Consider the following 144179-nt stretch of genomic DNA (forward strand, 5'->3'; position numbering starts at 1 on the left):
AATATTTGTTAAATGAATGTACATTACACCAAGACATTCTAGCTACTGAGATCCATGGGTCTTTTGGTAAAGAAAAATGTGTTAAATCAGCCGCCAGAGGGAGTGTATACTTCCCCCATGTAACAGAAACATTGACCTTGGCAAAGACAACTGGCAGGAAAAAAAATCTTTAACTGAACAAAGTGCTTTCTCCAGTTTATACCAAAAAAGATTTCATGAAATAGAACTGGCAACATCACAACAGAACCTTTGTTATGTGTTTGAGCCGGCCATCTGTCCATGAGACTCAGTTGTGGACAGCCTCCTGACTTAGAGTTCTCCTGACTTTGTTAAAAAAAAAAAAAAGTGGTTCCTCCAAAGTAAAGTGTAATGAAATGGAAGTAGCAATATTTCCTGACACGATTCAAACTGTACATGCTGAACAAAAGACTTCTTATTTTTTTCACCCAACCCTGCTGTTTTGAATTTCCTTGAACTTGCTTCAAAATAGAGCTTGGGAAGAAGAAAACTTTGCCTGTGGCACAGAAGTGGTCCAAGATGGCTAGAGGAGTCTACCTGCTGAAGAGTGAGATCAAACTATTGTTTCCACTGTGCGGTCAGGGGAAAAGAACTACACACAAATGCATCTAGAAACAACACACACACACACACAAATACGTGGTTTAAGGCATGGTTTTAAAAGATTTGGATCCTACCAGCCAACCACATTTTTCTCCATTTAATAAAGATATAATTTTGTCAACAGCCATTTGACAAAATTTTTTGTCATTCTCAGCCAATGCGTGAACTGGATACAGATATACAGGTCATCAACTTTTACCTGAGTTGAGGGATCAAGGAAAGTTTCCAAGAGTCCCCTAGAGTAAATCTGCTACTGCTGCTAAGTCGCTTCAGTCATGTCCGACTCTGTGTGACCCCAAAGACCGCAGCCCACCGGGCTCCCCCATCCCTGGGATTCTCCAGGCAAGAATACTGGAGTGGTTGCCATTTCCTTCTCCAATGCAAGAAAATGAAAAGTGAAAGTGAAGTCGCTCAATTGTGTCCAACTCTTTGCGACCCCATGGACTGTAGCCTACCAGGCTCCTCCATCCATGGGATTTTCTAGGCAAGAGTACTGGAGTGGAGTGCCATCGCCTCAGCCATCTATAATCAATCAACAAGAATTGATTGGTCAGGCACTATGTGCTAAGAACAGGATTTAATCTTGTGGGAGAAACAAACAAGGGACTGACACACAGTTCCTACACTCAACAGCCAACTCTTTTTTGTTAGTTATTAAGGATATTTTCCAAATATTCTATTTTTTTAAATTTAGAGAACTAATATCCAGGTAGTTGACTAAATTTTATTTGTTTGCTTCTGGTTGTATAAGGTCATGAAAAAACAAAGACCAGTAAGGGATCTCCTGATGGTTCCATAGTGAGGTACAGAAACTTCATTTATTTGTCTTTCCTTAAATCCTCTTACAGGCAGAATGTAGGGGAAGAGAACTGGGTGTTGGGAGAGAGTCTAGAGGACTTTGTGCTTGTCACCTTGGAAGTCTCATTATTACAAAGCTTTGTTGTTTTTAGTTGCTAAGTCATGTCCAACTCTTTGTGACCCCATGGACTGTAGCTGGCCAGGCTCCTTTGGTCATGGGATTTCCCAGGCAAGAATATTGGAGTGGGTTACCATTTCCTTCTCCATACAAAGCTTTGGGCATTTTTTTTTTAAATAAGAAGTATCAGTTCCATAACATCCTGGCCCTAAAAGCTTCTGGGTATATTACAATTGTACTTTTATATTTTCTTTTTCCATTAACTTATTTAAATAGGAATTCATGATCACTCTAAAAATGTTGGTGAGAGTGGTATTTTTGAGTATAAATGAGTTTGTGGTGAGAATGTTTATGTGTGGTGACTAGTTTCTAGCATTTCTGGTCATTAATTAAAATAAAAAATAAATAGAAGAAAAAACTTTCCAAAACAGAAGAAATTGATTTTAAAGTTTTATAAAATTACAGTGATTTTTAAAAAAAAAAAAAACTTCAACATTCCAAAATGTGTATCAGAGACAACTATGTAGAAGATATTGGCTCAGGTGATATGCAAGATTCTAAAAAGGTCTATGATATATTCTTTCCCCCTAAAGTTCTTGGGAACTGGAGAAGTGAGAAGCAGGGATGTCAAGCTCTCAAAATAGGCAATATTAAGCTGACAGTGGACAGGAACACAACAAAGCCCAGACTAAGCTTTGTAGGAATATAGGGAAGAGACATGGAGAAAGAAACAACAACCCACTCCAGTGTTCTTGCCTGGAGAATCCCAGGGATGGGGGAGCCTGGTGGGCTGCTGTCTCTGAGGTCGCACAGAGTTGGACACGACTGAAGTGACTTAGCAGCAGCAGGGAAGAAACAGCCCTTACTGCATTTGAGTGAACATGCTCTTGAGGGTGTTGGGCAAAAGAAAGAATATAAACAAAGGGACAGAGATTAGAAATCACTCTGGGCATAACTAGGAAATACTTCCATCTCGTTTGACTAGGAAATAGGTTAATTATAGGACTGTAGGGGCTTTGCAAATGGTACTAGTGGTAAAGAATCTGCCTGCCAATACAGAAGATGCGGGATGCAGGTTCAATCCCTGGGTAAGGAAGATCCCCTGGAGAAGGAAATGGTAACCCACTCTGGTATTCTTGGCTGGAAAATCCCATGGGCAGAGGAGCCTTAGCGGGCTAGAGTCTGAGGGGTCACACAGAGTCAAACAGTCGGTGACTAGTCAATGAGTGACTAAGCATGCACGCGCGCATAGGACACTACTGTTAAGCCTGGAAATATCTTTAGGATCAACTTGTGGAAAGACCTGTATGGCATTTTGAAGACTGCAAATTTAATTGAGAAGAGAGGTGAAAGAGTCCTCAGAAGTGGGCTTCAAGAAGATTGATTTGGCTGAGGAGCACAAGACAGAAACAAAACAAGAACACAAAATCACAAAAACAAAACAAGAACACAAAATCTAGGAGACAACCGCCTAACAGGGTATTGCAGGAATCCAAGCAAGAAGAGATCATGTAATGTAAACTGAGGTGAAAACATGTGGAAGGAAAAGCAGGGGGCAGAGGCAAGAGAAAACTCAGAGAACAAATATAAAAAGTGAGTTAAATAAATGGAGTGAGACAGTCACATAGTTTCAGTTTGCTAATGTAATATTTGTAGCACTTATAAGAATAAAGAAGTCAGAAGGCTGACTAGGTTTCAAAAAGGAAATGTGATTTTGGTTTTGAAAACTCATTTATGCTACAATGCCAGCAGTACAGACAAAGAGAGAAGTCCAGCAGATTGTTGGAATTAAAGGTCTGGAATCCAGGAGGCAAGAGAGTCCTGGAGGGAAGCTCTATAGAGGTAAGGAGTGGTCACTGAGGCCACAGCAGTGGATAACACTACTGAGAGAGAGAAGAAGAGGTGGGGGAAGGGGAGGAGAGAAAGACAGCCGAGGGAAAGACTCTTTGAGAATGTTTTTCTTTTTCTTTTCCTCAGCTGAGGAGGAGTCACTTAGAAAACCTGAGAAAGACTATTCTTTGTTGCAGGAGGAGAACTACTGCTATTACAATGTACAGGAGTCATTTCAAGAAGAAGAGGATGTCAACAGGGTCATTTTAAACCCTGGAGTGGGTAAAGGTGAAGGTAAGATTTGACAGAAGAAAAAGCTGGTTTGAGACTTACCTGGTGGTCCAGTAGCTAAGACTCTACACTCCCAAAGCAGGGAGCCTGGGTTCAATCCCTGGTCAGGGACCTAGATCCCACATGCCACAAACTAAAACATTCCGCGTACTACAATAAACATCATAGATTCTGCATGTCGCAGCTAAGATCTAGCACAGCCAGACAAATAATTTTTTTTTTGAAAGAAAAAGTTTGTTTGAGGAATTGATTCGAAAGTGAAGTCAGTATGGCAGCATTATTAAGACAGATTCAAATGATGTCATTTGGGCAGAAGTCAGTTTGAAAGGATGTAGGGTTTGGGGGATTGAGAAAGAGGAGCCAACCAGTGGAGACTATCAGTTCAACAACTCTAATGAGGAAGGAAACAAGAGGACTGTGGTGCCAGTTTCCAGGTTAAGAGGTATATGTGTTGATTTTACATGCTGAGAGGGAGTGAGGGTCCTTTTTAAAAATGAGGAAAGGAGCTTTTGGAAAGCATGAGGCTGCCCAAGACAGGATAAATTAATTACCCAAGAGAGGAGACCATTGGGTGATCATGAGCCCAGGGGTTGCCTTCCACTTAGCAAGGAGGGCAAAGGTTTTGTCAGCTGAAGGAAAGGAGGAGAGTAGATAAAAACAGAGACAAGAGAACAAATCTTAAAGGAGGAGAGGAATAGTGAGTGAGGAAGATGAATCTTCTCAATGAAGCGGTTGACAGTCAGCTGGGAGGGTGGGAGTGAGGGCTTGAGAATCAGAGAAGCATTACGCAACCCCTTGGGTGCGGGTCGGGGGCTGCAATGGGAGGAAAACATAAAGGAACGAAATGACTGCTAAGTGGCAAAGATTTTTTTTCTCTCTGGGTTCCTGTGGGCCCTCACTTTTAGGCCTGAAACTGCTCCCTACCAGACTTCAAAGCCACTTGCAGGGTTGGCACTTGTAGCTTGGTAATTCCAAGCATTCGGACCATGCCACCCGACACTGCAGTGAAAGGCTTTTCCAGGTCCCTCATGAAAGAAAAGAGACGCCAAGGAGCAAGGCAAAGAAGTATCACTAAAAAAAAAAATAGGACTGGACCCCGGCCATCTTTCTACCTCTCTCTCCGCTAACATGTCAGAACCAGAGAAATGCCTGACCTCGCTTCTTGGGAAGAGTGAGGTATGTGTATCAAAATACATAAATCCTAAAAAGCCTATTGTGAAGGGCAGAGCCCTCATTATTTGTATTTTGATCACTTTTAAATATTTTTAAAGTGAGCGCTTCCAGGGGCAAGGTAAATAGTCCCATTTTGTGGGGCGCTTGATTAAATTCCAAACATATCATTTTGTGGGGTGTGCCTGCAGATTCTGATACCTTTGAGCAGGTTTGCCAAGAAAGAGCAAATGTGAGAGGAGCCCATGGAAACAAGGAAACTATTCTCCCAGTGGCAGGTTGCAGGGCTGTGCAAGGGAGAGCCATCCGACTTTTGTCTCCCTACTGAAGGGGAGATTAGAATGGAATAAATTAGCAATGTGGGCCTGAGTTGTTACTACATAACAATAACACTCTGTGCTCCATTCAAGGGATGCCAAGCCCTTTGACAAGACTCTTGCTTTCTCTTTGGACTTCACCCCGGGGGTGGGGAAGGGCACTGGCTAAGCGCATCCCAGGTCCAGAGAGAAGTGTGCCTCCCCACCCACTTACCACAGTCTCACTCTCTGCTCCTTCCCTACCAACTTCTTGCCTTCCTTTCCTTTCTGACCACCTCCACCCATCCTTCATCATGAAGAAACCTGCCCAGAAGGAAATCAAACTACTGAGCATCCACTTATAGTAGCAACCAAGGCATTCATTTACTGGACCATTATGTGATCATCACAAAACCTGAATAGACAAGGGATAGTCAAGTGATGGTCACATATATTTAATGATTGATTTGGCATTGATCCTTGGCTTGGGAATATCCCTTGGAGAAGGGAATGGCTATCCAGTCCAGTATTCCTGCCTGATGAATTCCATGGAATGAGGAGCCTGGTGGGCTACAATCCACGGGTTTGCAAAAGAGACAGACATGATGGAGCAACTAACACTTTCACTACTTTTACTTTTTTGGCACAGCTACCAACCAAACAGAATGATATGGAAGCTGCACTGGAGCCCAGGATGAGAGGCACTCACCATGCTAGGCATTACCTCCTAGTTGCTGGAGTGTGGAACTTTCATCAACTGGAACAGAATTATTTCAATGTTTAGACAACAAGGACTGTTGAATCTTGGTCCTGAGCTATCACCATATCACAGATAAAAATGGGTCCACAGAGGTTTTAAATACTTTACCCCCAAACCACAAATTGATTATAGGCTTGGCACCCAGTGACTCAACTGGAGGGTCTTTTCCACCCACCTTGCTGGCCCTCTGCCCTCTTTCCTTTGTCATTTTTGTGTGTGTGTGTGTGTGTGTGTATATATATATATATATATATATATATATGTATATATATATATATATTTCACATATATGATACGTGAAAGTTGTTCAGTCATGTCTGACTCTGTGGCTCCATGGATCATACAGTCCATAAAATGCTCCAGGCCAGAATACTGGAGTGGGTAGTCGTTCCCTTCTATAGGGGATCTTCTCAACCCAGGGCTAGAACCCAGGGATCAAACCCAGGGATTGAACCCAGGTCTCCCACATTTACCAGCTTCAGTTCAGTCAGTTCAGTTCAGTCGCTCAGTCGTGTCCGACTCTTTGCGACCCCATGAATCACAGCACACCAGGCCTCCCTGTCCATCACCAACTCCCGGAGTTCACTCAGACTCACGTCCATCGAGTCAGTGATGGCATCCAGCCATCTCATCCTCTGTCGTCCCCTTCTCCTCCTGCCCCAATCCCTCCCAGCATCAGAGTCTTTTACAATGAGTCAACTCTTCGCATGAGGCAGCCAAAGTACTGGAGTTTCAGCTTTAGCATCATTCCTTCCAAAGAAATCCCAGGGCTGATCTCCACCAGCTTAGAGATGAAAATATGCAGTGTTCTGGAGAGGACATGCAAGGGCACCAGAAGACTCTCTCCCAGAGAACTTCTCAAGTTGCATTTATTAATCTCTGCTGTTCCCATGAAAAGTCTTCTCAGTAGTGGCAAAATGGGAGGGGAGGGAGTGAAGGAGTGAAGAAACAACTGACTGAAAAGAAAGCTTCTATTTCCTCTTTTCCCCACAAAGAGGCAAGGACCTTGTTTTATTTTGTTCCTCATGGTACCCCCTGGGGGTTAACACATGGTTGACACCCAATGCAATTTGGTTGAATGAATGAATAATAATTTCTCCCGTTTCTACAACACTTTATATTCTTGAAAAGAGCCTTTACAACTGCTCTCATTGGACCCTCAAGAAGTTCAGCAGGATTACAGGGCAAACATCGTTATTTCCATTTACAGATGAAGAAGCTAAGATGCAGAGGGCTAAGATGGTTTGCCTGCATCACAAACCAACCATATTGGGCCCTGCCAACTTCCTGGTCTGGGGCTCCTTCTCCCACAGGGCAGTGTCTCCTAAATATGAATAAAAGTTAGCATAACTGGAAACAAAACAACTTACAATTTGCAACCTACCGCATACTTAGGGTGACACTGAAGGAGTAGCAGCACACAGGAGACCTGGTCTCCCTCTCCCTCTTTCTTTCCCCACGCTCACCTCCATTCACCAGATCACCAGCTCCAAGGAAGTCCCTCATTATTCCTGTACCTCAGCCATACCACCTGCATGTAGTGCTAGCTTTATATCTTTTCATTTTTAAGTGAATTCTCCCCTTCAGTAAATAATTTAAGTAAAATTACTTAAGGCAATGATTTTTGTAGCCTATATCAATTGGCTCAGGACTCCCTTTCTTACAAAGTTCAAGTATGACATTTAATAGACGGAAAAGAATAACACGACTCTAAAGAATAACATTAGTCTATCTAACTATGGACAATTCCTACTCATGAACTCCCTCTCTAGGGCCTCCAAAAGGCAAGGGGCAGTGGCCATGGCTTTTCCCTCTTTTTACCTATTACCAGTTCCTGCAGTGTGGTTTCTGGACCAGCAGTATCAGTAGAATCGGAACCTCTTATGAATGATAAAATCTTTAGTCCTAAACCTACTAGAGTCAGAGTCTCTAGAGTGAGGGGTCCAGTGATCTATTTTAAAAGGCCTCCAGGTGATCCTGGTGCATGTAAAAGGGTGATGGCTACTAATCCATTATATCCTATTATTTTCCTGCCTGAGCCAGGAACACCTTGTGTTCCCAATGGGTGCTCTGGGACTCTCTGCCCACTCAGTTCTTTAATTCTTCTTCCCTCCACATGAAAACCTACGATATAGTCTTATTAATGACATTATTAACTTACCTCCTTGGAGTAAGGGGTGGACTAGATAATCTTCTGAGATTTTTTTTCAAGTCAAGAAGCTCTGATTCTTCGGGGGAGTCACAGCTAAGCAGATGGCCTTAAAGAAGAGGAGTATGAAGTTAGCTATGTGTTTATCATGCATTGTGTGCTAAGTTGCTTGGGTCTGTCTGACCCTTTACGACCCTGTGGAGTTTAGCCTGCCAGGCTCCTCTGTCCATGGGATTTTCCTGGCAAGAGTACTGGAGTGGGTTGCCATGCCCTCCTCCAGGGGAATCTTTCTGACCCAGGGATTGAACTCATGTCTCTGTGTCTCCTCATTGGCAGGCAGGTTCTTTACCACTACTGCCACCTGGGAAGCCCTGGGTTTATCATATGTGGCCTTTACTATGGCGAGGTACTTTCCTTTGTACATACTTTGTTAAGGGTTTTTATCATAAATGGGTATGGAATCTTGTCAAATACTTTTCTGCATCTACTGAGATGATCGTATGGATTTTATTATTTTTTTGGTTAATGTGGTATATCACATTGATTGATCTGCAGATGTTGAACCATCCTTACAGCATTATTTACAATAACCAAGATATGGGCCCATCAACAGAGGAATGGATAAAGAATATATGGTGTATACATATATAACAAAGGAATCCTACTCAGACATCGTAAAAGATGAAATCTGACCATTGCAACAATATGGATGAACTTTGAGGGTATTATGATAAATAATAGATATTATTATTTGTCTTTCTATTATTATATTTGTCTTTCTCAGCTAGGGAAAGACAAATATCATGATTTCACTTATATGTAGAATATAAAAAACAAGCAAACAAAAAATAAATGAACAAACCAAATGAAAGCAAACATGTAGACAGAGAACAGAAAACAGTAGTAGTTACCAGAGGGGGAGTGACCAGAGAGAGGGCAAAATGAGTAAAGAGACTAATTGCATGGTGATGGATGGAAACTAAATTTTTAGTGGTAAGCATGCTATAGTGTCGGAGAAGGCAATGGCACCCCACTCCAGTACTCTTGCCTGGAAAATCCCTTGGATGGAGGAGCCTGGTAGGCTGAAGTCCATGGGGTCACTAAGAGTCGGACATGACTGAGCGACTTCACTTTGACTTTTCACTTTCATGCATTGGAGAAGGAAATGGCAACCCACTCCAGTGTTCTTGCCTAGAGAATCCCAGGGACGGGGGAGCCTGGTGGGCTGCCGTCTATGGGGTCGCACAGAGTCAGACTGAAGCTCCTTAGCAGCAGCAGCATGCTGTAGTGTACACAGAAATAAAAATATTGGGTTGTTCATTCAGGGTTTTCCATAATATCTTATAGAAAAATCTGAATGAACTTTTAGGTCAACCCAATAGAACAGTGCACAACAAGAAACTTATATAATGTTTTGAACCAGTGTTATCTCAATAAAAATTAAATTATAAAAAAAGAAGACAGAAGAGAACTTCTGCCTGGTAAGCTTCCTTTGCTACAGGCTCCAAGGCTGGAGTAAAGTGAGGACATAGGCCAGTTGCCAGCTCTTAGTTACAGCCCCAGGAGATCTTTGATGTTCTCCCCTTGCAGTCTGGGGTCCCTGTTTTCAAGAATTTATCAGAATGACCTAGACTTAGCAAACTTGCTCTATGTACCTTGGACAAAATATCCGCTGAGTCAATTCTGTGAGGAGCCTTGGATTGTCAGCCTAAAAGCCTGTTTATAGTTGACTGCCTCTGGCAAACTGCTATCAGATGCAAAAAAAAAAAAAAGTGTCATAGGTTTGGCATATACTAAATTATCCTCAGCATTTGCATTAGGTAGGTGGTCAAGCAACAGCAGGTAGCAAATACAAGAGGAAGAATCTAGTCCCTGCCCCACTTCTCCCTTACTACCCCCTCCCTTCTTTCCCAGATTCCCACCATGAAAAGACAACCTAAAGGACTCAAAAGAAGGATGACTTCTCCACACTTGGATATTCTCACACAGTTAAGAAAGAAAGAACCCAATCTCTGTTCAGTTCCTGGGTTCTGATATGCTTTTCCTTTCTAAGCTTCTACAACCTACTGCTCATGACTTCATTTTGCCAACCACAAAATGTAGCTAACTGCTAACCTTCGGCTTTACTTTCCTCCCTCTTCTAGATTCTTTGAGTTATGAAAGCACAATGAGTGAATGGAGAGACGGTCGAGTAGGATAAGATAAGAATGTTAACAATCTCCATTGAAGACAACAGGCAAAGGTCCTGGAATTGGAGTCATGAGACTTGGGTCTCCAGCCAGGGCTTTGTCACTGGTGAGCTGCGAGGCTGAGGCAGGTTACTGCCCCACTGGGTGTCACTGCAAAACAAGGGGCTTGAGCAAAACAAATCTCTGGGCTGTTTTCCAACTGTTTGATACTGTGAATAGAAAGACAGAACATAATTATGTCTTATTTGGGAGCTGCATTGCCCTTGTCTGAAAACTCAAGTTTGGGGACAGCAAGTAGACTTCACTTTGTTTACCAATCTGTTCTAGCTGTGTTGATTGCCTGAAATGTGGGAAAGGGTAGCATAAATGACTACAAGATCTTCCATGGGAGGGCAGGCAGTTACATCCCTAGTGCCTCATTTGTCTCTTTTCCTGCTCTTTCACAGCTAATAATCCTTCTGTGAAACTTTTAATTGCATCTAGGCTGCCTAAAATACAAGTACCATCAGATCATAAAGTCCCATGCCCAGTACAAAGCCTGTTACCTGACAGGTACTCAGTAGCATTTTTTGAATGAATGAATATGGGTCTGTATACTAAGGGCCTGTCTAGAGCGATAGCACAACCAAAGGAGAGGACCGCAATAGCACTGGACTCATATAGAGAGAACAGTCCTATTTCACGTGTTGTCTAAGGGTACTTGCTAACACTGGTTTTTATTTTCTCTGAGACTGAATGTCAGCTCTTAACTTGATAGAGGAGAGTACAGCAATGATGGGAAGAGGAATTTCCCTGGGATTCAGTGAACACTTCATTTGGATATTGCTTCTTTCTTGAATGCTTTCACTGAGAGTTTGAATAGGAGGCCATCAGCTTGAGAAAAGATTTAAAATGGATCCTAGCTGCTCCTTATTGCTCAGATTTTCCAACCACAGGTGAAGTTTCCCTGGGTCTTGAAGACCTCATTCTGCTCCCCTGTACTCTTCGTTTGTGTTGGAGGGGGCACATTATTATAGTTGGGTATTAAGCTTTTCGGAAGGCTGAGAGAGAAGGAGGCTTTCTTGGTAAGCCTGGCTCTGTGGCTTGGCAGTCACACAAGAAAATGACTTTATCCCCAAACCAGATGTTCAAGTTGTTTTAATAATATCTTATGAGCCCTCCTCTAAATAAAACAAAAACTCACTCTATCAGAATGTTCCCTGGGATTAGGAGGTTGATCCTTGCTATCTGGTTTTACCCACCAGAGGGTAGCACCAAGACAAATTTGTAATAAATCCCTGACAAAATTCAAATTTGGTTCAGGATGATTTACTCAGAATTCTGTGTGAAAGTATCAGTACCTGAGAACATCAAAATAAGTCCCTAAATGCCTCATAAAATTTCTAGGTAGACACAGGTCTCTATTTATTACCAGAAATAGTGTTAGGACATTGAATAAATCCCCATGAACTGGGACCGGTTCACATTTTTCTTGCACAATCAGTTTACCTGGAATCTTAAAATGAGGTTTTCCAGTGTACAGGAAGTTGGCTTCCATGATTGTTATAGTTTTTCTTTAACTCAACCATTCTAAGACTTTTTGTAGGAATCACTGACTTGTCCAGACTTTTCAAATTTGCATTTAATTGTCCTGCTATCTCTTCAAGAAAATTAGAGATACCAAGGGAACATTTCATGCAAAGACGGGCTCGATAAAAGACAGAAATGGTATGGACCTAACGGAAGCAGAAGATATTAAGAAGAGATGGCAAGAATACACAGAAGAACTGTACAAAAAAGAGCTTCATGACCAAGATAATCACAATGGTGTGATCACTCACCTAGAGCCAGACATCCTGGAATGTGAAGTCAAGTGGGCCTTAGAAAGTATCACTACCAACAAAGCTAGTGGAGATGATGGAATTCCAGTTGAGCTATTTCAAATCCTGAAAGATGATGCTGTGAAAGTGCTGCACTCAATATGCCAGCAAATTTGGAAAACTCAGCAGTGGTCACAGGACTGGAAAAGGTCAGTTTTCATTCCAATCCTAAAGAAAGACAATGCCAAAGAATGCTCAAACTACCACACAATTGCACTCATCTCACACGCTAGTAAAGTAATGCTCAAAATTCTCCAAGCCAGGCTTCAGCAATAAGTGAATTGTGAATTTCCAGATGTTCAAGCTGGTTTTAGAAAAGGCAAAGGAACCAGAGATCAAATTGCCAACATCTGCTGGATCATGGAAAAAGCAAGAGAGTTCCAGAAAAAACATCTATTTCTGCTTTATTGACTATGCCAAAGCCTTTGACTGTGTGGATCACAATAAACTGTGGAAAATTCTAAAAGAGATGGGAATACCAGACCACCTGACCTGCCTCTTGAGAAACCTATATGCAGGTCAGGAAGCAACAGTTAGAACTGGACATGGAACAACAGATTGGTTCCAAATAGGAAAAGGAGTATGCCAAGGCTGTATATTGTCACCCTGCTTATTTAACTTATATGCAGAGTACATCATGAGAAAAGCTGGGCTGGAAGAAACACAAGCTGGAATCAAGATTGCCGGGAGAAATATCAATAACTTCAGAGATGCAGATAACACCACCCTTATGGCAGAAAGTAAAGAGGAACTAAAAAGCCTCTTGATGAAAGTGAAAGAGGAGAGTCAAAAAGTTGGCTTAAAGCTCAACATTCAGAAAACAAAGATCATGGCATCTGGTCCCATCACTTCATGGCAAACAGATGGGGAAACAGTGGAAACAGTGGCTGACTTTGTTTTTTTGGTCAAAATCACTGCAAAATCACTGCAGATGATGATTTCAGCCATGAAATTAAAAGACACTTACTCCTTGGACGGAAAGTTATGACAAACCTAAACAGCATATTCAAAAGCAGAGGCATTATTTTGCCAACAAAGGTCCATCTAGTCAAGGCTATAGTTTTTCCATTGGTCATGTATGGATGTGAGAATTGGACTGTGTAGAAAGCTGAGTGCCAAAGAATTGATGCTTTTTAACTGTGGTGTTGGAGAAGACTCTTGAGAGTCACTTGGCCTGCAAGGAGATCCAACTAGTCCATTCTAAAGGAGATCAGTCCTGAGTGTTCATTGGAAGGCATGATGCTAAAGCTGAAACTCTAATACTTTGGCTACCTCATGCGAAGAGTTGACTCATTGGAAAAGACCCTGATGCTGGGAGGGATCGGGGGCAGGAGAAGGGGACGACAGAGGATAAAATGGCTGGATGGCATCACCGACTTGATGGACATGAGTTTGGGTAAATTCTGGGAGTTGGTGATGGGACAGGGAGGCCTGGCATGCTGCGATTCATGGGGTTGCAAAGAGTCGGACACGACTGAGTGACTGAACTGAACTTAACTGTCCTGCAATCATCAGTAGTGGCTTCTAACTCAGGGGCACAACCCAGAGAGTCAAAGGATGACCCACTTGATCCTTTGGTAGGATTATGGGTTTTCTTTGATTCTCAGGGACCTCTATGTTTACTTGTATATTTTCACATAGCATTCTGTGCCTTTCTCCCACAGAAATATCCTAATTTTGTAATTAGACAATTCTGATTAATGTCTCCTGTAGTAGCCCTTTATGGACAGGAATCATGTATATCTTATCACTTCAACCCCTAGAAAGACTCTGTCTCAATAAATACCTATTGAAAAATGAATAAATGATTGGATAAAATAATGAATGAAAAAATACAGCTAGAAATCAGCATTCTTTTTAGTAAGGTTCTTGAGAAGTTGTAAGTAAACTGCAGTTTTTTCTTAATTAATTACACAAATATTTGTTGAGCAATAGGCTCTAGGCACTGACAGATACGTTTCTGTTTTTAAGGAACTCACAGACTCTAGGGGGAAACAGACGAGAAATTAGACCATCACAGTTGATGCCACATGAAAAATAAGAGCAAAGGGTTTTGTGAAAATACAAAAGCAACATCTGGCTAAGTCTGGAAGAGATCAAAGATGACTTTTGAGATGGAGTGATGCCAAGTATTTAGAGTAGGTGAGGGAAAGTCAATTCAAGAAATGTCTTTAACAACAGATCTTCAACACAAGAGGTGATGTGTTTGGATTCCTCCTTATGCAAAAACTCCCCGTAGGGTCAACAGCCAAATAGGGGACACAGTTTGCAGGGAAGTTGAGAGCAGAATCTCTGGAGGCAGACTGTCCTGGCAGGAATCCTGCTTCTACCCAACCCCTAGGCTGTGTGACCTTGAATAAGTGGCTTAAACTCTTTGTGTCTCAGTCTCTTCATTTTAGAATAATAGTATTATCAGCCTCATGGGATTGCATGAGGAATAAATGAAATGAAATATGCAAAGCTCTTAGAATAAATCTTGACACATGGAAAGACCAAATAAATACCAGTTGTTATTATCATTGTCATCACAGTTGAGTACTTCCCAGATGTGGCACATGCTGAGGGCATGGTTTGGCTCTCTCTTTGAAAGAGAGAAAAATGAATCAGGGAAGGATCACACTAAATAAAAAAAAAAAGTGCATCGACCATGTCTAAATAATGACCACTGATTTTCACCCACCCGCCAATACTCCATAGGATAGTTCTGACATCACGGATTGACTGGAGAACAAAATAGAAAATCTATGCATCTAAACATATCATTTTCAAACCTGCCTCCTCAGTGCCTGGAACAGAGTGGAGAATTAAATCATCATCATCATCATATTTATAAATATGTGAAGACCCATCTACCTTTCCAAATTAAACACTGTCAAATCCACTAATCAAGTTATTTATTGAGCAACTTCTACAGCAGGAGACATGCATGATTCTTGCATTCTTGCTTCTTGTCTGAAGAACTCAGAATCTCATGAGGCAGACAGATGTGTGAACAGAACATGAGAGTATAATAAATGTGGTGGGGACCAGAGGGATGGGACTTCCCAGGTGGTGCTAGTGGTGAAGAGCACCCCTGCTGATGCAGGAGACACAAGAGACATGAGTTAGAGCCCTGGGTCAGGAAAATCCCCTGGAGAAGGGCATGGCAACCCACTCCAGTATTCTTGCCTGGAGTATCCAATAGATAGAGGACACTGGTGGGCTACAGTCCATGGAGTTGCAAAGAGTCAGACATGACTGAGCAACTAACACTTTCACTTTCAAATATGGTGGGTACCAGAGGGATGGGGCTTCCCGGGTGGTGCTAATGGTAAAGAAGATGATGCAGGAGACACAAGAGATGTGGGTTCAAGCCCTGGGTCAGGAAGATCCCCTGGAGAAGGACATGGCAACCCACTCCAGTATTCTTGCCTGGAGAATCCCATGGACAGAGGAGCCTGGTGGGCTACAGTCCATGGGGTAGCAAAGAGCTGGACATGACTGAAGCAACTTAGCACACACCAGAGGGATGTCTGCATGAAGGGCCACTGGAGCACAAAGGAGGGGGCAATATGCCCACCTAGGAGTCAGGAAATCTCCAAGGAAGATAAGTAGGAATATGATGAGCAAAATGGGGAAGGCAAGGTCTCCCGAATTCACTGTGCTGTACTCACTAGGCAAGGAAAGCACCTTGCCACAAGGGTGCTCAATAAATAGACATAGTATCACTGAATGGGTGAATAAAGAGGCTAGCTCTTCCTACTGCCCATCCTTCTCTATCCCCTCCTCCCAGAGACATCTTCCCACATGCTCTTTTCAACCCCACGGGGAACCTCCATTACATTACTCATCCCTTTCACTGCCTGGTCTTCTGCAAACCTCTCAAAAGCCTCCTCTATTATTGCTCAACAAACACAGGTGTCCTGGGTGAAGCATAGAGCATTTAAATCATGAGGAAAGCCAGACACAGTGAGCATCTCCCACTAACTTTTCACTGGAGAAATGTGAAGTGCGGAATCAGGGGAGGACAGAGTGTGCTGTGTGGTCATTGTAATAGCCATGCCATGTCCCACCTGGCCTTTTCCCTTCACCCTCCCTTCACAGAAGAGTGTCAGGTCTGCTGAGTTTCACATCTACACCCAGAAACACAAAACGCACGCCCCCGTGCCAAGAAGGTCCTTACCTTACCCCCATGCCAAGAAGGCCCCCATGGCTCCTTACAACCTCATCAGAAAGAAAGGAGACCCTGAAGGAATCTAGGAAAATGGGACCTCCAAACCATCCCACAGCTGCAAGCAATGTAATGCTTTACTTAGGGCCAGACACTGCATCCTGGCCAATCCATCCTTTCACTCTGCATCAGCGCCATCCCCTCCCCATCCTTTCTGCACCCAGATTTCATTCTCCGTGCTAGACAGCCAACAGTTTAAAAGGTCTTCCAAAAAAAATCACATTTCCTTCTCTTTTCATCCCCAGAGCAGGGTGTATCCAAACCACGTGGCAACTTCACTCCTCATAAATCAATTGTTTAATTGACAGAAGAGGGGATTTGTCTAGAGGCTCTCAAAACTCAAAATTTCATATGACCTATCTTCCCCAAATGCCCAGAATACCTTGATAGTCTATTGTTTTCACAGGGACTTTGCAGCTTCCAAGGTCTGGAGAAGGGTCAAATGCCTGAACTCCAATTTTCTCCCCATTTCTCTGGTCTGAGAAGACAAGAGTATCATCTGGGATTTGTGGCCAAGCGTAATCTGTGTGGCCTCTTTGCATGAGGAGGAGATGGAATGTTTGGATGAACAGGTTTTTTTTTTTTTTCTTATCCATAGATTGCCCACAATGCTATGCAGAGAAGTGTCCAAGTTTTGGAGTAAAACAAAACAAAACACACAAAAAACTTTCAAATATTTGAGGAAGCATTTTAGAAAGCACTGGGGGAAGAGAAAGTGGTAAGATTATAGAGGAAAAGAAATGGAGAAAGGAAGAGAACTGAAGCAGAAGGAACAGAGGAAGACAGGAAAACAATGAGAAGAGGCCTATGTCCAGAAACATCTATCTTTGAGCAGATCTTTCATTTAAATAAAATGCTAAGTTCAGAGAGGAGCTAGTGAAAACTCATGCACTGATTTCTATAGAGTCTTTTATAATATCATGGACTGATGAGGCATCTAAGAAGTGAGCTATAAGTGAAAGTAAAGTGAAGTCGCTCGGTCATGTCCAACTCTTTGCGACCCCATGGACCGTAGCCTATGAGGCTCCTCTGGCCATGGGATTTTCCAGGCAAAAGTACTGGAGTGGGTTGCCATTTCCTTCTCCAGGGGATCTTCCCAACCCAGGGATCAAACCCAGGTCTCCTGCATTGCAGGTAGACGCTTTACCATCTGAGCCATCAGGAAAGCCCAGAGAGAGAGCTATGCTATTTTGTAATTAGAAAATGTGTGTTGTTTAAGTAAGTTGATAAAGCCTATGATCTCAGGCACATTCTCACTAGGCTGGCCTCAGCTGTATATCCTGTCTAGCTCAAGTTCAACCACATCTCACCACCTCCTCTGTAATCACTATGGTGCTCATCACCATAATCTTCCTCCTGGAGAACTGCAATTGCATCAGAAAGGACTGGAAAGTCCAGGGTCCCCAGTCCTGAACACACTAGAGTCACCTGGGTATCTTTTAAATCTACAAAAGCCTGGACCCCACCCCAGATCTGATACATGGTTAAATGAGCATCTCTGGAGGGTGGCCTTGGGCATTTTTCAAAATGCCTTGTTTTTCAAAAAGCCTTCCAGATGATTTTTCTTTGTTTTTTTTTAAATCATTTTGTGTATTTCTTTTGGCTGTGCCAGGTCTTTGTTGCTGCATAGGCTTTTCTCTAGTAGTGTGGCATAATGGCTACTCTCTAGTCATGGTGCTTGGGCTTCTCATTGCGATGGCTTCCCTTGCTGCTCCATGGGCTCTAGGACATAAGGGCTTCAGTGGTGGTGGCCCAAAGGGCTCAGTAGTTGTGGTTCCCCAGCTCTAGAGCACAGGCTGAATAATAGCTGTCGAGCATGGGTCCAATTGCCCCTAGGTATGTGGGATCTTCCTGGACCAGGGATCAAACCTGTGTTTCCTGCACTGACAGGCAGTTTCTTTACTGCTAAGCCACCAGGAAAGCCCCAGATGATTCCAATGAGCCTGCCAGGGCTGAGAATCACTACTATAGGCCACACTCTGGGACACCACTTATTCATGTATTCAAAAGATAATCCTGAGTGCCTACAGGGTATCAGGAACTGCATCCATGCAAAGTCTATCCAGTACTCACCAGGAAAGTTCAGGCCTAGATTCTCCAAGGGTACCATGGTGTAGTGATTGGGGTCCACAGCCAAGTCAGTAGGATGTCATGGGGCTTCATCTGGTCTCTGTCACTGAATTACATTAGGATGGTGCAACAAAAATGAAACAGCACACCCATGGTATTTTTATTGGGCTTTTCTTTCCCAAATGCACCTTGCCCATCTTTGCAACATAACAGTATAATAATTTGGGGGCAGGTGTCATCTTCCTGGTTTCATTGAGGACTTTGCTCCAGCAGTGCTGGCCTTTCAGTCCCTTGGCTGTGCACCCCAGGGCCTTTGAACTTGCTCTCCCCCTGCTTGGGAATCCTCTCTCACTTAGTCCACAGTCCAATCTAGAGAAACCTTATCTGACCACTCAGATACCCTTCCAGTTACTCTCTATTGTATCACCGTGTCTTATATTCTGTGGGCTTCCCTGGTGGCTAATACAGTAAAGAGTCTGCCTGCAGTGCAGGAGACCTGGGTTTGATCCCTGGGGTGAGAAGATCCCCCGGAGAAGGAAATGGCAACCCACTCTAGAATCCTTGTCTGGAAAATTCCACAGATGAAGGAGCCTGGCAGGCTACAGTCCATGGGGTTGCAAAGAGTCAGACACGACTGAGTGACTTCGCTTTTCTATATTCTGTACAGCACATATCACCATCTGAAACTGTGTGATTTGTTTGTTGATATATTGTCTCCTCCCCTCTCCAGTTGGATGTGAAAGAGCTTAGGACACTGCCATCCTCACTGCTAAATACCCAATACATGATTCAGTTTCTATTTTAAGGCTATTCCTCCTATTAATACAGAGAATGGACTGCAGACAGGCAATATGGAAGCAGGGATATGAGCTGTTGGAATAGTCTGGCCCACAGTAATGGCAGAAAGTGACAAGGAACTGAAGAGCCTCTTTACAAAGGTGAAAAAGGAGAGTGAAAAAGCTGGCTTAAAACTCAACATTCAGAAAACAAAGATCATGACATCTGGTCCCATCACTTCATGGCATATAGATGGGGAAAAAGTGGAAACAGTGACAGATTTTATTTTCTTGGGCTCCAAAATCACTGCAGATGGTGACTGCAGCCACAAAATTAAAAGACACCTGCTCCTTGGAAGAAAAGCTATGACAAACCTAGACAGTGTATTAAAAAGCAGAGACATCACTTTGCCGACAAAAGTCTATGTAGTCAAAACTATGGTTTTTCCAGTAGTCATGTACAGATTTGGGAGTTGGACCATAAAGAAGGCTGAGTGCCAAATAATTGATGCTTTCAAACTGTGGTGTTGGAGAAGACTCTTAAGAGTTCCTTGGACAGCAAGGAGATCAAACCAGTCAATCCTAAAGGAAGTCAGTCCTGAATATTCATTGGAAGGACTGATGCTAAAGCTGAAGTTCCAATACTTTGGCCAACTGATGTGAAAAGACCATGATGCTGGGAAGAACTGAGGGCAAGAGGAGAAGGGGGCAACAGAGGATAAGATGGCTGGATGGCATCAGTGACTCGATAGACATGAGTCAGTGTGAGTAGGAAATGAGCAAATTCAGGGAGACAGTGAAGAACAGGGAAGACTGACGCGCTGCAGTTCATAGGGTCTCAAAGAATCAGACATGACTCAGTGACTGAACAACAGCAGTGATGGTGGTGGAGACAAAAAGAAGACAGCATATTTCAGAGATACTCAGAGATGGAACCAAAGCCTTGATCACAGGTTGGAGTAAAGGACGAAAAAGAGATTACAGGTTGATTCTGAGAAGACTGCTGACAGGGAGCTGGGTGGATGGTTGCTCTGTATCTGAGATGTACATGACTGGCGGGCCTCAACTGACTTATACACACCTCTTCTGTTTCTCTGAATTACACCTACACCCCTTTAAATAGTGTCTTGTGCAACAGGTACCCACTGGCATCCTACAGTCCCTTCAGATGGTTTTAAAATTAACTTTTTTCTCACGTACATTTACATGGTTCAAAAACCTAAATGATGTCTTATAGAATAAGGCATACATTGAGAGGTCTAGCTCCTACCCTGTCTCTAACTACAGTTATCCACTCATCTCATCATTTTTAGATATCCGATTATATCAGCTTTTCTGTGCAACAAACTTATTGGCTTAAAGCAACAATTTAGCTTGTGATTCTGTTGTGAACTAAACAGTTTTTTGGGGGCTTGGTGACCTTGGTGGACCTGAGTACCCTCCGTGCTTCTGGGGTCATGGTGGAAAGTGGTGATCTAGGCTAGTGTGGTCATACTGTATTCGCTTAGGTGAATTGCAACTACATGTCTTAGAATTCCCTTCCCTGTATAATTCTTTTTTTTTTTTTTAATTTTATTTTTTTCTAATTTTATTTTTTTTTAAACTTTACATAATTGTATTAGTTTTGCCAAATATCAAAATGAATCCGCCACAGGTATACATGTGTTCCCCATCCTGAACCCTCCTCCCTCCTCCCTCCCCATACCATCCCTCTGGGTCGTCCCAGTGACAACACAGGATATTTGCAAGATATTTGGGGGTGGAAGTGAAGTGGGAGTCATTATGCTTGGAACACTGGTACAGAGCCTGAGGGACCAATTAGCCCACGTGCTTTGTCACAGATCCACAGGCTCAGCCTTCTGCTATGAGGCAGCAGCAAGACCCACAGCTCCTACAGCTTCCATGGATCCCCTCCTTCTGCCTCCCTGAGGCCTGGGCCAGGCACACGCATGGCTCCACAGCAAAGGGAGTAGATGGAATGGAAGACAGACACGGCTTCCAGGTTGGCCTCCATCTCTCTTGCTTTGGGTTCACTTTTTCTTTTGAATAATCTACGCTGCTGACCTTGGATGACTTTCAGGAATAGCATCAGATAGAAAAGCAGCAGGATTCGATAGTGTTTATTAGCTCTTCTTTGTGGTCTTTGACTAATGACTTCCAGTTTTACAACATTTAAACCCTACAGTAAGTCTCTCATTCTATGCCACTCTGCAGTTGACATGTTGCTGGCTAGTTTAGGGGTTGGGATATGAGGTAGGCAGCTGGGTCATATGTCTTTCACCATCCATCATGCTAGCCCAGGCTTTTTCACATAGCACTCGGTACTGCACGAGCAGCTAGAGAAGGCAGCTCCCAAATTCTGCTTGCTTCATATTGGCCAAAGGAAATTATATGGCCACGTCCAGAGACAGTGTGGAAGGCACAACTCATGGAGAGTAGATAAAGAGAAGTGTGAGCAGATAAGGCTGTTACTGCAAACAATGTGCCTTGGCACTTTTGTTGATTTCTTCTCTATCCTCTTTATGGGAACACAAGCAAATATGAACATATATTTTACTTTCCCTCTTTTCTCATGTGAAAGACTGAATATCATATATATGCCATATATATACTTGGGATTTTGCCTTTTTATCTTAATAACAAATCTAAACAGTATCTACTTTTCTATTCTTTTATAAAACTGCACAGTATTTCTTTTCATGACTGCTATAGTTTGCTTCATCCGAACCTTGTATGTGGACACTTGTTATTTCAAAAACACTGTAAAGAATCAACTTGTACCTGTGCCATTTTATTCATGCTGCTGCCTTTTTAATTTAGAATATTTTATAGTTTCCTCCATGGATTATTTTATGGGGCTGAGATTTCTCCCTTGTCTATAGTTGTCATGTTGGTGTCATATGGTCTGGGTATCCAGTGCCTTCTTGATGCTGGACGTTGGGAAGGTCATCTATGCACTATCCTAGGGTAGCTATTCTAAAACTTTAATCTACAAAACATTCACCTGAAAGACTAAGTAAAAATTCATATTCCCAGGTCCCCGTCCTCAGATTCACTGAGAAGTTGTTTCAGAGTAAGCTTGGTATCTGTATTTTAAACAAGCATCATATTCCCAGGTCCCAGTCCCCAGATTCACTGAGAAGTTGTTCCTGAGTGAAGCTCGTATCTATTTTAAACAAGCACCTCAGATACTTATGAAGCAGCTGATGTGCTGCACACAGAGAAGTAGGTTTGTAAATACTGGTTACCTGGAATTACAGAATGTCAAGTGTACCAAGGGCTCACAAGAGCAAGATACATTCTCTGGGGGGGGAACACACCACAATTTAAGGCAAATGTTCCTTTGTTGATTCATTCATCCTGCCTCTCTTGATGATGCCCATCCCCCATGATGTATTATGGGGTGGAAGTTGTTTTAGCGATGGGATAAGGGCACAGAATTAGAAGGTGATTGTGAAAGCTTGTTCAATTTGTAAAGAAGCCCAGCAAGAGGGCTCTGAGATGCCAAGAAGTAGCTTGAGTTCAACGGAGTCTTCTAAGACCCAAGCCAGATGGGGCTCTGTCTTTCTTGTGTTCCCCCTGCTTACAACATTATTGGCTGAACAGAGTAAATCCCAGTAGTGCCTGACAATGAGACACTAAGGAGAAAAGACCAATACAAAGTTCAGAGAGAGAAATGAGATTCAGGAAGAGGGGAGGGCCTCCATTATTCAATCGAGGGCTTTAAGATAGAGTTGGACAGGTTTTCTGTGACTGCCCGTGTGACCTGGGTCTCTTGTTTCACACTTAATCCACCATGCATTACATAATGATTATCAAAGAATAATTCCTTCCTTGTGCATTCTTAGAGAGCAATTCTCCCTGCCTCTGAAACACATCTCCCATCTTTTTCATGTGGTCAATTGATTCTTCTGTCTCTGCCTAGCAGGCTGAAAGCTCCATGAAGGCAGGACAGTGTCTGAATTTTGCTTCTACTGCTTGCCAGGCTGACTAACTGATGTTCCAACAATGACTCAAACCAGACATTATCTAGATAGGAATATGTCATACAGTGCCTGGGTAGGACAGAGCTAACTAGGTATGACCATACAGAACCAGAAACTAGTCTGTTGAAAACCTTTCTAATCATCACACACACATAAGGCTGTAAGCAAAAGATTCAGTTCTCAGAGATCCTTACTCACAACAAACTTGGAAATGAAGTTTATATAATTATAAATGTCACATGCATTTATTATTTTTCTTTTTTTATAAATGGGAAAACAAAGGAAATAATATTTATCATTACACCTCTTTCTTGTTAAGTACAAACCTGTATTGCTACTATAAATAAAGCTGATCAGTACATTTTTTTCCATACTCTTTTCAGAAAATAAATAATATTTACCATTGTCATATGAAGAAACTATCAAAGAATATTCAGTCAAAACTCAGTTAGAAAAAATATTATATCAATGTGCCAGGCAGCTAACAAAAATTTTCCTTTGTGATATATGTGTTATTTGTCAACTTTTAAAAATCTGTGATTTGTTGCGATTTCTTTTCCTATAAGCACAATTTTATATTTTTCTTAATGAGCATCTCCCCCAAACCAAAATCTGCCTGTGGTTATGCCCCATGAACTTTCTGTACACACTTAGGTAATGAGCAGTTGTACCACTACTTTAAATTGAGAACATAGTCTCAGATTAGAAAGTTTAATTAGTCTAAGGTATCATTAACACATCCTAAAGTGACATAGGGCTGCTTCCTCTTTCTTTAGTGTGCATATAGTTCAGAAATATATATTGAGTATATTTGGAAAACTGCAATCAGATAGGGGAAGGTTGGTTGATTTCTTCTATATTTTTCTACCGTATGCATTTCTTCTCCACCCACTTCCTAGCTGGCCATCCGTTTTTGCCCCCTCGAAGGTTAGAAAGGAGTGGTGAAGAAAAGCCTTAATGGAACTGCATTGGGTGGCTTCCTGTTCTCTGGGCCTGGCAGATTCTGTCTCTATGGAGGTATTTCAATAGGTTCACAAGATGTTTTGCACTGGGTTCCTCTCCCTGCAATTCCTTTGATTCTGGCAGATGTGGACACAATATACATCTCTTTTGAGTGGTTGCTCTTCCATAGTATATGGGGTCACAAAGAGTCAGACCCAACTGAGTGACTTTCACTGAGTGGTTGCTCTTAACTCCTCCCTCACCTAAGTGCCCACCTCCAGATTCTTGCTGCTGGGATCCCCCTGTACCTCTAGGATCAGAAACGACCCATCTCTTTCTCTTGGTTAGTGAATGTTTGGTCCTTAGAAAATCCTCTTGCCTCCTTTCTGCCAACATGCCCTGGGAGTACAGGCTAATCCCATTAGGGAGTTCTTTCCTTACCCAGCATGAAAATGATGGACAACCTTCATCATCTTACAGGTTCCCTGGGAAAGGGTCAGACTCTGCTCCCAGCTACACAATGCTTTCCTCCCAGTCTCTCTCTAGAGGCAAAGAAATAATAGATCACCTGCCACTCCTCCCTTTTCATAGTCTTGATCTGGCTGAGAGGTAAAAAATTCATTGACCATTCTTCAGGATCATTTCCTTTGTAAACATTCAATTGGTGGTATCTCCTTTTGGAATTTTTCCATTGACTGAATGTTGGGACCTGGTCATAACTTCAATTTTAACATCCTGTTACAGCCTGAATCGCCTTTGCTTCATTTCACGGTATACAGCTCCTTTGTCCCTTGGATCACTAAATTGACTAGTAATTAAGAAAGGCATGGATACTTTTAAAATGATATCATGTGTCCAAATTATATCAATCTTCCTCTCACATTTGCTCATTTTTAATTTCTTTGAAAGGAATCAAATTGCACTAAAATACTTTTGGCCAATGCATGAGCCTATATAAATACAAAATTCAGTTCAGTTCAGTCACTCAGTCGTGTCCGACTTTTTGCCATCCCATGGACTGCAGCATGCCAGGCTTCCCTGTCCATCACCAACTCCTGGAGCTTACTCAAACTCATATCCATCGAGTCAGTGATGCCATCTACCATCTCATCCTCTGTTGTCCCCTTCTCCTTCCATCATCAATCTTTCCCAGCATCAGAGTCTTTTCCAGTGAGTCAGTTTTTCGCACCAGGTGGCCAAAGTACTAGAGTTTCAGCTTCAGCACCAGTCTTTCCAATGAATATTCAGGACTGATTTCCTTTAGGATAGACTGGTTGGATCTCCTTGCAGTCCAAGGGACTCTCAAGAGTCTTCTCATTGAGTATGTATAGAGTGTTTCTTTTGTGCAAAGCAGTCTACTGGACACACAAAAACCAACACACAACAGAGGTTATGTGAAGGGAGGTTGTTTAAATCATTCTACAACTATTTCCCACCCCAACAACCATTTTTTTTTTCTCAAACACTTCCCCAAATCCAGAGAAGCTAAGGCCAGACTGGTAGGAATATGTTGCTAATGACACATCAATGATGCCCTTCAATGTAGGATTAAACCCTGAGTTTAATCCTGGAACTGAAAATCTATCTCCCTCATGTTCCCAAAAGAGAATTACCCTCTTAGCATCTCTTGTTCATCATCTCACAGGTGCTAGATTCCAGTGTGGTACATCCAATGTGAATTTCACCATCTCTCCCTGGCACCTGAACCTTCTTGATTTCCCGTGTAGACTCTCATTTTGAAAGTAGGCCTCTTAGGCTGCATGATTTGATGGAATTCTTCACAGGTCCGAATGCTAATACAAGTTGGTGACTAATTCCTAAGTCTTAGGAAAAGGAGTTTTTCTAATTTGGGGTTGCGTTTGGCAAGGATCCTTTTCAAGAGCCCTGCAAGAAGACAGAATTCCTTTTCTTGAAGTGTTAACTTCCTCAATCAAGACAGGCTCTGTTGGGAGTTCGATCTCTCCCCACGGCTCTTAGCTTTAGTTGAGGGGGGAGGGGGAGGGTGGGTAAGCTGCTTTCTTGGTACCCTGGGGGAGAATAAGGAGTGACCTTAGATGTCTTTTCCCAGAGACTTCTAGGAAGAAGTTCCAGCTGCCATTTTAGTTTTCTTACAGACAGTATCTTGTGTCTTATTTTTTTTTTTTTAATGCCTTCAAGGGGTAAAATCAAATATATCTTCTTTATGGCCATGCCAGGTTTTGCATTTTGCTAAGCACTAAAGGTTTTCTTAAGGTCTTAAAACACGTGTCAGGGGTTTTAATTCTATAAAAAAGAAAGAACTGGATGTTCTGAAGGCAGACCACATGGTCGCCACTTAAAAGTACAAGTTTATAGCAAATGGCTGAAACTTTCTAGTAACACTGAAATGATTTTGTATAAATGTACTGTTTCCAAATATTTTTCAGGATTCATTTGGGAATGATTAAGCTAATATTACATCTTTTCAGTGTTATGAAAAAGATGACTTTCAATCAGAGAGAGATTTCATCGAATCGCTAAGGATATAGAACCAACCTGGTCCTCTTCTCCCCCTGGTATGTGAAGAGAATGAGATTTTGTTATTAGGGCGCCTCAGGACACTCTGGGTGTCTGCTATGTATCCAAAAGAATGAAGAACATGCATCCTCTGGAACTCCCTGGGGAGTTTAGAACCGACTTTTAGTTACAGCAGGGTATTGCTATCCGGAGAAGGCAATGGCATCCCACTCCAGTACTCTTGCCTGGAAAATCCCATGGATGGAGGAGCCTGGAGGGCTGCAGTCCATGGGGTCACTAAGAGTCAGACACGACTGAGCGACTTCACTTTCACTTTTCACTTACATGCATTGGAGAAGGAAATGGCAACCCACTCCAGTGTTCTTGCCTGGAGAATCCCAGGGACAGGGGAGCCTGTTGGGCTGCCGTCTATGGGGTCGCACAGAGTCAGACATGACTGATGTGACTTAGCATATAGCATAGCATAGCACAGTATCATGCCCATGACAACCTTGGAACTCTCAGAAGTCATGCCACCAATTTGCTCTGCAGTCCCAGCAAGGATATGCTTCATTGCATTATACAAATATACAAATGAAATGAAAAGGACTGGTTAGAACCATTTGGAAATAGGTCAAGAGAGGAATCTGAACGTTGTCGCCAGCCAACAGCTGAATGGGTGTTGTGAGGACAGTGTGCCTATTGGGGGGACCCCTGCATGCATTTGGACAATCTTATGCTGACAGGGAAGTCTCCTGAATGTTTTATGTATTGGTTACATTCCCATGAATGCTAGCCTGAAGTCACTGATACATGACAGAGAGAGACACAGCTTACCCAAGGTAAGATCCAAGAGAGGAAAAAGCAAAGCAAATTCAGATAAAAGATAATTTGCAAATTTCACCCACATTGGAGAGGGCAATCTGCTTTACTCGGTCTACCAATTTAAATGTTAGTCCTATTCAAAAACACCCTCAGAGAAATACCTAGAAGGATGTTTGACTGAATATCTGGGCATCCTGTGGCCCGATCAAGTGAAATCATCACAGCTGCACCCTTTGTCAATTCGGCATCCACATGCATCTCCTTAAACCATACAATCTCCAAATGAAATCAGTAACAAAATCATAATTCCACCCAATGTAACTATCCTGCATTCAACCTAAAATGCACTAATCCCCTCCCTCGAAGAGGAGATCAAAATCCTTGGGTCATGTTTATTCTTCCCCTTGATAGCTCATAACTAAAATACTATGACTTAGGTTAACAACACTTAAAACACTATGATATAAAGTCTATGAATCTTATACTAATGATAAGGAGATAAGAGAGGGAAGAAAACAAATTCACTCACACATAACTATAACAAAATAAAGAGTAAATATGCATGACAATTTCAGCCCTTAGTTTTTTAACTGGTCATGTGGTTGTAACTGGTATTTATAACTACCTTTATCCCGTACCTATATCATATTCCCTTTACTTTCAGCACCAATTTCAGCTGGTGGGATGATCTAAACTTATTGCTAGAGGGTCTGAGCCATTACTAGTCCTACTTGGATTGAGTTGTCCTGGTTTTCCACTGACCTATTCATAGGGCACGGTAATACTAAGAGATGGCCTGAGGGATCTCTGAAATTCCAAGCATACTCTTCCTTACCTGCATTGTGGAATACTAGTCCAATGTCCTCTTGGTGGTCAGGATTATTTCCCAAATCAGCTGAGCAACTCTCTTCTTTGCCTGTTGATTCGGAGGCATTGGGCAGCAGTCTTAACTTCCAGTTCAGTGAATCTTTGTTGCATCTCTTAGTGAAAGCCTTCCTCTTTTTGGAGTTAAGACCTCTAGACCAGCAGAGCATAAGGATGTAGGAATAGGAAGCAAAAATGTAGCTAGTGGATCACTAGGGGTGCTGCCACTGCCATTCCCACCACTTATTCCACCTGTGGATCCTGGATCTCAGACAAACAGCGCATATATTGGCTGCTGATTCACAGCATGTATAGCCTTTCCCTGGCCCTGCCACATATTGCCACACAGCCGACACCATAACTGAGTCTTCAAAAGACCATTTCAACATTCAAGCCAGTTGTTCCAGACTAGCGGGGAACATGGTAACACCAGTAAGCAGGGGCCCACTGCTGCACTTCTTTGGCTGTGAAGTGAGATCCTTGATCAGAAGCCCTGCTGTGTGGGACAGCATGATGGTGGGGAGGCATTCTGTAAGTCCACAGATGGTAGTTTTATGAGAAGCACTGCACACAGGGAAGGCAAATTTGTATCCAGAGTAAATGTCTATTCCAGTAAGTACAAAATGCTGCCCCTTCCATAACAGAAAAGGTCCAATGTAATCAACCTGCAGCTGACCAGACAGCTGGCTGATCACCCTGGTGAATGGCGCCATAGCCAGGACTCAGTGTTGGCAGATGGGCACTCAGTAGCAGCTGTGGCCAGGCTGGCCTTGGTGAATCCATGTTGCTGAGCCCTCACATACCCTCCATCTGTGCCACCAGAGCCCCTTTGTTCATGAGCTTATTGGGCGATGACAGGCTATTTGGGAAAACAGACTAGTAGCCATTGAATGAGTATTTCTATCCACCTGATGATTAAAATCCTCCTCTGCTGAGGTCATCCTTTGGTGAGCATTCACCCTAGGCTAGGAAACAAATTTCTTCAGGTTTTGTGTTTTGCCCATTCAGAGAGGTCTCTCCACAGACCTCATCCCCAAATTTCCTCATCAGTAATTTCCCCATTGAATTCTTTCCAGTCCTTTACCATCCAGTCAAACCACTGGCCACAGCCTATATGTCAGTATTTAATTGTCTGCCTGGCCATTTCTCCTTCCAAGCAGAGGGACCAACCAGGTGCGCTGCTCAGAGTTCCTCCACCAGTAAGATTCCTCTTTACCATTGTCCTTCAGAGAGATTTCAGGAAGGGACTGGAGTGCTGCAGCTGTCCACTTCGGGGTGGTAACTGCATACCGTGCAGAACCTTCTGTGGACCAGGCCTGAGTCTTGTCAGCTGATGGTAGGGAACTCCTACGAGGCAGGACAGTAGGAGTGGGGACTGCGGGAACATATGCCACTTCCTCATGTAACTTAGTTGTGCCATCAGGGACCGCTTGGACTTGATCATGTAGGTACCACTTCCATCTGATGATAAAGTGCTTTCAAGCATACTCAGCTTTATACCTCAGTGGGTCAGATAACACTTAGTTCATGGTGGGCAGCTCATGTCATATGGTAACTTGGTGAGCCATGGTTGACTGTTCAGTCTCTACTAAGGTAGGAGGTCAAGAGCTGTTCCCCAGAAGGAAAGCAGTTATCTGACCACAGAGAATAGCCACGTTGTGTTGTGATGCACTTGTAGAGGCCTGCGTGCATGTGTTTGTCTAAGACACTTAAGTTGTGTTCAACTCTTTGCGACCCCATGGACTGTAGCCTGCCAGGCTCCTCTTGTCCATGGGATTCTCCAGGCAAGGATACTGGAGTGGGTTGCCATGCCCTCCTCCAGGGGATCTTTCGAACTCAGGGATCGAACCTGTGTCTCTTACGTCTCCCACATTGGCAGATGAGTTCTTTACCACTAGTGCTACCTAGGAAGAGGGCTCTAAACAGCATCCCTGTCTGGCACTGACACTTCAAGCACCACTGGATCTGTTGGTTCAAATGGTCTGAATGATAGAGTAGCTTTCTAACCACCTGGACCCATTGCTGAACCTTCTCTTGTTTGGGCCCCACTCAAAACAAGCAACTTTTCAATTCACTCAACCATGGGGCTGGAGGAATACGTTGCCTCCAAAATCTAAAAAGGCCTTCTAGGCATTGTGCCTCTTTCTTGGTTGTGGGAGGGGCCACATGGCAACTTATCTTTCACCTTGACATGCTTCATTCAACCGGATGCCTAGGAGTTTCACAGAGATAGAAAGCCCCTGAATTTTAGTTTGATTTATTTACCATCCTCTGACATATACATTTCTTACTAATAAGTCTGGAGTAGTTGCTACTTCTTGTCTGCCAAGTCCAATCAGCATAATGTCATCCAGGTAATGATACCTTGTGGAAGGAAAAGGCAAACTACATAAAACACAGAGCTGGGGAGCCGCTGAAGCCCTGACATAGGACAGTGAAGGTGTGCTGCGGGGCTTATCAGCTGAAAGCACACTGATTCTGTGATTCTGGCATGTCTGTGGAGAGGGCAGACACAAAGGCACCTGCAGGTCGACAGCCACACACCAGGGGCCAGGAGGTGTGTTACTTGCTCAAGTGATGACAACACATTTGATTCAGTAGCTGTAACTGGAGTCAGCACCTGGTTAAGCTTGCACTATTATCCACATTCACCAAGACCCATCTGTCTTCTGCAGAGACAAAATGGGCAAGTCAAATGGGGATGTGCTGAGGCTCACAGCCTCTGCATCTTTCTGGTCCTTGTTGGTGGCACTCATCTCTGGAAACCCTCCAAGAATACCGTACTGCTTTTGGTTTACAGTTATCCTTGGTAGTGGAGAAGGAAAAGACAACCTACTCCAGTATTCTGGTCTGGGAAAGCCCACGGACAGAAGAGCCTGGCAGGGCTACAGTCCATGGTGTAGCAAGAGTTGACAAGACTTGGCAACTAAACCATGACTATTCTTGATAGAATCAGTATGAGCAGCTTTCACCTAGCCTTTCTCATGATAACAGCCTCACTCCATAGGCCAGGGAACCAGGGTAGGGGTTGGGATTCTGCCAGCTGCTGAGCATGTCTATTACTATTATGTATCCAGAACTGAGGAAATAACCACAGGCTGCGTTCAGGGACCCAAGCGCTGTAGACATGAGCTAAGATTCCATTAACCACCTAGCCTCCATAAGCCCCTACTCTGAGTGGTGGACCACAGTAACCTTTTGGGTCTCTTGGAATTAGTGTCAGCTTGGAATCAATCAGTATCCAGTAGTCCCTAAGTCCTCTGAATATTTCATTTTCCCTGGTGTAGTTACCGTGGTAAAAAGCTGTAGGTCCCTTTAAGAAAAACTGGGATAAGATTAACAGCAAAATTTTGGGTGGTGTCCTGTGGTTCTTCCTCATTGGGACCCAGTGTCCCTCCCACCCCCACCATTCAAGGATCTCTGTAAACTGACTCAAGAATTGGAATTGATTGAGAGGCTGCAACTTTCTGTTTTTACGATTCAAGTTAGACTTCTGTTCACTTAACAATGACTTTGCTTTATAGAAGTTTCCTTTCTATATTATAAATCTTGGTGTCTTCCTCCCTGAGTTGTGCTTGCTTTCCATGCCTGGCGAGCCTACTAGCGTTCCCCAGATCATAAGGGCTGGCATTTATTTTGTGCCCACAATTACCAAGCACTGATCTGAGTGTTTTACCTGTATATTATTTATCCCTCACCCAACTCTATATGTTAGCCACCAGGGCTCAGACAGTAAAGAATCTGCCTACAATGCAGGAGACCTGGGTTTGGTCCCTGGGTCGGGAAGATCCCTGGAGGAGGGCATGGCAACTCACTCCCATATTCTTGCCTGGAGAATCCCATGGACAGAGGAGCCTAGTGGGCTACAGTCCATGGGGTCGAAAAGAGTTGGACATGACTGAGTGACTAACACTTCACTTCAACTCTATACAGTAATTAGTGTTGCTTATTGTATCCCCTTTTCAGATGAAACAACCTGTGGTACACAGAAGTGAAGAAAGTTCCCCAAGGTTGCATGGGCAGTAAATAGTATAACCATCTTGTAAACCCAAGGGGTCGAGTTCCAAAGCCCATGGTTTCTGCTGGCATCTCTAGGCTGAAGAAGGAAGAGGATGAAGAGACATTCATGAATCTGTGGTTCCTAAGACATTTTCTCTTTTTTTTTCTGAATCGTGTCAGAAAAGCCATCTACTCTAAGGCAACAAATCTAGTTGCTTCAAATCCCATTAGGCTACTTATCTACATCAACCTTCATCATGCCCTCAGATCCTCCTTCTTTCCAAGACTAATCCCTCTCTCTTTAAACTAAATCCTATAACTTGTTTCCATTAAAAAGAACTTTTAAAAATTCTCTTGCCTATATCTTTACTCTCTATCTCTCCTAATTATTTTCCCTTCCCACAGGTATGTTCCACCTTTAATGAAAAACAAAACAACAAAAAGCAAACAAAAAATTCTCAAGGTTATGTATTTCTCTAAGTCCCATTCTATCTTCTGCTTTCACAGTTGCCAACTGAATATCTACAACAAAGAGTCTATACCTGCTGCCTTCATTTTAAAACCATTCATTTCCTTTGTGACCCACTGGACCCTGTCTGGTGTCCCTTGTTTTACCACCTATTACCTTCAACTGGTTCCTAATCCAATGATCTCTATATTCACTTGGCACTGATGAGGGCTTACACATTCTCAAAACCTCCTCTCTTTGGTTTGTGGTATTCCTCTTTCCTGGTCCTTCTTTTCTCTGTGCCTGTCACTTAAATCTTGGTGTTTCCTGGGGTTCTGTTCACAGGCCCTTTTGCTTCCCATTCTCCATGGTGAGCCATGTAATGTCACTACCATGTTGATCTCTTCCCAGTCACACCTCCATCCCGAGCTCTCTCCAATTCTGGACTTGAGTACTCAAGTGCTTCTTGAACATCTACAGTTAGATGTTCTGCAGACATGGGAAATTAATCTCCTCATCTTCTCATCAGCAAACCCCTTCCTTCCCATTGATCTAGATGCTCAAATCAATAACCTAGGAGAAACTCTTAGCCCTTCACTCTCTTTTGTACCCAAGTTATATAAATTTCACTTCTTAAAAATATATCAAGACCACCTGTTCACCATTCCACTGCACTGCCCTGCCTTACACACCTCTCCTTTCCCATTCACTAAGCCACTACAATGACCTATGTCTTCCTGCCTCCATCTTACCCTCTCAAATCTGCCCTCCAGAGAGACCTCTCTAAACCTTTCCTGCCACTTTCCTACTCACATCTCTGTAGTGGCTCACCTATTGCCCAAAGGATGAAGTCTAGACTCTTTAGCAGGTCACAGAGAGTTGTTATCCATGATCTGATTTCTGACATTTTGCCCAATTATTTCCTACACTCCCTAGCCACCACTATTTATAATTCCTGGAACATACCATGCTATCTTACTTCTGTGTCTCCTTTGTTCTTACTAGCTTCTCTCTCTGAGATTCCATCATTTATCCATTTGAAAATTCTTGGGCTTTCTTCAAGCCTCAGCTCAAGAGTCACTTTCTTTATGGAGGTTTTTGTGACCCCCTCACACTGTCTAAGATCTTCCTTCTTCCATGCTTCCATTTTTTTCATAGTTATTTGTACATCTGTAGCCCCATGGCTATATAAATAAATAAGAGCCCCAGGGCTCTCATTTATTGGTTCACCAAAAATTCCTTGAGCTGGTCACTGTTCAAAGCAGTGGAGACACAGCAATGAATGAACCACACAAATCTTGTCCTTGGAGTGCCTGCATTCTAGCGGGCTGTGTGGGTTTACATTTCAGTAACTTTTTGCTGAATAAATGGTTAAACACTTCTACAATTTCACCTTTAAACCCAACCTTGGGAGATGCTCCTGGAACCCAGTAACTCACCTAAGTATTTCAATCTCCTTCAAGCACAAGGAAGAAAACTCACAGAATCCTTAAAAATGTTTTTAACTTGGAAGTATCCTGGCCTAATCAAGAGTCCAGATATCTTATGATGTCACTGAATGTGATAAGAAGCAGTTACCTTGGTGGAGAATTAACCAAACTGTGAATACATTAACATGCACTCAAAGCCACTCTGCCTGAAACAGACCTGCATGTCTCCAGAACTGGTGAGGAGAGGTGAGAGGCAAGGAAGATAACCTACATGATAAAAATGGCCAGTAGCAGAATATGAATAAATAATATGTGGTAAGTAAGGACAAATGATACAAGGAGGGTCTGTTTGGTTACAAGGCTCCTTTCTTGGTCCAAGAGGAGAAGGGGACGACAGAGGATGAGATGGTTGGCATCACCAACCCAATGGACATGAGTTTGAGCAAGCTCCGGGAGTTGGTGATGGACAGGTAAGCCTGGTGTGTTGCAATCCAGGGGGTTACAAAGAGTTGGACACGACTGAGCGACTGAACTGAACTGAAAGCAATCTTGATCAAGTAGCTATTGTGTGTTTACTATGAGATGGCCCCACTGCAGGTCTGATGCTCTGAGGACAAGGATGAGAGGTTCCTGCATTGTACCTGCCCAACAGAAAGCCATGGGCCTCCATTAGCAAAAACTGAAGATCCCAACATAAAACATTTAAGAACCTACAGTACACCTGGCATGTGTCACCTCTGCTCTCCTGTGTCTTTGGTAAATGAGGCAAGTATTATAACACTCATTTTACCCATGAGGACACAAGTTCACAGAGATTAGGTCACCGTTTTAAGGATCACATCTCTGGCAAATGGCGGAGCTTGAATTTAAACCCAGTTCAGCCTGATTCTTAACACAATCCACAAGCATGGCCTGGATAACTTGATGGGTTGGGCATTTATAGACTTGAGAGCATGGGGGTCTGTCTTCTCTGAGCAGCAATTTAAGCCTTCTTGGTCAAAGGGGATCGGGTAACTGAATTTCTGGAGATTCATCCCTGGCCAGTCCCTTGTTGATTTAATTCACCCAATGTGCATTCGATTGTGTTATAAAGGATTTGAACATGCAAAGGCTTTTGAAAACAATAACAAGAAAAAGGTTCTCCAGCCCACACTTAGGTTTGGCAGGCTGAGCTCTGGCCTGAGGCAGGGTGTGAGAAAAAATATAATTAGCATCCACTCAGGCATAGAGTCTCAGGCCACAACTTCTTACCCTGGTATTCATCAATGCACATTTAGCTCTGGCCAATGTACACAACCCTGAGGCTCCACAGCTTCTCCCTCTTCTCCACCCACCCGCTGGCTCAGACACACAATGGAGCTAAAAAGAGCCTTCAGGTAGAGCCCTGGTCCCATTAGCTCACTCTGTGGCAAACGAAGGGGAAAGTGTTTGGGATGGCAGGTTTTCCCATCCCTGGAGGATCTGGATCCAGACAGACACCCAGACAGCCGCCAAGCATTCTTTGGTGGGGAGGATTCCAGCAGGCAGCTTCTTAGTTTGGTAATTGCTCCGGCACCACAGGGGGCTCCTCTGGCTGAGTTGGGACTCCCCAACTACAGCTGCACCACCATCCCTTCCAGTCTAGACAGTCCCTCCCTCTGTGCGCTCCAGGAACGCGGTACCCAGAGACAGGCAGAGGCCTTTCACTTCTCTGTCCCCTTTTAAAAATGCTTAAAATAAATTGCATAAGGTTACAAAGAAGGCCAGTAATATTTAAATAGTTATCAAAGATTTGAAAAATCAAATTTGTCATGGGGTCATATACGTGCTTAACAGTGAATTAAACAACAAGGTCTCACCACCCCCATTTTTACTTAAACCAGGATTAAATTTCAAGATCAGAAAAATTAATCTCAATAATTACCATAACAGCACCCAGCATTGTTCTTGTAGAGTTTTAAGCATTCCACCACTGTAATAATTTGTTCTTTCACATTCATTCATTCGCTAGTTCAGTCATTCTACTAAAAAATGTGTACTGGGCAAGGTATTATGATCATTCCTGACCAGAGGTCAGAAAATGATGTGCTTTGGATAAAGCTGACCATGGCCACTCATTTACATTTGGTCAGTAACTGCTTCCACATGATAACTTCAGAGTAAAATAATCACACTCGATGCAACATGACTTTCAAAGTCAAACATATTTGGTATCTAGCCCTTTACAGAAAAAGTTAACTGACTCCTGAACCAGACATGGGCCTTACTCTTAAGGATTTTTTCATAGTCCACAGGAGAAAAAAGATAAAAACAAATTTCAGTGCAATATTATGCACCAACAAAAATATGTCTAAGGTGTTGAAATTACTGAGAGAGGACTGAAGGGTAAGGTGTAAGAAAGGTTTCCTAGAAGAGGTAACATGTGAGTTCCATTTTGAAAGAATAGAGGTTTATCATAGGTGATGGCTTTCTGGGCAGAGGATATTGTTACAGGGAAGAACAAAATCTAACTCCATATTGGGTCTGTTTCTTTTACTTTAACTTTGCTTCCCATTGCTTTTGTTCACTAAAACAATACTGTCCAGACATAATGGCCTGCCTCAGGGAACTCTACTCCACTGTCTGAATGTTAAACCAAAATGCCTTTGTTCTAGACTGTGTCCACCTGTGGATTGCTCCAGGAAGAAGAAATTAACACATCCCTTCCCAAGGCTGGTCATTCCAGGAGATATCTGCAAGATTAATGGCTTTTTACTTTACTTACTCACTTTCCCGCCTCTCTGTTCTATAAAAGAACCTGGCATCCAGACCCCAACAAGATGGTCATTTTGAGACATTAGTCTGCCATCTTCTCTGTCTGCTGGTTTTCTAAATAAACTCCTATTCTTTGACTCAACACCTCATCTCTGATTTATTGGCCTGACATGTGGTGAGGAGCGACATCTTGGACTGGATAACAATATTACATGATCAAAGGTAGGGTAACATAAACAGCATTATGTTCTGGAAATTATAAACACTTCACTATCACTGAAATGTAGAGCTCTAGAGGGGAGTGCCAGGAGATGACTGAAGAACAAGGCAGGATCAGACCCTAAAAGAAGTTATGTGTCATGTTAAGGAGCACAACTCTTCTTCCATAGTTACCAGCAGTGCCATCCAAAAGAACTTGCTGGGATGATGGAAATTTCTACAGCTGTAAAGCCAATATGATACTCACCCTCCAACATGGTGACTGAACACTTGAAATGTGGCTATTATAACCAAGGCACTGAACTCTTAGTTTTCTTTCATTTTAATTAATTTAAATAGCCACATGTGGCTAATCACTACGGTACTGAATTCCTTTAAGTGATGGAAAGTGAACTGATTTTCACACACTGAGATGGAGTGAAAGCAGTCATGGACCATATGTAAACGAGTGGGCATGGACAGTCTTATCATGCACATCATTTTCTGGCCCCTGGTCAGAAAAGATCATAATACCTTGCTCAGTACATGTTTTTGAATAGAATGAATGAATAAATGAGTATGGAAGGACATACTTCCAGAAACTGATAGGAGTGAAATACTTCAAACTTTACCACCAAGAGGAACAATGCTGGGTGCCATTATATATATTGAAATGATCCTTCATGATCTTGAAGCTTAATTCTGGCTTAAATCAAAAAATAAGAGGGAGATCTTGATATTAATCCACTATTAAAATCCATTGCTTGAACAAACAAATAGGTTACCAAATCTCCTCTTTAAGAAGATTATCCTGGTTGTGGATAAACTGAAAGAAAATAAGACAGGAAAACCAATGTAAAGACTAATCAATTGTTCTGAAAAGAGAAGATAAAGTTCTAATCAAAGGCAGTAGTGGTTGGAATAGAGAAGAGGGTGGTTTTGAGGTATATTAACACATAGGACTGACAATTCAGTGATTAATTAAATTTAGCAATCAATTAAATTTGGGCTATGGAACATGAAAGAGTTGTTTAAAACACCCCATTGGTTCCTAGATGGTGACTGGATAGGGAGGTGGATGTGAAGATAGGAATAAAGGATGAAGAGAAGGCTGGTGGTAGGGGAAGTATAGATAAGGAAGATGCTAAGTTGAGTTTAAGTTGCTTGTGAAGTTGGGTACCTAGGTCTAGTGAGAGGTCTGGGTTGAAGATAAAGATTAAGCACATTAGTAAGTACCATGTAATCCAATAATAATAATAAAATAATAATAACTTCTAGTCTTGATTTTCCTACCAACTTGCTGGATGATTTTGGACATGTCATTTTTTTGTGTGACCTCAGTTTCATCATCTGTACAACAGAAAGGTGTTGAACCAGAGGTGGTGCAGTCACTTTTTTCTCTAAAGGGACAGACAGTAAATATTTTAGACTCTGAAAGCCATACTTGGTCTCTGTTGCACATTTCATTCCTCCTCCTCCTCCTCCTCCTCTTCTTTCTTCTTTTACAATCTGTAAAATATAAAAAAAAAAACATTCTTAGCAAATGTTTTGTATAGAAACAGAGCTATAGTTTTCTGATCCCTGGAGTAGATAATCTCCAAGATTCTTTTCAACCATAAATTGCTTTGGTAAGTTATTATGTGAGCTTCCCTGAAAAAAGCAGTCTTTTTCCAGTAGTTTAAATATACTTTTAGTGGAAACATAACATAGATCAAGAAAAGTAGGCAAATCACATGTGGACATTTTGATTAACTTCTACAGAGCAAATGCATCCAGATAACTACCACCAAGATCAGGAAGTATTATGCTATCAACACCCTAGAAGCTCCTTTCTTTTCTCCTCAAGGTCATCACCTATCTTTTCTTCCTAAAGGCAGGCACTAGTCTAACTACATGGATTAGTTCAGTCTCTCTTAAACTTCATGTACTCCTAAGTGTTGGGATTTAACTTATGTTTATAAGATTCATCCATACTGTTGCACAGAGCAGTAGTTTATTTTCATTATTGAATAATATACTATAATATTATCACACAAGTAACTTATCCATTCTTATATTACTGTATGTATTTGGATTGTACATCAGCCTTGACATACTCCTTTCCCAATTTTGAACCAGTCCGCTGTTTGATGTAATGTTCTAACTGCAGCTTCTTGATCTGCATACAGATTTCTCAGGAGACAGGTAAGGTTATCTGGTATTCCCATCTATTTTAAACATTTCCACAGTTTGTTGTGATCCACACAGTCAAAGGCTTTAGCACAATGAGGCAAAAGTAGATGTTTTTCTGGAATTCCCTTGCTTTCTCTATGATTCAACAGATGTTGACAATTGGATCTCTGACACAATTTTCCAGACCCAGCTTGTACCTCTGGAAGGTCTCAGTTCACATACTGCTGAAGCCTAGCTTGAAGGATTTTGAGCATTACCTTGCTAGAATGTGACATGAGAGCAATTGTATGGTAGTTTGAACATTATTTGGCATTGCCTTACTTTAGGACTGGAATGAAAATTGACCTTTTCCAGTCCTGTGGCCACTGTTAAGTTTTCCAAATTTGCTGACATATTGAGTGCACCATTTTAACAGTTATCTTCTAGCTCAGTTGGAATTTCATTACCTCTATTAGCTTTGTTTGTAGTAATGCTTTCTAAGGCTCACTTAACTTTACACTCCAGGATGTCTGGCTCTAGATGAGTGATCACACCATCGTGGTTATCCGGGTCATTAAGATCTTTTTGTAAAGTTCTTCTGTGTATTCTTGCCATCTCTTCTTCATCTCTTCTGCTTCTGTTAGGTCCTTGCTGCTTCTGTCCTTTATTGTGCCCAACTTTGCATGAAATGTTCCCTTGGTATCTCCAACTTTCTTGAAGAGATCTCTAGTCTTTCTCATTTTTTTTCATACTTTATCCTTAACAATTAGATACATATTTTAACTGGAACTGATATCTATGTATTGGGTGAGGTGGAGAAGTCAAAATTTAGTTGTTCCATATGTATAGCCATTTGGTTCAGTGACAGTTATTGAAAATTTCTGCACTATATACAGTATTTACATTTGTCATATGTTATGGTAATGTATGTGTGGGTCTTTGTCTGGAGCTTCTCTTTGTGTTCCTTTTACCTACTTATCTGCCTGTGAATGTATCCCTCTACTTTGTTAGGTCTTCTCTAAAATCCCTTAAAAATATTTGCACATCTTTTGCTAGATTTATTTCTAGACATCTGATGTCATTTAATGCAAGGGTCCCCAACCCCTGGGCCACAGACTGGTACCAATCCACTGAAACATTTTCCACCCTGTCTGTGAAAACCTGTCTTCCACAAAACCAGTTCCTGATGACAAAAAGGTTGGGGACTGCTGATTTCATGTTATCCAAATAATATCTTTTGAATTTTTTCATTTTCCAGTTGGTTTGTATCTGAAATACAGAAATATAATTAATTCTTATGTATTGACCTTATTTTCAATAACTTCCTGCATTCAACTTACTGATTCTAATTCTAGTAATTTTTTAAAGCAGGATTTTATGAATCAACTACTCCTCAATAAAAAAGAAGAAAAATTAAAAATAAAAGCAGGATTTTATTTTCTCCACAAGTTTTACAGCCACAATATATTAAGAAAGAAAAAAAAAATTCCCTGGGTAACTAAAGTATGAATAAATTCCTGATTTTAATTTTCTCCCTGCCATTATCAGCACACTGACATGGCATCTGAATGAATCACAACTGGATTTCAAGGACTCACCCTGCCCTTAGATGTCATCAATCCTGCTTACTTAGTGTCAGCAACTGTGAAACCAAGCATAATAATAAGCCAGTCCTAATCCAATCTTAGTGTGACTTCAAATTGTTAATAAATATGTCTGTGCCTGTAGGTATACTTAGGCAAAGGGAAACCTACTTAGCTGAACCACAAAATTTAATTATCAATAAGGCAAAAAAATAATTTTCTGTTGTTTCTGTTTTGCTTTGTTTAGTTTCTTAAGGAATTTTCTCAGTGAAGATCAGCAAAGGAATGGCCAACAACTTCCAGTGAAATTTTGCTGCCTAGTTCTGTTAGACACTGTAGTCATAAATGCAGACACTTATTAAGATCAAGGAGGAGGCCTTAGAATTAATTCAGCCCCATAAACTTATTTTAAAAATAATTTTTAAATTGAGGTAACACTGAGCTATAACATCATATAAGTTTCATATATACAATACTGCATTTCTACTTCCATAGACCCTACAAGGAGCTCAGCATCAAAAATTTACTTTCCGTCCATCACCAATACACTTTTTTTTTTTTTAACAAATGAGGAAATAAATTTATAGTGAATTGGGCTTCCCTGGTAGCTCAGCTGGTAAAGAATCCACCTGCAATGCAGGAGACCCCGGTTCGATTCCTGGGTTGGGAAGATCCACTGGAGAAGGGATAGGCTACCCACTCCAGTATTCTTGGGCTTCCCTGGTGGGTCAGCTAGTAAAGAATCCACCTGCAATGCAGGAAACCCCAATTTGATCTTTGGTTCAGGAAGATCCCCTGAAGAAGGGAATGGCTACCCACTCCAGTATTCTGGCCTGGAGAATTCCATGGACTGTATAGTCCATGGGGTCACAAAGAGTTGGACACATCTGAGCGACTTTCACTTTTACAAAGTGAATTATTCAATGTTTCAGAACTGGTTAGCAGCAGAGTTAGAACTACAAGTCAAACGTTACCACTTCTAGTCCATTGCCTTTTCATTAACCCACACTGTCTCTCAGGCTCAAGAGTAAGATGCAACTGAGGACACAGGGAATGCTTACGCTTGGAGGTGTGTGGAGAGATTTCCATGATGTGCAGTGTTGAGAGCAGGGCAGGAAGATGGACATTCACTAGCTCTCTCTCAAGAGCCAGGCAATAGCCAAAGTATTTTCTACATATTTTTTTTAACCCTCTCTGAAATTTATAAGGTAGCCATTACTATTCTCACCTTGCAGGTGAAGCAATGAATCTCAGCACTGTGAAGTGGTTTGCATAAGAACACATGTCCGGGGAACCCCACTCTCATCTAGAATTGCTTAAATCCAACCCATGAGATTTTTTTTCCCTTTTATTGTTGAGAAGTGGAGATAGGGAGTTTTACACTATAAAAAGTTTTATTTTTTAAATACTGTCAAGAATGATCAGAATTACAACAAGGCATGAATTTGGCCAGCATCCCCATTTCTAAAAATGACTGAAGACAGTTGGAGATTTTGAGAATTCTGGGTTTGAGTCTCACTTCCAACACTGGGCTACCCATTCACCTGAGAGTCCACCTTGGGTTTCACAAGGATGTGACACAGGGATGCATTTTAGGATTCCAGAATGATTGCTGGCAATGGGATAGCAGCTAGTTAGATGAGTATGTTCTGCTTTGGTGATCCATAACTTTATATACAGCATTTTTGTTACCCCATAAATCAGAGATTTAAAATTCAGCTTACAAAATTATCCCTCAGACAAAATGATATCTTTAGGAAACATACATATCCAACTGCTTTATATTGCCACCTTCTCATTCTGCATTAATTAAATCAATAAATTAATAAAAGACTTGCCACAATAATCTGGGACAGTCTACACAGTATGTGGATTAAAATCAGCTATGGGATCATGTTTGTAGAATACTGAACACAGTGCCACTACATTTATTCATTCATTTATCCACATGTTTATTACTGTAAGATATTTATTGAGCACCTGTTATAAATCAGGTCCACAACTAAGTGTTGAGGAGACCCAGACAGATAAGACACATCTTTGTCTTATAATAACTTGTAAATTACATGGAGACATGCAAGTAAACTTATCGTTAATCATGACTCAACTGATAAGTTCCCAAGAGAGGCACCTGCAAAGTGCTTCACGAACACTGGGAAGGGATTGGTTTTATCTGCTGGTAGGGAAGGAGGAGGGAAAGGCAGTGTCAGGGACAGCTGCCCTGAGGAAGTAATCATTATTTATTTATTAAAGGGTTATTATTAACCTTATTTTTAGCATTTGAACTTTTATTTTTATTAATAGTTTGAGATAGTCACATGCCATACAACTCACCCTTTTAAAGTGTATATATAGTTCAATATATTTGAATTATTATTAAAGCCAAATGATTTGTTCTACAACTCATGACTAACTTCCAGATATCATTTCTTAATTGAAGTATAGTTGATTTATAGGGCTTCCCAGGTGGCTCTGTGATAAAGAATCTGCCTACCAATGCAGGAGACACAGGAGATGAAGTTTCAATCCCTGGGTTGGGAAGATCCCCTGGAGAAGGAAATGGCAACCCACTCCAGTATTCTTGCCTTGGAAATCCCATGGACAAAGGAGCCTGGTGGGCTACAGTCCACAGGGTAGCAAAGAGATAGGACTTAGTGACTGAGCATGCATGCAATTGACTTATACACTGTGTTAACTTCTGATGTACAGCCAAGTGACTCAGTTACACACATATATACGTTCATTTTTATATTCTTTTTCATTATGGTTTAATTCCAGGATATTGAATATAGTCGCCTGAGCTACACAGTAGGACCTTGTTGTTTGTCCATTCTATATGTAATAGTTTGCATCTACTAACCCCAACCTCCCATTATCTCTTACTTGAAGACCTTCACCTGCCTTTTCAATGGCCTCCCTGACCTGCCCTTGTCACCCCACAGCATCCACATAGCAACCATACGATTTTTATAAAACAAGTCAATGTCTTCTTTGCTCAAGTCCTCCAATGTCTTTTGAGTGAAACGAGAGTGAAATCTTGATTCCTTAGATAGCCTTATGATGCAGCTTTGGCTGCTTCTTTCTTAATTGCCCTCTAGCCCCACCTCCCCTACAACCCATTAATACATCTTAGCTACTCTGGTTTTGTTTCTATTTATATATGACTTCTTTCCAGATGTCAGATTTATACAAAAATACATCTTTAGAACTTCAAAGTATTTATTGTTGAAAAAGAACCTACAATCTTAAAATTAAAAGTCAAAGAATGCTTTCCTGCTTCTAGTCTCAGGGCCTTTGCACTTGCTATTCCTTCTAACTGAAGTGTTCTGCCCCAGATCTCATAGAACTGTGCCCTCCTCTGAATTAGAATCTCCATCACTGAGAGGTGTTCCTTAATCACTTCAGCTAAGCCACCACCACCACTTGCCCCACATACATTCACACACACACTTCTCTTTACTCCATTACCCTCCTTTCTCTCTTCTTCATTACCTTACTTACTACCAGAATCACTGTTTGTTTTCCATACCCACTCATTTTCATAAGTAGAATCTTAAGTACCGTCTAGTTAGGAACTGGAGAAGGCAATGGCACCCCACTTCAGTACTCTTGCCTGGAAAATCCCACTGATGGAGGACCCTGATAGGCTGCAGTCCATGGGGTCACTAAGAGTCAGACACGACTGAGCGATTTCACTTTAACTTTTCACTTTCATGCACTGGAGAAGGAAATGGCAACCCACTCCAGTGTTCTTGCCTGGAGAATCCCAGGGACAGGGGAGCCTGGTGGGCTGCCATCTATGGGGTCGAACAGAGTTGGACACGACTGAAGTGACTTAGCAGCAGTTAGGAACTATGACTATTTCTTCTTTGCTTCTTCTCTTCAGGACCTAGAATAGTGCTTGTGTGCGAGTGTGTTAAGTTGCTTCAGTCATGTCTGACTCTGTGCAGCCCTATGAACTGTAGCCTGTCAGGCTCCTCAATCCACGGGATTCTCCAGGCAAGACTAACTGGAGTGGGTTGCCATGCTCTCCTCCATATCCCTCAGTTGGATATTCCCAACTGAGGGATTAAACTCATGTCTCTTATGTCTCCTGCATTGCAGGCAGGTTCTTTACCACTAGGGCCACCTGAGGAGCCCCAAAATAGTGCTTAGTAAACAATAAATGGTGATGATGGACAGGGAAGCCTGGCATGCTGCAGTTCATGGGGTCACAAAGAGTCAGACATGACTGGGAGACTGAACTGAAACAATAAATGATCAAGTGAAAAAGGGGAGAACTTACAATAAAAGTTCTTAAAGATGCTACTCATTTTAGCTAATTATATAATAAATTTGTGTTGGTAGCAAAAGTTTTAGGGAGATAAGCACTAAAATTATGCAAACCATTACGCAGCAACCTCTTGAGACCTTCTTGTTTGAGATGACATCAGTTCAGTGGAATGGCTGAGGATACAAGGAAGACATTTTCCCCATGTGGATCAGTAAAAATCACAGAGTAAATCTTGGCTTTTTGATTCTGTTTTCATTGACATTCCTTGATTTTAACAGCCAATTTGCCCAGCCTTCCTGTAAAGCATTTTAGGACATGGGAATGATGATGTATTTAGGGAACTGTCAAAATGTAAACTGCTGTTGTCATAGGTTTTCAGCAGTCAATCCCCATGAAGCAGTAAAAGCAGTGTTCATGGCTTGGGTGTCAGAAACCCCAACCAATGTGTGCCTTGTAAACCTTAAAAGGCCTTTTAATAGCTTTAAATGTGAACTTTTGGTCTTACAATGCTTCTATATGATCCCCAAAGAAATCATAAACATGGTGAGCTGTCCCTCCACCTGCTAGGATGATCGCAGATCTTTCCCCTAATACTGGCCTGCTGAAGGTTCCCAGAGCTGTTTATTATTCCCATATGGCCTTATTTATGGGAGAAAGGTCTGGTGATCTCCCACAATCTGGGCAGTACATATCTTCAGATTTGGGGTCAAAGGGAACAGCCTGGACTCTGAACATGAATTTTTGGTTTGAAGAAATCTTCTCAGTGTATATTTCCAGTCCAGAGCCTGGAGGTGGAAAGGAATTAATAGATAAAGCAGTTCATGGGGAGATTAAATGAACAAAGCTGTAGAAAATAATTGGCCAACTCCTGATTTTAGTAGGTGCTCAACAAATGACAACAATTAGATATGATTGCATCTATATTCTACCATTTAATCTGTTGTGTTAAAATCTGATTGTGTGTCTTTCTCCCATCAGATAAGAGACTAGTGGTCAGGGGATTGATTTCTGTAGCAACAGAAAGTAGCAAAGTGTCTGAAATGCATTAGTCATTCAATTTATGCTTCCTGACCTAGATAGAGCACTGGCTTCTGAGTCCCACACTATCACTGTGTAGCTATGAAACCTTGGATAACTTTTCTTAGCCTTACCAGGTCTCAGTGTCCTCATTGTAAGAGGAAGAGATTGGATTTTATGGTCTCTAAGGCCCTTTCCAATTCTAGCATTCCATGGCTCTACTTAAGCAATGTTATTAAACTAAGGAAGATTATTAGGAACTGTTGGAGCCAAATTCCATTTCTCTTCGCCTGTTCTGACCAAGTCTTCTACAATGATGAATTATCCAAGCTAATTTCCAAGCAATCTAAGTGACTGTTTTGCTGTTATTAAGATTCCACTTTGGACATTCAGAGTTTATTCCAACCCAGAAAACATGGTGGAAAGTGGAGATGGATATGAACCAAATGGTACCCTGATCACATTGCCTATTCAGCTTCCTAACAGCCTATGTATGGTTCATAGAGGCAAATGGTCCATGGTATCAGTTAGTAAATATTTAATAGTTCAATTAAAACACTGGTTTTTTAAAATGGTTTAACTCAGTGCAGCAAATAATTATTGTGTGTCTATTGTGTGCCAGGTACTGATTAGATTCTACAGATACAGAATAAATGAAAAAATCAAAATGTATGTTGACTAAAGAATGCTATCTGCAAGACTGATACTTATTCACAGCCAAATTAAACATCTCTTTTCCAGATAGACAGCTAGATGCAGAAATCCAAAGCCAAGCCAGTTAATTCCTAAAATGAGTGAAATACAAGAAATACAAGTCTCTAGCTATCACCTGTGATCACATGTGCAAATAATTAGCACAGAGCCTAGAATTCAGTAAGTGTTATTTTCCTTCTCCACCTTGTTCAAGTTGACACCTAGAAGTTAGTCATTCTGCATTCCTCTACCACTCACTCCCAGGTTGTCAAGTCTGCCTTATTAATATTGCTGTATTTTAGCTACTTCCCTATACTCCAACTTGTAACAACCTTCAAGCTTCTACTATCTCTCTCATTGCATTAATTTTCTAAATTTTTTCTACTGCCTGTCTTGCCCCCCCCTCCCCCCCCCCGCATTAATCTGCTTTTTAAAATGAGGATGTAGTGTTTTTTTTAAGTTCAGATCTGTACATTCCAACTGCTTCAGCCAGAGGCAGAGAAGAAGGGACAGAGTGTATAAACATCTAGAGAAATAGCAATCAATAACTGGTGGTTGCTTTTCTCTTTCTGACTTACTTTACTCTGCATGATAGACTCTTATCAATGCATGTATGTGGAATCTAGAAAAATGATGAAGATGAATCCATCTGCAGGACAGGAATAGAGATGCAGAAGGAAGGAATGGAAGTGTGGACACAGGCCGGGGCAGGAGGGTGGGATGAACTGGGAGACTGAGACTGAAATATGTGCACTGCCATGTGTGAAACAGACAGCTAGTGGGAACTCCTGTAGAGTGCAGGAAACTCAGCTCGGATGATCTGTGGTGACCTAGATGGCGGGGGGGGGCATGTGAGGGAGGGCCAAGGGGGAGGGGTATATGTACACACAGAGCTGAGTCACTTCGTTGTACAGCAGAAACTAACACAACATTGTAAAGCAACTATACTCCAATAAAAATAATAATAATTTTAAAAAAGCAATTGGTGGTTGAATGCGTTTAGGATGGAGTGGCAAAATTTATGGAAGAGTCAAGAATGACTTCCACTTTACTTAGATGGATGATGGTGTCACCAAAAGAAGAGGCATGAAGGAGGAACAGATTTGGTGAGAATGATGGCAGAGGGAATGCTATGTATGGCTTATCATTCTAGACTCCCCAGTTGCGGGAAGTGTGGCTGCTGATGGCTCATCTTGATAGTCTCCCAGGAATGGCCAGCATCAACTGTTCCAGTGCCTCTCTTTCAGCTCACAATGATGCTTTCATTTTGACCAAGTAATGGAGGGGAAAAAATGCCAAACTAGGTTCATGGTTTGGTCAACTTTATATGTGGGTGCAAGCCAAAATGATTGTGATTGCATAACAGCTCCACTCAGGAGTAGTCCTAAAAGACGGTGATAAAAGACACCCCCCTCAAGGGCCAGAACTCCAGGTGGTGCATGTGATTATCATAGTGTCTAACCTAAATCAAAAATATCAATTATTGTATGGCACTATGTTTCCAATAGATAGAATACAAGATTTCAGAACCAGGATATGGAAGAAGGAACAGCCCCACTTACTGTCATTCCCACTGATCCCTCCCCAGAATTCTGTGCTTTCTAACACTCCAATTTTAGGTTCTTTGTGTCTAGAGGAGTCTGTTACCAGAATCAGAAGGCTCCCACCAGGGGATGTGACTTGAATCCCACTAAACTTTAAGTTATGGCTGCTGTCTAGTCACTTCAGCACACTTGTACCAAGAGAACTGCAGTCAAATACAGGAATCAACATACTGTCAGGAATAATTATCCTGATTAGAAAGAGGAAGAACTACAGTTATATAGTGAGACCAGGAAGAACAGATTTGGCAATCTAGTTGATCCACTAGGGCATCTCTCATGGTTCCTTCATTCAATTTTGTCATTAAACAGATGGGGAAAGCAAAGCCTGAGAGGGACATTATGGCCAGAGGATCAGACCACTCAAAGAAGATGGTCTGAGTCACCATTCCAGGTAAGTTACTTAGACTTGCAAAAGTGCAAAGTGAGAGGAATTCAGTTCGAAAGGCTGATAGAGGAGGGAGATGGTACTTGGATGCAGTGTCAAGACTAGCTAAAGCAGGATGCAGGGTGGTTATAATTTCATCCCACTGATGTTCCTCTTGTAAATTTTCCCAGAATAAAAGGCAAAACAGAATCCTGACAGGAGCTATTCCCATATGAGGAGAACTTACTAGCAGAAGTGAAAGGATCTGATATTTTAAGAGGTGAATTGCTTTGTTGAGGTACCCGGATCTCCCCTTCAGTAGTCTTACAATGGCCACGAGCATCTCTGCTGACAGTCCACTAAGTCATCTCTCCCTGGGAATTATCCTTGGCTTATCCTTTGCTAATCTCTTGATGGACACCATGACAGTGTTTCTCAAAGGGTTGCATGAAGACTCTAGGCTCAAATTCACTCAGGGGTGCTTCCAGGTGTACTAAACTAGAACTTCCAAGGCTGGGATAAGAATAGCCATTTTTAACACATGACTTTTATGATAAACTGGTAATGCAATAAGTAAAATATTTATCTGAGTTCTATGAGGTATTCTAGCAAATTAATCAACCCCCAGGAGGGCCTTGTGGGAAATTCAGATTTACAGCCTGTACGTCAGAAGGCTGGACTTGCAATTGGCACCTGAAGTGGAGGACAGTCTGGTGGGACTGAGCCCTGAACTCGTGGAGCCTGATGCCATCTCCAGGTAGATTGTGTCAGAATTCTGTTGAACTGTAGGACATCCAGTTGGTGTGTTTGGTGAATTGCTTGGTGTGCTGGAAATACCCCCAGTCCCTCTACTGGGATTGGGTTCAAAAAGTTAAATATATATATGAAAAACCCACTGAACAGACGAATGCAGCAGATGACAGCACCATTTTAAAAAAGCCTAGTCTGTACATGGACAGTCATCACAGAGTTGGGTGGGAGTGGGAATGAGTAAAGGCAGAATGGCAAAGACAAGTTTTCTGATGTAACTGGTTAAAATAATCAAAAGGATTAATTCAACTCAGATGTAGGGAAACCTGTCAAAAAAAAAAAATAGTGAAATTATTTTATCCCTTTATTAGGTACCTAGCTAGATTTTTCTATTCTCAAAATCAATTCAAAACCATTTCATATATTTTAACTGAAAAATAAATAAAAAATTCCCCCAAAAGATTCATTTTGCATTGCCTACTCAGTTTTCACACTTGACAGAAATAACTTGCCAATTATTTCATAACTACTGTGATTTTTTGATGATAGCTACTATGATGGGGAAAAAAGAAACAAATGGTTATTTCTGCTTCTTAGTAAAGTGTTATTGTGATAGCTAAGAGGCAAATTACATAATAATGCTTCTTTAAGTTGCTTAGAATTATGGGATGACATCATGGTCAAAGTCCTGCAGCCCACTGCATGTCTCTGATCAGAATGCATGACTTGTGCATGAAGTGACTAACTAAGGTTTTGAACACTTTGGAGGGGGAGTACAGTGGAGAAGAAAGACATTAATCTTCAGCTTCAGTACAATTAATTTTTTTTTTACTCAGTGAAGACTTGTTTTTCTTGACCAGGCATCCAACATTTTCAGATGACACAGAATGGAAAGTGCCAGAAACCAGAGAACTGGCAAAGCTGAGATGGGAGAAGAGAGTCTACAATGATTGACAAGTTAAAAGAAATTAAAACTGGCCTTTCTAATTTGATGATCATGGGACTTATTAATTGCACAACACTGATAAGAATTTGACCTTAGGTGGGTAGCAGTTCTCAGAAAATCCTGCAATAAAGTCATAGTCAATAGTCAAAAGTACAAAGAAGGCATGTGCTGTTGGCGCAGATTATAATTAAAAGTTGACTTGCTGGTTATCTTGGGTTAGCCATGTTGACCTTGGCTATACTGGATCTACATTATGAAAAAAGAAATTTAGAAAAGAATATAATTTAACTTTTTGTGAATGGCCAGAAAAATAACAGCTATAGAGATTACCTGTTATAAATACATTACTATTAATTTATTAATTCTAGTAAATTAGTAACAGGTAGCCTCTGTAACTGATTTGCTACATGCCAGGCACTGTGCTAAGAGCTTTACTTGTGTCTCATTTATTTCTGTCACAATTCTATGAGGTCAGTACTATTATTAGATCCATTTTCTTTTAGGTAAGGAATCAGAAGTTTAGAGAATTTTAGAAACTTTTCCACATTCATACTGGCTAATAATAGCAGAACAAGACTTTATACTCAGGTCTGTTTGATTCCACAGCTGCTTCTTTAAATCACTAGGTCAGGTGATTATTGAGATATTTTGGAAATTCTCTAAAACTCTCAATAGAGTTAACAAGAACCCAATATTCTATTACCCATAATTTCAGTGATTGTCACCTCTATGCATCTATCTTTACAGTTCAGCACTGAGTACCATTAAGCCTTTTAAGGAATATAAAAGTACACTGTCTGCATCTTTAAATATCTCATAAATGTACTATGATGATTTAATTGCACAAACAAACAGAAAACCATACAAAAGAGTTTTGTGATCAAGAACTTAAGTCACAGTTGGCTTGGTTAGTTCACACATTAACACATTATTTCAAACACATTGACATGGTGGTCAAAATACAAGAAGAGAAAAACCAAAGAGATGTGGTTAAACTGTATATTTAACAAAGGAAAGCAGGACTTCCCTAGTGGTCTACTGGTTAAGAGTCTGCACTTCCTCTGCAGGGGGTGAGGGTTCAGTCCCTGGTTGGGGAAAGAAGATCCCTCATGCCATGCAGTATGGCAAAAAAATAATTTAAAAAAATGTTTTTAAACAAGAAAATCATTTCAGAGAACTTGAAATGGAACAATAACACCGAATAACAAACAGATATACTGGTTCTGGGTCTAGAAACAGATAACAGTAATCAGAAGTGTGGCACCTGCAGGCTAAGATTGAGAAAAAAGCACTGTGTCAAAGGAGGAACTAAAGTTAGGCTTCAGCTCATAATATAATAGTTATTCCAAAGAAACTTGCTGGCTACTGCTGTCTACTGTGCTAGGCTTATAGGATGTTTAGGTTCAAGGGAAGAAAGAGGGCATAGACATAACTTTGGTACAAACATTTAAACAGCCATCCAAGCTTGGTGACGGATAAGTGAAGACTGCAGTAATACCGCAACATAGAATCCTGTCCCAACACTCGAAGACCCACTTCTTTTAAGTTGTAGGCTGGGGAACAGATTGAGGCCATTGACAAGGAGGAGTGATTTCACAGAGAGAGAGAGAGAGATAAAACACCACCCTCCCCCCAAACTTGGGACTTCTTGGTGGTCCAGTGGTTTAAAATCTGCCTTCCAATGCAGGGGACATGAGTTCAATCCCTAATCAGGGAACTAAGAGCTGCATTCTGTGGGGCAACTAAGCCTGCGTGTGGCAACCAGAGAAGCCAGCACACTGCAACTAGGGAAACCTGGGCACCACAAAGAGAAAGCTTTGTGCCACGAGAAGCCCACACACCACAACTAGAGAAAGCCTGCACTCTGCAATGAAGGCCCAAGATGAAAATCTAAAATAAAAAAAAAAAATCAATCCACTCAAAAAGAACCTACATATCAGTATTTCAAAATACTTAAAAGAAATCTAATGATGTGCAAGACCACTGTAGAAAATACTGTAGATTGACTTCCTTAACCTCCCTTTTACTTTCCTTCTTCTACTAAGGAAGCTAGAAAAAGAAATATTCTCCCAGCTTCTCTTACAGCGACAGGAGGCCATGTGGCACTCTCCTGGACAAAGAGACTAAAGCAGAAGTTCCTGGGGAGACATTTTTCCCCTGAGTAAAAAGAAAACCTCACTGACAGAAGGCCCTTTTGACTTTCACACATTTTCTTGTCTGGAATGCTTGCATGATGCTTCGAAGCACACACCCATCTTGGGAAATGAGGACAAAAATTTATGGAGCAAGAAGACCTAATAGACCTGGATATTTGGGAACATTTTTGAGTAGCAGCACAGCCCTGCACCTCTTACCCTGAAACCTCTTATCATGTTGAATAAAAATTTCTGCTCACACATACAAACGCACAAGCTTCCTACATTATCAACATCCCGCACCAGAGTGGTACATTTGTTACAATCAACGACCCCACAATGACACATCATTATCACCCACAGTTTATATTAGAGTTTACTCTTGATGCTGCACATTCTATGGGTTTTGCAAAATATACAATGACACGTATCCATCATTATAGGATCAAACAGAATAGTTTCTGGCTTCCCAGGTGGCACTAGTGGTAAAGAACCCACTGCCAATGCAGGAGACTTAAGAGACTCGGGTTTGATCCCTGGATTGGGAAGATCCCCTGGAGGACAGCATGGCAACCGACTCCAGTATACTTGCCTGGAGAATCCCATGGACAGAGGGGTCTGGTGGGCTACAGTTCATGGGGTCGCAGAGAGTTGGACAGAACTGAGCGACTGAGTACGCATGCACAGACAGAATAGTTTCACGGCCCTGAAAATTCTCTGTGCTCCACCTAATCATCTCCTTTGCTCCTAATCTTTACGTTTCCTCCATGTCTTTTCCTAGTTTGGGAACTTATTTCTTTTTAGCACTGAATGATATTCCATTTTATGGCTTTACCACAGTTTATGTATCCATTCACTTACAGAAGGACATCTTAGTTACTTCCAAGTTTTGGCAATTATGAATAAAGCTGCTACAAATTATGTGTGGACATAACCTGTCAATTCCTTTGGGTAAGTAGTAAGGTCAGATCATATGCTCAGAGTATTTTTACTTTTGTAAGAAATTGCCAAACTATATCCCAAAGTTGTAGTACCATTTTGCATTCCCACCAATCAGTGAGAATTCACATTGTTCCCCTTCCTTACCAACATTTGATGTTGTCAGTGTTCTGCATTTTGGCCACTCCAACAGTTGTGCGGTGGTATCTCATTGTTTTAATTTACATGAAAACCAAATGATACGTAATGTGAAACATTTTAATATACTTATTTGCCATCTTTACATCTTCTTTAGTGAGATACCTGTTCAAGTCATTTGCCCATTTTTAAATCAAGCTGTTTGTTTTCTTATTGTTAAGGTTTAAGAGTTCTTACATATTTTCGATAACAGTTTTTTAACAGGTATGTCTTTTGCACATATTTTCTCTCAGTCTCTGACTTGATTTCTCACTCTCTTGAAAGATATAAAAATTTTAAGTGGAAAATGTCATTGAACTTAAACCTACAGCATGGACACAAGAGACACAACTGAACAGTGTAGACTGGAAGACAGGCCTGAGCAAATCACCTTAAGTTGGAAACCATGTCAATGCTGTTAAAATACATGAAATAAAGAGTGAGAAACTCTAACAAATGTCTAACAAGACCTCAATAAGGAAAGAACTGAGGAAATGGACAAAATGTGATCATCAAGGTAATAGCAGCTAAAGTTTTTCTAGAATTGAAGAAAGACATAAGAAACTCATCCCAACACACTGTGGAAAACAACAGCATCAAAGACAGAGAAAACATGTTAAAAAATACTAAAACCAAAAGATAGATTTTCTATAGATGAATGAGCTCTATAATTAGATTTAGAGAAAATTTTTTCACCAGCACTAAATTTGTCAGAATACAGTGAAATGTCTTTGAAGTGACAAGGAAAATGATTGGCGAGAGTAAAACTCTATATTTATCTCAATTATCATTCAAGAGTATGGGTAAAATAAAGATTTTTTTTTTACACATAAAAACAGATAATTTACTAGTCACATATCATAGTAGAAAGATTTACTGAAGACTCTAATGCAGCAACCAGAAATAAAATCTAGGAGGAAGACATGGAAACCAAATACAATGGTAAGCCAAAAAAAAAAGTATTAATCAAAAACAGTGATATATTTCTTATTGTGGAGGGAGAGGCAGGTGGGTGAAGAATGTTAAAAAGTCTAGTGGAATTTTTTTTCCCAAAGAAATAGCTAATTTTCCTAATACTGTTTATTAAATATATTATGTTCTTGATAGAACTGAAATATCATCACATATCAAATTTATATACATGGTTCATGTTGGACTTCTTACTATCTTCCCAATGAGCTATTTGTCTTTTAGTAAACCAGTATCATACTATTTTGATTACGGTAGCTGTGTACTACATTTTAAAATCTGTTTTGAGAAATTTCACCCTTTTTTATTTTCTAAAATCATCTTATCCACTTTTATTATTTACTCTCTAAGCCAGGGGTCAGCACAATATTCCCTATAAAAGGGCAGACAATATTTTAGGCTTTGAGGGCATGTAGTTTACAGTTTTACTACTCACCTTTACCATAGTTGGGGCTTCCCTGGTGGCTCAGAGGTTAAAGCATCTGCCTGCAATGTGGGAGACCCGGGTTCAATCCCTGGCTCAGGAAGATCCCCTGGAAAAGGAAATGGCAAACCTCTCCAGCATTCTTGCCTGGAGAATCCCATGGATGGAGGGGCCTGGTCAGCTACAGTCCACAGGGTCGCAAACAGTTGGACACAACTGATCGACTTCACTTCACTTCACTTTACCAATGTAACATAAAAGAAGTTGTAAACAATATGCAAATTGTTTTATGTAAATGAACAGACTTGGTTATATTCCACTAGCACTTTGTTTGCGAAACAGGCAGCAGGTTGGATTTGGCTGGTAGCCAGCAGTTTGCCTTGCTCTTAACTATTTCTTACTTTCAGTTTGTTTTCAACACTAACCTGGCTTTTCCATATCCCTTCTGGGTTGTTTTCAGGGCTGGATAATCATCTAAATATCTGCTTTCCATGTGGTCTTGGCTATCTCACCACTGTAATAGCATCACTTTTGAAGTCTACATAGGGGACTTTCTAGTTGAGGGAAAGAACAATCTCTCCCTCATTTTTATGACTCCAAGATCTAATAGAGGGTTTCATACAGAGTACATGCTCATTGAATACTGTCAGAAGAAGAGGAAGAGAGAAGAATCTGGAATCTAACTCTTGTTTGACAGTGTGGAAACATTCTTGCTCAGATTTATAAAAATAAATTAATGACAAAATGAAGAGACAAGTAAAAGCACAACCGTAGTACAGAGAAATAAGGGTTGGTATTAACATAGGAGCGCAATGGTAATTTATGACTGGGAGGTGGAGGTCGAAGAGAATATCATGCTTAAACAAAGACACAAAGGATGAACAGAAATTTGCCAGGCAAAAAAGGAAAAGAAGAAAAGGGAGGATGCTTCAGAAAGAAGGGAAGGCATACCTAAAGGCTAAGAGGTGAGAGAGAGAATGACTGGTCTGCAATAGTTGAGTGGGCCCAGAATTTGGGGTGGGATGAAAAGGGAAGCAGAGGATGGGTAAATAATAGATTCAAGGAGGAAGAGGGTAGGGAGCAACCTATAAATCAAGTTTAGGCATAGGAGCAAACTTATTTTTCTAACAGGTTTCCCAGGCTAAGAGCGCAAAGCTCTGGATGAAGTAAAGACAGATGTATGCAAGCCAAGAAAGATGCTAGAGTCGGGCACACTGAATGGCCTGAAGCAGGGGAACAGGATGAAGCACTGGTGTCAGGGACCAGAGAAAGGACAGCCACTCAGCCAGTAGAGAACATCTGCTCACAACTTAAGTAGGAACAAAGGGAGGAGGAACACACACACACACACCTAGAAGCTTGCCTGCCAAACAGTCATCAGTGTGGGATTCTCTTGTTCTGTTCAGGCTCTCCTGATCAAACACACAGCAGCCACACCATATGCTCTCTGGGACAGAGAAAGGTTTCAGCAATTGCCGGGCGAGGGAGGGGGAGCTGGAGGGGAACATCTGCTCTGTGAAGAGACTTGAAAAAGTAATCTTCTAATCGCTTGGGGAAAACATCTGGGCCGCACACCCCCAGACCACCAATGGCGTGGTAAGTGGAAAAAGACTGGGGGAATGGAAGAGGCAGGAGACAGAGTAGATGCAGAGTGAGCTGTGGGCTAGAGGAAGGACACGGGCTCAGGGAGAATGGTGTGGCCCTTTCGGAGACATTGATCACTTGGGGGCTTTCTCAGGCAAGGACCAAAGGCAGTTGAAATGTTCACCCACAGAGGTCACTGAAAAGGCTCACTTGGTCCATGGCACTTGGAAAACCATGCCCCACCTTCCAGACTTCAGAGGTCTAAAAACATCAAGCGGTGAACAGCTATCATGAGAAAGACAGAACAAAGCTTCTAAAGGTCCTACCCACTTTTAAGAAGCTGTGCGTGGAGAGGGAAGGAAAGAGCCAGGAAAACTTTTTGAGATGAACAGACAGGACTCCTTGAATCTGGCATGTTACTCATGTTTTAGCCCCCTCTTCAGTCCACGCATTCATGTGGAAAATTCAACTTGAATTACTTAAGGTAGATTAGAACATCATAGGTTTTCTTCAATTCATCTATCAACGAGTAAACTGAGTTTGTTTTTTTAGGGTTGCCCAAGATTCTGATGCCAATTAAGTGAAATAACTTGGAGTAATTAGGAATTACATAGAATTCTTCAATCTTCAAAATCTGGGAGTTGAGGAAAATGGCACACAGGGAAGTAAAATTCCTTTCAAGAATCACGTGACTAGTGAAAGTGTAGATCCTGGACTGGATCAGGTTTTCTGACCTTGATTCTGGCGTAGGTTTCCCCAGCTATTCAAGCGTTCCTATGAAACCTTTCATAAGCAGAGATGGCATAAAGGGAAGAAGCGGTTATCTTAGGACACATCTTGCTAACAGATGCGCAAAATAAATCAAGATGAAGCTCAGATGCAGTTATGGCAGCCTGGTGCTAAGATGCTGAGTGTGGTTCCCCCGCAAAGAGCTTGGCTGTGTCACTCTCGCTACTGGGGGTGTGAGCTCCCTCTATTCAGGCTCCCATAACACAAACATTAAATGCTGTTCTTTCTCCTTGTTTTTGTAAAACCACAAATCCTCTTCAGATTTTTTTCCATTGGTGAAAACAGGTACTAATGTAGGTAAAAGTGAAGTGGTATAAAGTGAACTTTTGAAAAGCAGGGGATATCTGTATTCCTTCTAGAAGCCCATTTTCATTTTTTCTTTCCTATGTAGAAAGGCAAGAAAAATCCTTTCTAGTTGGCAAGGTAAGATGGCCAAACAGGAATTAATTAGAGAGAGATGGAAAAGCTAAGGCTGAAACCAAGAGTTTGCTTACTGACCATATAACACCAGGATATGGGAGAGGCCAGTAGGGAGACAAGAGAAAGAAAAGGTCCTTTTTGGGGAAAGAAATCTAGATGAGGTGGCAGGGGTAACTTTTCCCTACTTATGAATAAGTTCTAGTTCAGACACATCTTTGCGCTCCAATTTGTGTCTCCTTTCTGCAACTTCAAGGTAGAACCACAGGGCACCTCTGCAAACCTGGGGCCCACTGCAGTTGTAGGAAGGAAGGGCTGCAACGGCAATTCTTGGGGCCAGTGAGAGGCATGGGCCTGGTTATGTGGTACTGTGCTGTCATCGAATCAAGATACTACTTTAGGTTCTTTATATCTTCATAACAACCTCTAAAGTGGGAGTTACCTTCCTCACTTTACAAAAGAGAAAACTGAGGCTCAGAGAGATCACACACCTAGTAAGTATAAAGGGAAGGCTACAGGAGATCTCTCATCTCCTCAGATCACAGATGCTTTGGGGTCCACGACTGGAGTTAGTCATGCTGGAGTTCACTGCATGTGGCTTATTACAGTCACATCACATATTGCTACCCACTGGTTGCCCGTTTCTCTATCCAAGGTTGTATATTTGACAAACCAGGTTAAAATGTTCCAACAAAGGGCAGCAGATGAACACTATCCCAAAAGGGCAGTCTTGTGTGTGTTTGAATCTGCTTAGGCCGCGCTCTGTTCACTGCAGCTGGTGGTCCAGACAGTTGGGCATGCAGGGACCTGGAATCAGAGCCGGCATCTGAGAGGAGGGCAGGTGGGAGAACAGGCCCACATGCAGGAGCTGTGAGGGTGTTCAGTTCCACCTGCAGAACCACACATGGAAGGAATGGCAGCAGGCACAGGCGGTGAGTCAGTGAAGCAGTGGGCATCGGCGAAGCCCAAGGGCAAACACAGCATGTCCTGACCCAGGGAAGGGACGTATTGAAAGGGGATGCTGGGAAAGGACAAGCATGCATACTTGAACTTGCTTGACTAACGGATGGGACTTCTGCCTAGGCACGCTCAGCTTCAACGGAAACACATTTGGAACAGGAAGCGAAAAGAATTAGCAGAATACAAGAGCAGGCCATGCCAGGAAACCCAGCAGACAGGCAAGAGGCAGCTGGCCTGTGGGGAGCAGAGGCCCACCCACCAGAGACAAGGACCATAGTTCTTGGAAGGCGACTGGAAACAATGCGAGGTCTGCAGCTTGGCTGGGTTAACAAGGGAGAGACTCACCCACAGCAACAAGTTGGGACTCCGATTCCCAAGAGGTCAGGAGAAGCTACTCCTTTACCTGATTTCAGCCCATTCCTCAAAACCTACCACATAACAGACATTCAGATCATAGGAGCCTCTAATCCCTTATTTTGAAAGACAATAATTTGTATCCTTCTTTAAACCCCAAAGAGTTTCCCCAAACATCATTATGTAGCAATGTTGCAATCTGTTAAGGATTTTGGCACAAATAAACCAACAGTATTTTAATAAGTTTTCTAATTTTCTCATGTTGGTGTTAGTCACTCAGTCATGTCTGACTCTTTGGATTCCATGGACTGTAGCCTGCCAGGCTGCTCTGTCCATTGACCTCTCCAAGCAAGAATACTGGAGTGGATAGCCATTCCCTTCTCCAGATCTTCCCAACCCAGGGATCAAACCTGGTCTGCGGCACTGCAGGCAGATTCTTTACCATCTGAGCCACCAGGGAAGCACTGAGTGAGCCGTAGACAAGGACAAAACTGTGAGACACATATGTTTTTTACACAGTCACCTCTTTCAATATCCTTCTTATCTTCCGATCTGATCTTTCTCCCAATGAATGAACTTTCTGAAGCATGTCAGGCCCATCGACTCTTCTTATAAGCTTTTCCATTTTCTTAGGCAACGTCATCACAATGTGGTGAACATGACAATGAAACACATAACATGGTGAAATAATGAGATGCAGTTACATTCGACCAGTCAAGATGCAGCTGTAACACACTTGTGGGTGTTCTCTCACCTACAATCACACGTGACTTAAGCCATTTTGCTTCCATGTATATACGGATGTTTTGTGGAGGAGGGCAGTAAATATTTGAGTAATGAGAGTTTAGACAGTGAGGGATTACTGTACAAAAGAGAAGCAGGTCTTGGAGGTAATAACAGTAACAGATAAACCTGTGATTTACAATGTTTGAGTCCTTTTTATGTGCCAGGCATAGGAAAAATTATTAATCTTGCAATAAGGCAATGGATTTGTAAAGCACAGCGTTGCTCTATTTCAAGCTTAGAAAGAGGCTGTAGAGACAACTGGAACTCCTGTGTCCAAGAATAGATCCCCAAATATCCAAACTTGATGAGGTGAGTAATCATGGCCCATACAGTCAAAGCTATGGTCTTCCCAGTAGTCATGTATGGATGTGAGAGTTGGACCATAAAGAAGGCTGAGTATGGAAGAACTGATGCTTTCAAATTGTGATGCTAGAGAAGACTCCTGGAAGTCCCTTGGAGAGCAAGGAGATCAAACCAGTCAATCCTAAAGGAAATCATTCCTGAGTACTCAATGGAAGGACTGATGGTGAAGCTGAAGCTCCAATCCTTTGGCCACCTGATGTGAAGAGCCAACTCACTGGAAAAGACCCTGATGCTGGGAAAGATTGAGGGCAGGAGGAGAAGAGGGCCACAGAGGAAGAGATGGTTGGATGGCATCACCGACTCGACTCAATGGACATGAATTTGAGCAAAACTCTGGGAGGTGGTGACGGATAGGGAAGCCTGCTGTGCTACAGTCCTTGCTGTCTCAAAGAGTTAGACACAGCTTAGCAACTGAACAATATTTATTATCAAGCACACACTTTATTGCCTCCATTTCACTGGTGAGAAAACAGAGATACCCATGGATTTCTTTTAGGATCCTCAAAATCTAGGGTCTTGAGTTTCAAAAATCTGAACTTGAGATAATTCTGTTCTCATGAACATACTTCCGATTTACCAATGACAAGATGATGTTTTTCCTTACAACTGGTGAAATCATTTTGTTCAAGGTTATCCTTGAAATGAAGGAAACAAAAATTCTCTTGTATCCCTCAGTGTTGCTCTGATTGCAGGTGGACAAGCACCATCTTGAGTGATTTCCTTCTCCCACCTTCTGGGGGATGGGAGAGAAGAGGGCGCAGACACATAGACACCAACCTGGCTTCAGTCACTTCTGGGAGGCATGGCGCATAAGATCTGTGCCACAGAGAACAGTCCACTGGGGCAGGGCAGGTGGGGGGAGAAGCAGAGAATCTTCCACTTGTTGGTCATAGTTTTCTTACCTGTACCATTCCTGAACTCTTCGTAATTGACACATTCTGATGACTATCAGTTATCGCATGCTAAGGATGGAGTGTTTTTGTGGTCACACCACACAGCACACAGGATCTTAGTTACCCGACTAGGACCCATGCCCCCTGCATTGGAAGCACAGAGTCTTAACCACTGAACTGTCAGGGAAGTCCAAGGATGCAGAGCTTTTAAAAGTAACAAGAACTTGCTCTCCTGGCAGGGCAAAGGAGTTAAAATTAAAAATCTGACAGAATAAGAACCACAGCCTTGTTCTTTACAATTGCTTCCTAATTCCCCTTGCTGCACCTCTTGCTGTCCTGCTCATGAGGGCAATACCGATTTTCCTGTACTCTCCCTTCCACAAATACCTTTCAGGCTGTGGGTATCACTCTATCTGGTTCCAGACCTCTGATACCCTCCTTTCCCTAGTCTGCTTCTACCTTCATACCTAACTCTGCCCTAGCTTAGAAAAATAAGTGCTCACTAAATGGTAACTGTCAATATGGAAATGCCTCAAAAGCATGTAAGACTCCAACCCCCTTCGGTGGTAAAACTAGACTTCCTCAATCATACCGTCCATCTCCTTGGCCTTTAAATTCCACTGCTCTTTTCCCATCCCATTTTCCCTTAGCTACTCATTTGTCTTAAGACATTATTGATGTCATATCACTCTTTTGATCCGGATAGGATTTCTCACCATTTTGTGCCCTTGGCTAGGTGGCTTCAGTGTAGAATGCCAGTTCAAACCCTCCTGCCATTTTTCACTTGGCCAATCCCTACTCAGTCTTCAAGACACAGCTCATGTACAGACTCCTCTCTGGAGTTTTCCTGATGCCCTGAGCCAAAGACGGTTACCACTTTCTGGGTGTTCCCAATGCACTCTGCTCATACTCTCTACTGTTATATTGTAAGTCATCAGTTTACAGCAAACGCCAAGAGGACAGTGATGTGTCTTGTTCATCTCTGTATTTCCCAGTTCCTTGCACCTGATAATACAGATCAGTCAGTAAGGACTGCTTGATTGAATGAATGGATATCTCAATTGCTGTCACAGTGTTGATATGGAAACTCCATTAAAGTCCCAAGAACAAATACTCCAGAATTCATCTTGGAACTGATTCTCAGATCAATATTCAGAATCATTTTCTGTGGCACTCCTAGACCTTCCTTCATTTGTCCATACTGCTTTCATCCCTTTGGAACTCTAACAAGACAAGAGGTGTTCAGTGAATGCCATCTCTGCTTCCAAGAGAAATGCTTTCTTGGCCTCTCATGAATCCTTCAGGATGCCTTCTCAAGAGCTATAAAATGCTCTGATAACGGATACCAGACCCGCAGTCATCCAGTTACTCTGCTCAGTGTACTTGTATGTGGCGGCTATCATTCAAGCTGTCCTGTTTTCACATTTTCTTCCCTAGTCCTTGCTAGTACGTGTGCATGTGTGTAAATGCATGTATGTGTGTTTTCACTGACATTTGATAGCACTGCTAGATTTCTACCATTGAAAGTCAAAATACAAAAATGAACCCTATATACTCTAAGGAGTTCAATGATTGCTGAAGAGCTATTTACCTCTCTAACTCCCCTAAAAAACCATACAAAATAAACAAAAATATCACTGCCTACTTTAGTTTTAAAATGTTTCTAACTTTCTATTGTACAGAAAAATAAATCAGCCATACATATACATATATCCCTCTCTTTTGGATTTCTTTTTCCCATTTAGGTCACCACAGGGCATTACAGAGCTCCTGTACTATATGTTCTCATTGGTTATCTATTTTATACATAGCATCAGAAACTAACACAACATTGTAAAGCAACTATATTCCAATAAAAATTAATCTAAAGAATTTATCCTAATGACAAATGCAATTTGGAAATTTATTCCATGGAAGTGATCAGAGCTATGCAAAACAATTTATATACAAAGATGTTTATAGTAGCATTATCTGTAACAGAGAGGAAAGAAACTCATGTTGATTATGAATAATATTAGTATTTAAGATTTGGTGTTAAATAAAGCAGCATGTCATGAGACAAAAATGAAAATAAAAATAAAATGTTTCTAACTTTTAGCTGGTCTAGCCTACCTCTCATCAAAGTATTTATGAAGCGCCTAGCACTTTGGTGTCCCAGATACTCAGAATTATTTATTTCATCTTTTTCTTGTTAAAGAAACTGTATATACACAGTATATACAAGCTGTGTTTGGCAGCACACATCCACAACAATGGGCTTTTTACATACAGGTAGAGAGTCGAATACTATTTCTAATCTGCATTTTCAAAGTTACTCCCCACAGAAGTAGCCAAAACACATGAAAAAGACAAAGAGATGATAATGAAATCAGATAAATAAACTTCTCAGCTTCTATCACACTCCATGATTAGATGTGTTTTCATATTTTGGAATTCCCCATTAAGGAGAAACTCATTAGAATGTTAGATTTATCAAGTTTTAAAGGTATACAAAGGTCCATATAGTCAAAGCTATGGTTTTTCCAGTAGTTAATGTATGGATGTGAGAGCTGGGCCATAGAGAAGATTGAATGTCAAGAACTGATGCTTTCAAATTGTTGTGCTGAGAAGACTCTTGAGAGTCCCTTGGACTGCAAGATCAAACCAGTCAATCCTAGGAAATCAATCCTGAATATTCATTGGAAGGACTGATGCTGAAGCTAAAGTTCCAATACTTTATTACCTGATGCAAAGAGCTAACTCCTTGCAAAAGACCTGATGCTGAGAAAGACTGAAGGCAAAAGGAGAAAAGCGGCAAAGGATGAGATGGTTAGATAACATCACCAATTCAGTGGACATGAATTTGAGCAAACTCCAGGAGATAGTAAAGGACAGGGTAACCTGGTGTGCTGCAGTCCATGGGGTTGCAAAAAGAGTTGACACAACTTAGCAACTGAACAATATTTATTATCAAGCACACACTTTATTGCCTCCATTTCACTGGTGAGAAAACAGAGATACCCATGGATTTCTTTTAGGATCCTCAAAATCTAGGGTCTTGAGTTTCAAAAATCTGAACTTGAGATAATTCTGTTCTCATGAACATACTTCCGATTTACCAATGACAAGATGATGTTTTTCCTTACAACTGGTGAAATCATTTTGTTCAAGGTTATCCTTGAAATGAAGGAAACAAAAATTCTCTTGTATCCCTCAGTGTTGCTCTGATTGCAGGTGGACAAGCACCATCTTGAGTGATTTCCCTTCTCCCACCTTCTGGGGGATGGGAGAGAAGAGGGCGCAGACACATAGACACCAACCTGGCTTCAGTCACTTCTGGGAGGCATGGCGCATAAGATCTGTGCCACAGAGAACAGTCCACTGGGGCAGGGCAGGTGGGGGGAGAAGCAGAGAATCTTCCACTTGTTGGTCATAGTTTTCTTACCTGTACCATTCCTGAACTCTTCGTAATTGACACATTCTGATGACTATCAGTTATCGCATGCTAAGGATGGAGTGTTTTTGTGGTCACACCACACAGCACACAGGATCTTAGTTACCCGACTAGGACCCATGCCCCCTGCATTGGAAGCACAGAGTCTTAACCACTGAACTGTCAGGGAAGTCCAAGGATGCAGAGCTTTTAAAAGTAACAAGAACTTGCTCTCCTGGCAGGGCAAAGGAGTTAAAATTAAAAATCTGACAGAATAAGAACCACAGCCTTGTTCTTTACAATTGCTTCCTAATTCCCTTGCTGCACCTCTTGCTGTCCTGCTCATGAGGGCAATACCGATTTTCCTGTACTCTCCCTTCCACAAATACCTTTCAGGCTGTGGGTATCACTCTATCTGGTTCCAGACCTCTGATACCCTCCTTTCCCTAGTCTGCTTCTACCTTCATACCTAACTCTGCCCTAGCTTAGAAAAATAAGTGCTCACTAAATGGTAACTGTCAATATGGAAATGCCTCAAAAGCATGTAAGACTCCAACCCCCTTCGGTGGTAAAACTAGACTTCCTCAATCATACCGTCCATCTCCTTGGCCTTTAAATTCCACTGCTCTTTTCCCATCCCATTTTCCCTTAGCTACTCATTTGTCTTAAGACATTATTGATGTCATATCACTCTTTTGATCCGGATAGGATTTCTCACCATTTTGTGCCCTTGGCTAGGTGGCTTCAGTGTAGAATGCCAGTTCAAACCCTCCTGCCATTTTTCACTTGGCCAATCCCTACTCAGTCTTCAAGACACAGCTCATGTACAGACTCCTCTCTGGAGTTTTCCCTGATGCCCTGAGCCAAAGACGGTTACCACTTTTGGTGTTCCCAATGCACTCTGCTCATACTCTCTACTGTTATATTGTAAGTCATCAGTTTACAGCAAACGCCAAGAGGACAGTGATGTGTCTTGTTCATCTCTGTATTTCCCAGTTCCTTGCACCTGATAATACAGATCAGTCAGTAAGGACTGCTTGATTGAATGAATGGATATCTCAATTGCTGTCACAGTGTTGATATGGAAACTCCATTAAAGTCCCAAGAACAAATACTCCAGAATTCATCTTGGAACTGATTCCTCAGATCAATATTCAGAATCATTTTCTGTGGCACTCCTAGACCTTCCTTCATTTGTCCATACTGCTTTCATCCCTTTGGAACTCTAACAAGACAAGAGGTGTTCAGTGAATGCCATCTCTGCTTCCAAGAGAAATGCTTTCTTGGCCTCTCATGAATCCTTCAGGGATGCCTTCTCAAGAGCTATAAAATGCTCTGATAACGGATACCAGACTCGCAGTCATCCAGTTACTCTGCTCAGTGTACTTGTATGTGGCGGCTATCATTCAAGCTGTCCTGTTTTCACATTTTCTTCCCTAGTCCTTGCTAGTACGTGTGCATGTGTGTAAATGCATGTATGTGTGTTTTCACTGACATTTGATAGCACTGCTAGATTTCTACCATTGAAAGTCAAAATACAAAAATGAACCCTATATACTCTAAGGAGTTCAATGATTGCTGAAGAGCTATTTACTCCTCTCTAACTCCCCCCTAAAAAACCATACAAAATAAACAAAAATATCACTGCCTACTTTAGTTTTAAAATGTTTCTAACTTTCTATTGTACAGAAAAATAAATCAGCCATACATATACATATATCCCCTCTCTTTTGGATTTCTTTTCCCATTTAGGTCACCACAGGGCATTAAGCAGAGCTCCCTGTACTATATGTTCTCATTGGTTATCTATTTTATACATAGCATCAGAAACTAACACAACATTGTAAAGCAACTATATTCCAATAAAAATTAATCTAAAGAATTTATCCTAATGACAAATGCAATTTGGAAATTTATTCCATGGAAGTGATCAGAGCTATGCAAAACAATTTATATACAAAGATGTTTATAGTAGCATTATCTGTAACAGAGAGGAAAGAAACTCATGTTGATTATGAATAATATTAGTATTTAAGATTTGGTGTTAAATAAAAGCAGCATGTCATGAGACAAAAAATGAAAATAAAAATAAAATGTTTCTAACTTTTAGCTGGTCTAGCCTACCTCTCATCAAAGTATTTATGAAGCGCCTAGCACTTTGGTGTCCCAGATACTCAGAATTATTTATTTCATCTTTTTCTTGCCAAAGAAACTGTATATACACAGTATATACAAGCTGTGTTTGGCAGCACACATCCACAACAATGGGCTTTTTACATACAGGTAGAGAGTCGAATACTATTTCTAATCTGCATTTTCAAAGTTACTCCCACAGAAGTAGCCAAAACACATGAAAAAGACAAAGAGATGATAATGAAATCAGATAATTAAACTTCTCAGCTTCTATCACACTCCATGATTAGATGTGTTTTCATATTTTGGAATTCCCCATTAAGGAGAAACTCATTAGAATGTTAGATTTATCAAGTTTTAAAGGTATACAAAGGTCCATATAGTCAAAGCTATGGTTTTTCCAGTAGTTAATGTATGGATGTGAGAGCTGGGCCATAGAGAAGATTGAATGTCGAAGAACTGATGCTTTCAAATTGTTGTGCTGGAGAAGACTCTTGAGAGTCCCTTGGACTGCAAGATCAAACCAGTCAATCCTAAAGGAAATCAATCCTGAATATTCATTGGAAGGACTGATGCTGAAGCTAAAGTTCCAATACTTTGGCCACCTGATGCAAAGAGCTAACTCCTTGCAAAAGACCCTGATGCTGAGAAAGACTGAAGGCAAAAGGAGAAAAGCGGCAAAGGATGAGATGGTTAGATAACATCACCAATTCAGTGGACATGAATTTGAGCAAACTCCAGGAGATAGTAAAGGACAGGGTAACCTGGTGTGCTGCAGTCCATGGGGTTGCAAAGAGTTGACACAACTTAGCAACTGAACAACAACAAAGGGTACCTCCTTTATGCCAGGCATGCCAGAGGCACTGGAATACAAAAGCAAGTGGCATCAGCAAAATCTTTGAGGAGTTCTCAGTCCAGTGGGAAAAAAAAACAAGGTAAGAGGCACTTACAATCTCCTGGGGGCAAGTGCTTTAGTCAAGGGAGGTTCAGAATACCACAAACATGGAAAGGTACCTCATGCCTGCCTCCCCAAGTAGGTCAGGGAAAACTGGGAGATTGAGGAAAGAAATTTGATTTTGTGCACAGTGACCAGAAATATGGTTGGGACAAATACTCGGGGAGAGAATATATTTATTTCCAATGACAGGAATGAAGTCACTGCTGGTAGCTTTTCCATCTCAAGACTGTTCAAATGTTACTTCTTAAATGCATCCTCCCATAACTACCATACTTAATTATAAAATTTTGTCTTACCATCACTCCTGAACTCCTGTTACCCTATTCCACATTTTTTAAAAATTTTATGAAACACTCTTCACTTTCTGCCATACTATTAGTATATAACTTGCTTTTATATTATGTTTAATGCCTCTCTCTTGCCTTCCCCTCAACCTGTAGCTAGACTAAAGTTCCACAAAGATAGGGGTCTATTTTCATTCAACAACATAGTCCAAGTACCTAGAACAGTGCATGGCACAAGAAGGCATTCAATAATGAATTTTAGAGATGCAACTAATTCAAAAAGCATAAGGATCTGATAGTTCACTTTGAGTGAAACTTTAAAAATGACTAATGTTGTTCCCTAGACTAATAACTACTCATTGTCATAGAACTGAGGAATTCCAGAAAAAAAAATTGCTCCATAAAGAGCAACTGTGCATGCCCCTACTTGTCAAACAAACAAACAATAAGGGCCTTCCTAGACGGGATGAGTGACTTCTCTGCTTTTGTCTTATACCTGACAGCCAATTTGACCCCTCAGCAAGTTTACATATTAAAAGTATTTTTAAAATGTCCACCTTCTCCATCCCAGAGGCCACAACCCAGGTTTAGACCACCACTGTTTCTTAGTAATATCAATAAGCAGCTCATGGGTGCTCATTCTGACCTACCTCCAATCCATTCTCTGGTCTAAAGCAAGAGGGAGCATTCTAAGGCACAAAACTGTTTCAGCTTAAAAACTTCAAACACTCCCATTTTCCTTATGATAAAAACCAAATTCTGAAACATGAATTATGAAGAATTAATTCAGTGCCACTGGCTCATGAGAGTTGACTGTGCACCTCTTCCCAACTCTGTAACTAGTAGACTTATGTGGGTCACTTGAAATTAAATTTGCCAAGGTTGGAGTACATTTATCTCATGGAAATTGGGAAATGGTAGAACTCAGAGCTTTTTAATCCAAGTAACAGCTTGTACAGAAATATAGATAGATAGATAAATTTGGTGTGTTAATGTCTTAGTGAGGATTTTTGTATCTATGTTCAAGGGATGTTGATCTATAACAGGTTCTATCTATAACAGGTTCTCTTGCTGTGTTTGTCTAATCTTGGTATTAGAGTAATAATGGCCACATAAAATGAGTTGACAAGTGTTTCATTATCTTCAATTTTCTAGAAAAGTTTGTATAAAATTGATACTATCTCCTCCTGAGATGTCTGGTAAAATCTGAAGTGAAACCATCTGGCCTGGAGGTTTCTTTGCTGGAAGACTTTTAATTACAAATTCAAGTTTTAAAAACAGATTTAGAATTATTCATATTTAGAATTACTCATATTTTATATTTGTTCTTGTATGAGTTTCAGCAGTTTGTGTTTTTTAAAGAAATTGGTCCATTTTATCTAAGTTGTCAAATTTCATGGCATAGCATCCTTATTCTTTTTAATGCCTGTAGGGTCTGTAGTGATATCCTCCTTTATACCTGATGTGGGAAATTTGTGCAACTTTCTTGGCCATTTCAGTTATAGGTTTACCAAATTTATTAACTTTTTAAAGAAAAAAATTTTCTCATTTATTTTTTTCTATTTTTTCCAATTTATTAATTTCTGCTCTTTATAATTTCCTTAATTTTTTTTGAGTCTAGTTTGCCCTTCAATTTTAATTTTTAATGTATTATCCTAGATTACCAAAAATTGGTATTTTTCTAATATAAGCATTTAATACTATGTGTGTGTGTGTTAGTCGCTCAGCCATGTCTGACTCTGCAATCCCATGGACTGCAGCCCACCAGGCTCCTCTGTTTGTGGAATTCTCCAGACAAGAATACTGGAGTGGGTAGCTGTTCCCTTCTCCAGGGGATCTTCCTAACCCAAAGACTGAACCCAGGTCTCCTGCATTGCAGGCAGATTCTTTACCATCTGAGCTTCCAGGGAATTCTATTTAATACTAAAAATTCCCCTAACAGCACTAGCTTCAGCAGTATTCCATAAATTTTGTCGTATTTTCACTTTTACTCAGCTAAAAAATATTTTCTAATTTCGCCTGTGGCTTCTTCTTCAACCTACAAGTTATTTAGAAGAATGTTTTGATTTTCAAAATATTTATGAATTTTCCAGGTATCTTTATGTAGCTGATTTTCTAGTTTAATTATTTATGGTCACAGTATGTACTCTGGATGATTACAATTCTTTTAAATGTGTTAATTTATTGTTTTCATTCTTCCTGTGACCCAGAATATATTATTTTGGTGACTATTTCATGTCCACTTGAAATTTTCCATACTAGCTGGGTAGACTGTTCTATTAACGTCAATCAAGTCATTTGATAGTGTTGTTCAAGTCTACTCTAGTCTTGTTGATTGTCTTTCCAATTGTTTTATCTATTATTGATAAAGAGAATGTGAATTTTTCTATTTTTCCGTTTAGTTCTATCAACTTTTACTTCATGCATCTTAGAGCTCTGTTACTTGGTGTATGCACATTTAGTACTGTAATATCTTTTTGGTGAACTGACCTTTTCCATTATGTAATGTTTCTCTTTACTTCTAGTAATTTTATTCTAAAGTAGACTGTATACTTAATATACTCACTCTGCTGCTGCTACTAAGTCACTTCGGTCATGTCCGACTCTGTGTGATCCCAAGATGGCAGCCCACCAGGTTCCCCCATCCCTGGGATTCTCCAGGCAAGAACACTGGAGTGGGTTGCCATTTCCTTCTCCAATGCATGAAAGTGAAGTCACTCAGTCATGTCCAACCCCTAGCGATCCCACGCACCGCAACCCACCAGGCTCCTCTGTCCATGGGATTTTCCAGGCAAGAGTACTGGAGTGGGTTGACATTGCCTTCTGCAATATACTCACTCTAGCTGTCTTTTTATCAGTTTACATAATATATATTCTCTATCCTTTTATTTTTAATCTATCTACATAAGATGGTCTCGATAGAGGACAGAAATGGAATGGACCCAACAGAAGCAGAAGATATTAAGAAGAGGTGGCAAGAATAAATGGAAGAACTGTACAAAAAAGATCTTCATGACCCAGATAATCACGATGGTGTGATCACTGACCTACAGCCAGACATCCTGGAATGTGAAGTCAAGTGGGCCTTAGAAAGCATCACTACAAACAAAGCTAGTGGAGGTGATGGAATTCCAGTTGAGCTATTTCAGATTCTGAAAGATGATGCTGTGAAAGTGCTGCGCTCAATATGCCAGCAAATTTAGAAAACTCAGCAGCGACCACAGGACTGGAAAAGGTCAGTTTTCATTCCAATCCTAAAGAAAGGCAATGCCAAAGAATGTTCAAACTACTGCACAATTGCACTCATCTCACACGCTAGTAAAGTAATGCTCAAAATTCTCCAAACCAGGCTTCAGCAATATGTGAACTGTGAACTTCCAGATCTTCAAGCTGGTTTTAGAAAAGGCAGGGGAACCAGAGATCAAATTGCCAACATCCGCTGGATCATCGAAAAAGCAAGAGAGTTCCAGAAAAAAACATCTATTTCTGCTTTATTGACTATGCCAAAGCCTTTGACTGTGTGGATCACAATAAACTGTGGAAAATTCTGAAAGAGATGGGAATACCGGACCACCTGACCTGCCTCTTGAGAAACCTATATACAGGTCAGGAAGCAACAGTTAGAACTGGACATGGAATGAACAACAGACTGGTTCCAAATAGAAAAAGGAGTATGTCAAGGCTGTATATTGTCACCCTGCTTATTTAACTTACATGCAGAGTACATCATGAGAAACGCTGGGCTGGAAGCAGCACAAGCTGGAATCAAGATTGCCGGGAGAAATATCAATAACCTCAGATATGCAGATGACACCACCCTATGGCAGAAAGTGAAGAGGAACTAAAAAGCCTCCTGATGAAAGTGAAAGTGGAGAGTGAAAAAGTTGGCTTAAAGCTCAACATTCAGAAAACTAAGATCACGGCATCTGGTCCCATCACTTCATGGGAAATAGATGGAGAAACAGTGGAAACAATGTCAGACTTTATTTTTTTGGGCTCCAAAATCACTGCAAATGGTGACTGCAGCCATGAAATTAGAAGACGCTTACTCCTTGGAAGGAAAGTTATGACCAACCTAGATAGCATATTCAAAAGCAGAGACATTACTTTGCCAACAAAGGTCCGTCTAGTCAAGGCTATGGTTTTTCCTATGGTCATGTATGGATGAGACAGTTGGACTGTGAAGAAAGCTGAGCACCAAAGAATTGATGCTTTTGAACTGTGGTGTTGGAGAAGACTCTTGAGAGTCCCTTGGACTGCAAGGAGATCCAACCAGTCCATTCTGAAGGAGATCAGCCCTGGGATTTCTTTGGAAGGAATGATGCTAAAGCTGAAACTCCAATACTTTGGCCACCTCATGCGAAGAGTTGACTCATTGGAAAAGACTCTGATGCTGGGAGGGATTGGGGGCAGGAGGAGAAGGGGACGACAGAAGATGAGATGGCTGGATGGCATCACTGACTCGATGGACGTGAGTCTGAGTGAACTCCGGGAGTTGGTGATGGACAGGGAGGCCTATCGTGCTGCTATTCATGGGGTCGCAAAGAGTCGGACACAACTGAGCGACTGAACTGATCTACATAACTATATTTAGAGTAAGTTTTGTGTATGTAACATACAGTTGCAACTTTATTTTTAAATCTGCCTCTATTCTTTAATTGATTTAGATTTAATGCAATTATGGATATGGTCACATTTACATTTCCCATTTTATTATCTGTTTTCTGTGAGTCCTCTCTAGTTTTTTTGTTCTTCAGTTCCCTGTTTCCTGCCTTTTAAAATTTTGAATATTTATTATCTTATTTCAATTTCTCTATTGGCTTCCTGGATATTTGTCTTTATGTGACATTATTATCTTTTAGTGATTGTTCTATAGAGATTATAATATTCATGCATAACCTTTCAGCATGCATGCACAATAAGTTGCTTCAGTAGTGTCTGACTCTTTACGACCCCATGGACTGTAACCCACCAGGCTCCTCTGTCCATGGGACTCTCTAGGCAAGAATACTGGAGTGGGTTGCCATGCCCTTCTCCAGGGGATCTTCCAAACCCAGGGATCAAATCCACATCTCATTGTTAGAGAGGTTTTTTACCTCTAACACCACCTGGGAAGCCCAACACAGTATGCTTAGAGTTAATATATCACCACTTCAAGTAAAACAAGCTTTACAACCAAGTAGATCCCATTAGTCTCCTCTTTGATATATATAGTCATATGTGTTACATCTGACTATATGTATATGGTCATATGTGTTACATCTATATATATTGAAAATCTCATCAGACGATGCTATACATTTTCCTTTCAACAGTCATGCTGCTGCTGCTCCTGCTGCTAAGTCGCTTCAGTCATGTCCGACTCTGTGCAACCCCATAGATGGCAACCCACCAGGCTCCTCTGTCCATGGGATTTTCCAGGCAAGAGTACTGGAGTGGGTTGCCATTGCCTTCTCCAACACATTTTTAAATAATTTTAAGATGAGAGGAAAAGTCTATTATATTTACTGAGCTATTTGCTATTTCTGTTGGTCTTTATTCTTGAAGTTTCTGGTATAATTTTTCTTCAGTCTGAAGAATTTACTTTAGCACTTATTTTAGAGTAGGTCAGCTGGTGACAAATTCTCTCAATTTTCTTTCATCTGAGAAGGTTTTATTTTCATTCTGGAAGGATATTTTTGCTGGATAGTGAATCCTGGGTTGATAGTTCTTTTCTTTCAGCACTGCAAAGATATTGTTCCATTCTGTTCTAGTCACTCTGGTTTCTGATGAAAATTTCACTGTTAATTGACCTATTGTTCTCTTAACCTTTGTATTTTAAAGGCATTGAATTTTCGGGTGGTTTGTTACACAGCAATACAAAGATACTCATACCCTACAATCCACACTGAAGGTCATTTAGTTCTTCGAAAGCCCTTCACCTTCTTCTGGGATTTTGCACATGTGGTTCCCTCTTTGTGAAAACTATGCCCTCACACATGTTCACACTCCATTGCACCCTCCCAAATGAGCCATACTATCTCCTCACTTTTCAGCTGTTTGGGGTTTCTTCCTCCAAAAGTAGCTCTCATGACTTTATATTAAGAGCCCCTTATTATACATTTCAATAACAGACTGTGCTTTCCACATCTTATTCTTAAAACGAAATAAAACGGGTACTGAGCACACACTACATACTAGGTCTTGTTCTAAATGTTCTGCAAGAGTCTATGAAACAATTCAGTTATTGCCTCTCTTTTCCCAAGGAGGAAACTGAAGAACAGAATGGCTAATTTATCTGCCCATAATCACAGAGTATAGTTAATTAGTGGTTGAGCCAGGATTTGACCCAGACAGTCAGCTTCAGAGCCATGTCCTTAGCCACTATTTTAAGCTGCTTTCAACTTACCCCACTGTATTATAATTAATCTTTATGCTATTCTGTATAGCCAATAATATTTGTAAAGAAAAGAACTATGTCTAACTTACTCATTTTGGGTATCTTTAATGCTTAGCCTAATCCATGAAATGTAGATGGCAATCAGTAAATATTTATTGACTGCATAGCATCAGAACACTGTTTTCTATTTCTCTTGTTATCTGTGTGTTGTCTCTATATTTTGAAATTCTGGAGGTCAAGGATTTTCAATTTTCATGTATTTATCTCTATGGATTCAGAAGCCTGAAATATGATAGTCAATAAATATTTTGAGTGCATGACTGTTGAGTAAAAAGAAAATATATAGTACAGAGGGTTAACATGTCTTACGGATCAAAAAAAAGACACAGAGGCTCACTTAGAAAAGCAAGGAACTCAACATCAATAGAACATAAATAGAACCCAACATCAATAGAATGGTAAGTGCAAAAAAATAAGAACCAAGTCTTCTGGAATCACTTTTCTATCAAAGGTTATAAAACTCACCAGTTATAAATGGGATATAAATTAGAATATACCATTTTTTGTCTACTAAATTATCAAACTGAAGTTAATAATATTCAATGGTAGCAAGGTTATAGTGAAATAACTCTAGTATTATCATGCTTGTCGAGATTTAAATCAGTATATTTGTTTCAATACTTATCAAATATATTTACATAACAGAAACTATTTTATAAGAATCTATTCCTAAATAAATAATGAGAAATATGGAAAAAAAGTAGGTGCCTATGTTAGTTAAAATGGTCAAAAAAAAATCAGAATTGACCAAAATTATATAGCTATTAAATTTTTATTTTGAAAGACTCAGAGACATGCTTACCACATATATGCATTTAAAAAAAAGAAAAAATGCCTGAGAGAAAATATTCCAAAATGTCAACAGTGATTAACTGTGAGTGACAGAATTATAAGTGATTTCAATTTTCATTTTTACACTTCCCTGTAGTTTTAAATTTTTCAAACATTGGCATGTATTTTTCTTTAATCAGATTGAAAACAATAAATGTTACCCAAAAACTGAGAACTAAGTTTGCAGCTGACCACAAGGCCCTTCATAAATAAACAAGCTGGAGCAAGCCATTTCAAGAAAACAGACGTCATAACTGACAGGGTGGTGGGAAAACATACAAGCCAAAGGCCTTTCTCCTTCAGCAAAGTGAAGATTAGGTTGCTAAAGACACCCTGGGAAAGCAGTACAAGCATCAAGGAACACAGGGATCCAAGACTTGTTGGAAGGAGAACATATAGGTTTACATCTGCCTATTAAAGATGTTTTGGAGAAAACTTTAAAGCAAATAAATCCCAGCACTGCAGCAGTCTAAGAGGACTGCCAATCCACAGCTAGAGCCAATTCAAGCAGTGGACACTTGATTTGGAGATTCTTAGTGAGAAGGGAACTGGGGACCTAAAACTGTAATTCACCGCCCACACTACTTCATCTGCATTTGGTTGGTTAGCACGCTACTGAGGCCCTGCTTGGATGATCGTTTCAGGGTGCTAACCTCCTTCCCCTATGCCCTGATTGTGTCTTGTCATCAGAGATTTAGGGAAAGATGCAAGCACTCTCTCTAGTTCTCCATCCTTGTCTATGAATTGTCCTGTAAGAAAATAGCACATTTCCATATATCAAAGTCTGGTACATGAAGAAACGTCAGGATTTCATATCTCCTTGAGCCTGTACTGAAAACTGACTATACCATGAATATGCTTCTTTGTAGCTACGTTGTTAAGAGCAACATCTAATACGTTAGGTACTTAGACCCTAGATGCTTAGAACTCTTTCCTTCTCAAGGTGCTGAGTCTGGTTTGAAGCAATATTTTATCCAAGGGATGGAAGATGACCCATAAATATGGAATGATTGATTGTTGCCTGTTTTCTATAGACAGGGTGACAAACGCATTCATTGCACTGGAGTAGTCATTCCTCCTGCAATATCATCAGTGGACCTCAAAATTCATTCATAGCACTTTTTCTGAAAGGCAGAGGGGACCTCATAAAGCTCCCCAAAAAGTGCTTCAAGTAGACAGTACCAATGAATTTGCATACAGACCAAAGTCTATTTTCCATTTATTCTACAGGATAAAGTCCAAACTCCTTGGGTTCCAACAATCTGACCAAAGAATGTTTCCATTTACAGGGCCATATGCCTCCTGCTTATCTGTCCACCCCCAAGAGATCACCACACTGTCTTATTTCTCAGTTCCCAATACAGATCACTTCTTTTCTATGCTCAGAAATGTGCTTATAGTTCAATTTTAATACTTATTTAATTCAACCTGGGACTCTTAGTCTTACTAGTGATAGCATTCATCTTTGAGAATCAGAATTCCTACCTTAACATCAAAAACTTTCATGGATTTCCTTATTATAGGAGGACAGGGACTGTACCCATTTTAATCACATCTGCAACTCCAGTACTCAATACAGCTCCTGCCCGCATGGTAGACACTTGGCAAATATCTATTAAATAAGCAAATTATACCCAGTAATTGAAAATTTTGTAATAACCAAAAGCTACTATGAATTGGTATTTTCTCACAAATATGCATTTCTGAAATTACCCAGACATTTACATATCTTTGCAAGTAAAATAAACAGATGTGAAATAATATCAAACTTTCTCTTTAGGGGAAGGTTCTGGTTACTATTAATAAAATATTTAAGAGAGTTCGATGTATCTATGTTATTTAGTGATTACTAACACCTAAAAATATTGAAGACAATAAAGCAGACTTAATACTAAACTTCAGCGGAACAGAACTTCAGTTTTCTTTCATGATTCAGAAGGTACTTCATGACTAAGCAATACCCTAGGGCCATCATTATGTATCAATAACTCTTCCCAGTAATAATGATTAATAGTAATTTCTGGTAGTTAAATGCCAGATTAACAAGCTGTTCCTGCCTTTGGAGTACATGTGTACACAGATTCTGCCAGCCCCAGACTGAATGGAGTATTTCTTGATTCTTCTGCTGTCAGAGTTTTCCCAGTAGAGTAGTTCAATTTCATGGAATTTGGGGCAATTTCAGTTGGTCTTCAACATGGCCAGCTTCTACATTCACCTCCAAATAATAAGATGTCATGTATTAAGCATATTCCAAATGGCACTGGATAGCAATCCTAGGTTCCATGTGTATATCTATGTGTGGCCTGAAAAAGATACTTCTCTCTTGTGTGGATCTCTTAATTCTAAATTCTTGATTTTTGCTATATGCAGTATTTATCATCATCATAATTACTCCCTTATATTTTAATAGGGATAATCACAGTATCTACCTCAGATTATTACTGTAGGGGTCCATATATTGAAAATACTTGTCTGATAATAGTTTTTCAGATAGACTATAACTATTATTATTGTGACATTTTTCTTCTGTCTGCTTTTGAATAAAACTCTAGACAAAAAAACCATAATCTCCTACCCATCCAGAAACCCTTATGGATTCATTTAATTTAGTCAGCATTATTTTGAGAGCCTACTTTGCTGTAGTCCATGAGTCAGGCATCAGAAAAATAAAGATAAAGTGTCTTGGTATCTCCTCTAAAGAAGCTACCATCTAATGGGAGAGGCAGACACATGACTGGTACAGTTCTGAAACAGTGTGGTGTGTGCACAGCCTCTAACTGGACTGACCGGGCTCAGAAAGGAAATGATACCAGTGTAGGGTCTTAACAATAAGCCAGGGATCAAAGGGGTGGGGTGCAGGAGGGGGGTGATGAGCATTTACTGGGAAGAGGCCATTTCAAAGAAACTTAAAAACAGACAGGTAAGAAGAGCATGGCTGTCTTTGGTGAGGATGTGGACTTTACATGGCTTGGAATTGCTGGAATATAAGACACAGGGTAAGGAGTCATAAGAGATATGATGGAGGTGGTCGGCAGGGACTAGGCCCCTAGATCACAAGCTTCTGAAGGCTTTCAACAGACAGGGAAATCAGAAGTGGCACTGACCACTACATCATTATTAGAGTTCTCCTGTTCTTTAGCAAGGTTCTCAGGACAGTATAATGTTGAACCATGGCAGTTGCCTAGGCCCGGGGATATAGAAAACCATTTACTCTGAACTTATGAGGCCAGCAGTAAGTCTCTGGAAGTCAACTGAGTTTGGGTCAAAACTCTCAAGACTGCAAGATTCCAGAAATGTCCACTTGACTTGGACTGTGTCCCTCTTTTCTCAGTTAAGCAAAAAAAGTTGGTCAGACAAATAAGCATGTGTTAAGTAGTGAGTCTTGAGATCTCTGAGGAAGCCCAGTAGAAAACCTTTGCTTCATGGGAGGTGTGTGAAGGCCGGACTTTAGTCTACGCATCTCAGGTAAAAGCACCAGAGCCTCCTCTGGGTTTAGGCTATAGTCAGTAGAGAATCAGGGCTGTGAGGTTACAGACCAGCAAGGGTATTATACTTACACGTGCCTCACAGACCTATGACCCATGACTTGTAGCCTCGTATTCCAAGAAGTTCAGCATCCCCACAGCTCAGCCAACTTTGCACATAAATGTCCCAAAATCAGCAAATAAATGCTGTTCTGTGGCCAAGGCAACAGCAGCTGCTTCTGAGAATATAACAGTGTAAAGAAGGAACACAGAAAGTTTTGCTAAATTCTCCTTCTACAGGAAACTAGAATAAAAGTGAATTGAAACTCCATTGTGGGGTTTTCATGGTTAATAACTCCTAACAATAAATATATACACCTTGTGTTTATACAAAATAATGTGGAGAATTTGTGGAGCTCTTTGTGGAATTTGTGGGGTTCCAGATGATTACAGCCAACATTTGAGCATATTCACCTAAAATATTTGGATAAATGAGGAAAATAGCATTTATTAATTGAATTATCTGAAATGCTCCACTTCAGTGGACTGTATAACAGTTCTGAATTACAATTTTCCAAGAAATAGTGCTTTGAGAAAAAACAGATTGACATTGGAGGAAAGAGATGGGCCTCTTCAATAAAACCCAAGATATATATTTTTAAAAGATTCAGAGACATCAACCATTAAGCAAAGGGTGATATGAAATGCTTTTTACTGTCATTCTTGAGGATGTGCAGATCTCCCCACCTCCATGAAGTAGAAACAAGCTCCTTCAAATTCAAATCAGACTACCTGAATGATCACAGTTAAATCCCATTTGATCTGGAAGAATGAGAGCAATGCATCTGCCAGAATATTAATAATGAGTTTGGTCATTTGGGCCTAGAGAAGAAAGTCATCCAAAATCAAACAAGGATGGAGTTTTTGAAGGAGGCTACGATGGAGCCAGTCACAGTGTATTAACGATCTTAGAAGCATTTCTCTAAAAGCAGCCAAGAAGGCACAAATGGATTTGAATTTTCAGAGAACAGATAATCCAACTGAGTGACATCAACTTCGAAATTAATGATTAAAGCCAATATGTTAGCCATTTTTCTCCTCCTTTTCTGTGTCTTGGGTCACTAAAATATCCCAACATTTTAGTACAATTTCACTGCACTGAGAAACATACATCATTTATGGACAGTCACCCAGGTACTGGGAAGGTATCATAATGGTCCAAATTACCTAGTTTTCTTGCATCTCTTCCATACTTAGCTTACCTCAGAAGTATATTCACCCATGCACAAATACGGACACACAGTAGGCTTCCCAGTTGGTGCTAGTGGTAAAGAATTTGCCTGCTAATTCAGGAGACGTAAGAAATGTCAATTTGATCCCTGGGTCTGGAAGATTCCCTAGAGAAGTATATGTCAACCCACTCCAGTATTCTTTTTTTTTTTTTTTTTTTTCACTCCAGTATTCTTGCCTGGGAAATCCCATGGACTGAGGACCCAGGCAGGCTTATAGTCCATGGGGTTGCAAAGAGTCAGACACAACTGAGAACGTTGTACACGCGCACGCACACACACACATACACACACACACACACACACACACACACACACACCAGACAATGCGGTTAAAATTCTTTTGAAGCTTGTTAATGGATTATAGCAAAGTATAGCACTATTTTTTGTCACCTAAAGACTAAAGGTACACTCAGATTGGACCCTCAGGTGCCTGGCAGCTCCACAATTCTCTTTATATCAAATCTCAACACTAAATAATATTAACTGACCTTCTAAATGTCTTCTGTGGTTAAGCTTCTCCAAACTTACTGAAACTTCCTAGAAAACACAGACTGGGGTTCTACCTTCTGTTTGTTTCCTCTATAGCAAAGTATGGGTAATGGAATGGGCTTGATGAAAATTACATGTGAATTGACTTGTGCACATGCAAACATGTTTGTTTACGGCATGAACCAACATATTGTTTACAATATGGTCCAATCAGACAAATCAATCTGAAAAGACAAAAGGTTTAACAATATCTTTTGTAACTAAGAAGTTGGCACTTCAAGGGTAATTATGTATCCTTGGATGGGGTCACTGCAGCTCTGAGCCCTAATATTTTATAGCTCAAGCCATATTCCTAGATCATTACAGCAAGACCTAGAGCTCAAAGCTCAACTTCTAAGAAGTGAGTACAGGAGCCCTCTCTGCTCTAAGAAATTGATTAATATTTTCTATCTGTCAGTTTTGGCACATTTTACTGTGAGAACACAAGTTCTGAAATCCCAAAAGAGTCCCAGAAGATTACCAAGCTAATCGACAAAGCAGATCTGGCTTTGGTATATATAAGGGGATACATCCCGGGGAATTTTGCAAAATTTGAATATATGGAGTAAGCAGCTCTGGTGATTCCAAAAAGGCCAAGGGAAACAGACGAGGCTTTATTTGGGGTTATATAAAATCAGACCATGTCAGGAACATAAATCACTAGGGGAAACATTTCAAATCCAAGGTAAACCATAGCTAAATGTTCTCTGTCTGGACAACTTGCCGTCCAGGAGATCTGAATTTACCCAAGGTCAGAGACAGGACCTGGAATAGAACCATTAATTCCCAGTTTGCAGGCTATAGCTCAAAGCCCAGGTTAAGGATTACATCCAAGGCTAAAACAAGCATTGTATCAGAAACCTGTACAACTTCAGTAAAATGAAACAAGTTCATTGAAATCACAGAAATCCCATCTTCAAACAACTGATTTATAGGATGTGATGAGTTAGAGGGGCAAAAATGAGACTACAGCATTTATGTGACATGAATGACACCCTCTGAAGTGGCTCTTGGGGAAATTCCTAGGGATAGGCAAGCCACTGTGGGTATAGTGGAAACCATGGCTTAAGATACTCTTAGGAAGACTTAAGCCAGTCAGATCCTCATGCTGGTATAAGGCATGAACGCTGACATGTTCATGCTTTTAACACTATGACCAGACACAGATATTGCCCCAAACTGGAAATGACAAATTCTTCTGAAAAACAAATAGAATTGTTTAAAGGACTTTGGAAAGTGCACACATCAAATGAAACTTGCTGGTCTTGACAGAGCCTATCTGTATTTGATGACTTTGCAGCCATTCAGAAGAATCTGTCTTAATAGCCACTTTGCTGAAGAGGAGAATAAATAAATACAGAACGTCCTGACTTCACAAAGAAAGGGAGCTTAGTGATAACAGGAGTAGGGAAGAGAAGACAGTCTGATGAAACCAAAAGGAGAGGAAGGGAGACCCTTTCCAGATTGAAGACAATTTGCCCCTTAAAACTGACATATTACCTATAAAAGTTAGACCAATAGTATCCAGCATAAACATTTATCTAGATAAATAGTATCTGATATCTAGATAAATTGTACCTAGTATTTCACTTTTTAAAATGCTATACAAATATTATCATGCTACATGTGTCACTGTAAAATTTCCTCTTCCACTCAATATCACACGTATGTGCTGCTGCTGCTGCTGCTGCTAAGTCGTTTCAGTCGTGTCCGGCTCTGTGCGACCCCTGAGACGGCAGGCCACCAGGCTCCCCCGTCCCTGGGATTCTCCAGGCAAGAACACTGGAGTGGGTTGCCATTTCCTTCTCCAATACATATATGTGCACTAACCTAGTATTTTAACTGTTGGATAGCATTTCATCTTATGAATAGACCACAGTTTATTTATTCATTCTCTTACAGATGGACATGAAGTTGCTTCCAAACGTCGCTGTTACCAAACAATGCTGCAATAAACCTTCTTGTTCCTGTGTCCCAATGCACCTGTAGCTAGATTCCTGAGGGTATATACCTAGAAGCAGAGTTGCTGGGTCATGGAGTTTGCACATCTTCAATCTCACAAGATAGTGCCAAATTACTCTCAAATGACCTTCTTATCCTTACTCTGCTTACTCCACACACTTTCCCAAAGCACGAGACATGAGAAAAATAACAAGATTTTGCAAGAAATAGTCAGCAAACCAGTGTTCTAAGCTCTGTGGCTTTAAGATAACCACTGAAAATTTCTGAGTCTTAGTTTCCTCGACTGTAAAATAGGAATGATAGCACTTTGTTTTTTTACTTTATTCCCTGGGCTTTAGTGAACAAATAAAATTGTGATAACTAATGAGCTTTGTAAACTAGTAAGTGCTGAATTGTGTTAATTATTTTTAATAAGCAGACACACATAAATCAGTCACCTTCATTCATTAAATATGAGTCTCTACTTTGTAAATATGCTTCCCAGGTGGCACTAGTAGTAAAAAATTTGCCTGCCAATGCAGGAGATGTAAGAGATGCAGGTTCAATCCCTGGGTCAGGAAGATTCCCCAGAGGATGGCATGGCAATCTTCAATATTCTTGCCTGGAGAATCCCAGGGACAGGGGAGTCTGGTAGGCTATAGTCCATAGGGTTACAAAGAGTTGGACATGACCGAAGCGATTTACCATGCTACTATGTAAACAGCCAACAAATGGAGACTTAGCTGCTACTCAAAGAACAGGAAGGTTAGTAACTACATTTTTTTTTTTTTTAATTCTTAACTGCCATGGTGCTAAGCACTTTACAGGCAACTCCTGGTTATTTATCATTCTAAAATTCACTTGCCAATGGGTTTTTTGAAATTAAAGCAAAATTTTCAAAAGAACACTATGATCAAGTGATATGGGTTCAAGTTTGCCTAAAAATCAAGTATAAGGGAACCAACATACATAGAGTATTGGCTATAAAATAACAGAAGTTGTGCCAAGTCGTTAGTTTTGTATATGCTATGTAATACACTCTCCTTCACAACCTTGGAGTGTAAAGTTCTAATAATCTCATCTCACAAATGGGAAGCTTGAGGTACTGGCAAGTTAACTAACCTGCCTGAAGTCACACAACTACAACAGTGGAATCAGGAGTTGGTTTGAACTAGGAGTGGTGCTGCTGCTGCTGCTGCTGCTAAGTCGCTTCAGTCGTGTCCGACTCTGTGCGACCCCATAGACGGCAGCCCACCAGGCTCCCCCGTCCCTGGGATTCTCCAGGCAAGAACACTGGAGTGGGTTGCCATTTCCTTCTCCAATGCATGAAAGTGAAAAGTGAAAGGGAAGTCGCTCAGTCATGTCTGTTAGCGACCCCATGGACTGCAGCCTACCAGGCTCCTCCAACCATGGGATTTTCCAGGCAAGAGTACTGGAGTGGGGTACCACTGCCTTCTCCGAGGAGTGGTGCTACATACTCTTTTTATTACTTTACAAGTGTATGCAGTCTCCATCACCACTTATAGCACTGAGTCTATAGGAAAGTTTGGCTGTTCGGTCGCTAAGTCGCATCTGACTTTTTTTGTGACCCCATGGGCTGTAGCCCGCCAGGCTCCTCCTGTCCGTGGGACTCCCCAGGCAAGAATATTGGAGTGGGTTGCCATTTTCTTCTCCAGGGGATCTTCCTGACCCAGGGATCACACCTATGTCTCCTGCATGGGCAAGTGGCATCTTTATCACTGAGACATCTGGGAAACCCCCATAGGAAAGTGGATGCCAATAAATGGCAACAAAAGGTGGTGGGAGCTCAGAGAATGTGTGTGCCCCCGGCTACAGCCACTTCAATCTCCCACTAACTCAGAAGCAGTAAATGTGACAACTTGAATATCTGCTGTCTTTCCAGCAATGCCCTCAGAAAACATTAGTAAACAGAAGGAACTATAATGAGAAAACATTTCCCTGAGATGAGAGAGAAAATTGTTTCCCAACCCTGTCATAGTAGCGTAACTATTCTCATAATGGCTAACATCTGTATAGTTCTCAATAGCTTATATACAGAGGTATCTGTAAAATGTAGGAAGATGAAAGGGAATTTTGATGTATGATGGTTTGGACCTTAGAGGCTGTCTTCTCATCCTTTTTTCCTTTCCAAATAAGATATTCATAAATCAGTATGTCTGCACTATATAAATTACTATAAACCTGAAGTTATGAGAGAATTCTTGAAATCATACATGAAATTAAATAAGTCCCTTCAAGGACAAATAAGTCCCTTCAAGGACAATGGGCTTCCCTGGTGGCTCAGAGGTTAAAGCGTCTGCCTGCAATGCAGGAGACCTAAGTTTGATCCCTGGGTCGGGAAGATCCCCTGGAGAAGGAAATGGCAACCCACTCCAGTATTCTTGCCTGGAGAATCCCATGGACGGAGGAGCCTGGTGGGCTACAGTCCACGGGGTCGCAAAGAGTTGGACATGACTGAGCAACTTCACTTTCACTTTCTTCTTTCAGGGACAAAGCCCCTTCTCACCGAACTCCACTAGGTTGTGTTGATTTCAGAATTATTTTAAATGGAATTTTATTTGAAGCAGTGATAACCAATTAGGACAAGTAATAGGACGAAAGTTTCCGTTCACATTAGCAAAAAACAAAACTCTAAACTACCTATGAATGAACACAAAAACAACAAAAAGTATACACCAAATCACACTTACAAACATAGCCTGGTTTTGATATCACTATTAAGCTAGCCTTACAAAATATGTTGGATGGTTTCCTACCTTTCAATATTTTTTGGAACAGTTTACATAAGATGGGAATTATCTGTTCCTTGAAGGTTTGCTGGAACCCACCCATAAAGTTATCTGGGTCTGGTGCCTTTTCTTAGAAAAATCTTTGGCTTCTATTTCTCATACTTTTTTTGTTTGTTCACCTATTTTATAAAGCTTATTTTGATAATTTATATTTTCCTAAAACACCCTACTTATTTAGGTTTCAAATTCCTTGGTACTAAGTTGCCCATAAAATTTTCATAATTAAAAATAATTTAAGCATTTTTGTTTAAGTCTCTATTTTCATTTCAGATTCTGTGTATCTGTATTTTCTTTCTTTGATTTTTCCCTAGAGTACTGTTTATTTTACAGCACTTTTCAAAGAAGTAGCTTTTGATTTTGTTAATCAACTACTTTTGGTATTTGTGAATTTCTTCTAATTTATAAAATTTTGCTTTTATCTCAATTTGTTGGCTTATGCTTCAGTTTTACCCAGTACATTATTTACTATACCAAATAAATTATTTTGTGTATACACAAACACACATCAACATACACACACACACACACACACACTTCCTCCCAGGTATCTCTCCATCTGTCCCTGTTTAAAAGCCCTGTTCTTATCTAAAGATATCTCCCTACATCTTTTAAAAGATCTTGTTTATTTGAATTTCTTTTCTTTTTGGTTTACTAACTCTACTTCTTAAGATGATAGTATTTCTATTTGTTAGGTTTGCTGTTCCCTGCTGAAGTACAGTTGTTTCTCATCTGTTTGGTAGTTTCCAGTTGTGGGTTCAACCTCTGCAATGGAACCCTTATCCCTGTGCCCCAGGTTTAAGTGTTGTCCATCCGGCTGTGGCTTGTAAGTTGGGTTCTTACTGAGAAAGCAGTCGTAGTTTAGTGCTGGCACCTCCACTCTCTTGTTTTCTTCTACAGACTGGCCTCTGGACTATTAATGTTTTCCCTCATTTTGAAATACAACTGTATTATTCTAACATTTAAGTATGTCTTCTATTTCATTTTTTTAGGTTTAGGCCAAGAAGATTTCAGTTTATTATTCAATTTATTTGTATTTCTATATTCACCTTATCTAGCTCAATATGATAGTAAGTACCTGGCTAGAAAAGGTTCATGAGATATCTTTTTTGTGTGTTAAAAACAATTATTTGTAACATGTAATGCTTTTCCTTGTTTTCTTTCTCATGTAATAACATCTACCACTGCTTATAATTTTGCTTTTACAATTTAAAAGATGTGCTACATACGTTCCCTATCAAGAAACAAATAATTAGCTTCATAAAATTTAGCTTGACATGCTGTCTTTTAACAAAGCAAATTTGCCCATGGATGCTTTCAGTTAAAACTAGCATATATGATCCACAATTTTGTTGGCCAGTTCAGTCCAGTCGCTCAGTCATGTCTGACTCTTTGTGACCCCATGGACTGCAGCATACCAGGCCTCCCTGTCCATCGCCAACTCCCAGAGAACTCAAACTCATGTCCATTGAGTCGGTGATGCCATCCAACCATCTCATCCTCTGTCGTCCCCTTCTCCTCCTGCCTTCAATCTTTCCCAGCATCAGGGTCTTTTCAAATGAGTCAGTTCTTCACATCAGGCGGCCAAAGTATTGGAGTTTCAGCTTCAGCATCAGTCCTTCCAGTGAATATTCAGGACTGATTTCCTTTAGGATGGACTGGATAATTTTCTTTTCATAAATACTTGTGTACATAAATAACATACATGTATGAACTATATAATCTTATACTGTATTATTCTGGTTTTCTTTTATTAATTCTATAAATTAATACTTTTAAGATTATCAAAATGATTTTGTAATCACTAGTTTCTTTTATCGCAGTTTTTTTATCTCAGACCATTTCATGGTCTTTGTTGACAAAATCCTGCATTTCAAATCTAAGTTATTTGTAACATAATAATACTGGTCATTTCATATTTTCAATTCTGAAAAAAATTTGAAATTGACTTTGAATTTGACCTTGACTATAGTCATATTTATATTTAACAATATTTTGGCCTTATCTGCTTTCTACTTTCACTGGCTTCAATTCCTATGCCCAAAACTTTCATATATTTACTTTAACAGACTTGATAATTTTGCTTTGCTTCATGTTTCAGTAGTTTTATTGTTCAGTTGCTCAGTAGTGTCAGACTGTTTGCAACCCCATGGGCTGCAGCAGGCCAGGCCGCCCTGTCCTTCACTATCTCCTGGAGTTTGCTCAAACTCATGTCCATTGAATCTGTGATGCCATCATCAGTAGCTTAGAGAATATTTTCATACATAAATATTCAAGAGGGTGCATGGTTAGTCCATTTTCCCAGTGTGTACACATACACACACACACACACACACACACACATCTTGCTTATCCTAACATCTAATGCATGCATCCTCAGTCACTCAGTTGCATCTGACTGTGACCTCACAGACTGTAGCCTGCCAGGCTACACCACAGGGGAAGCCCTGACATCTAATAAGCATGGCTATATTTACACAACATATTAATTCAAAGTCATTTTAGTACTTTCCCGTATGAAAGATTGCTTGGTGGCAGTAGTGGTAAGTAATCTGACTGCCAATGCAGGAGACACAGGAGACGCGGGTTCGATCCCTGGATCAGGAAGATCCCCTGGAATAAGAAATATCAACTTGCTTCAGTATTCTTGCCTGGAAAATTCTATGGACAGAGGAGCCTGGCAGAACATAGTCCATGGGGCTACTGAGTGTTGGACACAACTGAGTGACTAACCACCAGCAGCATATGAAAAGAGTAAGGTAAGTTGGTTGGTCATAAAATTCTTTGTCAATAGTTATTTTCCCTCAAAATTTTTCAAATATAAAATTTATTTCTATGACGAAGAATAAGCTTAGATTTGTTCCATTATTGCTTTTGCTGCCTGGATGGTCAATGAATTTTTCTTTATCCTCCTAGTCCAGAAACCTTAGCTTTTCACTGATTTTCTCCTGGAAAGGAGTGAGCCTTTAAATCATTAAACATGCCTCACTTCACCTCAGTTAAGGTTATTTTGTCTTACACCTTTAATTTATAATTTGATTCTATTTGTGGGTTTTTTCTTTTTTTTTTTTTTCAGGAGAAAAATTTATTTTTATTTTTTTGGCTCTCTGGTTTTGGTTTGCATGTCTGTCATCTTCTCTTTCAATTTTTAGATTCCTTTGAGCTTTATTCCTACAGTCTAGGAAAAGAGCTCAAATTTAACTCTTAAATCACTTACTGGATTTTGCACAGATTGATTATGCTCTCTACTCCCTCTAATTTAGACTTTAAGGTTTTTAATGTAGTTTCAATCTTTATCTCATCAGTTCCTTTTTCATGTCCTATTCTCTTTTTAATTTTATTATCATATCCTGTTATATTTCACTTTATCCTGTTAATTTCACTTTGGTACATTTTAATTGCTGCCTGCTCTTCCAGAAGGATTTTATTGTGTCTCTTTAGATGCAGCATGGTGCTAGTTAGCCAGTTTTAAGCATAACAATGAGGACAGCACCCTAGGGTAGTGTCACCTGAAGTGTGGTATATACGCAGGTACAGTCTGAAAACTTTGTTACCTGTCAGCAATAAGATGAGTAGCTTTCCTCTAAATTGTTATTAGTACACAATGGGATAAGAGAAACACTCACTACTTCTGTACTTGTTTCACTGCTGACTGGTGATAAGCAGTCCCCAAATTAGTGCTGTTCTGAACCACACTCTCATTGCTCTAAATGTATGCAGGGTAACAGGCCAGAAGGAAACTGCAGCCCTCAGCATTCCTTATTCCTTTCCTGTCCTTTAACACTCAGCCTTTAGACATGTCTACGAAAGATGAATGAATTTCTCGAAACACTGTACTTTCAGTTGTATTTTTTTCTAGCAGTTTTGCCTATACTTTAAGTAGTATACTGTAATAGATCATTTTCTGAAATAGGCTCTCCCTTTGAGTCTTTTGATACTTGTCCCTTACCTTTATTCTTCAGTATTCTTTCTTTGTTTCTTCAGTATTCTTTTGCATCCCCTTCATGGACCACAGCCTTGTTGTGGTAAAGGGGCTTGCATAACTCAATGAAAATATGAGCCATGCCATGCAGGGCCACCAAGACAAATGGGTCATACCGAAGAGTTCTGACAAAACGTGGTCCACTGGAGGAGGAAATGGCAACCCACTTCAGTATTCTCGCCACCAAGAACTCTGTTAACAGTATAAAAAGGCAAGAAGATATGATACCAGAAGATAAGTACTGCCCCCTCAGGTTGAAAGGTGTCCAATATGCTTCTGTGGAAGAGTGGAGGGCAATTACTAACAGTTCCAGAAAGAATGAAGCAGCTGGGCCAAAGTGGAAATGACACTCAGTTGTGGATGTGTTTGACAGTAAAAGTAAAGTCTGATGCCATCAAGAACAATATTGCATAGTTACTTGGAAGGTTAGGTCTATGATTCAAGTTAAATTGAACATGGCCAAGAAGGAGATGGCAAGATTGAACATCCACATTTTAGGAGTCAGTGAACTAAAATAGACAGGAATGGGCAAATTTAATTCAGATGACCACTGTATCTACTATTATGGGCAAGAATCCCTTAGAAGAAATGGAGTAGCCCTCATAGTCCACAAAAGAGCTCAAATGCAGTACTTGGGTGCAATCTCAAAAAGGACAGAACGATCTCTGTTCATTTCCAAGGCAAACCATTCAACATCACAGTAATCCAAGTCTATGCCCCAAACACTGATGCTGAAGAAGCTGAAGTTGAATGGTTTGTGAAGACCTACAAGACCTTCTAGGACTAACACCAAAAAAAAAAGATGTCCTTTTCATCACAGGGGATTGAAATGCAAAAGTAGGAAGTCAAAAGATAACTGAATGAAACTTTGGCCTTGATATACAAAATGAAGCAGGGCAAAGGCTAATAGAGTTTTGTCAAGAGAACACATTGGTCATAGCAAGCACCCTTTTCCAACAACACAAGAGACAATGCTACACACGGACATCACAAAGTTAATATCAAAATCAGACTGATTATGTTCTTCACAGGCAAGGATGAAGAAGTTCTATACAGTCAACAAAAATAAGACCTGGAGCTGACTGTGACTCAGACTATTAGCTCCTTATTGCAGAATTCAGGCTTAAATTGAAGAAAGTAGGGAAAACTACTAGGCCATTCAGGTACAACCTAAATCAAATTCCTTATGATTATACAGTAGAGGTGACAAATGGATTCAAGGGATTGGATCTGGTAGATAGACTGCCTGAAGAACTATGGATGGCAGTTCATAACATTTTACAGGAAGCAGTGACCAAAACCATCCCAAAGAAAAAGAAATACAAGAAGGCAAAATGGTTGTCTGAGGAGGCTTTATAAATAGCTGAGGAAAAAGAGAAGAAAAAGGCAAGGGAGAAAGGGAAAGGTATATACAAATGAATGCAAAGTTCCAGAGAATAGCAAGGAGAGGCAAGAAGGCATTCTTAAATGAACAATGCAAAGAAATAAGGAAAAACAATAGAATGAGAAAATGTAGAGATTTCTTCAAGAAAATTGGAGATATTAAGGAAACATTTCATGCAAGGATGAACATGATAAAGGACAGAAATGGTAAGGACCTAACAGAAGCAGAAGAGATTAAGAAGAGATGGCAAGAACATATAGAAGAACTATACAAAAAAAAAGGTGAACAACAACAATCCTTTTTCATAAATCTCCATATTGGTCTCCCACTCCTTTACTCATTCTTGAAAATGGAAAGGTGTTTTCAGACAGAGTGTATGGTTTGTCTTGGGCTTATGCTCTGTCATCTAAAGGAAAAACCTCCTTTGCATCTATACAGTGTGTGGGTATGAGAGAGAAGGTGAAGCTGTAGCGAGATTAAGTCAGTGAGCTTCATTCCTATCCAATCCCTAGGTTCTATCACAATTTCACGTAACACATCTCTTCCCCTATACTTATCACCTTGCTTTTGATATTCTGAACTCATATTTATTTAAATCTCAATGTCCATCATCTGTTGTATTAGAGTTCTTTATTTCAGCATCTGCTTCCTCTGCCACATACATACACACACATACCACATACAGACTTTTCATTTTACCAGAATGTGTGTGTTGAATAGGAGAAGAGTACCAACCTATGGGAATTGCACCAGAGGTGAGGAACATGGGAGAAAGGTGAAGCTTAAAGGTTCTGGCACTAAATCAAATGTCAGTGGGGATCCTAGGTATTTTTTCCCCCCAATCATCTTAGGAAATCACTAAGAGAAAGGGAGAGGCAATACTTTAGGATAATTCCCAAATTTTTCTAATGTGGATGATTCAGATGGAGATACTTAAGGTAGTATTTATTGAAGGAGGGGCAGATTTGGCTGGAAAGAGGATGACCTGGGTAACATACATGGAAGTATTCTTATATCCAGGTAAAAATTTCTAGTAGGAAGATGTTTGTATTCTCTAGAGCTATGGGTAAGAGTATAGATTTTAGAATCATCAGTATAAGGGTAATAACAGAAACCAGGGTCATGAGTGGGACCAACATCAATAGACTAAGAGAGAAGGCCCAGGAATAATCCTTAAAAAAAAAAAAAAAAACTACTAAAGGGTCAAGTATGGAAGGAGGAACAGGGAAAATGGACAAAGACATTGCTGCTGCTGCTGCTGCTAAGTCGCTTCAGTCATGTCTGACTCTGTGTGACCCCATAGACAGCAGCCCACCAGGCACCCCGTCCCTGGGATTCTCCAGGCAAGAACACTGGAGTGGGTTGCCATTTCCTTCTCCAATGCATGAAAGTGAAAAGTGAAAGCGAAGTCACTCAGTCATGTCTGACTCTCAGCGACCCCATGGACTGCAGCCCACCAGGCTCCTCCATCCATGGGACTCTCCAGGCAAGAGTACTGGAGTGGGGTGCCATTGCCTTATCCGAAGACATTGCTAGAGAGATATAAAAACTATCAGAAGCATATAATCATGGGAATCAAAGGAAGAGACCATTTCAAGGAAGAGGGAATAGCCCATCGAGACAAATGTCCTTTCAGAGGGTAAGCCAAGTAAGTATTTAAATCAACCCTCTTGATTCTGGAATTACATTGACTACCAGCCTAGATTCTCAATGTTATTCTGAGTTGTTTCTAAATCCTTTAATTTATATGTATCTTTGTGGGAAATCAAGAAATTCTGCAGTAGAAGCTCTTCTCCAGCTGACTTTCAAAATAGAAGTCTACACTAGAACTGGGTTTTTTGTTTTGGTTTGTTTTTAGTGTTCTTGCAATCCTTCTTTTTTGGTCAAGGACCATTTGGTTGCAAATAATAGTATCCTATTCAAATTGGGGTAAGCCAAAAGTAGAATGTTTTTAAAATAATACAAGTGCAATTCATAGAACCCAAAGTCAGGAAGTCTAGTGAGGCCTCATGGGAAACTGGAATGAGGAACTGGAAAGTTGTCAGAGACCAAGATAGCTACTTTCTGTCTGTGTCTATCTCTCTCCAGACTCTGTGGTCTCTAGTCTCTGCTTTTCTTTGTTCATCTTCTTCATTCATTCCTCTGTTCAGTCTAGAGCTCTATTTGTGAACAGGAATGAAAATGGCCCCCAAGGCAGTTCCTCCTACCCTCTCTCTTTCAGCATCATCTGAGCCCACATAGCACTCCCGGATCTCTATTCCAATTTTCTAGGAGAAAGAAACTGATTGGCCAAGTTTGGACCATGTGTCCATTCTTAGTCCAATCAGCTGTGAGCGGGGGTAAACGCTGTGCTCTTTCTTCATTCTGAGAATGGAGAGTGCAGGAGAGCCCACTCTGAAGAGGAACAGGCAAGTAAATTAACTGAATTGTTTCATCATCCTCATGTTACCCAGTTCCTTTTTCTGCTCAACTTACTGTCTTTATCTTTCATCTTATTATATTTTGATTTCAGAATGTTCTCTTCTCATGATTCTCTGCTCTTATCTTTAAAAAGCCAGTGTTTATTTGCATCTTATTAAAAATTATTCTGGTTACCATGAAAAATAATTTTTGAAGATAATGATCTGTATCTTCCAATCCTCAAAGCATGTTCCCTTTTTTCTATAATAAATTTTCACAGGCCTGGAGGATTTCTCTTTTATATAGTTTCATACTCTTCAGAAGTTTCTCTTTTCTTCACCTGAAAAGACAAATCTATAGCCAGTGTTTGCTAATAGAGGACATGTGTTTTGCATTTGTGTCTATTCATGAAGGTGTGGAAGGGAACCCCCTTATCAAAATATTACGGGAGGGAGCATGAATTGACATAAACAAGTTCTTGCCCAAACATCATTGTCTATTTGGCTTTCTTCTGGTGTTTGAGAGATGAATTTATCCACCCTAGTGCCTTCCCCACTTATTCCTTAAACTAGTCAAGGGGAGAAACATTTATACTCCCCAACACGCACAGTTCCAGAAGATCAGAATCCTCAAGTTATTTTTATCTTTAATTTGTCAGAGCTTCATATAGTATACAGTAGATGTTCAGTAAAGGTTTTAATTTGACTCTTTCTAAAATGCCAATTTGACCATGTCATCTACCTGCCTGCTGACTATACTTTAACGTGTCCCTGAATGCAGAGAGAATTCAAGTTTCTTAGTTTGGAAGTCCAAGACCTTAATAAATTGGCCCCTGCTTCTCCCACTCTTAGGACAGAAACTTTAACTATATCCTCATAGACACCTGATGGGTCATGCCAATCTACCTGCAATTCCACTGTATGCGTGTACCCTCACACTACCATGTCTGCATGACCTGTGTCGTTCCCTCTCCCTCAAATCATTTCCCCCTCCTCCTTCTGTCTGCATGATAAAATCTCACCTGGCCTGGTAGCTGCAGGTCCACCAAAATCTCCAACGTCAGATTCCCATCCTCTCTTCCCCCAAGCACCTCTATTAATGCACCTAACGCATCTTGGTGGAATTCCTTTTTTATTTTTCACTTGTATGTTTTCTACTAGACTGGGAGCTCTGTGGAGACAGGGACCATGTACTTTTCATCTTTGTAAAGAATCCGCCTGCAGTGCAGGAAACCTGGGTTCAATACCTGGGTCAGGAAGATCCCCTGGAGAAGGAAACCACAACCCACTCCAGTATTCTTGACTGGGAAATCTCATGGACAGAGGGGTCTGGCGGGTTACAGTCTATGGGGTAAAACAGGTGGACATGACTGAGTGACTGAACAACAACAAATCTAGCTTCTACTAGGCACCGAGTTAAGAATTCCATAAATGCTTGATGAATAAATCTATTAGTGTCTAGATATTAAGCTTGATGATATAAAGACAAATGTACTTAGATTAGTAAAAGAACTAAAAGTCATTATTTAAATATTAATTAATCCACTAGCTAACTGTTTGGTATAACACGATCAACTAATTTTCAGGAAGCCTGAGGAGTTAAACAGCATCTTAATCCTAACTCACAATAATACATCTGGATCCATGAATACCAGTCAGCTATAAATTATGTGCTTGGAGACAGAGAGGTAATTAAATGTGTGTGTACTGGCAAAGCTTTTCAGCCTTCTCTTTGTCACATGCAACAAGAGAAAATGGATTTTTCCAGTAGCCCGTGAGGGAAATACTAATAAATACCCTCTTCTTCTGTATAACATTTTAAAGTTTACAAGGTGCTTTCATATCCCATGTAATTTTTAACACAATTTTGTGAGTCAGAGTATCATAAACCTACTTTACAGACACTTTTAAGGCTCAAGAAGTAAAATGATCACCAATTTTAGTGATCTAAGTACATTTTTTACCAATCTAAGTACATTTGTCTTTATATCATCAAACTTAATATCTAGACACTAATAGATCTGTTCATCAAGCATTTATGGAATGCCAAAAGGTCATGAACGTAATACTCAAGCTCAAATCTTCACCTTCTGTGTTTAAATCAGGTGCTCATTTCACTTTATCAGTTAGCAAAGAAACCCATGAAACAAATACATTCAAATACTTGGTTCCTGGACAACGACATTATTGGTAACAATTTATTTGGTTTACATTATATGTGCTATTCAGAGGGTTTCACATCCTTTCATTTGTTTCATAAAACAGCCCTGAAAGTAGGTGGGACAAATGCCCTTATGTTTGTTTAGCTGACAAGAAGTCTGAAGTCCAAGGAGTCTAGGTGATTTTCCTTGTTTTTGTTTTCAAAATTAGTCAGTGAAAGACCTGCTTCCTGATTCTGTGCTCCATCCATTTCCCTTGTTAACCAGTATCTTAACAGCAATTAAAAGGCTCAACAGTCATCAGAGAGATAACCCACTCTTGAGAAATCAGGAAAGATAAATAGATACAATTAGCTCATGTCTAGACAGCTCTAGACTTGTCTCAATGGCAGTAACACCCTATGATGCTGTCCCTTTTGTCCTAATTCCTCAGGGGAGTATCCAAAACAGACCTGTAATACTCCATATGATGCTCAATCTACAGCACCTTAATGTTGAGTATAAGATGCATTTCTACTTGAATAGGAAGTCCTATACGATCATCACATCTGGTCCCATCACTTCATAGAAAATAGATGGAGAAACAATGGAAACAGTGAGAGACTTTATTTTCTCAGGCTCCAAAATCACTGCAGATGGTGACTGCAGCCATGAAATTAAAAGACACTTGCTCCTTGGAAGAAAAGCCATGACAAACCTAGACAGCATATTAAAAAGCAGAGACATTACTTTGCCAACAAAGGTCTGCATAGTCAAAGTTATGCTTTTTCCAGTAGTCATGTATGGATGTGAGAGTTGGACCATAAAGGGGGCTGAGCACCAAAGAATTGATGCTTTTGAACTGTGGTGTTGGAGAAGACTCTTGAGAGTTCCTTGGACTGCTAGGAGATCAAACCAATCAACCCTAAAGGAAATCAGTCCTGAATATTCATTGGAAGGACTGATGCTGAAAGTGAAGCTCCAATACTTCGGCCAGCTGATGCAAAGAGCCGAAGGGGATTATAGAGGACAAGATGGTTGGATGGCATCATCAACTCAATGGACATGAGTTTGAGCAAGTTCCAGGAGATGATGAAGGACAAGGAAACCTGGCATTCTATAGTCCATGGGGTGGCAAAGAGTCAGACACAACTGAGTAATTGAACAACAACAGGGAGAATTCAAACAGTTATCTTTTCAGTTCAGTTGCTCAGTCATGTCCTACTCTTTGCAACCCTATGAACTGCAGCACGCCAGGCCTCCCTGTTCATCACTAACTCCTGGAGTCCACCCAAACCCATGTCCATTGAGTCAGTGATGCCATCCAACCATTTCATCCTCTGTCGTCCCCTTCTCCTCCTGCCCTCAATCTTTCCCAGTGTCAGGGTCTTTTCCAATTAGTCTTTTCCAATGCTTCTATACTTATGCACACAGACAACAAATAAATACACATATGACTTTGCATAATCATCCCATGTACACACAAACTTTATATTTAGACACATACACACACACACACACACACACACACACCTTTTTATTGTACTTACTTTCCCTAACAGGAAGGCACATATGGACACTTAAGACACATCCATACCCCTCTGGAGGTCTCTCCTGTTCATTTCCTATCCCACACCCCTTCAACTGAATACACTTTTACTCACACACAAATGCCAGGTTTCACAATGATCAAGAGTCCTGTCAGCTGTCAGGTCCTGAATGTGCATGGTGAATTCTCTGAACTTCACTCTAGGGACTGAGACTGCTCCTCAGGCAAGGCAGAAGGGAGGACTTTAGACCTTGCAGTAGGGAGACCAGGCCAGCAAGTCCGAATGTAAGATGAGGAGACTCTCTTATTAATAAAGTCAAAGGCCAGAAAACAGTGCAATCAAGGGCACCCATTCACAAATATCTCCCTGACTCAGATATCACCATACTTCAGAAAATGTCCCTTGCAAGCTTAGTTTGGACATCTTTAGGGTTCTTCTTCACCTGAGAAAAAGTCTACCTAGAGTAGAAACCACTGAACATTGGAAGCAGACCTCAATTTAAAGCTCAGATCTACCTCTTAAATCCTATGGGCTTCAGTTTCCTCACGTGTAAAAATGAGATGATAATACCACTGAGTGTTACAATGAAAATTAAAGAGTGACAACATATATAAAGTACTTACCCACAGTCTCTGACACACAGTAGGTCTCAATTAATAATTGAGTGTACACTCAAACACATGAGATGTTACACAAAGCCAAGTTGTCTAAGAGAATATATGGGTGCTTTCACCCATATATGGCATTTTGACTGTACTCCTCATTGCAACGTATTTTTAAATGGGAGGAAAAAACAAATACTGGATTCTTAGTACAAAAGGAGTCAATGATTTCAGAATTCTTTGCATGAGGCTTTGATTTTCAAATAGCTAGGGAAAAAAGAGAGACTGAACTTATCCATTTAAGTTTTGAAAAAATAATCCCAGATTTCCCAGCAAAGATAACAAATGGGGTCCAAGAATCTGGAGACACAAGTGTTTAGAAACCTGAAGTTAGGGGAGAGCATAAGGAGTATTCACAAGGCAAACTGTGGTAATAAACAGCCAGTGTATGTCTTATGTTGCCCATAGAAATATAAGAAAAGGATGTTTCAAAGATCAATTGATATTAGTAACTTGAATGGTCTACACATCATACCACCAGGCAGTGAGGTCCTTATGAGAGAGTAAAATAAATTAGACTTGGAGTCAGAATGTTTGGAAAACTTATGTAAGCCTAAGTTTCCCCATCCACAAAATGTAAAATGGGGTTGCTATCTGTTTTCACCTAGTGGGCTTCCCTGGTGGCTCAGATGGTAAAGAATCTGCCTGTGATTCAGGATGGAACCCTGGTTCCATACCTGGGTTGGGAAGAGCCCCCTGGGGAAGGGAATGGTAACCTACTTCAGTATTCTTACCTGGAGAATTCTAAGGACAGAGGAGCCTGGTGGGCTACAGTCCATGGGGTAGCAAAGAGTTAGACATGACTGAGCAACTAACACACATACAATGTCTTATTATAAGGATTAAATGAGATATGGCACATACTGTGCTTAGAACAAGGCTTATAACACAAGTAGTGAGAGCTACTATTTTTACCCAACTCATAGGTTTACTTTAAAGGTGAAATAAATACATTATAAAATATTAGTTTTAGTTTTACAAAGCACAGTTAATATCAGCTCCTAACTCATAAATTCACTTTCAGCCAAAGTGGATCTCTATAAATTCTTTTTTTTTTTTTTTTTTTTAGTTTTTACATCTGAAAAAGTAGAATGCGGGTATGCTCTTCCTTTTTGCTCCCTACCCCTCTCCTTTCATAATCACCTAGCTCTACTGTTCTTTATTAAATAGAACCATTCCCACCCCAGCTCCACAAAATATCCAAAGGAAACACGATTTTACCCAGAAACCGCTCACCAGTGATATTTGTAAAACATTTTTGCTCATCTGTTCAGCTTCTTGGCCAAACATGGCCATCCTACAAAGCTGTACTAAAGCATGAAATAAACCTTTCCATAAAACATTTAATAAAGCTGTAAAAGTTAAATAGCTCATAATAAGCAACTATATAAAAGTATGTAGCTCAGGTCTCCGTCATTAATTTTCCTTAAGACTTGGAGAAAAACTCAGGACAGTCTTTCAAACTGCCCAGCTTACAGTGTGGAATTGAATCAAGGGTATTGTTCCCAGGATTCTATTTTGAAGCCAAACAGATTTCACAATTGTTTCACTGAATCGAATCTAAGATGATCAGATTCTGCTCAGCGACATAAAATTAATTTGCAGAGACTTCACTGAATCCCTTGGGATTCCTGCATTAGATTGGAAAAGAGAGTGGAATTTTTTTTTTTTTTTGCTTATTTCTCTAAGTGTGATTTTAAGCAAGAAATGGGTATTGTTTTTGGCTGCCCAGCATCCAGTTCTCCTTCCTAACAGTGTCCTCTTTCCTTTCACGAAGATTCCATTATATGGATAATTGGAGATTTGGGGTGTACCAAAAACACAGGTGCCACCTTGCCCTAGACAAGGATGAAGCATGTGACCAAGCTGATCAGATCTTGCCTCCCAGGCAAGATCACTACTGTGAAACTGATCAGAATGATAGCAACAGGACACAGACAGGAAATAAACAGCTGGCGCTCACTGGTCGTCTCATTAAACAGTGGCATGATGAATCCCTTCAATGGCTCTTACAACTCACCCCACAGACTGGTTCAGATTCCTCTGCTCCTCAGAGTCCAATATCCCAGACTTCTCTCTGATTCTGTGAGTACCTTGTGCCCTTCTGTATCCCTCTAACAAATTCCTTTTCTTCTCATAGACAAAGTTGCCTACAGTTGTTTATTACTGTTTAGGCCAAAGGATCCTAATTGCCGCAGAGTATCAAATAATTGTTGTCTCTGATTCCTATTTATTTTCAAGAAGAGAAACAGACATGGTGCAAAAAAACACCACCAACGTAAGAATTATGTAATGATAATTTGCCTACCACACCATTCTCTCCATCCAAAAAACGACGACGGCTAAGGTTTGTTTATCACAAATTGTACTAAAAGAGACTAAATCAAATGGCTGTCAACAATTATGGAAAGTATTTAACAAAAGGAAAAGCATACAGTTTATATTGAACCGTTTAACCGAGGAGGTATCGACAAGAAATTTCTATTCCATACAAAATTATGTTAAATCCCCTAATAGCTGAGAACTTCATATAAATATTTGCCTAATGGCTTGAAAGGCACTGAGAAGAAATGAAACCCCTGTGAATTGAAACCTTATAGATTACAGTTGGTGGCTCCAAACTGTTTGAGGTTAAGAGGATTTATGATTTATAAAAGGCCAGCATTGTTAGCCCTTGCTTAAAACAGCTACATCTCACAGGCTCATTTTTACCAGGAGCAGCTCCCTGGAGCCAAAATGATATACAAAATGCAGTGCCAGCTTCTATACTTTGTTCAAATTCCCTCGCCTTTCAGGCCAAGATATCTTAAGTGAAAAAAAAAAAAAATCAGAAACTTGGGAAGTAAACTGGTATTTAATACAATTCCATCAGCTCCTTTTTTCTCCCCTGACGTCTTACTCACTGAAGAAATCTTCATGAAGGAGAAGGCAGGGAATTGGTCTACATGCATACGTGATGTATTAAATACCTGAGAGACCATTTGCTTGCTGACCTTGCCAGGGAGCCAGGATGCAGAACAAGCCTGTAACGAGGCTTGAAGGCAGCCTGAAGCCATCACCACTGAATAATGGCTGCTGTCTTTTTAAAACTGTCGGAGGTTCACATGGTAGATTTCCTTCCAGTTTCCAGTGGTATGAGAGACACCGCCAGTATAAATCTTGTTGTCACAAAAGAACAAGTTATAGTATATATTCAACCACACACAAAAAAAAACTTTCAAATAACATTAACTTAAACCCACAAAACCGAGGAGAGTCAGAAGCAAAGCTGAACCTCTGTCCTTAAGTCACCCCACTGTGTTTAGATCTTGAAGAATGCCCAGCTCATCAGAGGGGATCACCAGGGCTGTGGCTGCACAATACCAAGACAGTAAGTCAAACTCGTTGAAGAAGAGGAAAAAGAAAAGAAGAGGAAAGGAAAGAATCTTGTAGCTCAAGTCTGGTTGACATTTCTTCTGTAAATTTTCATCTCAGTGTGGACCTAAACATTCTGTCCGACCCCCACACTGCACCAAATGTTGAAAGAAAGGGAAGATGAAGCTTGATGCAATTTGGAGATTTCATTTCTACCAAGCAAAGGTTTTTATAAAAGTGTTACTATTATATGATTGAGCACTGTATTGATATCTCCTTTCTTGACTCATTCATGAATGAAATGTAGTTTTCCAAAGTCACATGACCTAAATCCTTTGGAGGCCTGTGTCTCTTTCGAAATCCATTCTGAAGAACTACAAGAATTATCCACTTTGAGATGGAAATTCTGTATCTGAGGCAGATATATCTTAATCTTAGTTGAAGATTAAGCTCAGGTTAAGGACCTGAGCTTTAAAGCCAAAATACCTGGGTTTGAAACCCAACATAGCAGTCATCTGAATCAGCTGAGTAACATGGGACATGGAGCACACCTCTCTGAGTGATGAATATTTCACTTATAACATGAATGGAGTAACTCACAGGGTTGCCAAAAGGATTAAACAAGAGATTTGTGAAGTTCTTAGCACTGTGCCAGGGCATAGTAAACCTTCCATAAATGGCACCAACTACATCTATGGGCATCAGAATTTCCAAAGAGGAAAAATAAGACAGGACCTCTTGAGGTCAGTATTGGGGGATGCTGAAAGTTTCTAGATGCAAAAAGAGTTTACTGTCATTACATGGAAAGTAACTTTCACACAAGGAAAAGGCTGCAAAAGTGAATCATTCGTTTCACAAATATGCCAGCTATGTGCCAGGCAATAGGGAATTTGAAGACAAGTAAGATAGAAATGGCTTCCCTGGTGGCTCAGAGTTAAAAAATCTGCAAGATATTCAAGAGATGCCGGTTTGATCCCTGGGTCTGGAAGATCCCCTGGAGAAGGAAATTGCAACCCACTCCAGTATTCTTGCCTGGGAAAATGCCATGGACAGAGAAGTCTGGTGGGCTACAGTCCATAGAGTCACAAAAGTGAGACATGACTGAGCAACTAAATACACACACACAAGATAGAAATGGTCCTCGCCCTCTAAAAGCTAACAGTCTAGATGGCATGCAGACAAAGAAACAGGCAGTTACAACAAGCGGTCTGCTCAGGGTCCCATCTCTCACACACAGCCCCCGGGCATTTCCCCAACTCCCACCACCCCAGAAACTACACCAGGCCCTCAGGCTCACATCCCACTTCCTGCCAATCCACGAAGAGGATTTGACATCTTTGCCCCAAGCCTTCCTGGGTCACAAGAGCTTCAGAAGATGAGCAAACAGTTTCCAACCAATGACTGAGCCTTAGAACTTGACCTGTCCTAGGCTGCTACTGTAAACAGAGTTATACCCCTTCAAAATTCATATGTTGAAGTCTTAACCCCCAGTAGGAGAAGGCAACGGCAACCCACTCCAGTACTCTTGCCTGGAAAATCCCATGGATGGAGGAGCCTGGTAGGCTGCAGTTCATGGGGTCGCTACGAGTCAGACACGACTGAACGACTTCACTTTCACTTTTCACTTTCATGCATTGGAGAAGGAAATGGCAACCCACTCCAGTGTTCTTGCCTGGAGAATCCCAGGGGCGGGGGAGCCTGGTGGGCTGCCGTCTATGGGGTCGCACAGAGTGAGACATAACTGAAGCGACTCAGCAGCAGCAGCAGCAGCAACAACCCCCAGTACCTCAGAGTGTGACTGAACTTGAAGACAGGGCCTGTACAGATGCAATTAAGTTACAGTGAGGTACCTACCATTTCAAGTGAAAAGTTAAGTGTTAGTTGCTTAGTGGTGTCCAACTCTACGACCCCATGGACTGCAGCCTGCCAGGCTCCTCTGTTCATGGAATTCTCCGGGCAAGAATAGTGGAGAGGGTTTTCATTCCCCTCTCCAGGACCCACGGATCAAACCTGGGTGGGTTTCCTGCATTGCAAGTGGATTCTTTACCACAGAAACCCAACCATTTTAAAGTAGGCCATAATTCAAGATTGAAGGCGCAGGAGAAGGGAGCAGCAGAGGATGAGTTGGTTAGATAGCATGACTGACTCAATGGATATGAGTTTGAGCAAACTCCAGGAAATGGTGAAGGAGAGGGAAGCCTGGCGTCCTGCAGACCATGCGGTTGCAAAGAGTCAGACACAACTCAGCAACTCAACAGCAACAATTCAAACTGACTTGGGTGCTTCTAAGAAGAAGAAATGTGGAGACATAAAAAACAAAACACCAAGGATGTGTGCACAAAAGGCCACAGTGAAAAGGCAACCATCTTCAAGTTGAGGAGAGAGGGCTCAGGAGAAACCAAACCTGCCAACATCTTGATATTGAACTTCTAGCATCCAGAATAGTGAGAAAATAAATGCCTGTTGTTAAAACTACCCAGGCAGTGCTACTTTGTTGTGGCAGCCCTAACAAACTCATGCTGTTGCTTTCCTACATGAAGCAGGAGACTGTTGTTCAGGTGCTAAGTTGTGTCTGACTCTCTGTGACCCCATGGATTGCAGCATACCAGGCTTTCCTTGTCCCTCACCAACTCTCGGAGCCTGCTCAAACTCACGAGAAGTAGGGGATACAGTAGAGAAATAGGAACCTTTGTGCCAGAGAGGGGACAGAAGTGTGTTGAGTAAATGACAGACAATATTGAGGCTAATTTCAGAAGCATGTGATGCCCAGTGAAATGAGCCATCTCTCTAAAAAGTTCTGCTTAACAAGGATACTGCCCAACATCACTTTCACCCATCCAAGCACTTTTCACACATAATTATCAACAATTTTTCCAATGGGATATTTTCCTGTTCCAGCGAGCCCAGCCAGATGTCTGCAACAGAAAGGTGTCAAGCATCTAATACTGTATTTTACTGAGCACACACTATAGGACAGCCACTGCTCTAAGCACATAACATGTTCTAATGAATTTAACCTTCACTATCACCTATGCACCATTCCCTAGGGTTTCAATAATAAATTACCACAAACTGGGTGGCTTAAAGTGACAGTAATTTATTCTTTTGCAGTTCTCAAGTCCAGAGGCTAGACTATAAGCTGAAAAACCCAAAATTAATGTGTCAATAGAGGGCTTCCCTGGTGGCTCAGGTGTAAAGAATCCACCTGCCAATGCAGGACATGTAGGTTCAATTCCTGGGTCAGGAAGATCCCCTGGAGAAGGAAACAGCACGCACTCCAGTATTCTTGCCTAGGAAATCCCATGGACAGAGGAGCCTGGTGGGCTACAATCCATGGGGTCAAAAAAGAGTCAGACAGTCAGACAGAGTCACAAAAGATCAACAACTGAGACATGCTCCTTCTGACATCTGTAAAGGATAATCCTTCCTTGCCTCTTCCAGCATCTCATGGTTGCTGGCAATTCCTGTTGTACTTAGCTTGCAGCTGTATGACTCTAGTCTCTTCTTCTATTGTCACATGGTACCCCCTCTGTCTCCCCACACCCACAGCGTTTGTTTTCTTGTAAGGACACCAGTCATGGGACTAAAGCTCACACGATTCCCTTAATTTAACCAATTTCCTGGTGGCTCAGACAGTAAAGAATCTGCCTGCCAATGCAGGAGACCCTGGTTCAATCCCTGAGTCAGGAAGATTCCCTAGAGGAGGAAATAGCTACCAATTCCAGAATTCTTGCCTGGAGAATCTCCTGGACAGAGGAGCCTGGCTGGACAGAGGAGCCTGGCGGGCTACAGCCCATGGGGTCCCAAAGAGTCAGACATCACTGAGTGACTAACACTTTCACTTTTCACTAATTTAATCAGGTACATCTGCAAAAACCCTATTTCCAAACAAGGTTACATTCTTAGGTTCTGACTGGACATGAATCTGGGGGCACACAAAGCAAGCCAGCTTGTTACTGTATCAGCTTTAGAGATGAGAAGATATGGACACAGAGATGGAATCCCTTTCCAAGTTCGCCCAGACAATTGATGGCAAAGCCAAGATCCAGCTCCAAAGCCCATGCTCTTAACTGCTACACTTAGCTATCAAAAAATATTTTCCAGATGAATGAATAAAATAATCAAAAATGGCAGAATGCCAGCATGTTCAGTGATAGTACCCCAATTTCCCTCCTCCTCATTCCCTTCTGAGCCCACTGCACCAGCCTCACAAGTACTATCCCTGTACCACTTCTATTTTCTCAAGACCATATGATTATTAGCATGTCTTTTCAACACACAGATCTGATTATCTTACTACAGTTCTTAAAAATTCAAAGTCCTAACTTAGCATAGCAGCCAACGGCCTTTACCTTTCGGACTGAACGCTCCATACAGACAGGGATTGTGTGCATTTTCCCTCCCCACTGTGTCCTTAACAACAAACACAGGTCCTTAGTACCTATTAGGCCCTCAGAAATCATTGTTAAGTGAATGGGGAAATGAATGAATGAATGAATGAATGATCTGAGGCAACCTACATTTTCCAGTCTCAGTTTCTGATGCAACTGAGTGTCTCTGCTGATGCTGTGTCCTATGCCAAGTGTATCTGTAATCACCATTCAGGACCCTGCTCAAATCTCCCTTCCTCATTAGGTACATTCAGACAACACACATACAAACACCACATAAATTGCATCCACTCACAACTTTGTAACATCACCAACTTTCTTCCCAAGTCCACTCTTGAGGGGTCCTTAGGGCAGGGGTTGTGTCTTCTTTGTTTTTTTTTATCATCAAGGATTATCAGAGAGTGGACACTCGACAAATGTTTGCTGGATAAATGACTGAATGAACAGTCTAATGTCCATGTATACATAAACAGAGCCTTATTTCTATTTTGACTAGGGCTTGACTGTGCATACACAGAATCCAGTTCTCAAATAATGAGGCAACTTCTTGGCTTTCCAAACTACCCAAGTGCAGATGTCACACAGCTAAGAGAAGGCTGAAGCTGAAGACTTGGTTCAAAAACAAACATCCTAGAGATAAACTGACTCCAATGCACTGGAGGCCCTGGCCCCTCCCTGAATTCCTCTGTGTCTATGTGATGAGTAAGTGAGGTGAAGAGATGAAGAAACTGACAGCCCTGAGGACTGCTTTTTTACATAAGTGAAGTAACTTTATAGCTCTGTTGCTTTTTGATCACATCTGGAGTCCATTTCAAAGTTATAAGCCCACTTACTCACTTCCCACTTAACGTAATTGTGGGGATAGTGTGGCATGGAGATGGTGAGTATCGATTTTGGAATTGGATAAACCAAACATGCTCTGGTGACACCATCTGTAACACGCCTGTGAGTAGGTAGGAATATATGTAAGCACAAATGTGCCTCTCTGGGCCACACATCCTCTTTTCATCTGTTTTGTAAATCTTCTTCACAGCATGACTCTCTCAAGAGTTACCGACAGGTATTTACACATACACCCCATTTCCTCATCTCACATTCTCTCCAGAACCCCAGTGAGTCTCTGTCCCCTCAGACTGAGGTCACTTCCATCAAGTTCACCCCATCCTGCACGTGGTCACCTCCCTATCATTTGACATTTCAGCACTAAAGTCCACACATAAGGACCAACTTCCTTGCTTGAAGTATCTCTGGGCTGCTATTCACCCCACTGTCTCCCAGGCTATCTCTCTCCACCATCTCCTGGGCTGTCCTTTTGGCTTCATAATCCTGGCATGACTCAAGACTCAGGCCAAGCTCTCTTTGCCTTCCTGTCTTGTCCTGGGTCTTGTCCTGTGGTCACTGGGTCTTGTCCTGTGGTTTTAATAGAGAGGGTGATGACTCTTCCTGTCCTGGCTTTCTCTGTGGACTTTTCACTCACCTACCTAACAGTTCTCTAGCCAGAGAGATAATGTAACATAGAAGGAAGCATGGGACCCACAGAACCAGAGTGCCTGAGTTCAAATCCTTACTCCGCTACCTTTGTGCTTCAAAACTTTGAGAATTTATAGAGCCTCTTTCCTCATTTTTCCCTTCAAATGGGGATAATGCCTCCTAGGATTTTTTTGAAGATTAAATAATTTGATGTATTTAAGGAATATATACCAGCCTTAAGAACATGATGGATACTCAATAATGATAGCAATTGTTACCAATAATAGCAATAGGAATGCCTTCTCTTAGACATCATAGAGTCATGTTAAAGAGTCAAAGTTAATGTCCCTAAAATAGAACTCTGGTTCTCCTATTAAAATTCATTTCTACCCTGGTTTTCTCACACCCTTATCATACTGATGCATTTTATTTCCTTCATATAATTTAGTACTATATGAAATTTCTTTATTTATGTCTTCAATTGTTCATTATCTGCACCACCTCCAGCTAAGAATCTAGTATTTAAGCTTCAGGAGGGCAGGACCATGTATATCTTGTTCACTGTTGAATTCTACCAGTTCAAACAGTGACTCATATTAACATATAGATATTCAATACACAGCTGCTGAATAAATGGATGGATGAATGAGTGACTGAAAAATGGGTTTGGATTTGGTACCTATACCCAGCACTCACTAGTTATGGGACATTAGGAAAATATTTAACTCATGAGCCTTAGTTTGCTCACCTTATCCCATTAAATGGGATAGCAATGCTTCATTATATAGGGTTACTCCTTGGAAGAAAAGTTATGACCAACCTAGATAGCATATTGAAAAGCAGAGACATTACTTTGCCAACAAAGGTCTGTCTAGTCAAGGCTATGGTTTTTCCAGGGGTCATGTATGGATGTGAGAGTTGGACTGTGAAGAAAGCTGAGCACGGAAGAATTGATGCTTTTGAACTGTGGTGTTGGAGAAGACTCTTGAGAGTCCCTTGGACTGCAAGGAGATCCAACCAGTCCTTTCTGAAGGAGATCAGCCCTGGGATTTCTTTGGAAGGAATGATGCTAAAGCTGAAACTCCAGTACTTTGGCCACCTCGTGCGAAGAGCTGATTCACTGGAAAAGACTCTGATGCTGGGAGGCATTGGGGGCAGGAGAAGAAGGGGACGACAGAGGATGAGATGGCTAGATGGCATCACTGACTCGATGCACATGAGCCTGGGTGAACTCTGGGAGTTGGTGATGGACAGGGAGGCCTGGTGTGCTGCGATTCATGGGGTCGCAAAGAGTCGGACACGACTGAGCGACTGAACATTAAATGCACTTGACACGCACAGCAGTGTCTGGGCTAGATGGAGTAAGGCTTCACATGTGGCAACGAAAAAATGAAAATAATCATTCCTATGAACCACAGAACAATCTTTAAGAGGAATTGGCACCTAAGGAGCATAAGTCGAGACACTGCAGAAAATAAAAAGTCTGGCATATATAGAATCATGGACTTTTAGAAAGGAAGAAAACTCCAAGAAGTCTTTTCATCTGTTTCAGCTAACATAACAGGCAAACACGTGTCTGGAGAACTAGCTGATCTGTCCAAGTCCACAGACATAAACACAGAACTAGAATCTAGATTCCCCAACTCCATGTCTATTAAGCACAGCACATTGCTCTGCCTTTCTCCAATTACTTTGACTTGACAATCTACATATAGGTACCTCATACATGAACTTCAGGTAGAACTGCTTTTCCTATAAGGAACGTCAGCTACCGTACGTTCAATGTTGTGCTTGGTGTAGAAGAAAACAAGTGGAAGACACATTTCCAACTCTCAAGGAGTTCTTAGCACAGACTAGAGAGGAGGAGGTTTGCTCACACTGGTCACTCAACAGACTCAGTTGGTTACCCGACAGACAGATGTTAAGTCCCTGCTCGGCGCCAGAGTCCAGAAATGCAGCTGGTGAGTCAGAGTGAGGCTAGGCTACTGTAACAAGGAGGACTGAAAAAAAAATTCAGTGGTTTGAAGAAAACTGAAGTGAATTCCTTTCTCTTGTAACAATTCGAGGTAAGGTTTAGGCTCTACTCCACTTGGTTGTCTGGAGACTCTGATTTCTTCCCTCATTTTCTGCTGTCCACCACGACTTTGGCATCCATCCTCTGCATGGTAGACACTGGGTCACAGTTGCAGGAACAGGAAGCAGGAATAAAAGTGATATCCATCAATTGTGCCTGCATTCTCTTTGTAGAAACTTCATCACGTGCCCACATGTAACTACAAGGGAGGCTGGCCACATGTAACTACAAAGGAGGCTGGACAATGAAGACAGCTGGTCAGCCACGTGCCTGGCTATGAGCCTATCACTGTGGAAAAGACAAGAATGGGCCTGGAAAAACAGTGAGCCATCTTGGCCTCAGTGACAAAGCCTTCACAGTATCCCATGCGTGCTCACCATTTAGGGGAAGACAGAAAATAATCAAATCCTTATAAACTATGTAACTATGTATGAGTTATTTAATCTCTTGTGCCTTAGTTTCCTCACTTGTAAAATAATATTTGTTATTACCATCACATTATAGTAATTATTGATATTAGTGTATAATAGTTTCCTTTGTTACAAAGATTAATTGTAAGTGCTATGCAATAAGCACCTACTAAAAACAGCCAACACTACCTAGGGGTTTGGGAAAATATGCAATAGGAGGTCAGGCATTTTGCAAGTAGTAATCTAGGTGAGTTGCCTAGTGTGGCTACTTAGGATTTTCTGGACAAAAGCACAAACATTTATTATACCAAGTAATTCAAGAGCATCTATGTTTATCTTTCAGTCTATGAAAAAGCCCAACCATAACTAAGTGTACCCAATATGCCAAAAGAGAATAAATGTCTAACTAATAAATCTCTGAGCTGCTGCCACAGGAGTAGGTACAAATATTATTCGCATTCTATACATGCATATACATGGAAAAGACTGATACTGGAAAAAACTGAAGGCAAAAGGAGAAGAGGCTGGCAGCAGATGAGATGGTTAGATAGCATCACCGACTAAGTGGACAAGAACCTGAGCAAACTCCAGGAGATAGTGAAGGACAGGGAAGCCTGAGTACTGCAGTCCATGGGTCACGAAGAGTCGGACATGACTCAGCCACTGAACAACAACAACGTGTAGGGGAAGTACTAAGGGAGAGCAGGTAGGAACCTCCATCTATATACTCTCAGGTGAATATTCCTATTCCTTTGTACCTCTTCTTTTGTGTTTCAAAATCCACTAGTCTCAGTTCTGAGTCTCCATTACACTATGAATTTGGTGTACTCATCATGGTCATTTTGGGGTCTCCCCTCACAACCGGCACTAGGTGGGTTCCAGGTCATTAAGGAGCACTCTGACACAGTGAAGCCCCTTTATTCACCAATCACTGTGGAGATCAGTTAGTCCTGACTTGTCTTTTCTCTGTTCAGATGGTCCCCTCAGGTCGTGGGATCCAGAGAGCTCGGTGTTTACTCTTGGCCTCCTCAGCCGCTGTCCCCTCTGGGATCAGGCCACTTCCTTGGAGCACTGCCAGGGAGTGATGGCGAGAAAGCGCCTACTTACAGAAACCACAAGCCTCTACCCCTTCCTCCAGTCTGAGAACTGTTTTTCTTTTAGTCTGGGAGAATCTCACGCCTTACTATTTCCTCAGGGCCGTTCCCCCCCTGCTCAAACTTGCTATAAACTACAGCCTTAGAAAATTTCCTCAAGGGCACAAATTTTGAAAACAAAAGCCAGGAAAAGGTCGTTGTTTGCATTCTTTTCTTCCCTCTCACACACCTGCCTGAGTCCTGGGAAGCAAGATTCTCCGCCTGCCTTAACTGAGGGTCAGCAAACGAGAAAACTCAGAAGATTACCTCGCTGCCGCGGCACCTGTGTTTCTATCCAACCGAGAAGTGGAGCCACTGCCATCAGAATCTCTTCAAAACTGCCTCTTTCAGAGATGATCGGTTCCCTCCCTACTCTCAGACACCACGATAAACGTGAAAGGCTGCAGCAGCAGCAGGCCGAACACGCGAAAGAGACCAAGTAGCATGCGCGCACGCGGGACACCGGAAGGGCCGAGAAGCGTGTGTGCGCATGCGCTTGTTGCGTGCGCGGGTGCGTGTAAGTGCCTGTGTGTGTGCATGTGCATGTGTTCGTGTTTTAGTTTTGTTTTCATTACCAGCTGAACAAAGTGACGACTTGCCTAAATTGTTGATGTTTAAAATTCTGGAGTTTTCATGTTAAATCAACCAATCTGGTACTTCTTTTGGGAGGAAAAAAAATGAACTCTCAAAAAATACTGAAAATGTATTCCCACATGGCGACACGAGCTGAGCAATGTGGCACCCCTTCAGGTCAAGCAAAGTCGTATCCTCTGATTTCCCACAAACAGCAACACTCCTAACTCCCTACCATCTAGATATGGAGCTGGATGCCAGGTACCAGTAGTAATTGTGATGTCATTTTCTATCTGTAGAGTTCTAAAGAAAACAACTATGTTATGGACACATGTTCCATGCAGAGAAATTAGAGATAGACAATAAGTCACCTTTGCTTTAGGAAAAGTGGGAATGAGGGCATTTCCTTGTGTAAGTGAAAACCATTCTTATATGTTGAATATGCAAGTGAAGTGTGTCTGGATTTAACAGGACAAGTTATGAGTAGGATTGTCAGATACAACATGGGACATGAGTTAAATCTGAATCTCAGATAAATAACAGATTTTTTTTTTAATATATCCCAAATACTGCACGGGACATACTTAAAAAAAATTATAGTTTCTCTAAAATTTAAATGTAACTGGGCATCTGGGGTTCTGTTTGTTAGATTCAGCAACCACACTTAAGAGGCCATTAGAAAACAAATGTCTTCTCACTCATTTCCTTTACCTGTTGTCCACTTTTTGCTGTGGTTGTGTAGGAAAGGGGTAGAAAAGCCCTGAGAATCAGAAACTATTTGAGAGCATTTGGCAATGTGCTAGAGAAAAAGAACCTCCTTAAACTTGGACATGGACATTGAACAAGTGAAGATGAGGAGAATGAGGCTTCTTTTCAATAGTGAACTTAGCACTAGAGGGAATAAGTTTTGCATGAAAATATCAGAGACCATAAGAACATACAACACCATAACAAAATCAGCAGAAAGTAGAAAATTAAGGAAAAATATACGTGGACCAGATTAGAAGACAATTCTTAGACACACCTAGTCAAGGGATTTTAGCTAATTCTTAGGAGTGATTATAAATTAATATCTGCAATATAGTCTCCCTGGTCATATATGATTGTTTGTGTTTAGCATTACATAAATTAGATGTAGTTCCCACTCCAAAGAACATAGCCATTCATTCTCCATTAAACTTTAAAGAATCACTTTACAGGGACTATCTTAGATAGATTTCTGGGCTAAGTGGGACTAGGTTCTACCTGAATAATCCAGTAAAGAGGTGGGTTCCCAGATTAATATTTGGGAAAGAGCTTCCCTAACAGAAGACTGTTTCAGGGCTTACAGTATGGAATGGAAATTTGAAAATAAGAATGGCAGAGACTTCCTTGATGGTCCGGTGGCTAAGACTCCATGCTCCTAATGTAGGGGGCCCAGGTTCAATCCCTTATCAGGGAACTGGATTCTACATACCACAACTAAGACCCAGCTCAGCCAAATAAATAAATAAATATTAAGAAAAGAAGAATGGCAGCCTCCCTGACATCCTGTGACCTAGAAGGACGTGTTAAATTTCTGCAACACAGTGTAGTGAGCCTGTGATAGATGTAGGATGTATGGATGATCCAGGGGAGGGAATTCTGTCCAGGACTGAGGTGTAACTGGAAGGCTTCCTTTAACAGGTTATGCCTGAGCTGAATCTTAAAGGATAAACTGACTGTGATCCAGTGAGGAAAGTGGGAAAGTGCATTCCAGGCAAGGAGGTCATTTTGAGTAAACCCAGAAGACAGGAGAGCCTAGAAGGCAACTGACTAGCTGCCAAATGCCAAGCAGGGAGAGGTGAGAGATGAGACTGGAGAAGAGGTCACCAGGGCCTTTTGTGGCTTTGCTCAGAAGCTCAGACTCTCAGATTCTCCTTTGTAATCACTAGCAAGCTACCAAAGCATTTTAAGTAGAAGTGATAAGAGTCGGATGTGAATTTTATGTCAACTGTAAGGAAAGAGCAGACAGAATAGCTGTATGGAGACCACTTACAAAATTATTGCAGAGGTTAAGATGAGGGTTGATCAGGGCTGGAGCCATAGCGCGAGAGAAAGGGATGAAATGAATGGATTTAATACATAATTAGTAGATAAAACCCAATAGGATATGGCAGTTGATTGAGTGGGGGAATATGAGGAGTCTTGGATGAGATCAAGAAGCCAAGGATGACTTCCAGCTTGGGTGATTGGGTGATGCCAACTAAAATAGGGGATACCAGAGTGGGAAGATGAATTTGGCCTTGGACGTGCCAAGTTTTGGATGCCTGTGGAATATCCAGATGGAGATAATACAGGAAGTAGGGCTGTTTGTAAGACCTTCAAAGTCCCAGGCACTCTTATTTCTGGAAGCCCCATCCCACATCATAGCAAATACATTAAAATTTACCCACATCCCACATTAGATCTAACTATTGCAATAAAAATGTGAGAGGGTTTTTATAATTCTGATTTTTTAAGTTGTTTGCAATTCATTTAATTTTTGACTGGTTATGTTTTTTTAGTTGTTTACAAATTGACCTTTTAAAGTAGTAAATTTACTTTTGTAATGAAATTGACATGCTTCTATATTTTAAACTGCATATTAACTTGGCTTTTTCAGTGTTGTTTTCATATTTGGGAGTTAATTATTCATTTATTTAGGTCTCATAGGAGTCATAGGCCCTTGAAAAGCCCGTAGACTATAACACCACGCCAATCACACCTGATATAAAACTACATTATGAGTAGACAGTTGAACATATAGGTCTCATGTTCAAAGAAGATACAGGTTAATGAGGCAAAAATATGTAAGTTCTAGGTAAAACCATAAGGTGAATTTAACTGGCCCAAGAGAGAAGAGAAATAGACTAAAGAAGGGAAGAACACCAACATCTAAAAGAAGATCAGAGGAATGCAGATTTCCCAGAGGACATGGTGAAAAGAATGAAAATGAGGGAGAAAATGAAAGCAGAGAACCAAGGGAGCAAAGAATATTAAAGGGATCACAGTTGGATCATTGAAGTGGTACCAAGTGAAAAGGAGTGGTCCACCCAATACAGCAGGGACTGAAAGTGTCTAAAAGATTGGGCTAGTGCTCTTACCTGCTGTAGGGAGGCCATCGTAGATCATAGAGGGAATTTCTCTAAAGACAGGCAGTTGTGAAAACCAGGGGTTGAGAGGGTTAAGGGATGAAAGACAGATGAGAAAGTAGAAGTAATAAATGTAGAAGTTTGGAGAAGATAGGATAAATGAAGGCCAGTAGTTGGAGTGAGATGTTGCTCAAATTGAGGTTGTTGGGTGTTTGTTTAGAATATAAAAATTTTGAGTATAGGAAATACTTACAAGCCAAGGAGAAATCTCCAAGATGGGGGGCGGGGGTCAGGGGGGGCGCGGAATATTAAGAGAGAAAGGATGTAAGTTCTAGGTTCACAGAGAAAGGATTAAATTGGTGGAATAATGGCCTAGAAGAAAGAGGTGGAATGGAGCAGGAGCCCAGAGCCAATGTCTCCCTTAATTAATGTCTTGTCTCCTGAGGACAATTGTTGGGAATTCAGCATAAACTCATTTGTGTCATTATTTCTCAATTTTTGAATATGTCCTGTCCCCCAACAGGACCATGAAGTCCAGGGAGGCTCTGATCTCTTAATCCAGCCCTTTTTGACACATACAGTGGAAAAGACCTCTTTTTAGGGTTAAAGGATCTTCAAGATCATGTATAAAGTTCTCTTTCAATCATTTTTTAGAAGAAGAAATTTCAAAGAATATGTTTATGTCTTCTAAGAATATAATAGTGAAAGAGATTCTCCTGTTTTCAGGGGTAAGAGTATCTCTTTCTTTGTCATTCACATAATTAACAGAGGAAGGGGAAAGGAGAAAGAAGTAGAGGGTCCATAGCCTAAAAGAAATAGAATCTCCTTTTCTAATCAGTTACATATCAATCATCTGTGAGTTTATCCAAACTCTGTTTCACCCTATTTATTCCATTCATTCATTCAACAAACGTGTATGGGTTTGGCATTGGGGTTCCAGGTTTCCATGAGGAGTGACCAATTCCAAATGAGTACTATTCAATACACGATGCCGTTCTCTCTTATTTACCCTCAGATGCTTCCTTCCAACTTCAAAGAGTGTCTCACTGCCCAACCATTCTAGAATTTGATGAGCAATTCTCTGTTGACCCTTGCCCAAGCGTTTCCTCTCCACCACAGAGCAGATACAAATACAGTTCACTTTGAAGAGTCTTGGGTTGGCTTTAGAAAGGGAGTGGGTTTGGATTGGTTGTGTGGCATGAGCTACAGAAGATGAGAAATGAGCAAACTGACGTGATCCCGTATTAGTCAGGAAAATTCTAAGAAACTGTTCCCAAAGAGAGGTGGTAAGAGGACTTTTTCTCCTCTATTAGACTTATATAACTGGTAAAATAACAGGCTGCCATTTTAGAATAGTTGGTGTTGGCATGCTATTGTGAAAATTACATGAAACTATTCTTTTTAGAAAATATTACTTCAAGTTTTAGGTTAAAGCTTGATGCCAAACACAGATGAGTAGTTGGTTTACACAATTATCGCCTTTTTCTTAGAAGTAAGGGCAAAACCTCAAAACATGCCACAGCAGAAAAGCTATTTCTGTCACTGGCTAACAATTGAAGGACATCCATAAACCTTTGGAAATTAATATCCCCCAGGAAAATCTATTTGACGAAAGTCACAAGGAAGTTATTAACTAGAGTTAAGTCACTGACAAGAGATATTATTAATGATCTCATCAAAATTTCAAGTGCATTTAACTATCACATTGCAAGCCTTATTATTGACGACCCAGCGAATATTAAACTATTTTACAGTAGTTACTTGGCTAGAGATCAAATGAAAAAAGATGAAAAGCTTAAGTTCTAGGTAATTCCCTAATTATTTAGGCTTCACGCAATTAAAAAGTTCAAGTCATTAGCCTTTCTGTCTCCTTCTCCCCTCAATCTACCGATTGCTAATACAGTCGGTTTCTTTTAATTGTTATTTTTTCCTTGTTTCTCTTCCAAATGCTGATGCAGGCAGGACGAAAGTCAGAAAAATCCTCCAAGCTTTGGTTTTCCAACAGCAGTTCAGGAAGCACAGTTTATTTTCAGATTGGAAGAGACACTTTCAAGTACACTGGGTCTTTAATCGCCTTCCCTCAAAGACGTTTTCCACAAGGGAAAGAGCCATTCTTCTTCCCACTCAATTCTCTCTCTCTGAGATCTCGACCCAACATTTAGGTTGACACCGGGTTAAACTTTATGCTTTGCCTTTTAGCACCTTTGTCAAGTGCTAAAGCTTGATCGAGCACTGATGTTGTGTAATAAAATGTATAGCTATAAAGATACAAATATAGTGCCTTTTTTGAAAAGAAATCTTTTCAGAACTAGAGTTTTTAGAAGGCTTTTCTAACCTGTAAGTTGATCTGATTACCTAAGACAATTTTGTCTCACTTCAGAGCCCCAGGTTCAACAAATCCATTTGTCGAGCCTATTATTCATAGAACACGGTACGAGGAGCTGGAGAGACAAAGGTAAATGTGAGACGGTTCCTGGCATTCAAGGAGATCCAGAAATAAAAACAGGCCATTCAGTACTATGCAATACGGATGATACAAATGGTATGCCTGAAAATCTAGGACGCAGAGAAGAGCGGAAACCCGGCCCCACATGGAAGGAACGAAGGGCAGTGCAAGAAAAGCGCCCTGAAAGGGGTGATGCCCCAGTTGGACCTTGAAGAGTGGGTAGGAATTAAGAAGGAAGGAAACTTGCCTTTCTTAGTGTCTAAAATGAGCAGGTGCTATACATGGTTTTGCATGAAATCCTTGCAACAACCCTAGGGAAACATTATCATCTTCTCCTATTTGTAGATAAGGAAACAGGCTTAAAGAGAGCACACAAAATGTGTTAACTTGCAAATAGCAGGCATAGCACACCAAGCTTCTGCTCATAACCACTGTAGTCTGCCATCTCTGGTGTTAGCCTCCATCCTTAGTCCCTAGGTCTGCCATTCGCATCTCTGCAAAACTTTTAGAAAATCTCTCTTCACACACAGACTTGGCAAACCACTTGCTATGATGTGTTTCAGCCAGTGTTCTGTGGGTCACTGTGGACTGGCCGCAGAAGATCAAGTATCCTCTGGGAGAGAAGCCCACCTGCAGACTCAGGAACCCTCGTTTCCATAATGAATGACACTCGATGCATGGACTACATCCTTTGACACTTACTAAACCATGATTTCCCTGCTGATTGGTCTAGTCATCTGTAATAAGATGGAGGGTTTTTTCCTATATGGAGCTGGTCAGAGGATTCCTTAGGAGGAAGGACAATCTTTGGTAGGAAAATGTTTTGAGAAATCATCTTACAATAGATCAGTCTCCAGGGGGCATACATGCCAGCTGGTGCCAAAGCTTGCAAGAAAGGAGTTTTGCAAATCCATATAAGACAAAAAGAATGTAATTGATCTTAATGTGTTGGAGGAAGAAATAGAGGGGAAAGGGAGAGCAATGTAGGTGAAAGAGGCAAGGGAAACAAGTGGTGTGATGTGACTTTTCTGTGATCATCAATTTCCCATCTAAATCTCTCATCACACTTCATGCTCAGTGAGATTATTGGACTTGTGAAATCAGTGGAGGAGCAGCTTCTGTATGCAGAAACCCAAGTGGAAAGGGTCCCCAATAGATAAGCCATAGTTCCCGAAGAGACAGCCAAGAAACAGCCAAGAAATGTGCTTTATGTGTATTTTGATCAATCACAGGGTTTTTCTGTTATTTTCATTTCTTGTTGTTTTCAATCTAAATGAATTTGACAACATTGTAAAATTCAGCAGACCTCATTCAGACTTTTAGCTTTTCTTAAAAATAAGTAAACACAATGTGGCGATTCTGCATCTACAACACCACAGGGAAACAATTGACAGGAGATGGATAAGGTTGCCTCTTGCGTGAGGCACACACTCTCCAGTTTCCCACAGTCCCCACCACTCCCTTTCCCCCTGAGTGAACCTAACCAGTTTCCTTCATTTACCTTTCATGTGACCCCTGCTATAAGGCTGAGAAACTGACAGATCTATTGGTGGTGGTAATTTCTTCTTGAAGGAATCTATTGGGGGTTGCAGGCAATTTTTTCTTGAAGACAAGGGTTATGCTTTGTTTCTGCAGCAAGAGAAGGAGAATAATTATTAATATTAAGCAATTTAAATATGCTGAATCTTCTCATCCTCACAAAAACCCTGGTAGGTAAATATCACAATTATCTAGGTTGTACAAATGAAGAAACTAAGACTCAAAAAGAAGTTAAGCGATTTGGCCAAATCCAGTCTTCTGTAGATGAAAATTAGGTTGAAAATCTGAGACTCCAAGGAGTCCACATGTTGCTCTGTCTTAGCCCAGGTGGTGCCAGTAGTAAAGAACCCACCTGCCAATGCAGGAGACGTAAGAGATACAGGTTCAGTCCCTGGGTGGGGAAGATTCCCTGAAGGAGGACATGGCAACCCACTCCACTATTCTTGCCTGGAAAATCCCATGGACAGAGGAGCCTGGTGGGCTACAGTCCACAGGGTTCCAAAGAGTCAGACAAGACTGAAGCGACTGAGCAAGCACTCACACCACTTCTCTGCCTGTGAGATCCACTATGCCTTTTTGCATTGTCCCACAGTGCCCCCAACTAATTGCCTAGTGGGTGGACACTGGTGGCCTTTATAGAGGCAGCTGGTGGCAAACTGTGCAGAATGCTCTGGCCATCTGCTCAAGTCCTTTCAGCCCTGAAACAACTGGACTGCTGTTGGAGAGTTGACAAATCTTGGTACCCTCTCCAGGGATTCTGTCCTTCTGTTCTATGACATGTGCTTCTTTGTCACATTTTTCCATAACATATCCAAGATCTGGAATAATGGTGGGGCAGAGGGAAGATGAGGGGCTTGGAATAAACTTGGAGAGGTATAGCCACAGGGACCAGCCTTTGAAAGTCATGTAGCTTTGAGATCAATAATTGAGGAATAATGATTGGGCAAAATGGAAGAAAGAAAAAAGGAAGCAGAGAGAGAAGGAAAAGGCTAATGGATAAGAATAAAGACAGTCCAAAGAAGAGAGAGAAGCAGAAAATAAGAGAAAGGAGGACAAAGAGAACTACATAGGACTCACCGAGGGAGAATCATCCCAGCAAATAACACAAAACCTTCCACTGGAAAGATGAGAAAGGGAGAGGGAGAGCTTCTCTCCTGATCTTAGACCATCTTTCCACACCATCTCTCTCATGTGTCATCATAAATCCTTTCTTTACATCATTTACCATACACAACCTCCACTCTGTTCTTTATATCCCAAGCCTCAATAAATCTTCTCATCTTGTCCCTTTGTCAAAAGAGACAAGTTTGAATTTTTAAAAAGAACTTTACTAAGGGGAGACAGAAAGAAATATACAAAAACATGGCAATTGGCAAAACATACCACTATAGTATTCTGAGCTGAAAATAGCTAAATCTGATCTGCAAGTTGTCTGATCCAACCTGAGTTCTATCTTTCATTCAACCAATATTTACTGAGTATGTATTATGTGCCAAGCATTGTCGTAGGTGCTGGGTATAAACCGGGGAGCAAGACAGGGAAGTCCGTGGCCAGGTTCCTTTCTCCTGTCGTCTTTTAGTCTATATCTTCTTCTGCCCACACCTGTTTAGAATGTTTTGCTTACAAGTGCTGAAACTCAATTTAAGCCAGCTTAAGCAAAATTTGGAATTTATTGGCTCATATAAGTAACATGTCAGCTTCAGGCATGGCTAGATCCAGCATTCCAATGCTTTTTTTAAGGAGTTTTCTCTCTCTCTCTCTCTCTCAGTTCTGGACACCTCTTTTTGGCCTCACTTTCAGACAGGTATTTTTTGTATGGTGGCAAGATGATTGCTGGCAGCCCTAAGCCTACCATGACTTTACAGTGCCTGTTCCCAAGAGAAGGAGGAAGCATCTTTATTAAAATGACAGTAAGAGTTCAGTGGAGACCTCTGATTGGCCTCACTTGGACTCACATCACCAACCTTGAGTGAATAAAACAAATTTCAGTCCCACATTGTCCTGACTTACACAGTGACCATCACAAACATGAAATCACAAGCAATCATGTACAATAGTATCATCACTCTTTTCTCTTGTCAATTAATTAGGGTCTAAGAATTAGACATTTTTGAGCACCACAAATCAAAGGGAGCAGGAATATTCCTAAACTCAACTGAGTTGAAGGACATATCGTATGAAGAACTGGGTCTCTGGCCAAGCTCCAATTTCATCTTCTTAACCCCTCAGATTCTCCTCAGTTGACATTGATGTGTCTTCTTTGTCTTTGTACCATCTAAAGAGCATGATAGCGTAGTTTGCCTATAGCAGGGACTCCAAAAACATTGGTGAATGCAGTAGAGGAGAGGAAACAGGGAGAGAAGAGGAGTGAGGCAGTAGAAAGAAGTAGGATGGAAAATGGAAGCAAAGGAGCCTGATACAGAGGCTCATAATGCCATATCCTGAAGTCAAATGTCCTGATGATCACATCACACATCCCATTATCTTGAGAACACAGTCAAGATACCCTGAGTCTTTGTTAGTTTCATCATAGATAATGAGCCCCCTATACCTCTCTTCTGGGAGACATGAAAATTACAGGGAGTGATGGTTGTAAAGTTCTTTAGCTGAGTTCCTGATATATGACATTCATTTAATAACTCCTGGTATTATCCGTCCTTTATCCCCAGTGTTAGTGTTGAGGGTGGGGTTTCGGGAAGGGGCTAGGTCAGGCCCATTAGGGCCTCAGCTGCCTCTCAGAGATCATGAACAGCTTTCTGAAGAGGTTAGAAATGTGTTCTGGAAAAGAAAATCTGCAACCAAAAAACTCAGACCATTTCTAGAACCCAATCCAAACCAAACCTTCCTGAAGGTCATAACGTGTTCTGAGGTTTCATTCCACTATTTTTCACTTATACAGTCCTCAGCCCTGCCAGGGCCAAACTAGGATTTGAGCTCAGCACAGCCAAACACCACAAGGGGAAAAAAGTCCAAGCCCTTTGCCCTGAATGTACTTCCAGCCCAAGAGAGAAGTGAGAGCCCTGGGAAGCCCTGGGCAGCCAGCAACCCCACCAGCCACCCAGTTGCTTTAGAGCATCACTCTGCGCAGGTGCTGACTGCAGCCCCCAGCTTCCTCGGGTACCACCACCGTCACAGATGCACAGAAGGCTCACAGTGGTCCTTGAACTCTGGCAACCCAACCGCAGGCTTGGTGAGAAAGGAAAGCTGCCAAAGTGGGATAAACTGCTTTTTATCTGGCTGCTTTTTCCAGAAAGTATCTTCCCTCCAGCAAGGCCAGTGTAGAGTGTAGTCACAGAGCTGATTTGTGCCCACTTTCTTTGTGGAGAAGAATTCCACTGTACTCAGTTCACAGTGTGTTCACGAGTTCACTTCTTGCAAAAGTAACTGTACTGACAGTGAAATGTGATGGGCCCATTTAAGAAACTGAGTGGGACAACTGTTTAGAGAGAAGGGGAGAGGAAGAGGAGAGTGAGAACGAGGGAGGGAGAGAAGGAGGAGAGAGAGGGAGAGAAAAAGAGAGAGATGAGAGCAACCTTTTGGAGAGAAATGGATGCATTGTGCTGTCTTGTAACCTGTGCTTTCCAGTGACACTCATGCATTTTGCTGGAAATGTGGAGAGTACTTAGAGGAAGAATGGGTTCTAGGAAACAGCCTTTGTGTACTTAAGTTGACAGGAATCTCTTACTAAGATGGGTAGAAGAAGCAGAAGAAGCAGAGATCCCACAGCCTTGCCCTGTGCTGTACTCAGTTGTGTCCAACTCTTTGTGACCCTGTGGACTATAGCCTGTCAGGCTCCCTTGTCCACAGAATTTTCCAGGCAAGAATACTGGAGTGGGTTGCCATTTCCTACTCCAGGGGATCTTCCTGACCCAGGGATCAAACACATCTCCTGCAACTCCTGCACTGGCAAGCAAATTCTTTACCTACTGAGCCACCTGGGAATCCCACTAAGATGGGTACATATATGCCCAGTCGCTCAGTCATGTCCAACACTTTGTGACCCCATGGACTCTAGTCCTCCAGGCTCGTCTGTTCATGGAATTTTCCAGGCAAGAATACTGGGGTGGGTTGCCATTTCCTACTCCAGGGAATCTTTCTGACCCAGGGATCGAACATGAGTCTCCTGTGTCTTCCACATCGGCAGGCAGATTCTCTTCCACTGTGCCACCTGGGAAGCCCCACTAAGATAGGTAATGGCCATCAATTAGGCCAATATTTAAATCATTGATAAAATTGTGTGTGTGTATGTGTGAGAGAGAGAGAGAGGAAGCAGGGCATTTTCTGAGATAGAAAGACAATCGATTATCATATATTTATGATACTTATTATTTTATATTATATAACATAAAATATTATAATTAATATATTTATTTATATAATAAATATTTATTGTATATAATAAAATATATAATTAATATATTAATTTAGTGACTTAAGAGTTTAGAGATAAACAATTCTCAGTTTGAATCCTAGCACAACCACTTACTAGCTGAGTGACTTTGGGACAGCTATTCAACCTTATATTTCTCATTTGGAAAATGGGTATCAACTAAAACCAACTGATAAGGATTAAATGGGATCACATATGTAAAGTACATGGTGTTGGGGACATCATAATTGTTCAATAAATAACTGTGATAATAAAATTATTACTAATGATATTATTCTCAAAGAGGTCTAGAAGTCCAAAAAAATTAGGAACCACTGATCCAGGTAGTTGCCAAGACCAATCCCACTTTGAGTAGTGTGTGCACCTTCCTAGCCCAAGTTTCCGATCTGCATTCAGCCCCAGGTACCTAAGAAGAGAGAGAGAGTTACTCCCACCTCTGGTCTTCCTCTTGGTACCTCCTTTTTCAACACCTACACACCCATATGCTCACTCTGACCAAGTATAGTGATTCTGAGGAACATGGACTGCCGAATACTGGAATCCAAAGTTTGAGAGTGGTCCCTATAGTGAGGTGGGGTCAGGACAAGAGTGTGACAGCCATGCTCCACAGAAGTGGTTCTCAAACTTGAGTCAGCATCGGAGCCACCTGAGAGCGTGGGGAATGTGGATCATGGGTGTATACCTCGAAGATTTGAAAGCAGGGCCTAGAATAGGTGTTCGCATACCCATGGTCATAGTATTGATAGCATTCTTCACAATGGCCAACTGGTGGAGACAGTTTTGAACTAAGTGTCCGCGGGTAGATGAATAGATAAACACAATGCAGAATATGTGTGAGAGAGAGAGTCCTCAAACTTAGAGGACAGAGAATAGAATGGCTGCCAGGGGCTGGCGCTAAAGGGAACGAGAAGTCGTTTAATGGGTAAAGAATGCTGGTTTCCTAAGATTAAAACAGTTGTGGAGATTGGCTGCACAACAATAAGAATATGCTTATCACTACTGGGCTATATACTTAAAAATGGTTAAGATGGTATATTTTATGTTATGAGCATGTTTTACCATATTTTTTTAAACAAGGAAGAACAAAACACAGATAACTGGGTCCCACCCTCAGAGCTTTGAGTGGGGCCTGAGAATTTGCCTTGCAAATAATTTCTCTGGAGATCCTGATGCTGGGCCTCAGGAGCCACGCTGAGATCCAATGGGCTAAGGCTTAGGAGCATTGCCAACACCACAACCATGGCTGGGAGCTAGTATCTTAGAACCGGGAGCCACTAGAGTGGAACTGCAGTCTAAGTCCTCTGGGATTCCGTTCCAGATGCTAGATGGCTCGCAGGCTCTTGAGACGCTGGGAAAGGAAGGAGAGAGACAGCTAATGTTTCTAATACAATTACTTCACTCAGCATTTAGCCTGGAAGCTCTCCAAGAGAGGGACTTGGGGCCCCTTAAAACAGGGGCTCTCTTTAACTTCCTGAGATCTCCCCTTGTTTCTAAGCATCAGGTTTTTACACCTGATGTTAATTAATATTCCTTAATTCAAATTAGAGGAGGGAATCTACCTGCAAACTTGAACCACAAAAGGCAATCGTCAAAGTATTTATGGAATACCAACTTTGTACAACTTTAAAGGGATCGAACTCCAGCTATTCTTTATTAATTATTACTGCTATTATTGTGAAAAAAGATCCAGTGCATAGCTGGCAAATAATGAATTCTCCTTGTAGGTGATTTTCCTCCCATCACCTTGTTTACCAAAGTGCTCTTCTACCCACCTCTGTCTTCCTCCAGGTCCCTAGCCCTCTTTTCCTCCTTGGGCAAATGACTTTTGCTAATACTTATTAGAGATTATGATGAAATTTCTCAGTTTCCCATCCTACCCCCACAGATGAAAATATGCTCATTTCTCTCAATATTCTTATTCTCTCCCCTCCCATTTTAAAAGGAGAAACGTCCCCAGAGGCTAACCCTTCCACCTGTGCTGTTTATCTCTGCCTTTGGTCTGCACAGGCACTGACATCCGTCACTCCTGAATCTCTTCTTCCTAAATATTGAGCCTCTCTCTCTCTCTGATTCCCTCACTTTAGAAAATAAACACAGACTTAAAAAAAAAAAAATCAAACAGGCCAACAAAATGCCCCCTCCACCCTCCATCTCCATTAGCTCCTGCTCTTTCCCTCCACTCCCTTCCCAGGCAAGTTCTTGGAAATCTAGGCCACCCCTTGCTGATTTCACTTCCTCCTTTCCTCACCCACAGCAGGCTGGCGTCCAGCCACCTCTCCACTCACTCTCTTCTTGTCAAGGTCACGCTGACCTCTGTATTTACAGACCCAATGGAAGCTCCACATGCCTCACCTTACTTGACCTTCCTCAGGCATTTGGCACCAGGGAGTTCTGCCTCCTGCCCTCCTCTTCCACTGACTCTGTCCTCACGTCCAGCTCTCTCCCACTCGCCTCTGCTCTGCTGCCCCATGAGCACTTCAAAATCAGTGTCAGAACCGAGCTCTTTGTTTTTCCCTCCAAACCAAACTGTCCTATTTCTTTTTTAAAAGTGCTTTTAAATGTAAACTTTATTACCCATTCCATTTCTATTAAGTATTGAGCTCCAGAGAAAGCATTCCAGGATATGGTAAAAATCTGTGTGATTTGAAGGAAAAAATATGCCCATTGTGAAAGATACGGGAAGAAGTCCTTACAGATGGGAGGCCAAGAAGTCTTTTCCTATAAAGTTTTGTAGAACGAGATGCAGGTCTATTTCCTCTTCTGTCTCTCACTCTTGATAATGAACCACCCACTGGTTCACTCATAGCAGACACTTGGAAGTCATCCCTGAGTTTTATTCCTTTATGCCCCATATTCAGTTGTTCTCTGAATTCCATGATCTGTGTTCCCTTAACTGCTTTGAGATTCATCTGGGTCATTTCTTTCCACTATTGTTACCCCTTTTATAACCCTCATCCATATTGTTTCAATAGTAGGAACATCTCCAGCCACCCCTGACACCAAACTCTCTGCCATTAAATGATGTGAAAGTGTTAGTCACCCAGTTGAGTCCGACTTTTAGCAACCCCATGGACTGTACTCACCAGGCTTCTCTGTCCATGTAATTCTCCAGGCAAGAATACTGAAGTGAGTAGCTATTCCCTTCTCCAGGGTGTCTTTCCAACCCAGGGAATGAATTCAGGTTTCCTGAATTGCAGGCAGATTCTTTACTGTCTGAGCCACCAGGGAAGCCCCATCTTCCATAAGGAAAATGCAGTAGAACATAGTGGTTAAGGGGCCGGACTGCCTCTGTCCAAATCTAGACTCAGCCCTTTACCAAGTGTGTGATATTCAGCAAATGATATATCTTCTCTATGCCTCAATTTTCTCAACTGTAAAATGGGGTTATAATAATGGTAACATTCCTCTTAGGATTCTTGTAATATCAAATGACTTTGAATTACTTAGAATAGTGCCTGGGTAAAGCCATATGCTGATTAAGTATTAGTTATTATTATTACAATATTTGCTGCCATCAGAGTAAACTTTAAAATAACTAAAATTAATTAAGTCACTGCTGCTGCTGCTGCTGCTAAGTCGCTTCAGTCGTGTCCAACTCTGTGCGACCCTATAGACGGCAGCCCACCAGGCTCTGCCATCCCTGGGGTTGTCCAGGCAAGAACACTGGAGTGGGTTGCCATTTCCTTCTCCGATGCATGAAAGTGAAAAAATAAAGTGAAGTTGCTCAGTCGTGTCTGACTCCTAGCGACCCCATGGACTGCAGCCCACCAGGCCCCTCTATCCATGGGATTTTCCAGGCAAGAGTACTGGAGTGGGGTGCCATCGCCTTCTCCAGTTCTACAACGTGGCAGACAAGTGTTATGCTCCCTACTTGCTGCTTCATCTCCATTTCACACCCGGCACAAATTCATACTCCAGTCTTAAAGCACAAACCATGTACTCTTGAATTCCTGAAATTTTGTACATTATTTCTCTGTGCCTGGTATGTTCTAATCCTTCTTATGTACCACATAAACTCCTATTCATCCCTCAAATGCCCTAGATTGTGAAATCTGGCCATTTTCTATTACCCCCAAATAGATTTTAAAAATCACTAATTTCTATATACTTCTGTGCCTCACATGTATGTATGTGTAAATCCATGTAGGTATGTAAATATATATGTATATAAGTGTGTGTGTACACACATAAAATCATGCTATGTTGTTGCATGTGTATATCTCTCATTCTAGAATATAAGTTCTTAAGGACACAATTTATCTCACTTACGTCCCGGTAGACTGTTGTTGTTTAGTCATTAAGTCATGTCTGACTCTTTGAGACTCCATGGACTGTAGCCCACCAGGCTCCTCTGTCCATGGGATTCTCCAAGCAAGAATACTGGAGTGGGTAGCCATTCCCTTCTCCGGGGGATTTCCCAACCCAGGGGAATCCCGAGTCTCCTGCATGAGCAGGTGGATTCTTTACCACTGAGCCACCTAGGAAGCCCTCCAGATAGATAGAGCTGGCAGATAGTGTGTCCCTACATTCACATTGTACACTCCTGCGTGCCTCGCTATTTCCAAAATCGTATTTGTAGCAGACGGTCTCCAGAGATGGCCATCATTCATGTCTTCCCTTGTTGCATGCACATGTTACTCCATCTATCTAGAATTGGAGACTTTTTCCTCTCTGTTTGAATTTAGGGTGGTCACATCTCTGCTTTGACCAAAAGAATGTGGCAGAAGTCATGTTTTGAAAGTTGGAACTTTAAAGCCTAGGCCTTAGGACAACTGGCAGCTTTTTCTTTCCCCTTTAAAAAAAAGCAGCCACCATCTCAGAAGCCCAACCACCCTGAGACCACCATGCTGACAGGCAGCAAGATCTGTGGACCAGGGGAGGCTGTCTCCTCCCCATTTTCCTTATCACCACTCTCCAGGAGAAAAGCTTGGCCATGTTACTGGGCCAGTCTGCTCCCTTCCTTAGGTTAACCAAGTGTTCTGATTTATCTGGAAATTTCAGGAATTTAACACTGACAGTCCCACGTCCCAGGAACCCCCTCACCCAGGGAAAACCAGGACAGTTAGTCACCCTGCCTTCTGATTTCAGTCACTGTTAATATGAATCTCTGAGCCAGTCAGCTGTTGCCCCCAGAAAGCTCTAGGCTGGAAAAGGACACATTACCTCTAAGACCAATTTCCTCACAGGCCAAAGAATCACCCTGTAGTCCATTACCCATCTCCCATCATGCCCAGACACCCGATCCCATGGAGCCCTTCAGAGCTTATACAATGAACCCAGATGATACAGTGAGGACTGTTCCAATGTTATGTAACAGAGACTGTCTCTAATTATTCAATTCCTAGTGAAAGAAGAAACCTAAAAGTTAAAGCCCAAATGAAGTCCCCTTTTAAAGCTCATAGTACATAAAACCAAAAATCCTCTCCTCTCCAATTTCTGTCTCTGTTTAGTTTCAACCTAATGGCATTTGGGTTCCTTGGGCATCTCCTGCATTATCTTCCAAAGAATTAATAAACTCTTCTACCTCTTAAGGTGCACAGCTTCAACTCTGCCCCCACCACCTCCTGGTGAAACCACCCCAAGCAAATCTGAACCCTGGAGCGTGGGGGTCCCCTCAGCACCCATCATATAGGTAATTCATACCTGTGATGCTGTTGTTGGCCGTGAACAAACACAGAGACATGATGCTGTCTAAGAGAAGAGGATTCAGAGAAAAAATAGAGACACTCAGACAGAAACTTGAAAGGTAGTTCTTCTCATCCAACCCAATGCAAGACAGAAGGAATTATTCCAGGGGTCTGTTCTCAGTTTGTGACTCCCCATTCCCAATGTCCAGGTACAATGATTTAACTCATTTCCTATCTTTGAAGGTTCGTCCAATTTCTCCTTATATTTGAACTTGTTTCTGTGCATTCTGAGAACCTTGATTGAAGTACCCTTCTTAAGAAATTGCCTACTAGGGAAGGTACTTTTCCCTACACCAAAGAGTCCATTCATTTGGTTCCCTGAAATCAGAATCTCACACAGATGGAAAAAGCTTTCCACAAAGCACACATTAAATACAATGTGAAAATGAGTTCTGAGGACATAACTGGGTAGATAAGAAGCACGAGCAGAGTTCCTTAAATTTTAATGACTAAATTGCATTTTTACTCATTTATCAACTTTTTAAAATATTAATGCTGTGAGATCTCTAACAGCATTTCTATTTTAGGGGGAAGCTTCCTCAGACATGGATCATGGTGTGATTTAAGATTTATGGAATTCCAGAGCGCTAGGAAATATATCTGCCCAGAAATATAGCCCTTATTATGATTCCAAAACTGCAAAAAGGTGGTAGATGAACACACAATGGATGGATCCAAGCACATTAGATATCTTTTCTAAATAAAATACTCCCCCCCAAAAAATAAAATAAAACCCTAAATGATTCAAGGATGACAGTGAAGTGACAATCTCTACATTTGAGTGTGAGTACGGAAGTCGGATTTTGTAACCACAATGCTTATATCCAAAGTTCACCATCGCCATGAACTTCTCTCTCACTAAGAACAATTGCCACTACTGTGCTCGCCCAAGGAGGTAGAAAGGGGTGCTTCTTCCCCATTTCACTTTCGGGCCAAGTGCAGACACAGGAGCCTCCCTTCTAGTCCGTTCTGCCACTTGAAACCATGCTGGAATGTTTAAACAAGACTTTTCTAAAGGCTCAGGAATAACAAAAGGAAAGAAAATGCAGATGTAAGCTGAAGTTCTCCCTATCCTTTTGTTCTAGAAGAAATTCCTTTAAACTGCATTCTCTGCCTGCTCCGTTGCCAATTATCACAACCTGGGGAAGTCCAGAAACTTGTCAGGACCCTACAGCCTCAGGTCTCTTCTGCCCCAGGTGTCCTGCTCGCAGATGATGCTTCTGCTTTTGCATTGAATCAGACAAAACACAGAAATCAGCATCTATTCACATTCCCCAAAGAGCTTGCACACTCACACATACACACAGCACAGCATTGCCCAGACTACTAAAGATTCTCTACAGGAGTCCAGGGGAAATGAGGGCTTACATCACATTTTCAAGCAAGTGCAAAAATCCCTTCTTGAACATTTTTTTATCCCCGAGTTGCCTACCCACTCTGGCGCCAGCAGGCATCTTTCTATCTTGCCCTGGAGCCGTGCCCAGGCTCCTTCACTCACCTCTCATTCCTTGCTCCTTCTTGTGGTCTCTCAACCCTTCATCCCCTAAGGGGCTGCATAAGTTCCTTTCCATGTATTATGCAGAGCACTTTAGCAACCACCTTCTGCTATTTGAACGTCTGCTTGGAATTTCATCCTCCACCTCTGTGTATTTATTGAAGGGTTCCTTTCACATGGTATAGTGTATTTCTAAGGATAATTCTGCTGAATAACACTTCTGATGCATTGTAGAGAAATAAACTCAGAAAATAATGTAAAATTAGAGAATCTACTTTGCAAATACTGCCTGCCCTCAGTGGTCATAGACCTGATTCTATCCAACTTCTGGCCTGCCTGTATTTGGGGGAAAGTGTGTAGAAACCATCTGCTTCCAGTGGCACAAATCCCTTGACATTTAGACCCAGGGGACTGCAAACAGGATGAAGAAGCTCAGGAGGTGGTGGTGGTAGTTTTGTTACTAAGTTGTGTCTCTCAGGACCCCATGGTCTGTAGCCCTCCAGGCTCCTCTGTCCATGGGACTTTCCAGGCAAGAATACCAGAGTGGGTTGTCATTTCCTTCCCCATGGGGATCCTCCTGACCCAGGGCTTGAACCTATGTCTCCTCCAGGCAGTCTCCTGCATTCTTTATCACTGAGCCACCAGGGATTCCCAGCTTAAGGGGTATCTTTTAGTAATCTGGCTTTCCATCTGAGGATTCTCTTGATTGATTTAGGAAATCCCTCCTTCTGAGAAAGCCAGGCCTTCTCAAGTGGGTTCTCAAGTGGGCATGACTGTCCCCAGTAATCTATATATGGTCCCAGGGTAGCGGCAATATCAGGACCAGGTTCATGTGTGCATGACCTGGGCAGTCACACAGGCTCCCAGCTCAGAAGAGCACCATACTTCGTTTAATGTTCAGCAGTTCCCATCTTCAAATTCTTAATAGTCCGGACCTCCCTGGTGGTCCAGTGGTTAAGACTTTGCCTTGTAATGCAGGGGGAATGGGTTTGCTCCCTCGTCCAGGAGCTAAGATCCCATATGCCTCGTGGCCATAGAAACCAAAACGTAAAACAGAAGCAATATTGTAACAAATTCAATAACTTAAAAATATATGGTCCACATCAAAAGAAATCTTTAAAAATATCCTTAATAGTCATTGAACATTTTTATTTTGCACTGCACCCCACAAATTATGCAGCTGTTTCTGCCCAATATTTAGATAAGAAGTACACACACAGGGAACAGAGAGTTGGTCTTTCCCTTACAATGGGCTTGGAAACAGCAGCAGCAATGACCTTAGTAATCACTACATATAAAGTTTCTTTATCAGATGAGAAAATGGAACCCCAGAGATGAGAAGTAAATGGTCCCAGAGCTCAGAGCTCATTGGTGGGAAGGCCATTGCCTTGTTCAACCCCAGGGGGCCAGCTTCATTACCTTAGAGCCACAGAAGTCAATATCCACCTTATTTTCTCTGTGAATAGTGGTCGCTTGGAGAAGGAAATGGCAACCCACTCCAGTATTCTTGCCTGGAGAATTCAATGGACAGAGGAGCAGGACAGGCTGTAGTCCATGGAATCGCAAAGAGTCAGACACGACTGTGCAACTAACTCTCAGTGGTTCTTAGCAACGAGAACCTAATAACTCAGAACCAGGTCTCCAAACCAACTCGCTCTCCCCCAGCACTACTCTAGCTCTGGAACACATCCTGCCTTCTGAAGCTTTTGTTCTCTTTCCTGTGTCTGCAAGAAAGAGCACTCGGGCAGAGCAAATGTCATATTGGACATGTGTAGGTACAGGTACCCAGAGAACTGGGGAGGATTCTAAATGATGAGGGAAACCAGAAATCCATAAAGAAAATGAGGCTCAGGGAAAAATGTCTTTGTTCTGAATTAAATTTCCTAATGCTGGCAGGAAAATGAAAACACTAGAAAGGCAGAGTCAGAGTGGGTGGCTGACAGCTGTAGGCAGCTGGAATGGAGGGAAAGAATAGGAAGACCATTACTGTGCAGCAGTGGGAAAGGACCTGGAAATAATGAATGTAAAACCCCACTGAGGAGCGAGGTGACACAATTAGAGACACATAATGGGCCAGTAACACAGTTACTTAGTGCCTTTTGCTCTGCTAAGGGAGTTTTAATTTGCTACTAAGAATTTCAATGTGCTAACTTGTGCTGCCCCAAGAAAGGAACACCCTGTTCAAATCTCAGGATCATTTGAACCAGGTTTTGAGGCTTCTCCAAATAGGGCATATCTGAGTCCACCTCTGACAGGAGGTTGGATGGAGAAAAAACTTGCCTCGGGAAACAATCTTCCTGTATTCAAGTGCAGTCATTGTCTGGCCCGTGGGATGCCTCTGGTGTTTGGGAATTCTCTTTCTATTGGGAGATTCAAAGAAAATTTTAAAAATTACAAACTACAACCCAGATTAAAGCTCAGCCCCAGGGGTAGTATCAGATGGGAAATATGATTTAGAGAAAGAGCATCTCTGAACATTTGGAGTAAATTTGAAAACAGAACCATCTGTTGAATAATCGGATCCAGTAGACTCCACACTTTGTACCACCAGCTGCTGTCGAATAGATTATGAAACCTTGCTCTACTAAGCCTGGTTTCTTGTTTCAGGGTTAACTTGGGGCAGAGCTGCAAGGCTGGAGGGATGAATTTCTGGGGTCTTTTCATGTCAGCATTTCTTCTAGGTGCACACCTTTCAATTTGGCCATCCGTAGTAGATGGAAGAGTAATCCCAAGCTGGATATGTGAGGTTGGAAGAGGAGCATAAAGAAATCAATACCCTCTCTCCTCTGCTCTCTCTTGAGTGTAAATTCTGGCTTCCTCTCCTACTTGCCCTTGTGTTTCTCCACCATCGCTCCTCCATGACCCCGCATGGTTGGGGGGTACTCTCGGAAATGACTAGGGAAGGGAAGTTGAAATGGATGTAAAGACCAATATTTCAGGGCTTTTTTCTTTACTTCTGGCTTTGCCTAAAGATATGAAAAGATGTCAGTAATCATCTCAATGAAAAGACAAGAGGAAGAGAAGCCAGAACAGTCTCCCCACTTTGACTCCACAACTTTTCTTATTTCCTTGGTCCATCTTTAGCTCCCCAAACCCCTGATCTGAATAGGTCTTGCTGATGTTGATGCTGAACTATTCTGGAGTGGACATATGAAAGGTCCCTGTTGATTTCAGTTTCACAAGACAACTCAGACTTGTGAGAATCTGAAGCAGAGAGCTTATTTCATTTAAGAGCTTTCTTATATCTGGTCAAAATGTAGGTTTGTCCTCAAAGGGTGTCTCAAACTTCTACCTCCTCTGCATTTCTGGCCTGGATGACAGACTTCTAACTGGTCTTGTCTTCCCCAAGCTTGCTCCACCTCAACTCTATCTCTAGCCAGTAACAAGAGGGATCATCAGGAAGTAAATTCAAATGATGCCATCCTCTGCTTCAAAGCCTCCCATGGCTTCTTTGCACCTAGAATAAAGTTAAACTCTACATGTCGTATATGATCTGGTCTATATATGATCACTCATTTATTATCATTCTTCCCCTCGCTCACAGCAGTTGAGACACTAGCCTTCTTGTTTCTTGGATAGGGTATTTTGGTTCCTAGTTCACTAATGGGGAAACCAAGGTACAAGGACATTAGCTAACTTCCCACAAGTGTTCAAACACACCAAAGGAACTTCAACTTAAGCCTTCTGGCTTCCCAGTCTGCCAGGCTGCCTCTCATTATCTCATTTGATGTTCACAGTATCCCTGGGAGGTCAGAAGGACAGGGTCATAATCCCTGTGACATTCCAGGGAAATCTTCACGTTATAGAGATGTGTGCCAACCCTGGCTGGGAAACCGTAATCTGCATGGATAAAACTGGGAAGCAAGATTTCTACGGGTTCTCTCAGTGCCACACAAGTGGTAGGATGGGCCTGTCTAAGTTGCTGGCCTGTCTGCAGCACAGACAAAAGATGGATTCGTGCTTTCTCTAGCACCACATTCCCCAGTGTCCAAGTCACCACCTTTACCTTTCTGCTGCTGCTGCTAAGTCACTTCAGTTGTGTCCAACTCTGTGCAACCCCATAGACGGCAGCCCACCAGACTCCCCTGTCCCTGGGATTCTCCAGGCAAGAACACTGGAGTGGGTTGCCATTTCCTTCTCCAATACATGAAAGTGAAAAGTGAAAGAGAAGTTGCTCACTCATGTCCGACTCTTAGTGACCCCATGGACTGCAGCCCACCAGGCTCCTCTGTCCATGGGATTTTCCAGGCAAGAGTACTGGAGTGGGGTGCCATCTCCTTACCACTGACCCCCCACTTCCCACTAAGTCCCTGCACAGGCTCGGTGCTCCCTCCAACCATCATCCTCTCTCACCCCTCCACTCTTCAGCCCTGAGCTGTGAGCCAGGCTGCCACATTCATATCCCTACTCTAAAAGTACTAAGTGGTGTGGGACCTTGGCAAGTTTATTTAACTTCTCTGTGCCCCAGTTTTCTAGTCTGTAAAATGGAGGTCTTAAGTAAAGCTGATCTCGCAGGAGCGTTATGAAGATGAAATCTACCAGTATCTACAGCGTACTCAGCACAGGGCACAGAGCAAGTGCTGCGCACCTGTGGGCTGTACTCATCACCATTCGTCTTTCTAGGTCAACACTCCTCTGGATTCTCTTTTCAGCCTCCTAGTAGGCCTCCTAACTTCCATCTTGCCTATGCCCTCCACTCACCACTGAGCTTCTTAACATATAAAATGGGCCATGTCACTCCTTGGTTCAGGACTCTCAAGGGTGTCCTACTTAACTTTGGATGAAATCCCGCTGCTTTGCCCCAGCCCGCAAGGTCACCACCTGGCCACTTCATCTTTCCCTCACCTCACCTTATGCCATCTCTGTTATGGTCATTTGGTTACAGCCTTACTGGCTTTCTGCCAAGTTCTAGACCATACTAAGCTCTTTTATACCCTGGGCCCTTTGCACATACTGTTCCTGAGTCTTAAACTCTCTTCCTCTTGTTCTTCATATCTTTCTGGCCTCAGCTTACCGCAGCCTTCTGTCTATCTTATTTCTGTCTTGGTCCTCAAATGATTTCTTCGTAGCACTTACCACACTTCCTAATTATTGCCAGTATTTGTTTCTTTGCTTATTTCTGTTTTTGCAAATATTTTTTTCTCTTCACAAAATGAAAATATCATGAACCCAATGACTGTGTCTACCTTATCACAGCAGTAAAACATAGTAATGCCCAGAACATAGACTGTTGAAACTGTATGATCATGAAATAGGCAATATTTTCTACTCACTTTTGGATAGATGGATTTAAATGCCAGCATGAGAACTTCTATAAACATTCAAATCCATTTGAGCTTGTCTTGAGACATGACTTATAGAAATGACAGCATGTGCTTATATCTAGCACTATTTCTAATCCCAAGGATTTTATTCCTCTTGCAGTTTTTGACCACAGCTTCTATTTTAGAAAATAAATAACCAGGGAAAAGTTTCAAAGATGCTTTAAGAAACCAGTTTTGAAAAAAGTCATTATTTCTTTATGCTACACACACTTATGCACAGCTTTTAAGCACAAAAAGCACATCTTCCCAAAGGAGGAAACAAGAGAGAAGTGATGGTTATACACATACAAATTGGCTTGAATAACTGAAATGTCACCCATGAGATTCGATGAAGAGAAATTAAAAGGGAATTTCACTAAATTTCTGTAAGTTTTAATGAGACCTATTGAAATTGGTTGTGTTACTCAGAGGTGAAGCTTTGACAATGTGTGTGTATACGTTTGTGTGTGTGTAGCAGAAGTGGAGGGCAGATTGTTAAGGCCAGAAAAATCTCATCAGACCATGATGCAGTCCTGCTGACTGGCACAGGTATTTTGAAGATTTCCTTTGTTTGTAACTCAGAAAAAGCCAATAGGTTGGATTCCTTCCTTCCTTCTTCCCCCTAATCTTGATTGAGTGTCTGCTATATACCAGTTTTTTACCAGGTACTATTTAATTGAAAGTGATAAAGACCTAGTCCCTGCACTCAGGAGGTGGACATATTGGTAGAGAAGGTAAATCCTTGAACAAGATGAACCCAAAACATCACAACTATAAAAGCAAGTACAAACTACAATAGTGGTGTGATGAATTTCACTTAGGGGAAGCTAAAGCACAGGGTTGTGGTTAGGAAGGCTTCTCAGCAGCGGTGACAAACTGCACTGGGCTTTGATGTTTCTATAGGAATTGGTGCATGATCAGGTGAGGACAGGCCAGATGGACAGAGGCAAGAGCCAGGCAGAGATTCTGTACCACCACCCTGGATCCTGCAGTGCTCTCTCTGCCCTGGTTTCTGACTCCCTCTCTCCCCCTCTCTTGGCTCTGCAAAATTGACTTGCATCTCTGCAGTACAAGGAAAGAGCACAGTCCTCCAAGTTCAAGGCTCTGCTGCTTCCTGGCTAGGTGATGATGCAAGCTACCTGACTTCTCAGAATCAGGATATCAGTCGGTTTCTTGATTGAATGAGGATATTATCCACCCACTTTGCAAGGTTCTGTGAGCATAGTGGTAGAGATGGCAGTATGTGTAAAGCTGCACTTGCGCTTGATGGGACTCATAAAAATCTGTACTCACTACCAGAAGGGAGAAACCAGGAGCAAAGGCCCCTGCTGCTGCAGATGGATGACAAGGCCTGCACTGTTCCATCCTCAAATGCTAGAAGGTTTAACACCCAGAGCATGCCCCTCCAAAGGTGCCTGTCGAGCCCGTCAGCCCACATGTCCATGCTTCTCTCTGACGCAGACTTTCTGTGGCCTGGTGGTCATGCTGCCCTGCCCTAGACGTGCATCTGCCCAGGATCACAGAGATGTCAGAGGAAGCCGCTCTGACTCTGTCCAGGCGCAACCTGACACTGGAGCTCCCTATCATCAGGGAAGAAACATGTGGGATGAATTAACGAAGCCAACCCTGGAAATCAACAGCAAGCAGACTTTGGTCAACTCCCAGATGATGCAGTGAGATGGCCCCATCTCTGCCCAGTGCTGTGGGGGCCTCAGAGCACACCCAGCCTCTCCTCTTTGGTCAACTCTCAGGCCTCGGGATGTGGGATTTGAACCCAGGTGGTCTGGCTCCTGGCTAAGGAACTGATGGCAGGGAGAGAGAGTAACAGAGCAAGGCAGAGTCAGGACCTCATGGAAAGAGCAGGCTCGGAACTCAGCTACATGTCTGCATGTCAGAAGTACGAGGGAGCCCAACCAGGAGAACAGTTGAAGATCCATTGTTCATCCTCATGGTCCAGGCAGAGTCAGGGCTGGGAGTCCCCACATAGTCAAGGGACAGAACACTTGTAACTGTAATTGCTCCATCACATTTAGAAGTGGCTCTTTTCCACCTGCCCTGGCCCACAGGTAAGTCTTTCCTGCAAGGGTGACAGTCCTTGAAGTTTCTATAGTCAGATATGACTTAGCAACTGAACTGCAACCACAAGTGAAGCAGTAACTTCTTTCCAGCCACACAGTTCTCCAGGGGGAATGGAACCAAGTTATGGACATGATACTGCTTCTTCCTCCTCCCATCAGCCTGGATCCTCAGCACCAACTCCTCTCCTGCATTGATTGCCCTGACAGAGGACGGGTTCCTTGTGGAGACATGTTGGTCTCTGCAGGTGAAGTCCTGTGTCAAGAGTATAGTCAGCGCTACCAGGTGTCTGCCAAGAGCTCACACATGCCACCCATGGAACTCCCTCTTCTTTTAAAGGACATGATGGAAGAGGCTGGTTAAGGAGAAAGGATGAGTAAGAAAGAGGATGCCCCGTGCCTAATAAAGCACTTGAAATGAAACCAGGAAAGATTTCTCCTAACTGAAGACCACGGTCTCAGACCAGGTTGGCAGACAACTGCAGCTCAGGTGCTTTGGTGACGTGCTGCTGCTTCCGGTCCAGTGAGATGAGTGTCTCTCCTCCTTGGGGAGACAGATTTATCTCAAACAGACTTAAGAAAGGAAGGTGAAAAGTTTAAAAAAAGGTTCAATGCAACTGGCATTGGAGTGGAGTCTTGGATAACTTTTGGAAATTCCAGTGGGATTATTGCCTTTGCTCTCATCAGACTTCGTCACCCCTCTTTCTGCCAGAGCATACTTCTAGCATTTTCCTGGCTCTGCCAGTTTCCCTCTGAAGGTGATGCTTCACAGTGAGGCTGTCTTCATGTCCTTGTCTCTGTGCCCAATGGCCACCACCATCCATCCTGCCCTGGGAGCTTCCACATCTGGGCACACTTAACTAGGTTGTGAGATCAGAATGGTGGAGGGAACACCAGGGTAACTGAAGTGGTGAGACGTGGACCACTTTGAGTACGGGTTCCAAGAGAGGCAGCCATACACTTGGGCAAGTTCTCCCAGCTACAGTCTTCACGGGCCCCCGACCACTATGAATAGTGGATTTACAGTCACACGGGGCTTCCTTTCTTTTCTTTCCCCTCTCAATTGTGAAATTCACCATTTTAACCATTTTTAAATATATATAGCTCGATGGCATTACATACATTCACATTGACCTACTGTGTTTTTTTTCCACTGAAGTACAGTTGATCTATAAAGTTTGACAGTTTCAGGTATACAGCAAAGAGATTCAGTTTTGTATACATACACATGCATATATTCTTTTTCAGATTCTTTTCCATTTAGGTTACTACAAGATATTGAATATAGTTCCCCATGCTTTACAGTAGGTCCCTGTTGTTTGCTTTGTGTATTGTACATACTGTTTTTTAAAAACAATCATCTTTTTAACTTGGCATCTTCCTTCCTATTCTCTCCCTTGCAAATATCACACTCTTAACTGCACAGCCCCTGTGAACAATCTAATGTGTGTCTCCTGTCATTTCCTCCATGCATCCATAATTGTATTGAGAAATGTATGTTTATATTGCATATGGAAAGTGGTGAAAGCCTTACAAAAATAGGATGTTGTGCATGCTTTCCTGCTTTTTGGCTTTTTCACTCAGCATTTCTTCGTTGGAATTCCCTCCAAATCAAGCAGCAAGCTCTAAGTCAATCTCTGTAATGGCTTAATCCGTGGTTTGACTGTACTATAATTTATTCAACCACCCCCTCTTGGTGAGCATTCGGTTTTCCTGTGCTCCACATGGCAGCTGAAATGCCACTCACAGATTGTGACTCGACTGCTGAACGCCCTCCAGAGGCACCCTCTCACTTAAAATGAGATGCAAAGGCCTCATGATGGCCTTTGAGGCCCTAAACGATCCCTCCAGCCACACTTCCCACTGTCCTTTCTGTCCCAGCATTCTCTGTCTCACCCAGTCTGCTGTGGCCACACTGGCTTCCTTGATACTCCTCAAGCCTGACACTCTTACCCCGACCACTGTGCCTTTGCACATGCTTTTCTCGCTCACAAGTACCAGCACAGTTCACCTCCTTACCTTCTCAAGACTCTATCTCTAACTTCCCGGTCCAAATAAGCAACTCCCCTTCCCTTTAATTCTGTCTCCCTTCCCTCCTTAACTTTTCTCCCTAGCACTTATCACTCACTTATTTGTTGGTATAGAGGAAAACAATAGAATGGTAAAGACTAGAGATCTCTTCAAGAAAATTAGAGATACCAAGGGAACATTTCATGCAAAGATGGGCTCAATGAAGAACAGAAATGGTATGAACCTAACAGAAGATGAAGATATTAAGAAGAGGTGGCAAGAATACACAGAACTGTACAAAAAAGATCTTCACAACCCAGATAATCATGATGGTGTGATCATTCACATTCACCTAGAGCCAGACATCCTGGAATGTGAAGTCAAGTGAGCCTTAGGAAGCATCACTACGAGCAAAGCTAGTGGAGGAGATGGAATTCCAGTTGAGCTATTTCAAATCCTGAAAGATGATGCTGTGAAAGTGCTGCACTCAATAGGCCAGCGAATTTGGAAAACTCAGCAGTGGCCACAGGACTGGAAAAGGTCAGTTTTCATTCCAATCCCAAAGAAAGGCAATGCCAAAGAATGCTCAAACTACCACACAATTGCACTCATCTCACAGGCTAGGAAAGTAATGCTCAAAATTCTCCAAGCCAAGCTTCAGCAATATGTGAACTGTGAACTTCCATATGTTCAAGCTGGTTTTAGAAAAGGCAGAGGAACCAGAGATCAAATTTTCAACATCTGCTGGATCATGGAAAAAGCAGGAGAGTTCCAGAAAAACATCTATTTCTGCTTTATTGATTATGCCAAAGCCTTTGACTGTATGGATCACAATAAACTGTGGAAAATTCTGAAAGAGATGGGAATACTATACCACCTGACCTGCCTCTTGAGAAACCTGTATGCAGGTCAGGAAGCAACAGTTAGAACTGGACATGGAACAACATACTGGTTCCAAATAGGAAAAGGAGTACATCAAGGCTGTATATTGTCACCCTGCTTATTTAACTTATATCCAGAGTACATCATGAGAAACACTGGGCTGGATGAAGCACAAGCTGGAATCAAGATTGCCGGCAGGAATATCAATAACCTCAGATGTGCAGATGACACCACCCTTAGGGCAGAACACGATGAAGAACTAAAGAGCCTCTTGATGAAAGTGAAAGAGGAGAGTGAAAAAATTGGCTTGAAGCTCAACATTCAGAAAACTAATATCATGCATGGCATCCGGTCCTATCACTTCATGGCAAATAGATGGGGAAGCAGTGGAGACAGTGGCTGACTTTATTTTGGGGGGCTCCAAAATCACTGCAGATGGTGACTGCAGTCATGAAATTAAAAGACGCTTACTCCTTGGAAGGAAAGTTATGACCAATCTAGACAGCATATTAAAAAGCAGAGACATCACTTTGCCAACAGAGGTCCGTCTAGTCAAGGCTATGGTTTTTCCAGTGGTCATGTATGGATGTGAGAGTTGGACTATAAAGAAAGCTGAGAGCCAAAGAATTGATGCTTTTGAACTGTGGTGTTGGAGAAGACTCTTGAGAGTCCTTTGGCCTGCAAGGAGATCCAACCAGTCCATCTTAAAGGAGACCAGTCCTGGATGTTCATTGGAAGGACTGATGTTGAAGCTGAAACTCCAATACTTTGGCCACCTGATGAGAAGAGATGACTCATTTGAAAAGACCCTGATGCTGGGAAAGATTGAGGGCAGGAGGAGAAGGGGACGACAGAGGATGAGATGATTGGATGGCAACACCAACTCAGTGGACATGGGTTTGGGTGGACTCCGGGAGTTGGTGATGGACAGGGAGGCCTGGCATGCTGTGGTTCATGGGGTCGCAAAGAGTCGGACACAACTGAGCGACTGAACTGAACTATCTGACTCTCCCCATTACAATGTAGACTCTACAGGGCAAGAATCTAACTGTTCTGCTCAATTTTACATCCTGGGTATCTACAACAGTGCCTGGTACTTAATGCTGCTGCTAAGTCACTTCAGTCGTGTCCGACTCTGTGAGACCCCACGGACTGCAGCCTACCACTCCAGGCAAGAACACTGGAGTGGGTTGCCATTTCCTTCTCCAATGCATGAAAGTGGAAAGTGAAAGTGAAGTCGCTCAGTCCTGTCTGACTCTTAGCAACCCCATGGATTGCAGCCTACCAGGCTCCTCCATCCATGGGATTTTCCGGGCAACAGTACTGGAGTGGGGTGCCATTGCCTTCTCCCTGGTACTTCATAGGGTTTAATAAATAAGTATGAACTCATCTACTCACTGAACAATACAGAGCTTATTCCATGGGATAAAAGAAACAGTGTTGTCCTTGTTCAATCCAGACTTATACCTATCTGGTCCCATTATAGAGAGCTCTGTGTCCAGTAAGTTATATGAACCAGTACTGTGATAATACTGCACGGTACCTGAGAGTGCTGGCTCTGGATTCTGACTTTCTGTGTTTAAACCTCTAGCTCTGCCAATTACCTCTGTGTGAACTTGGACAAGTTACTTAACCTCTGTGCCTCAGCTTCCTTTGTGTCCAATGCAAATAAGAATACCTACATCAAATGTCTCTTATATGTGGAATCTAAAATAAAATGATAAAAATGAACTTAAACAGAAATGGACTCACAGACTTAGAGAAAAAACTTATGGTTACTAGCGGGAAAGTTGAGGGGGGAGAGGAATAGATTGTGAGTTAAGGATTGACATATACACACGGATATATTTAAAATAGATAGCCAATAAAGATCTACCATAAATCACAGGGAACTCTGCTTGATACTCTATAATCATCTAAATGGGAAAATAATTTGTAAAAAAATATCCTGGGTGTTCATTGGAAGGACTGATGTTGAAGCTGAAACTCCAATACCTTGGCCACCTAATGTGAAGAGCTGACTCATTTGAAAAGAGCCTGATGCTGGGAAAGATTGAGGGCAGGAGGAGAAGGGGATGACAGAGGATAAGATGGCATTACTGACTTAATGGACATGGGTTTGGGTAGACTCCAGGAGTTGGTGATGGACAGGGAGGCCTGGTGTGCTACAGTTCTTGGGGTCACAAAGAGCTGGACACGACTGAGCAACTGAACTGAACTGACTCTTTGTGAATCGATTTATATATATATATATATATGTAACTGAATATATATATATGTAACTGAATCACTTTGCTATAAACCTGAATATAACAATTCAGGTTATAAAAAAATAACATACAATAATATGTTGTATAATAATAACAATTATTAACAACAATAATAACAATACATATAACAATATGTAAACTGAATATATATATATGTGTGTGTGTGTAACTGAATCACTTTGCTGTAAACCTGAAACTAACAATATTCCAATATATTAATAAAATACATCTGAAAGTTGCTTGTTGCATATGGCAAATGGGTTAATACATGTAAACACTTAGAACAGAACTTGGCCCATAGCAAGCACTCATAATTGTTATAGAGGCTAAGGATGTAAACTTCAGAGACAGACTATCTGGGATCAAACCCAGGCTCTGCTGCTTACGAGCTGTGTCACCTTGAGTAAGTCACAAGTTAACCTCTATGACTCAGTTTCATTATCTGTAAAGTAGGTATAATCATAGTATTTCCTCTCAAGAGTGCTGTGAGAATTAAATATGTTGATATGTACAGAACTAAAAATGACATCTGATCCATATATAAGTGCCATAAATCACATGGATGCTTGCTGTCATCACCATCATATGCATGGCCCAGATTCTCAGTTATAAAGAAGAAAGAGCAGACAAAAAGCACCTCCCATATAAGAGCACTTAAGGAACACCTGTCCCTTCCTGGGCCTGCCTACAGGTAGTTCTATGCTTTCCCCAGCAAACTTGTACCTGGCACAAATCCAAAAGAAGAGGACAGAGGGAAGAATTTAGAGATAACTAATAATCTCTCTACCTCAGTGTTTTTCTCTGTAAAATGGGGTTAATAACCACACTGAGTTCATAAAGTCACTTTGAAGATTGAATGAGAGGATGGGAAACATTTAGCCTGGCACCTGGCAGATAGACTGATGACCAGGAAGAGGACAAATAGGAGAATACCAGTGTGTTTGGGGCACTAAAGGAGCACAGAACACAAGTTCCACAGGGCTGAGGTGTGTGTGTGTTGGGGAAGGGGCTGTGGTGGTGCTGTAGTAAACTGTGTTACCTGCCTCTCCCTAAGGAGGATTATATCTTTTCCTGCTCCCTGGAGGCAGTCTTGGATATGTGACTTTTTTTTGGCCAATAGCATGTAACATGTGAACAAGTAATGTGGTACCTCTGGGCAGCAGCTTTAAAACTCTGGACTCATGGTTTGCTGGTCTCTCTTTCGCTGCCTTGGCCACCATGAAACATGTTTTGAGATGGAAATTTGATCATTCTGGAGGGCTGAACCACTGATCAGAGTCATTTTGCTGACTTGCAACTGACACGTGGCACGCATTAGAAGTGAATTTTGCTTTAATCCACTAAAACATGGAATTATGAATTGCATCAACCTGAAAGCATCCTGGTGTTGCTGGGGTCTGAAATCAAGGAAGAGAATGGCAAGGGATGTGTCTGGTAGGTAGGTGGGAGTCAGGTCAGAGCCCTGGAGTACTCAGGTGCTGGAGCTCTGGACTGCAAGTTGTTGGGAAGATGCCTCTGCCAACTCCTCTTGTGCTTAATGGGCCCAGAGTCCTGTGACATATTCTTTGTGTGGAGCCTAATTAAGAGTCACATAACAATAACCAGCTCCAAAATCCTACGTGGCTCCATCTTTGCCAAAAGAAAGACTCACAGTCCTTCCATTTAGTATTTAAAAACCCATATACATGGCCCTGCTTTTCCCACTCCTTAGCAACATGAATCGCCCACTGTAACCACAACCATCTACTTAACTGTCTGCGGAACATGTTTTGGCAATCCTATATTTTAGCCTTTGTTCCCATCTTTCTTGCCCACCTGGGTTGACCCTTTTCTCCTTCCAGTGTATCAAAGTCCCAGTGGGAAGTTGCAGACCTTGGAGGGACTAGAGCTCTGGTCCTGGTTCGTTTCATGGCATTCTGCTACCAATTTGTAAAAAATTCTCTTCTAACAAAAAATTAAAAAAAAAATGTTTCCCACAAAAACAAATAAAATGGTAATAGATAAAGCAAAAAAGTTTCTCTTAACCACTTTGGTCCTCATCAGTAAAATGAAGATTATTGGACCAGAGGCTGTCTTGAAGGTGCTGTTCATAACACTTAGGATTTTACATCCCATTCAGCCAAAGTAACTGTTCCTGCATTCAAACTTCTTTTCTCCTTATTTTGCACACATA

At 41.4% G+C, this 144179-nt stretch overlaps 1 long non-coding RNA gene across 1 annotated transcript; it reads right to left on the reverse strand.

Annotated features, from left to right (window-relative positions):
• Window positions 1–8042: 8042 nt before the first annotated feature.
• On the reverse strand, window positions 8043–110637 carry LOC138987810 (uncharacterized). Its single transcript, XR_011464102.1, has 3 exons — window positions 110512–110637; window positions 38482–38546; window positions 8043–8142 (listed from the first exon to the last, which is right to left on the reverse strand). It is a non-coding gene; the product is annotated as an uncharacterized lncRNA (long non-coding RNA).
• Between the last annotated feature and the right edge of the window lie 33542 nt (window positions 110638–144179).

Source organism: Bos mutus, chromosome 5, assembly GCF_027580195.1.
Source record: "Bos mutus isolate GX-2022 chromosome 5, NWIPB_WYAK_1.1, whole genome shotgun sequence".
In the NCBI taxonomy this organism is placed as follows: Eukaryota; Metazoa; Chordata; class Mammalia; order Artiodactyla; family Bovidae; genus Bos; species Bos mutus.